Genomic DNA, 126,231 nt, shown 5'->3' on the forward strand with positions numbered 1-126,231 from the left:
ACTAAGCTACCTCTGTGGGCCAGCAGGGAGGCAACAGCTGTGAGGATACGATGACCGCACTACCTACAGGATGCAACAGAATAGGTGTCTAATGAATATATAGGAGCTATGTGGCAATGAAGAACGCTACATATAGATACAATCTTTCTAAAAATTATAAACCATACACGATTTGCATGTAGAAGTAAAAACAATAAAAATGGATAGTTTATAGATAAGAGAAATCTATTACTATTTACTGAACAGATGGGAATTGTTTTTCCCGAGCTTATCTGGCCAAAATTTGATGGCAGTCATAAAAATAGCAAATCCACATCACTAATATCAGAGAGATTCTGCTGCCAAATTCCAAGTCCCTGCGCCAAAATGTGGCAATACTACACCTGATAGTTTTGAAATCTCAGTACTAAGGAAATTAAATGTGAGAAACATGATCCTTTCATAAGGGCTTCCAGGATGATCCTGGAAACTCTGAGCCACTAAGAGTGACTTCCATATTGGGAAAACTAGTGGTAGAAACTATTACAGATACAATGTTGAAGGACAGATGGAGAAATATGGTATACCTGGGGAGGAGTCACCATTGCTTCTGTAAGTGTAAAATAATGCACATTGGGAAAATAAAGTGCAATTGCATATATAAAGAAAATGGATTCTAAATTGCTATTGACTCCTCCTCCTTCTCCTGAAAAAAATTAGGTTATTGTGATTAGTTCTCCAAAGAGAACTACCTCTTAGTACTAAGTAAATAATGTTAAAAACTATTAGAATATGAAAATAAAAAGAAGCAGAGGATAATAAGCAAAGAAAAATAAAATCCAGAAGAAAACATCATTGTCCTACTGTATGCATGGATGGTATACCCACATCTTTTCCACTACATCTACCTCTGGCAATCCTACCTTAGAATGAATAAAAAAGTAGAAATGGTTCACAGAAAGGTGACAAAGATAACAAGAGGCATTGAACTGCTTCACTTCAAGTCAAGAACTTGTTTGTAGTTTCCCCCAAAATACAACAGAATCATTCTAATCCAACAGATACAATAAACATATAGAATTAGGAGTGATTGGAGAATGTGAGTTGGAAATTATTATTCATCATTTCTAAAATGAAAGAAACAGGGCACTATGTTAGAAAATCAACCAGCCATTTACAAATTAAGTCAAACTGGAAATAATTTCTATTACAGAAACTAAAAATATACATGGCTTTTAAAAATACTGCACAAATTCATGGAGCATATGTCCATTGGTAGCTAATGAGCATTGTGAATCAGATGTAAAAACAAGGTTCGGAACTCCCTGACTCACCACCTGTCAGAAGCTAAGCGTGTATACCAATGCGAGGATCACTCTAGACTTGACCTGTTTCCTATATTCCTCCCCAGGTATCTGCTGTCATTAGCAGCTGCAGCCTGACATTTAATTTCACTCTCTGGCTGTTCTTACATTACTAAGCAATATTAGCACAGCAAGCCTATGCCAGATAAACAAGCAAAAACATTCGCCAACCTGCATGTGGCCTAGATTCCTGTGCTTTTTTCAGTTTCCACTAATTGTATATTTGCTATGTTTTCACCCCGAAGAAAATATTTCACTGATAACATGAAAACTCTCCTTTTCCCAACCACCCAGAACTACTGATTTATGAAGGCCCTTTATTCTCCAACATGTGTTTAAATTCTAATTTATTATTCTGTTATTTAAAATTATAATTAGTTGAAAATATAATATTAGCTTTGTCAGAAAATACATTTTACTTCTTAAAGTAATGCAACTAGGCTTCTCACGGATTTCTCCAATTCCACAAATGGGGTGAAGTGCATATGAGAAAGCATCCATTTTATGCAAACCCTTTGGTAGCTCAGGATATGATCCTAGACAAGCAAATGAAATGTTAATGTGGTGATGGAGCCAGAAAAAAAGATATCCCCCAAAATTGATGGCACTTTGTTAAAAAAACAATGTAAGTAAAAAAACCTTAAAATTCTGGTAGTGAAATGACAGAAACAGTCTCCACTCTAGAACTTCCTTATGCTTTTTTTTTTTTTTAAGATTTTCTTCAGTGGTTGTATTAATATGATGTCTCTCTATTTTAATGGAAGCAGTGAGTGTTGAATGTATTTACATACATGCATAACACCCCAGGAGCTCACAAAACTCTGATTGTGGTTAGACATTTGAGTTATGCATACAAAAGCAGACTAATGTAACCACAGTTTCTTCCTCTGTCAAATATGATTGAAACTGGCCAGCAGGTTCAAAATTGTTTAGAGGCAGACTGCAATACATGACTGTAAAAACTTAAATTTCCCCATGAAACCTGCTACGAAGTCCTGTGAGAACTTTAAGGGAAGAGCTGTAGAGAAGGAAAGGAATTCTGGACCCTACTATAATGGAGCTGAGCTGAAGTAAAGGGAATAAAAAGACAGTATTAGTTGAGTAAAGAGAAAGCCCACAGAAGTATTTAAAGAAACTATTTACTCCAAGGGATATCTCAAAGTGGCATTACTCTGAATGGAAAGGAAGTTTTGCTGAAATAAGACATTTCTGAAATTCAGGAGAAGTATCAAATACTGTCGCTCATTTAGCAAGCAACATGTATAATGATGAATCAGTGGTTTGAAGTATATGTCAGATGCTGTCCAAATATCAGTCAACTTCCAGACAGAAGGCCTCTGTAAACACAAACATAGAAGAAAGCTTAGAAAAGAGTAATCTTACATTTACCTATAGCTATTTAGTAATGATACTTCAACACATTTATACACTGCATTAAAACTGTTAAGTTTGACTTTGATCTTCTTGACAGGTTTATCTGTAAATAATGAAGTCCTTCATGTGTGTACTGTTCTGGATGACTGCAAAGGAGCTGACAAATTGCTCTTTATTTCTGAATTTTATTAAACAATTTTTCCTTTAATTTGTATCATTAGAGGAAAAAAGCATATTCTTAGCAATTTTACATCCAAGTGTATCAATAAAGTCAGTACATCAATGAGAAAATAGGCATAAATGGTGTATTTGAATGTAGGGTTGTGCCAATTTGATCTGCAGGCCCTAGATTTTCCTAATTATTCACTGAACTTGTTGCTGCAAAGAACATGAGCTGAAAAAAAGCGTTGACTTGAGGTATATAAATTGTAAACAATTAGCATGCTGTATAAAATTCATGAAGTGCTTTTAGTTTAAATATAATTAACCTTTCATGAATTACATAAGTATATAATTTATGTATTACTAGGATCTAATGTTATACTTACGCAAAGCACTCTACCTAAAATCTTCTAAGGCAGGTGTACAGAATAAAATTGTTAATGAACCGTTGAGCATTATTAATCTGAAGTGTTAGGAAAGGGGAACAAATTAGTTTATAGGCAAATTCACAAGTCAATAGGGCCCCAATAGTAAAACTATATAAAAAGTTACCATTTTTTTAGAATATTTAATCTTATCTAATACCTTCAAGGAAGCATTGACAGTTTTAGTATTGGTTTGAAGGCCCATAAAAAAGAATATTCCTGATATTTCCATCCCTTTGACTAGTAATACTTCACTTAAGAAAGCAAACTCTTTACTCACAGACTTTTTAAAGCATCTGATTCTTCATCCATTTTTTATTTAACCCCAGGAGAATTCTTGCTATGGAATTTACATATGTTCATTCCTTTCTTCCTTTCTTTTCAAGATGTTAAGCTATTAATACTGGAGTAATAAAGTCCATTTGATTTTATGTTGGCTCAATAGTCTCCCAAGTCTATTTGGTGTGTTGTTTGATAAATGAGAAACTTCAGTGAAGTGTGAGTAGGTTAACTAGTGATTGATCAAATGATATCCAGTAAGTAATGAGAAAAATGTGTTAACAATGGAGAGAAGGACTTTTGGCTCAGAAAAGTAAATGAGACTAAAACCAAGTAATCCCAGCTAAGCTGTTTTTGTTCATTGTGACAGCAACATTTATAACTATCCTCTCTGACAAATGTCTCTACCTGAAATAAAGGTCTATGCTAAAGCTTTATAAAAAGCAACCAAGAAGAGCATGTGGGAGCTCATCTCTATCTTGTGTAAAATAATTGAGTTCAACTGAGGTGCGAGTTCATAGTGCTTGAGAAGTACTTTGCATAAAAGTGTTACCAGTCTTACAAAGTACTTCCAAGCAATATGAACTATCTTAGATCATAGTTCGTTTAATACTTTACAACAAGTACGAAGAGATATAAGTGATGGTGAAACTACCTCATATTTTTGTGCACAGCTTCATCATCATTATTTCATGTCTAAACAAAACCTGCTGCATCTCTACTTACATCAATTCATGTAGCTTGTTGGCTAACAGCAAATGCTAAAGCCTTACTGCTGATTCTCACAGTACTTCTAACCACACAGAAGTTATCACTCTGTACATAAGTGTTCTGACATTAGTCGTAGATATCCCATGGGGCAAATACACGGAAGGTATTCACTGGTTTTTAACCTTTTGTTTTCAAAGCATCTTGCACTTGGGCACCATCATCCACTTCCACACAGCTGCAAGGCTCTCATATGAAAGTTTTCTTTATGATTCACATTTGAAATATTGCTACTATGTGCTGCTAAATACAGGAGAGTGGATATCAGGGTTCACATCAGAATCTGAGAGGATGGGAAAGCTCCAGTCCGGTTACAACTCAGTGGTCAATATACTTTGGCGCAAGGATTAAAGCAACCAATGTAGAAACAGGGATGGGGAATGGAAGTTTTAAAGCTGTTACCCATGATCAGTATGTGTGGTTCACACATATCGCACCAGGCAATATTGGCACAGGAGATGGGCTGCAGCACTCCTAGCATCTTCAGTAAATAAATCTATAGTTACTATGATGTATGTCAAAAGAGTACAGAAATTAACTCAGAGGAAAGTACTTCACTAGTCAATGCTGGAATTTAAAGGTCTGGTATATGATTTCATTACAATCCAAGTCAGAAATCTGCTTTTTGGGACCGAAGGCATACCAATTCCTTATGAAATAAGACCACGTTCCAATGCTCCCGCCATTCTCTCAGTCACTAACCGTCCTAGACAGTAAACTGTTCTTCAGCAGCTGTAGTTAGTATTGGTGAGAAGCCAGTACTGCATGGATGGACAAGAACCTAGAATGGGAAAAAACAAATGTGACAAACAAAAGGTGGTACATAACACAAAAGCCAGAGTTCTTATTCTTGAGCCACAGGGTCCTTTTGTTAGGGCTAGCTGCCAGAAAGACTGGAAAATTAGGGTATTTTTAATAATTTCATCACAGGAGTTTTACTGTGTGAAATCTATTAATTACACCAAGTATGCATTGGGGCCAGAAAATACTATATTATAGGTTAGAAGACATACTCAGCAATCACAGGTTTCATTGTTTTGGGTTAATGAGACATGATATAATTACAGTAAAGTAGATATTCTTTTCATAATTTTTTAGAAGACAGGTATTAAAAGGACTTCGTACTAGATACCACGCTACTATCTAGAGCCAGTGCTAGACAACGTGAAACCACATGTAGAACTGAATAATGACTTCAAAGCTATTAGGCAACAAAATAGCCTAAAACATATGTAATGCCTTACTTATTCTTTAAAAAGAATCATTGGGTTAAATGCAAAAGTTACTGAGAAGTGCTTTGGAAAAATTTGTCCAGGTAGATTCTTGAGATTGTTTTGTACATTTATGCATGCCTACAGAAATTGAAGAATTTTTTGGTTATTTTTCCCAGGGGTAATAATTTAAAGAATCTGTAGCAGAATGAACAGAAATAATAATGTGGTATCCATTTTCAGGGTTATTTTTCAGTCTCCTGTGATCAGATGACCAAGACTAGGGTTTTTTTTTTTGTCTTGATAATTTAGAAGCTGCTGGTTTTGGGCCCTTCCTTAGATTGCCAGCACTATTCCTCACCTCTTTGATTTGAGTTGCACAAAAAGCTTTATAAAGCTTATTTTGGTGTTTGTTTTTTCTTTCCATTAAACCTAGTAGTCACAAAGAAAATTTTGTCCCTTAGATAAACTAATTTTCCTTCAAGTTTTGGTGCAGCTATGAAAAAACAGCACTTAAAGAAATTACAAGACTTGGCCTTTTAAACAATGAACTTGGAGGAAACCTACAACATGTAAAATAATAGACAGAAGTTCCAAACTAAACTCATTAAAATTCAGAACAAGACTCAAGCTGAAGCGGGGATATGACTGCTAAGGTCCAATTCAGACAAAGGAGTAAAGTAGCTTCAGGGCTGCTCTAGCTGTTTGATGAAGGTTGCTGTTCTGCTGTTGTGCCATCTAGGGATCACGAGAGTGCAATACCCAGGGACGTGCACCACCAAATTCAAGGCCTGGAAAGTCATGGTTCTATTTTGTATAAGCCTCAACTACTATTATTTCAAGGATAACTCTACACAGCAGTCACATCTGCTTTTCTTCCTCCTACTTTTACATTACACAAAGAAGAAGGGACCAAGACTGGCCCAAAAATATGTTGTCGATTTAGGGAACATCATTAGTTACTGTCTGGGAGCTATAAACTCCAAGCTCAAGAACAAATGAGAATCCTTCAGAGTTAGACTGAAATAGGACACTACTGTTTATTTTCCCCTCCATAACTTGAAGCTCTGAACATAACATTATCCTACACTTTAGGTCTGCTGATCTGACAAATACAGTTTTAAAATTCTAGTAGGCTGTAAGTCTTATCTTTTCAACAGAAGAAAGACAAAAAGGTACAGGTATAGTGTTGCAAATGGTAAGAAACAGAAAACTCTTATGGGGAAAGAACAGAAGACATGCAGTGCCTGTGAAATGGAGAGGAAAAACAGCAATGAAGGTCATGACAGAAAAAGTAATATAAAGAGTCATGCAAAAGATGAAAAGAATGGCAAAGCTTCGTACAAGAGCACGCAGAGCACACAGCAGCCCTGAGAAGGACTAAGAACACAAAGAGAATCTGGCTGGCAACAGAAGGATGTTAGGCACTGTTGGAGAGATAAGGGACATCTGCATCATCTGATGGATAACAAATGAGGAATAAGTACCAAAGAACCTGGGTACCTTTGGCATGGGAAAAGGTCTGGAAGGTTCCCGAGGTAAATAAATATGGAACTTGGCTGAGTGAGGGGTGGAGGGATGTAATCAGTCCTCTGCATGTGCACTGAGTACACTGAGGCAGGACAGCTTAAAGTAACTTTGCCAGGTCAGAGTTGAGAGTAGAGACAGGATCACAGTAAAGGTTAAAAACCAGTGGATGAACTAGTCTGAAGACCAAGATAAGACTGTGGTCTATGGCAAGACCAGAATCAGGAAGGAAAGGAGTCCCTGGTATAAAGCACAGCAGTGGAGCGTGTCATAAAATCATAGAATAGCCCAGGTTGTAAGGGATGTGAAAAGATCATCTGGTCCAACCTTTCATGAGAAAGGGAGCCTAGATGAGATTATCTAGCACCCTGTCCAATCACATCTTGAAAACCTCCAGTGATAGGGACTCTACCATGTCCCTGAAGAGATTGTTCCAGTGAATAACTGTTCTCACTGTAAAAAAATCTTTCTTCTATCAAGATGAATCCTTTCCTGTTGCAACTTGTATCCATTTCCCCTTGTCTTCTCCATGTGGCTCCTTGTGAAGTGAGAGCTTTGTAGCCACCCTTTAAATACTGGAATATGGTGATGAGGTCCCCCTGAGCCTTTTCTTCTCCAGGGAGAAAATATTGAACTCCTCTTTCCTCACAGGAGAGGTTCTCCTGCCCTTTGATCATCTTTGTGGCCCTCCTTTGGACCCTCCCCAGTCTGTCCACATGTTTCTTGAATTGTGGCCACCAGAACTGGACACAATACTCCAGGTGTGGCCTGACAAACACTGAGTATAGTGGGATGATCACATCTCTGTCTCTGCCAGTAATGTCCCTGCAGATGCAGCCCAGGATCTGATTTGCCTTTCTTGCTGCAGTGGCACACTGCTGATTCATGTCAGGCTGGAGTAGACAGACCTGTCAAGAAGCAGAAATAAAAATTTAGAAGTATATGATAGCTGAGAAGTACATTGAACAGCAAAGGACAGCTATTGCCTGATGCTAACTTGGGGAAAATGTTACATCACTGGCCAGTTCCTTGTTGATAGGCTTACTAGGCCCTCAGTCACTGAAGGGACAGACTGCAGATACACTCTTACAGGTTTTGCCTGGCCAAAACAAAATAAGTCAGCTGCATGGCCTTCTCATGGTATATATTTCAGTGTATGCTCAGGTCTCATCTATAAAAGATTTAGTTGCAGTGAGGACCTACTTAGATTTTACATTTCAATATTTTAGAGTTGAATGACAGAAATAGGGATGTTTTCAAAACAAGGAGCTTCCATTCCTAATGAACATGGTACTAGAGACCTTTGCTGACAGTTAATATCTTGTCATTTGCTCCCCTTAAAAAATCTAGGCATAAAGCAGCAAATACAGCTGCAAATAACTTTTAAACTATAAACAATTGAGACTGATACAGAATTTTTCAAACCGAACTACTAGCTCTTCCAAGGTTTCAATAGTATTCAATCACAACTAATTAGCCTCTGTTTTCAGAAAATATATATTTTTAAAAATACACATTTTGATTCTCAAAAATTAATCAATTATAAGCTAAATAATTTTAGGGAAAGTTGCATCAGGAGTAATGTTAATGGCTATTTATAACGTAAAAGCTGAAGTTCTATCATCACAAAAGAAATTCCATGCTAGTTTTAAAATTAAGAGGAACCTGAGATGAAATAAGCAGCTATGAAAACAAAGAATTTATTCATAAACTGTTAAGTTTCCCTTTCTTCCATTTGTGGACTGATAACATACCTATTTTAAGTTGGCCTCTGTGGGTAAGGCAAAACTAAAGGCTTTTTTCTGCCTTATACCAGACTGTGAAACACGTTTCTACAAAGTTTAATGATCAGTGTTACAAGTGTATCTCATCACTTGCAGGTGTACCATTTACAAACCACTGAAAAACATTTTTATTAAGATTTTTGTGTAACAGCCTTAGCCTCAGATGCTGTGCATATTCTCCATCTTTGCTGAGACCAAAAGGGCTCTGGCAATGTTTCTTGGAAATTTACTGTGTAAATAAGGTACTGTGATCCAACTGGCAATACGTGTACTAGATCTAGTCTGTAGAATATTTCCTTTCGGTCTGATATTTTTCCTCTGAGGAAACTACAGAGCATTTTTTTGACAGAAGAGAAAACCTCTTCTTGCCCCTCGCTAAGAGATGCTGCTACCATAAAGTCCATATGAGTGGAAGCAGCAGGGCAAGGAGCACGTTTCTTGCTGTACATGAGCAGCACAGGAATGAATGTTACTATTGTCTCTGCAACACACATAGGGAGGGCAAAACTGGGACCAGTGTAACATAAGATAGACAAGACATTAGATGAAAAGGCTGCATCCCTGCAACATGGTATGCCTACTAATATAGACTTTCTCTTGCTGATTGATTACATTTATAATCAACAAGCAAATTAAGTTTGTTCAGCTTAGTCTTCAGAGCTTTTTCTAACATTAATAAAAAGACTAATAGAAAACACATTGTTTAAAATTAAATATAGGGAAACTGCCAATAAGTATATACTGTAAGTCAGAATCTCTAGAAAATCGACAAGGATGTGAAAAAGCAAAGAATATTTGATCAGCAAAATCAGGGATACAAGAAGGAATTTAAGAAAAATTAGGTAAAAAATAGGTCATAAGCACTGTATTTGTCCCTGAGTGGTTTGAAATATTACAGCTGATAATAATAATGATGAAGAGCAGATCGTCAAATAGGCAATTTAATATTTGAGAATATGATGGACGGTATACTAATACCAGAGGGTGTATATGAACTACTTTGCTTTCCAACAGCAATTAATAATGATATGAAAAAGCAGCCACTGTATTTTGATATCTTAAAATAATTAATGCCTTACCACTTGCATCCTGGAATTTCAGATGAGCTGGCCAATTAATGTGTTGAGTTTGCTGTCCAGAGTTTATGTTGCCTGATTCTAATTACTCAGTGAAAGGTATTCAGGTTGAAATGGTATTATATATAAAAAGGCTAAAGTTAATAAGAAACAAGAAGAAGAAATTAAAACTTTTATGACTGCTGTTCATAGCCTTGCTGAACCTGGCATCGTAAAGGACTTTGATTCGGTCATCTCAGACCTACATATCCTCAAAGTTGTATGCAACTGTAGGCTTTTCTTAAATTTCCCTTGATATACTTTTCCTATGCTCATCAAGCTTTTGCTGACTAAACTGGCTTCCATTCAGTATGTCACAAGCATCAGAACATTTCAAAAAAGAAAACTGAGTTGTGACAGCATTGCCTTTGCCATACAGATGGTGCATTTGTTTGCAGAAGCAGTAAAAGTGAACACCATGAGTGACTCTGAGCAGTTCTGAGATGTTTTCAACAGTGGCCCTTTATTCTGAATGACAAATGTGAATTCAGAAAAGAACAGATAAAATCTGCTGAACACATAAACCAGTCAACAGGCAAGTCAGCGGAACACAGATGGACTGCAGCCATTATTCACCTTATCTGAATCCATGGCATTTTGGCTGAAATTTCCTAGGTATAATAAATCATATGGGAAAATGCTCTCCAACAGTAGCTCGTCTAATAAAATCTGTAAGGGACCCCCTTAATTGTCAGAAGATGAAAATATAAGAAAACAACAGAAAGTATTTAATAAAGCAGAAGCATCAGTTGCATGTTCCTTTGTTTTGGCAAACACACTGCAAACAATTCAACACCAGTAGCAACAGCTGTATCTTACAGTCTGGGAACAATGCTCTCACAAGAACCATTGTGGACATAAAAGAGGAATGCAGGCAAGTGAAAAACATGCTTTAACAGTTACTTCTGCTTGCAGACATCTCAGTGAATATTTACTCGGCATCAATTTTAATACAAGTATGAGGATCCAGTGCTTGGATTCAGAAGCACTGAATAACCTTCCACCTGAAATTCCAAGACAGGGACCAAAGCAGATGTGATTTTCTTTCAAATATCAGCATATAACAGGGAAAGTATGCAGAACAATCCCAATCAAGCAGTTGCCAAAGTTAAAAGAAAGGTTTCACAGTGAGCTTTTTCTTTTTCAGATTTTTTTTTCTGATTTTGTTCTGAAATCACACCTAGTATTTCCCCACCAGTTTCAACCAATTAAATATAGACAACTAAAAGACCAGAATTTTTAAAAATACATCTGTGCCAACATGGTGTGGCTAAAGTATTCTTTTAATAAGTATGCTACCATATAAGACTTTTCATATGGACGTAGATTTAATTCTGAAAGGATGGCATATTTTGATTCCTACAACAATGAAACAGAAGATACTTTCCAAAACTCATGAAGATTGTTAATGCATAAGAAGATGTAGGTTATGAGTTGACCAATCTGTACAGTGGATCTGAGTAGATACTTTCAGGCCATCATACAAGGATACCACAGAAGTAACGGGAGGAAAAAAGCTATCCTCAGAGATGTGTGGCATACCTTGGCAACCAACAGCAACAGATGTTTTTGAGGTTTATTTCTGGTTTTTATTTTCAGAAGACTCCCATGCATTTTTGTAACAAGTTGCTTTCCCACCTATATTGACTTGGCTCTTTTTCCACAGCGTTTGCTACTAAACATCATCCTAAAACCACCTGAACTGTCACTGGCAGGACTTCTGATGTGAAAAGGATGACTGGCATATCAACTTGTGATGATACTGTAATTTAAATCTACTTGGTCTAGTCATAAAGTATTTGAAGATGAAATCCCAGCACAAGGAAAGAAATTCAGCATCTGAAACAAAGAAAAACACTGCTTGAAGTAAGATTAACAAGAAAATAAATCCTTACTGACACTCACGGTACTGCAGAGTTTGAATGAGAGGAAAATAGTGGTGAATGGGTTATTGGTAAAAGGCAACTTGGATCAGCTTATTAAGGTGGGCACAAGTACAGCAGTACATATATCTGTGTACAGGGAAAAGCAAAACTCTGAGAGCAATGCTAAGTCCTATTGACAGAAGAAGTGAAAAGGTACAACTGAAAAGAGGTTACTGCAAAGGATACAGAAATTAATGGGATGATATGCTGAACAGGGGTACCTGCAATGGTAATGCAACAAGAAAGCAAATGAAATTTTGGGATATACAGAAAAAAAATCAGGAGTTACCTTACTTTAGTATGTGACAAGTAGTGTGACTGTTGTTGGCGTATTGCACCTGTTTCTGATGTCTGTGATTTGTGAAACATGAAGATTGCTTATAAACTAGAGAAGCACTACAGTCACATAACATCCGTAACAAAGCGTAACATTTTGTGAGTCTTACATACTCAAACAAAACCAAAACTTGGACAGAAGGATGGAAAGAAGAGGCTTAATAACTTACGAAGTCTGTGATTTAAAGCTAAATTTCAAGCAAGTCAAGTAATCACTGCAGCAACTTCATGAAGACTGCGGTGGATTTTTTTATCACTATACATTTTCAGTCAAGACTGGATGCTTTTAAAAAATATCTGACCTGGATCAAACAAGAATTAAGCTGGGGAAATCTATGTCCTCCTTTATAATACAGTCAGACACCATGCACTCTTGCACTTGCTTCTGAGGGATACCTGCCTCATCAGGGTACAAGAGGGAGAGGTTAATGAGGAGTCAAGAGACAAGCTTCTTCAGGAGCAATTATGCAGCTATGTGAACATTATCTGTTGAATAAAAATGCAAAATTATTTATACATTTGGTGATCTTTCAACTTAAAAACATTCAATGCCATTTTTAGGAAGAAAAAAAAACCACAAAACAAACGATCATTTACATATCAGTTGCAAAAGCACTTTGATATCCTTCAGCTATTGCTGTCTACTGACTAAACAGGACTGATAATTCACTTCCTAAAGAAAAGATTGTCAAAAGAAGATCAGTGTGATTTGTTTATTGCAATTGTAGAGACAGAGACCTACTTGGAAAATACAGCAGTAGAGTTAAATCTTTATGGGCCAGATAAAGATTAATGAAAATGAAAGATAAAGAATAATAAAAGCAATTATACTGCAAGCAGAATGTAAAAAGTGATTTCACTAATGTAAGAAGACATTTGAATGCTATCAGTTTTTAGCCACTCTTTTTTGTTAGTCTAAATTCTAAAATATAGCTAGTTTGTTTCTTTGCTCCCATATAGATAGTCTGTTTCCCTGTTTTTGAGTAAAATCTCAAGATGAACATTCACACCAAGCACTGGACAAAGCTTTAAAAAAAAAAAAAAAAAAAAGATAAAAGAATGCAGAATGGATGGTGGTGCTCTTTGGAGTTACTCTGAACAATAAGAAATTTGGGGATATTTGACATCAAGTCAAGTGAGGGTTGTTTTTAAAGCATGAGGACATACTGTTCAGCTTTTCTTGGAACACTTACTCAGATAAAAAAAACCACAATATGCATTTCAATCGCTATCTCAATTCTCAACATTTAGCACTTGTTATACACTATTTTCAGTTAAAACCAATGATGAGGTCAAATGTGAAAGAAAGTGACCCTGGCTTAAACAGTCACCACACATCAGCTCATCTGCAGACCTAGTAAGCTTTAAACCAGAAGGAAATTTGGCATAGTTCAGTTTAGTTTAGCCTGTAGCAAAAGAATCCAGTCAAATTCTTTCACATTTGCCACACCATAACATCTCCGCAGGCATTCACGAAGACCTAGCTCATTTGAGGTTATTTATTTGCTTTGCAGTGTTTAGCCCCAAGTTATATCATGGCTAGCCAACATACTTAAGAGTTTGTCACATTGTTGCTGTAATAAATACAATCTTATCTAAGGTATTTAATGCAAAAGAATTACAAAGAATTTGCAAATATGCACCTGCTACTACTGCAATGCCGCTACTAAATGTGGGAAAGAAGGAAAAGAAGTTTTAAAACCTACAGCAACATAACATGACAAAGAATGTACCGAGAGGCCCATACCCTTCCTCCAAAGCACATTCTGCTCTCCTGGATGTAGTTATGCCCTAAAACAGAGATCTGGGTGACCATTTCTGCCCCCTCCACCATTCAGATGAGGGCTGCGTCAGACCTGTGCTAGTTTAAGGCAGGTAGTGATGTATATTTAATCTATGGGACACTGCAGAGAGATGAAAGCTTCCCAAAAAACAGGTGATAGGAGAAGGAACCTTCCCAGTGTGTGTGGTCATTTTGGTCCCAACTCTCCTACGTGCTTACCTACTTGTATTAACAAGTTTGAGGTGACCCATTAGTAAGAAGGTGCTCATATAATAAACACTACCACCAGGAGTAGTACTTATGAATTCACTAAACACAAGTTAGAAGGAAGGTTCAGATAATTGACACATAGTCCTCAAACTAATGGTTAAGAACAACACTTTTATTCCTACAAAAAGCATGCTACACCCCTTCGGGCCCATATCATTCAAACTATTGTATACGTTTTTTCCTAGGACTTGTTAACTGCTAGCAGGCCTGGTTTATGATTTTTCCATGTCACCATGCCTTTTGGCTCCTTTCAGTGTCTCTCCTGTATCAAACATAAGCTTTGCATCTGTATTTTCAATGCTCTCATAGCTTACTTCCCCCCTTATCTATTTTCTGACATTATAAAAAAATTAATGCAAAATCGATTAGACTTCTGTAGTTCACCTGCTGCTTTTTCAAACAAACATCTTTGGGCTTTCTTCCATGCTGTCCTTCTTGTTGGATAAGTTTTGTTTCAACAGCCACAAAACCAATTAATTTTCTTCATCAAATCCCACCTTATGTCTTCTTCGCCATGATGTATATACAGAAACAAGAGTTAGGCTGATGGTGTGTTGCAAACTGCCTTCCTGGCTGATCAATACCATCTCATTGTTTCCCTCATCTGTCTGTAGCCATCTGCTGTCTTTTGTCTTATACTTTTGAGCTCTTCAGGGCAGGAATTATCTTTTTGCCCTATATTTCTATATGCTATATCGTAATCATAGTCCAGGATTAAGGCTGCTAGATAGCATGCTAATACAAACAAAGAATAATAATGCCAAAATTTGCTCCAAGTTCTTTGCAGATTTTTTTTTGAAATCTAAGACTTAGAAATATGAGGTGGTTCCGGAAAAAAATCACCAATTTCACTGTTTTTTTTTCAGTGCCTCTGAAAAAGGTTTAGAATAGCAGTGGATGGGAATATTAATTCAAGTCTTTTAATATAGCGCTGGATCAGGCTCAGCAGGTCTGACAGCCTGTCTCCATTGTAACTCCTACTAAAGGCAGTAAAAGGACTCTCATGGGAAATGAATCAGGCCCTACGGAGCCTGTGAGGCAGCGTGCAAGAGGAGCTGTGCTATTGTCGGGTAAGACCGGTGGCTTAGATGGAGGACCACATATTGACGGTTTTATTATCATCTCTAATTTAAATGTGCCATGTTTTCCTATTTATTTTCTGTTTAAGGTGAACGTCAGAAAAAGTTAAAGGTCTGCAACACTACAGAGGGTCATAATGAGAGAAAATGCAAAATTACTTCCACAGAAACCGTAATTCAGGCAGACAACTGTGAACCACAAATGCGAAAATATAAATATTGCAAAACGTGTATTTATGTGCAAGAGGCCTAAATTTCAGTCACCGCTGAGGATCCTCATTCCAGTGTCCTCTCTGCGCCTACGTGCTCCCTTACGAGCCTGTAATGTGTAAGGGGGGTAATGTTGTTTTGCACGGAACACTGAAAGTGTTAGAATTTGCCCGTCTTTTCACAGCACAGCTACAGCAGGGACTACCTGACTCAGCTCACAAACTAGAGCCACAGCATCAAATTTCCCAACCCACTTAATTTGAAAGCCTGCCAAGATAGGTGAAAGACCTTATAAATATGTAAAGCAGGAAGTTCAAATTACACAGTGATGTAAATTCCCAGTGATTGATGCCCTTTTAAAAACAATAAAAATCCTCGAGAAAGTACAACGTTGGTAAATCTGCTTTACTACCCGTGATGTCTGGTGGTGCCGTACGGAGTTTAGACGATGCATTGTACTTTTCGTGCGGATTTTATTTTGGATTTCTACCACTTCCTGGAGGCCAGGGGGAGGCACAGTGGGAGGAACCAAAAAACTCGGTGCCACAGCCATTTTGTTTGTGGGCAGCATGGTAGAATTCTGTCAGTCAGTATAAGGAGGGGTTTTTAAAACAGTATTTATGGAAAAACTATTCCTGCCGTAACGGATGTATCTGTTGAATTTAGTGTTAATTTAGTTCTTTCATAAGGTAGGTATTTATATTTGTAAGTAAATTGAGTATTTGTTGGGATTCAAGCCTCCCCACTTTCCAGCAATCATGGATTTTGTTCCAGGCATGACTGGCTTTTTTAGATGCTGCGAGGTGGCTAACCCCTGGCAGGGCCGGGGTGCTGCCCGCGGGGCGCCCGGGGCCGGGGGGGGCCCGGGGATGCGCTGACCGGCAGAAACTTGCTTCGGGGTTAGGAGTGGGGGCTGGGGCGGAGAAAGGGAGGGAGGGAAGGAGGGAGGGAAAACGGCAAAGTCTCGGAATTATTTTCTCCAGCTGTCTTTCTTTATTAATTCTCAAGAGGCGGCTGCTCTCACCGAAGGGAGGGATGAGGCGGCGGGGGTGTGTGTGTGGGGGGGTGTGTTGCGTGGAGCGAGCCGTAGTTTTGCAGTGTCACCGAAAACCAGCGCTAGACTTTGGTCCTGTGTGTTTCAAAGGCGGGTGTAAAATGGCACACTGCATTTTTCCAGGCGGCGGTAGCGGCGGCTGGGGCTGGGGCTGGGGGGGGGCGGCTGCCCGCGGAGCCCATCCAGCCGCCGCCGGCCCTGGCAAAGTTGTGACCCCGGCGGCGCCGGGCTCCCCCGCCCCGGCTGCCGCCCGCCCGCCGGCATCGCCCGCAGAGCTGCGGGGAAGCCGCCTCCTTCCTCACCCGGCCATCCCGGCGGGGTGACGGGGGGCGGGGAACCGGGAGGGGGGGAGGGAAAAAAAAAAAAAAAAAAAAGTCTCACTTTTTTGCATTCGCGAAATATTTTAAGGATGTTCGGGGAGCCCTTTGCAGCATGGAGGTGGCTGGTTGTAGGAGAGCGAGCGTGCAGCCCATATTGTTACAGCCGTTTTGCAAGGACTGCCTTCTCCGAAGGTAAGTTTGCGGTTTTAACCAAAAATATTCGTTGCTGCGGTTTCTGGCGTTAGTGCCGTGGAAGGTTTTCGTTATGTTGATGAACAAAACGTAGCCGTGTATTTTTCCTAGCCTTGATCTCATGTGTATCCCACCCAACGATGTCTCCTTAATATCGTCAATTACTGAAGTCAGTTTTGTTTCCTCTTTAAAATTTTATACACGCGAAGCTTAACAGCAATTTAAGTTCAATTTCAGAGTATAAGAACTCAGATATTTTCCAGATGGACTTATTTTTTGGTTCTGGCTTTTTGTTCGGGGGGTTTCTTTATCGAGTAATAAACGGATCCAGGACCAAATATGTGACTGTCTTTATAAATATAATGCATCCCTAATATATAAAGAAGCATATTATGTTGCTGCTATATGTTCTGGTCGTGGCAAAAAGAGTTTACAATGCCATTTGTGATGTCTCTTGATGGATTACTTTGGTCTAAAGTACGGGGGGAAACTGCCCTTGGTGTGGTGAAGGGGGAGATTGGCAGAATAGGGTTTATATTAAGTTATGTCTCTTACTAAAGTGTGACCTTTTTATTTGCAAATTAGCGCTCTTGTGGCAATTAGCTTAAAGCATTAGTTATATAAAGGTTCTTGTTTCACCACACTTCATTTAGACGTCTCGGGGGTTTTCTGAGGGGGGAGAGGGGTGGTTTGTTTGTTTGTTTGTTCTTTTTCCTCCAAGAAGGTACATTTGGGAGACATTTTGTAATTTTTGGCATTTTTCTAGGCGCATTTTTTTTTTTTTCACACGGTGGGAGATCTTTTTTGTTTTGCGTTGATGTGTGTTGGTGGCGCTGTGGCGCTCCGAAACGATTTGTGTCCCCGGCTTTAAAGGGGGAGGGGGCCAAGGGGGGGGGGGGGGGGGGCGGGTTGGGGGGGGAGAAAGGTGGGGCACGGTTTGATCTATTGTATCTTTTCCTTTTCTCTGTGTTAAAAGTAACCTCAGATTGCTTAGAAAGACGATTAAATTGTATCTCTGAAAAATTGTAGTGGTGCATGAACTATGGCCCGGAACAGGCATGACCTCACCCTTTCGCTGGTTTGTGTAATGAAGCTGATTTTTAAATTTTTTTGGATCCTGTACTTAAAGACCGGTTTTCTTCCGCAATGAGATTTTTTGGCCCCACCCCCAAAATTATTTTACAGTGGCTGCAGATGAAAGGTTTTTTAAATGATTTTTGCATACAATATGGAAGGCTTTGGTACACATTTATTGTGCAACTCGTCCATTGTTTGCTTGTTGCGAAGTTAAAGGTTATATTCACCGCTGGGTATTAAACCGTAAGGTCCCTCTTGCTTGTGTGCTTGCATATGCAAATTTCTTGTTGAGATTTGTAGGAGTTTGGATTGTGTATGAAGGTGGGATTGTTGAGAAGGGAAAACCTAACATAGTCCTTCAGATTGTAACAGGATTCACCTGAGGTGGGTGGGTTTTTGCTTTCCTGTTGCTAAGTGGAGCATGCGTTTTACATGTATTTATAAATAGATACATATTAATGTCTGTTTCTTTCTTTTGTTACAACCTACAGATCACCACTGTTCTAAGTGCAAATGTTTTAGAAGGTTTTCTGCTAACATCCATATTAGGTGTTTAAGAAAACAGAAGTTATTAATGTTCTAAGAAGATGGGTGGGAAGACATAGTCAAGCCTATGATCAGAGCATATATTAGAAAACTCAACAGGTTCAGGAAAAAATTTAACATTAAATTTAACATTTTTTTTAAGGAATCAATGTACCTATTATTTTGGAGTGATATGAAGCTGACAATTTTAGAGACCTTTGCATCTCTTTTACATTTCAATGTCTTCATTATTTTTAAAGAATAAATTTGACAAATATTAGACAGTTTGAAACAGTCTCTAAACTTCTCATGAGCATTTGAATCTTCAAAAATGCATTTAGATTTTGGTTTTAAAGAAAGTTTGCTCATTAAATTATTTAGTTTTATGAAAACTGATACACAACTTCAAGTAGATATCAGTAATGGTCTTTTTTTTTTTTAAGGAAGGTAAAATTTATTTATATCTTAGGTAAGTATATCTAGTAACCTTCTTCCAGTAGGAGATATCTATATCCAAGAAAGCAGTCAGCTTTCATCATCTCTTCTCTGTCAGACAAGGTCTGCTTTTATGAAGTCTTGGCTGGAGCATAGAGTCCTGTTGGCCTATGACAGTGCGATATGACCATTACATCTTCAGGGTCCTGGTACAACTCTTAGGTCTTGAGAACAAGTATCAAGATATGGATCCTCTTAGAAAGTGTGGATTTTGGATATCTTCCATGTCTGAGACCTGATCACTAGGTAACAAGGTGGGCATTTTGGGTTATGCCAATGGAAGTAGAGCCAATTGTTGTTCAATCTAGTATAATAATTATAAATCTTAGAGAATCACTGAGTTACATCTGAGTAATTATGATACAACTTTCATTTTCTTCTTTACATTGTGCAGACAAATGTTCAGTTTGCTTATTCATGGACAACAGTACTGAGCAAATGATAAACTACTGAAGTAGTAATTTCATGCTTCTGCTTCTCTTGTCATCCTGGACTATGAAAGTGGTGATGTCATGTGACTGCAACCTGTGCACGCAGGCCATGAATGAGCTGATTGCTAGTGATCGTGCTGCTCAGAGGCAGCTTTTAGCACAGTGAAGTCAGCAAAAACATGAATGTTGAATAGAAACTAGCTTCATGCTTCCTCTTCTTTCTCCCATTCAGTTGGGGCTACTCTTTAACATTGGTTATGGTTTTGCAACTTTGATGCTGCATCAGATGAGGCGTCTGTTCTTACTCCTACAAAGAAGTCATAAGGTGAGAGGAATGAAGTGCTGATGTTTTGCAATTCAGCAGTTTCCTCACTTCTCTCCTGCTTCCTTTTTGAGGCATTGTTGAATAAGAAATAGTTCCCAGCAGATGTGTTGCCAATAAGGAATAAGAATTGATTAAGATTTAGCATCCTCTCAAAGCTAAATAGCAACTAATTTACCTCCTGCATCTTCTGCAGAAATGCCTGGAAGAGTCATTACTGAGGGGTGGCTCTGTCTTGATTGTGTGTTTTCCCCACCCCGTTCCTTCTGAAATGCCTGTCTGTGGAATACCAGGACCTAAACCAGATTATTTTTTCTTTTTTTTTTTTTTCTTTCTTGGTGGATTTCTTAATTTTGTCCCCTATATATCCCTCCCTTTCTGAGATAGCAAAACTAATACATTTTTGTCCTAATACAGTTTCCCTCTTACCTAGAAACTCTATATAAACTCCATGCACCTTTCAAATATATTTGGCTCTCCTGGCTTAAAACTATTTGAAGTACAGCATCCTACTGTAAACCAGATAATCTTTTCCAAGATCTTAACTCGTTCTGACTGACCCAAATGTTCTGTGTGCCTTCATGACATTCCTCCTACCAATATTACTAGTGTTATATACTCAAGTAAGAGGCACAAGGTAAAGATGGCTGTCTGTCTAAAATTGTCGTAGAAGTACAGTTGTGTAGATCCCAGGCAGATTTAAACAGCTTCCAAAGTTAGCCAATAATAATGTGAAGACAGTTCCCCATATGTGTAGTAGTGGTATAAAAGAACATTGTTTGGGACTCAGTCCATATAAAACCCATAACTCCTGCTTTGTTCACTCATGTATATCACTGTGTTCTCTGTTTTCCTATGATGATAACATACCTCGGCAGCTGGGACTCTTGGCTGTTTCTTTTTGAGGGTTCTCAACTATTCTTTGTTTCCTTGATTCAACATTCAGCAATGTTTCAGGAGGGGGGGAAAAGTATCTTTATGTTCTAAACCTTGTGACATAGTCTTATTTCTCACCTTTCTTATTTCATGATTTTGCTATCTGTAGTACTCCACATCATACATGTCTGCATCGAGTTATAGCAATGAATAATTTTTTAAAAAATTTGCTTCGAGGATCCCCTGTTTCCCAGCTGTGAAAAAAGGATGATATATTTCTTGCTTGCTTCAGATTCTCATCTTCTAGAAAATTAGGTCTCTCCGCACCTCTTCCAGACTGGTATTTGCATGGCTTTTCAGTGTTATGAAATAATCTGCTCTACCTTCTACATGCCAGAGGAAACTGCTATGGCTATAGCATCCTTCCATCTTTTAGCATTCTTCATATTTTCTTTTATCAGAGAGCTCGGGAAGTTAATTCATGTTGTGGTAAAGAGGTCCAAATCCTTGAGACAATCCTAGATTTTAAATGCTTTAGTAAGTACACTGGGTGGGGAGGGAAATATCAGTCCTTTGAAACAGAATTCACTGGCTTGGTGTTGTGAGCAACAAAGTATGCCTTGTACACATATGACCACATACCAGTGGCTTCAGCTCCTATTTAGACTCTTACCTAAGTCATGTTTCCAGTATATTGTGTTACCACTGGACGGTCCTTTGGCCCCAGGAGCAAGATAATACCAATACTACAGATTTCCTGAATAGGAAGTTTTGTTCATAAATTCCCTACTGATAATAGCTAGAGCCTAAAATTGGTGGTCAGAATTTGGACCTTAAAGTAGATATTGCCTTGCTTATCTCCCTGAATGAACAGCAGAGAGAGATGGAAACTGTCAAATAACATGGGAGTACCAGTCTTCACTAGTTGTGCAGGGAGTTAAGATGCTCTTATGGAGGTCCTGGATGGGAAATGGAAAGTTGCTCAGAGGCACACAATATCATATAAAGGAATACAGTAGTTATGAATGCCAATGTCTATTGGTTTGAGTACCAGTAAAAATAGCAAGAGCTCTAAATGCTAGGACTTCTGCAGCCTGTGGGAATTCAAACCTGGAGCAAATGGTTTGAAATGGTGGGATGCTGACTCTTCATCTTTTGTTGCTGAAGACCATCTGGATCACTTTCCAGATGTTAGATTTCACAATGTGTTGAGCACTGGAATTCCCAGAGGAAGAGGGAAAAAGGTGGGCTGTCTCATCCCTGCTCCCAGGGCTGCTTCATCAATATTGCTCAATAATGTCTTAATGTAGAATGTAGGAAGCCCCAGGAACAATGAGCAGAACCAAGGACTTGTTCCTCCCAGAACGGTCCTCTTTTTGTCAGCTTCCATTTTTTTTTTTCCTCTGGGACCTGTGTTTACAGGTGTATGGTTAGATACCTAGGCAACAAGCCTGTAAGGTGGTATTAACTCATGCTTCAATGGATTAACAGTAAGCTATGCTTCTGAATAAATTAGACTCACTGTATCATAAACACTTAATGTAGAACTTGCTTCACCTGACTTCAGATGTGCGTTTTTAAATCTGTAATCCTAACCATTAAAAAGAAACAGGTCAAGTAAATCACATCTTTAAAAAATAGACGTCAAAAAGACCCCAACAAAAAAAAAAAAAGAGCACAAATTTTGGATTTCTGCTGCTATATGAACCATATTTTAAACTTCACTGAGTGTCCCGATCAGATCTTCATCTGCCTAGTATGACTAGCTCAGATGTGAATGTCCTCACTCAATCAGATAAATCCTATGCCACAGTGTTTGCTTATACTGCCTTGTGGATGATTTAGGTAATGAAAAGTTAGCTCTTAATCCCCTCTCCTTTTCAGAGCTTTAAGAAGCTTGCTAAATGGAAGCAAGACCTCCCTGGCCTCACAGATATGTGGATCTTGAATATTGATTAACACCAATAAGAGTGAGTTTGCCATAAATCTGATGACTAAAAGGATAATTTCTTCAAAGGGTCCTTTCACCTGACCGCTTTTCACCTGTAATGCCAGGCAGAGATGGGGCATGTTGCCTGAATGAATTGGTTCAGAGAGGTTTTTTTTAGGAAAATTAAAAGTTTAATTTCAAATGTTTTAATGCAGAGCAGTCATGTTATTTCTGATGGTCTTAAAGGTATCCATACAGGACAAAATATCTTAATACCTTTAGACAGGCTCCTGTGTTATGACAGTGGTCTGTCATCTTCTCTTGGACAGATCAACGGTGTCAAACAACTGTATAACTAACATGTTATTTAATAAGAGAATGAGAATGGAGTGTCAGTATCGTAGAGGGGTGAGGGGGTGAGAGCCGTAACTGCTTGTACTTTAAATTATTTGAGAAAACTACTTTCCACTTGGTTGTGTTTCTCAGGTTGCCCTTACAGCAGATTTGGGGATTTCACCAAGGGGGCTGGGTGAGAAGAAAATGCCAATGATATCACATCAGCTTGGGTTTTCTGAGCCCACCCACATTAGTGACATAGAGAAAATAATCTAATATGATTTCTTAGCCTTTCTTCTCAGAGCAACTTCGTATTTTCACCTAAACCAAAGCACTTTCCCTCTCAACATCTGCCCAACTCCCACGAGTGTTTTTTCATTCTCTAAATGTTGAAAAACCTCTGAAAATGTATTTTCTTCTGGTTAACCCTATCTGAGTTTTCCTTTTTTATGTCTCTGATGCTATCATTTAAAAAAATATATATATCAAAATAGTCTTATCAGATCAGTTTTGTATTCAGATCTAGCCTCCTCTGCTGGATATATGTATTCAGGCTTAGTTCATTAGCTTTTTTTGCTAATACAGTGTTATTAATTTGAGCTTTCTGAAGCGTGTATGTAAATGTTTGTCTATAAATATGATCATGATTAGTTTGTACCCCAGAAGACAAACAGTATCTTTATAACATTCTCTCATGCTTAATTTAGAAGTATAAACCAAACTACAGTGTGTAGTATAAAGGAATCCACATCTGAGGTTGAAAGAATTTTTGTGTTCTTGCAAATTAATAACATCAGACTTTTGAAATCCAGAAGCTGTTATCTGTGATTTTTTTTGTTTCTTTAGAGAAATTTATTTATTTTAAGTAAAGATGGTATAGCCTGTACTAAGTACTTAATAACACAATCCTGTTAATTTGATCTGGAACTCGTGAGGGTTTAGTCATACTGTAGATATGTAGGTAGATCCCACTAACATTTAAAAAAAAAAAATTAAAAAGCTTGACCACCCCTCACCTCCACTCCAGTCTAAACATATACATTAGGAAATGCCTCTTCATTCCAAGATGCAAGTATACTTTGCTGCACCAAAAGACTTCTGAAGCCTGGCTAATTCCTATCTAGGTATAAATCAGTGTTTTCCCAAATTGTCTGAGGCAAGCAGATACACTACTTTCATTCTGATTCAGGAACTGCAGTTTAAAGCATTTGACATCATGGAGCAGATGTCAGACTACAACTCCACGTTATTTAACATCAGCACTGTAATTCTGAAGTTGTACGAATACTTGACCATACTATCCAGAAGCTCTGAAGCACTTGAAACAGTTTTCGTGTATTGACTTGCAAGGTAGAAATCCTATCCTGGGGAGTGTAAGCTATTAAAGTAAATGATTTATTTTATAAACAAAGTTTTAAAAATTAGAGCATATGGGTTTACCTGGATTGAATTTGCTATATATGTGCAGATACATAGAGCCATGCAATTAACAGTGTAGTAGTAAACTTTCTAAAGTTATGCAAAGGAATGTAGCTTGTCCCCTGTATACTTCTTTATCCCGGGTTAGTGTATGAACACTGGCAGCGTAAGGTTTATGTAGCGGTGTGTGTTGTTTGTGATGGGTGTTTTTGTTTGCTTGTTTTTAACTTAATGGTTAATTGAAGGATTCGGGACAGTGTGCACCACTGTGCCTACCATCAAACCTATGTACAACCATAATTTATCTACTTAGATTTTTAGCCTTTCACATTATTCTATGCAGAATATCAAAGTAATCTATACTTAGCTCTTCAATTAATGAATTAGCAATTGTGTTGGCAAGAGAAAGGTGGGGCTTTTTTATTTGGTTTGGGGTTTGTTGGTTGGTTGGGTTTTTGTTTGCTTTTTTGTTTTCTTTGGGGTTTTTTTGTGGTTTGGGGTTTTTTTTCTGCAAGCCCAATCCTTTGCATTTCCAGCAAAAAAAGGATAAGATTTTTGCCCTTCTGCTGGCTCTTCTACTGGCAATATATAATCATGTGATTAACTTCACTTGACTCAGAAATTATTCATGTATATAAACCAATGTTTGCAGAAGTCCATGTCTAAGTAAGAGGTGGCTAGCCTGTCTGCCCAGCTCAGGTTTTATTTACCATAATGGTTTAGAGTAATTAACATGAAAAAAGAATAAAATTTGCTTTTAATATTATAATTGTTTTGTATTTCAGAATACAAAGTTGTTTAGATAAAAGTCTTTTAAAAAACCTGGAGCATGAAGTTAGACACTTTGGGATTTTTTTTGTCCCCCTTTTTCTTTTTTTTTTAAATTTTGCAAGAGGGTTACATTTTAAAAGTTTGTCTATCTTACTACTTGTTTCACAAAATAATCTTTTAGGATTGAGTTGCTGGAGAAGATGACTAAAGCAAGAATTCAAGGTGCATCTAGCATAATATTTTGAAGGGCATACCTATTAGGGAACTAAACAGTAAAGGAGAAACTCATAAATCACTTATCTTTTACATTCCTTACAATTCTTAGGATAACTATTCTGAATTCACTAAAACTTAAACAGAGAAAGATATCTTTCAATATGAAGAGTCTCAGCATAATTTTTGTCTTTTACCACTGCTATATGTAACACAATAACTGCTTCCACTATTACGTGTTTTCGCTACACACATAAAAATTTAAGTCTCCTGAACAAGCCGTATAAAGGAAGCTAATTCCTTTCTGATAGTACTAAAAATCTCCCACAAACCCTTTGTGTATTCAGATACATTTTAAACAAGAGAATGGTATAATGGGCTCTATCTGTATTGGTGATGCTGGGACAAATGTTGAGTCTGTAAAGTAATAATCCTAAATCATTAGTTCTTCTTGCAGTCTTTCTGTTCCTCCTATGGAGGCAACTGCCTCTACCATCTTCAAGAACTTAGCTGTGTTGCTAGTTGCAAAAGTAGAAATGTGGTGATAGCTTTTGCTGCTCCTTTCTTAGCTTTGTTTCTTATCAGTAAGAGAACTGCTGGCTAGTGGTGCTTCCTCGTCTTTTGGATATTGCTCAGGGGCATAACACCTTCCAGGTTCGGTTTAGTTTCCCTGAGGACGCTGGACTCTTTTAAATACGCTGGACTCTTTTAAAAACGTATGGCTGACAACACATTCTGCAAATAAGATTACACCATTAAATTGGCATCTAACTCTTTTCACTCGTGGAAAAATGTTGCCTGTTATATATGTACTTGAAACTATAAAACCCCACCCGTACACAGTGATATGTAATCAGTCTGAAAGAAAATAAGAAATCCTTCATTTATAGACTAGTTCCGACACTGGTCTTGTAGGCAAAGGTTTTCAAATACAGCGTATGTGCATTACTGTTTTGAGTGCATATTAAATTCTATATACAGTTCTATCATTTGCAAATCCTTTTTGCACAGGTTTTATCATTCCAGACTACCGTATTCTGTAGCCTTCACAAACTGGATCATGGAAAGGAAGAGGGCAGTGACAGCAAACTGTAGCTATATAACTTCTAACATGGATCTTTCCAAGTGGCTTTTCTTCTGATCTATGTAGTTGGGGTTTTTTGCAGAGTTGTTAAAGTATCTGATCAGATTCCCACTTGGTACTCAGTAAGACTTCATAAGAAATGGTGCTGATACAATTGAAGGGGCAGTGCAGCTACAGAGGAGAAAGAATGAATGGCAGAGCAGAAAATGGGACTGCAGTTTCTTAAACCAATATTGTTAACAAAGGCAACACCTTACACAGTGATAGTCTCATGTGGAGAGCCTAAGAAATGACAGAACTGTTGTTCATTTCAGCCTATGTTGTTTTTGTGAGTATTACCTAATGCAAAATAACATTGTCTTGTGATTTCCTGCAGGTAGTTTTAAAAAGTGAAACCCATTGATCACATGGTAATTCCTTATCCAGTTTTAAGTATGGCCACTTGCAACAAAGTGTTAAAACTTCAGATTTTGTTGCAAGAAAGCCAACTTCTGTGTTTCTGTTCTGAATGTTAAGGACAAAACTAGTTTTGTAATGCTGCTTTACTGGTCATTTCTAGTAAGACATTGCTCATGAGAATAGCAATCATTAGTTTTATAGCTGAAGAATCACATGCTCCTGTTTAACACTTCTGAGCTTCTCGTCTTGTTATATCTTGTTGTTATATCTCCAAATTTAAAATTTTTTTTAGGCAGTTTTGGAATCTAAAGGATTATGTTTACTTACATTCTGGTGAGTGGTAACAGGAATTGGAGATTAAATGCAGTATTATCCCTTTTCATCTCTATTTGGTATTCTGCAGTGTAAATTGGAAGTGCTTATAAAAAATAAAAGGTAACTAAAAGATTTGGCCATGGAGTACATGTACCTACCTGTTCACTACAGAAACAAAAATTCACATATATGAATATAAATATATATATAAAAAAAAGACAAATCACTTTCATTGAGACAAGAATTGAGGAAGAGATTTGCTTGGTCACTACCTCAAATTATGATTCAGAAAGAATTTCGAACAAGCTTTGTACCTATGGCATCTCAACCATGAACACCTAAAATAACAAAGTGAATATGTCATACCATTCTTTGAGATGACAAAGCTGTGAAACACTAAATTATCTTTCAAAAAAATGGCAGAAGTTATCACAAAGGCGTTCTACACTGGTTTTGTAGTATGGTGTCTGAACTGTCTTAAATATGTTTGACAGGTCCATTACCTCTTTTAAAACAGACAGTTGACATCAGTAAATAAGGTGAAATTCACTACAAATTACATCAGTTCGTTTATGGTTGAAATCATCATGCTGTTAATTTCTATCTGCATCTACTTACTACTGTAATGTGACATTTTATAAAATAATGAAGAACCTCTAGTATCATATTTGTCTACATTTATCTCATTTTAATCCAAACTCCAGGTAGCTCACTGAGATGATCTAAAAGAATATAGCTATCTGTAATGTTATAAAAGATAAACAAAAAAAAAAATAGCTGAGAATTTGCACAGAAGCATCATTAGCAAATGTAGAACAGGAATATACATACGGAATCCATAATAGCTTACTACAGAACAAAAGAGCCTCCTATGTCTTTCCAGGTACCCCTAAGAGTAAGTCATTCTGGAAGGAAACCCAAATATGGTAACTTCGTAATGTGTCATTTCTTAATACCTGATTATTGAAGGGGGTGGGGGGGGGGTGGGGGGGGGAAGTCTGGTGATACTTTTTATCAATTCAGAGTAGTCAGCATTTATGGAGATAAAAGGCAAAAAAACAGGTCAACAATATTGCTATATAAATAAATGATGAGTTAGTGAGCTCTATAATAGTAGAAGTAGGGTGTAAAGTAGCCCCTGAGTGCAAATATTTATAGATATGTAAGTTAGTGTATAGTTAGTGTACTCAGCATATGCCTCAGTTTATGAAAATACTGTGTTATCTTCTGTATGTAAGAACTATTTTTAAATGGTTGGGAAATGAGAAACATGTTTTACCTTTAACACATTCTACTTTTAATTGTTGTCTGCTACAGTTTTAAGTAGGTACAAGGAAAGTATGGGTAGAGAAAATGAACATATGTGAGGAGTCAGATGTACTTGGTTTCTAATCCCAGTTTGAGTCTGGATTTCACTGGATCATTATTTTGGAGGGGAAGGAAAGGAAGAAGCAAGCTCAAAAAAACCAAAACCAAACAAAACCCCCTCTTCTGATGAGGCTGGAGAGTAGAATGACATCAAATGTTCACTGTTAATACTGTGTATTGCTTTGGATATTTATTTTCTCAAATAAACAGGCTTTCCTTAAAAGTAGAACAGTAGAAAACCCATATATGCAATATCAACCTTTATATTGTACTTTATTTGGGCCTTTATTTTATACTTGGCTTTATATAATGTACTTCACTGGAGATAACTAACATAAAAAATGAGAACAAGAATATTTTAAAAAAAGATTTTTTAGAAGTTGAACAACTGTCTCCTAGAATTTTATATCCTTAAAATATGGAGTTGCGTGATTCCAGAAAGCACCAAAAATGACAAACAGTTTAACCTATATGCCCTTTATGCACAACTATTTTGTGACTAGAACCAATGATTGTTGTTAGCATGGGAGAAAATATTAAGCCCATGTCCAGAAGAGTACAACTCATGCTTAAAGAAACTTCTGAAAGTCTTTAACTCAGAGAGGTTTTAAGCCACAAAACTAAATAAATACTAAAATTAGTAAAAACTTGTCAAACAGTACATAGAACTTTCAAACCAAACCAGCAATTTAAGTTTTTGGACTTCACAAACCTGAGTTAGGTATCACAAGGGACCCCTTTCTGTAGTGTATAGATCAAGTTGTTGGATCTTTGCCCTTAATGCTCAATCTGAATTTAGTACTTCTGAATGTATATTGGAATGGTTATATTTACCACCTACATGGTTGATGTACAGTTAATTCATTTTAGTAAGACTTGTTCTTTAATTCAGGATTTTGAGATCGTAAAAAGGTGGAGCCTTAAAGAAATGCCTCTGATATTAAAGATCTAATTTCAGCAGTTTGTCCAAAAAAAGAACAGCAGTTCAAAATGCCATATTCATTATATTTCAGTTACCTTACAGTTCATTCAATTTCAGTTTTTAAAAATGGACACACAGCACTTTGGTACAGCAAATTATTTTACACTTAGTGATCTCTTACTGAGAGCTGGCAAAGAGTATTTTGGTCATTATGCAAAACATACCAATTTTACATTAACTACTGTCACAGCGCAGCACTGATGTCTACAAATGTAATGTGAGTATTTTGGTAAACGCTACAAAATGGCAAAACTTAAAATATATCTGCATATCCTAACTTGAATGAAGGTAAAATAGAAACATCAGTCTATGCTCTATACTTCCTGTTATCACCTTTACAGAACAGAAATTAGGGCTGATGTCACATTGTTCTCAAATACCACACTTTTCATCTTGCTACAAATTAATTTAGGTAATTTGGAGGACTAATCAACTTCTGCTACAAAATAGTTAAATGCCATCTATTTTATTGGCAAAACATTAAAAGCTGATGAGTCCAAGAGGTTCAAGCCAAAACTATTAATGCATACCGTCCTGTTTGTATCCAAATATTATTGTTCTTTCTGCTTGTTTTGCACTTTTCTCAAGCCTGTGGTAGGGTTAGAAATGCAAAGGTCAATTAAGGATAAGTTTAAACTTGAATATCCTTTCTTTCATAGTTCAGGATATTTTCTGTACTTTGCTTTTCATTATGTATTGTTTTTCTTTCATCAGTGGAAGTGAAGAGTTATATTTAACGGCCATAATTTTTGCTTAGCTGCCAGGTATTTAGTGTTTTAGGTCAAAGCCAATCTATGATAGCGTATTGTGCTTTTTTTGTCATCACCTTATCTGTCTGCTAGTTGGACAAACTAAATTATTCAGTATTTGTGGGAAACTCTGTAGATGTTTTATGTGCAATTTATTTTAGGATTACTATTTCTAGCCAGTGTGTGCTTTAAGCTTTAAAATTAGTGTAAAAAGCAATATGCATTTTTTACCATTTGGTTCTGATGTAACTACTGAAATACAAATTAATACAATAATATTCCTTAGTTCATGCCACTCTCCTTTAAAGAAACAAAAACCAAAACCAAACATGCTCACCTAAAAAAAAAAAAAAGTCTCATTCTCCCTAGCAGCTCTCTTCCACTGCATTGCCAGTTTGCAATACTGATAGAATTTCCAGTCCCAGAGAGGTTGTGAAGCTAAATGACTTGCAGGTGAAACAGTTTGGGAGACCTATGGGGAAGTCAGACATGCAAATAGTTGGCTTGAAACTGCTGTTAACAACTGCATCTAGCAATATTCCATCCAGTGGCTAGGAGTCGTTTAAGGTCAAGGATGGTACTATTACTATTAAAGAGGTGATGCAATTAAAGAAATGGCTTTTGCTTTCTACTATTAGAGGTATCAGATTTTTAAAATTACTGAGCAAACCAAGGTTTTTCTAATGGTTTTGTTACATTTATGTCCTGTTTCTGAAAGTTCTATTTCCCAGGAGTAATATGTGATAAAGAACAAGTTCTGTCTACTGATTCACATATAACAGCAAAAAATGACAATATTTTGCTTTAAAAGTGGAGGGATACTTAAATTCAAACAAAACACAATTTTCTCAGTTTTTAATGAAAGTAAACATAACTTCAAGAAGGTGATTTATGGTTTAACTATAGAACTAAAATTACATTATGACCAATGCAAGAATGTAACATACATAAGCACATGAAACGTTCCTTAACTAGACAGCTCTAGCGAGGGCCTGGGAGAAGCGGTTTTTTGACATTTTTATGGCTGTGCTGTGATGACCTGGGACGGCATGTGGAGACATTACTGAGCCAAGCGAGACTCTAAATTCCCTATCCCTTGCTTATAGCATAATACTGCATCAATTTAATCAAATCATTGAGATGTAAACGAACTCGCCTAATGAGACATGCTCAAATTAGTTCTAACCTTTGCCTGTAGTGAACTCCCTTGAACCGGTAACCGATAACTTAAATCCAAGCAAGGGTTAAACTAATTCACGTGTCTGCACTTCTGGACCAAGTTTCTGAAAGCCTCCGAGAAACAGTCTGGAAATGCTGTTGTGGGGAGTGACCGGTTCTTACGGTTCTTCACCTTTTCAGGGAGGTGCCTGCGTTTCTCCGTCATTTAGCGCGAATGCGAACTTGGTTCCGCGGCGCCGGCAGGGAGGGAGGCAGGCAGGCAGCCGGCAGGCCGGTGCTGCGGAGGGGGCAGGGGGTGCTGCCTCGCCCCCGAAGGCGCCGCGGGACGCCCGGGACGGGGCCCGCTGCCGGGGCTCGGGCCGGGCCCTGAGGCGCGGAGAGCTCCCCTCGCCCCGGGCGGCCCCTCAGCCGCCCCGCGGTCGGGGCCCCCCGCCGGGCGCCGCACCGGCCGTTGCTCGGGGTGGGGCCGCGCTGGAAGGGAACCGGGCGGCCGCGCCGCCACCCGCCCGCCCGGGTCGGGGTGAGTTCAGCGCTCGGGGCAGGCTGCCCCTCCGGTCCGGCGCCCGGCCGGCCCCCGAGTGACCGGGAAGGTCGGGGCGGCACTTCCCCGCTTCTCTTCCCCAGGTTTCCCGTAGCCGGGAGGCTGTCAAGGAAGGGCGCTCCTCCCTCTACCTCGGGACCGCGTCCCCTCCGGGGGTGGGGGGGCTCGGGGCCGGCTGAACCTCCTTACCCCCACGGGAGTGGAGCGCTCCTTCCTCGGCGCAGCTCAGAGGCAGGCGAGCGGAGCGGTCCCGCCCGCACGCTGAGGAAAAGGTTCTTCCCCTCCTCCACGCGAGACGGGGGCCCGCGGGGAGCAGCTGCGCCCCCCCCCCCGGCAGTGCCCCGTGCCCGCTGCCCGGCCGCTCCGAGCTCTCCCGCGCTCCCGAGCCCGCGCTCCCGTGCCCGCGCTGCGCGCGCTCTCCCCCGGGCGGCGCTGTGCCCGCGCCCCTGCGCGATGCAGTGTGGGAATGGCTGTGGCGCTGGGGTTGGCTGAAAGAGGCGGCCAGTCGAGGTTTAATGTCCGCCATGTTGGCCGTGGCGTATTGAGCGGAGCCGGAGCGGCGGAGGAGAGAAGCCAGCGCCCAGCCCAGCCGCGCCAGCCGGCGCCGCCGGGCCCCGTGTCGGAGTGCGCCCCGCCCTGCCGGGGGAGCCCCGGTCCCTCCATGAGAGCGCTCGGCGGGGTCCGGCTCTCAGCTCGGAGCGCTCTTGCTGTCGCCCCCCCCTCCCCAGCCGGAGCCGCCATCGCCGCCTAACATGAGCAAACTGTCGTTCCGGGCCCGGGCGCTGGACGCGTCCAAGCCGCTGCCCGTCTTCCGCTGCGAGGACCTGCCCGACTTGGCCGAATATGCCTCCATTAACCGGGCCGTGCCGCAGATGCCCACGGGCATGGAGAAGGAAGAGGAGTCGGTACGTGAGACCCCCCCCCCCCCCTCGGCCGGGTCCCTCCATCCCCCCCGCACCCGGGGCCCCCACCTTCGCCTCTGCGCAAGCACAAAATGGCCGCCATCTTCTCCTCGCTCTCCCCGCCCGCCCGGGGGGGGGGGGGGGGGGGGGAACCTGAGAGAGCAGGTGCCGATCCCGGCGGCCCCTTACCGCACCTTTCCCTGGCGCCTTCCTACGGCCCCCTCTCCCCCCAACCCGCTGCCCGTGGCAGCTGGCGGCCCTTTCGCCAGGCCCCGAAAGGCACAAAGGGGGTCACGTGATACCGCGGGCGGCCGCCATTTTGTCTCTTGGTTCTTGGGCCGGGCCTTGTGCGGCAGCGGCGGGGAGACGGGCCTCGGCGGCGCCGTGCCCGCCCTGCCCCACCGGGTGGCGCTGCCGAGCCGGCCGCCGCCGCGGGGGGCGCTCGGAAGTTGTGGCTGCTGCCGCGGGAGCGCGCGCCGGCCCGGGCCACCCTCGTGGGGGAGTGGGGAGCAACGGCGGGGCGGGCCGCGGGTTCGGCGGGAAGTGGGAACCGGGGCGCTGAGCGGGGCTGAAGCGTCGTGGTCTTGGCCTGCACCTTGCGCGCCCCAGCCCGGTGGGAGCGCGGGGCTGCCGCGGAGCCGCTCGCTCCGGCATGAACTTGGCTCTATGTCGCCAGTGTCGTCTGGGGCTTTTTTGTTGCCAGCGATAGTAAGGGGAGGGGTTTCTATTTAGGTTTATTTGAAAATCCTAGAAGTGCCTACAGAAACGGGCGTGTAAGTAAAATTGTAATGTTCGCTACGTGGAAATATAAAAGCCAGTACTGAAATACTACTCAGAGCAAGAAAATCCGAGTTTGGAGGCCGAAAGTCTTATCTCAGTTTTGCTGTCTCGGTGGAGAATGAAACTCAAACCTTTTCGAACTTCAGTATCACTTAATCATTCACTCAGCACGTTTCAAGATAGGTATGACATTGAATACCTGTTATTGCTGAAGACCCCTGCTGAAGTGGGGTGTCATTTTCACTGTTTGCAGATCTTTAATTATTTCCTCAGTATAATCAGTTTTCCCCATTTGTGCGTTAAGCCCAGCAAATACGAGAGAACTGTAGAAATACAGTAATGTAAACATGAAATTTCGTGATAAGAACAAGCATGACAGTTTCTTAGTCTCTAGTTTTGCTAGCTGTCAGGCTTCCATTGTCCTTCGAAGGTGACAGGCTGTAAAGTTCCTGTTTTTATTTCTAGATGTAGTTCGAGTTACTTCTCTAGAACTTAAAATACATGTGTTTTCTTTAAATGTAGTCTTCTCTTTGTGGCACTATTGCTTTAAGTTAACCGACTCTGAATTTTTATGAAATGTCTTCAGGCTGTATGATTTCTAAAGAGTAGTACTCTTTGCATGTTCTTGTCTCCATTCAGTAACTTGTCTCTGAGGCTTTTCTAGTGCTAACTGCTTACCATCTTAACATAATTCAGTGTTTCCAAGTCCTGTGCAAGTCATAAGTTGCTTTAAACATCCACTAAAATTGATACTGTGAAGTGGTGGCGGGGTTTTGGGTTTTTGTTTGTTTGTTTTTTATGGTTTTGTTTTTGTTGGAGGTTATTTTTGTGAAGATGCTCAAAACTTTGGCACGGTATTCGTTTAGTAGTAGTATTTAAGCAGTAGATAGCTATGCTTGGATGCTTGTGTTTCTTCTAACACAAGAGATGTATTCTGAATTGATACCTGTAGATTCTGAATATGAGAGATCATCCTTAATTTACACTTGTACCAGAATTTTAAATTTTATGTTTGTTACGATGCTTGCTTGCTGAGTTTATTTCTCAGTTAAAGTGAGCAAGTGTGCATGCATGCATTTATGTAGAAATGTGAGGTTGCTGTCTTGTGCTCTTACTGTTTGCCTGGCAGTTACACATTTTCAGTCTAGGAAATGACATGGGGTAACTATATAGTCTCCATAAACCCAGAGATACATGTCCTAGCTAAGGAAACATAGTCGTGGGCAAGGGAAGATTTTTAGACGTTAATTATAAGACTTGTTTCTGTGGTTAATGTGATGCTTTTTTTACTAAATCTAGCTTTGAGGGTTAAAATTCAGAGCTGTAGTTGCAAGTAGACGCTTTCCACAGTTAAAGTTTGCTCATGCCTTTGTTTTAAATGTATGTGTACAAACACACACGCCCAAGAGAAATTTGTTTGCCATCAGTAAACACAGGTGTCTTCCTGAATCCTTTTCGGAGCTTCTTACATAAAATAGTTGATGTTAAACTCTTACCCCTTTTTGTTTCTGCAGACTTGCTAAATTTCCTTCCTTCCCTCTTGTTGCCCCAAAAAGCTTTCTCTTCAGTTTTTTATTGGTGTTGACAAGAAAGAAACATGGTAGTTGACTAAAGTTACGGCAAACGTGACGGGTTTAATACCCTACTACGTTCTGTTTCCACGAACGGTTTGGGACAGTTAGGAGCTGTTTGTGTTATGTAGCAGTTTAAGATTTGAGTTAGAGGATATTTTCCTAATACTTATGAAAATAATATATTTTTTGGATTATATATTTCTTTACAAACAGATGGTAAAGTGTCCATAGGAATCTGAGGGGAGGGGGCGGCTTCAACTGCTGTGAACAGGCATTTGTAACTATTTTATAAATAGAATTTTAACATTGCCTTGAGTTTTGCATAAATGTAATTTTAAATGAACACATATTTGGAGTTAAGAGCTCTCCTCTTGACTAAATAACTTTCCCTAGGGAAAAATGCAATCAAAGAGATTTAATATTCAAGCATCAAGTCACAAGATATTTAAATGGCTAATTAGTGTTTTGATGCACAAAAAGGAATCTATTTTGCTTCCCTTTCATCTTATCTTTCTCCCATCCTGTTTCTACAAAGAATAAATATGGAAAATAGTACATCTTCATTATTACAACTGGAAACTTCAGTTGAGCAGTGATGTACTGTAAGAGCCTTCTGAAGGAGAAACAAACTTGCTAAGTTGGTCTGAGTTCTAAAATACGCAGTTGATAAGAGGGATATAGTAACTCTTTTAAAAAGAAGTGGTAACTAAGGGCCTTAAAGTAATGTTAATTCTGTTAACAACATTAATTTTCTGCTTAGTTTAGTCATAACTTCAGTTAGTGGTTTTGTTTGGAGCTAGAAGACTATAGTGAAAAGCTCTCTGGCACACAAACAGAGGTACTTGAAGTTATCAACTGATACTGTGTTCTGACAGTTGGTTTAGCTCCCAAGTTTCTAGGGTAAACACATTGTGGCTGTTGCCAAGTCTGTTGCTAAATCTAAGAAACTAAAAACTGTCAGGAGACATACGCATCTCTAAAAAAGAAAAAAAAAACCTTCAAAATGTAATGACACTTCTTACGCAATACTAAACAACCCCTGTATTATCTCAAAATCCTGGTTTTTAGCAAAATGCACCCTCAGTGCTGTAATTTTAAGAACCAGGCAGCAGACCACTGTTTAAATAATATAGTGATGCAGATTTGGCTAACAGGTCCATTTTAATTCATAACTGCCTGAATAAAGTAGATGGATTAGATTTGTTTCTCCTTTATGAAGGATTTCTTTCAAAGGTGTTACTTCGTGTGGCCTGTTTTGTGGGTTGGGGGGGGTATTGCTTTTCTTTAACTGGAAATTCAGATTCTAGACTGAAAGGAGACAGCTGGAAAAGCAGAGCAGAGTTAACTTCAGTTATTTGAGATAAAATGCTTTACTGAAAAAATAAGACAGATAAGACAGAATGAAGCTTTTTGAACATGTTCAGTAATTTATGTTTCAGAGAAAAAGCATGCATAGCTTTACAGGCATCCTATATTTGCTGGCCTTCAACCAAACTAAGGAAAACTACACTTGTGTTCCCTGCATTTCTCTGAAAGGAAAGGAGATAGGACACAGGCCACATCCTCAGCCTCTAAATTCTCTTAGATTAAAAAATAGAAACTTAGTGTTTCTTGATACTTTTAAAAAATTATTTATAATCCTAGTGGAAAATTCTTTTTGTTAAAAAACTCACAACAGGGTCAAAAAAAGAACAAAACGATATGTTTGAAGCACCTCATATCAACATCTATAAGAAATATTAAAAATATCAGGAAGTGTGAACTTCTTAGCTGAAGTAGTGCCTCAACAAAGATTAGTGTGTGAGCAGACATACTTATAGTTAAGTGCCCTAGTATACAACAGAGAAATTAATTCTCTAAATAAGAAAGTATGACTATGTTGATGACAGTTCCATAGTTAGTAACAGTCTTATGGGTATGGGAATTATCATGGGTTTGAGGGTTTTTTGTTCAGCTTTTTTCTTGAGTTTGTTATCCTGATGTAAATACCAATATTACTATGGACATAGTAAGGTTGTGGATGTTATATTTCCATTTAATCTTGTGCATGTTCAAGTTTGTATAGGTTAGATGCACATTTTCCATCAGGTAAACTTTTCTAAATCCCGGTGTCTCTGTCCTTGGTGTTGAGATGGGAGAGAGAGTATCAAGTAGTGAGAAGTCCTGTTGCTTTATTGTGTTACTCTTAACTCCTTCTTCTGACTGAGATCATGGTCCCATGGTTAATCTTTGCCTTCATCTTAACTCTGGAATTTTCTTGTCCTACTAGATTTCTGCCAGACTGGTGCGCTATGTGAAGTTCTGTTCTTAAAGTTCAGAGTTTAAAATTCGAGCTTGCTTTCTAATTTTAGTTAGTGTTGCTAATAGCAGATAGAAGAATTAAACACCCAGAGTCTGAAATTATAAGATGTGCTTTTCATTCCGTTCTTACCTTTTCCTTTGTGCACCTGTTACGATGTAACTCACAGGTTGCACAGAAGGTGGAATCAAGTCTGTATGTACAGTTGTCATCTGCAGATACTGTCATGCTCTGTTACCTGGTGTTTAAGCAAACTGCTGGAATAGTTTAAATTGTGCTTTTGATCTCTTTAAATCCCTGGTTGTAGTTAATCTTTCCTACCCTGGTTTTGGGGATGTTTAAGAAAAGCTTGTTTGGTAAAATTTCATTATTAAACATAGGGGTTTTTTCTCCTAATATTAGCATGACCTGTCAGTATTTGCTAAATGCTATAGAAGACCTGATGAAGATAACCTAATGTTCATTGACATGCTTTGGAACACTTTAAACATATTCTCTAATAGGATGTGTCTTAATTTAGCAAAGCATTACTTGGTTAATTTCTCAGTTACCCAGTTTGGGTACGCTCATGGATCACATCCTCTCTATAAAACTGCCTTGAGCACAGCTACCGTAGATCTCTTCCAAGAAGTACCTGCGCAGAAAATATGCTTTTCTCTTCCCAAATCCCTGTTGGAGGCATTGGGAAGCTACCATATCCAGATTCTCTTGCTGCTGAAACAGCTGTTTTTACTGTATCGAGGGAAAAAGCTGGTAAGGAATATGTAAGAAGGGACCCATATGTCACAGTCTAAGCCATGATGAATTTGAAAATGTGTGAAGTAAATGTATAGCTGAGGTGCACTGAGTCCGTGTATGAATGGTCTTGAATTACCTATGTAAATTTCACTAAAGGTCCTGTAGTCTTTTTGTTCATTACCTTCTTGCCAGCTTAAGAAACTGCATTCTGTATGTGCTTCCATAAAAGTATGTATTTTCTGCTAATTAAACAACTGTGTACATGGTGTCTAAGTACTCATAAAATAACCACTACCTTGCTGATGCATGATTCACTGATACTATGTGTTTTAGGATCTTGTAGGGACAATCAGAATAATCAGAATTATGTGAATGTTAAAGTTATAGCAGATACTGTAGCTGAATCACCAGTTTCAAGTCTGGATTTTTTTTTTTTTTAATGTAGAGTTGGGGAAGTCCCTATAAAGTTTTTAGCTTACTAACAAGAGAATCTGTGTGTGTGTTATGTGCTGCCCCCTCCCCCCACAGTTGTAGAAGTCAAATATAGTCTTAAAACAGATGAGCTGAACTCGTTTAGTGGTGTCTTAGTGCAGGAGAGCTGAAACGTTAAAGGATCTTGAAGTAAATGGAGAGAGTAGAAACAGGGCTTTTTATATATGCTCTTTGATTCAGAAGACCTGCAAACTAGAAGTGTTGCTTCCTGTTTGTCATGTTCCCCTCTGTCAAGCTTTTGTGCTCGCTTATAGTAGGAGACATTAATTCTATATACCAGTCTAACCTTTTTTGTGCTTAGTTTTAAAGACATTTAACTCTTAGATTAGATTCCTAAGAGCATATGTGTTTGGTAATATGATAGGAGAGAAAACAGGGTTTGTTGTAATTTAGTCTAAAGCATCAAACACCTCAGAGCTGGAAGAAATTTTTCTGTGAGTTTGTATAATGGCCTTAATTTTACCTTTTAGCTTGGTATTGAGCTTAGTAACTTACTTCAGATACACCTGTGTGAAAATGATCCGAGATCGTAGAGAATTTTGAAAGAAAAAAAAAAGTGACAGTTCACCACAAATGGCCAACTTCCAAGTATAAGAACACTCCCATACCATATCAAAATATTCGGGTGACGAAAGGTATTTGGTTTCTTTTCCTGTCCGCCCTTTATGCCCAGCTCCCAACTATTTAGTAATAGCAGCAGCTTACTGGATATTTTACCTTCAATTACACCAAAGCTTTGAGTTCTGTTGTGTTTAATGTTGGAAGTTACTCTGTGCACCTAAATGTGCATGCAAGTTAGGACGTCTGGCTGATGGTGAGAAGTAGCTTCTATAGTGAGCAATTTATGTGCTGCCTCCAACTACCTAAAGAAACTGGTTAATTCAGTGGTATGAAACCCACCTGCACCAACACTGTTTTCCTTTTGAAGTCAGAGGGATAGTGGTGGCGTAGACTTACATTACAGATCGGTGGAATTTGTTTGAGGCTGGAATGAGATTGCCCATCCCAATTTGAAATCAGAAGAGGCAAAACTAACCACGTTAATTTAGAGAATAGAAGTATAGATTACACCTGTGAGATTTGTCAACTTCCTGGAGGCTAGCAGTTGTGTGTGAAAGTTTAGGAATCGTGGTAGATGGCCTGTTTTTTCACCATGGAGAAGTTGGGTACTAACTTGAAGTTGTGAGCATGGGACTACCATGGAAGTGGTTTGATAATGTGATGTTAGTTCTGTATATGGTGTCAGTTAAACATGTAATAATGGTGAAGGTGTACGTGTCATACTCTTAATGTTGAAAATGTTTAAGGTTCTGGAAAATAGTGAGAAGAGTTGGTTGACCCTCAGTACCTTGTGCAGGTCAGAGGCTTCTCCAGGAGGTCTAAATTCTGTTTTGAAATGATGGAGGGTATGAATTAGCAAACTCATTTTGGACAAATTTCAAGTCAAGACATCTGTGTTCTAGGTGGTGGATGTTATTTTTCTGTTTATCATCTATATGAGTTGTATATAAAAGCAATTTAATTCCTCCTAAAAAAGTTGTTCCAGAAAAGCTAAGTTTAGACCAGTCTTAAGGAATTAGTTTGTATGCATAGTCAAATTATTTTTAACCCTTTCTTGACTTCCCAGTAATTGCACAAAGAGAAGGCGTGTAACCTTGGTGGCTTTATGCATAGCAGAGTTAACTACAGTGAGACCAATTAAAAAGGTTAGACTTCCTTAGCACTCACTTACAATGAGGATGGTTAACCATTGGAAGAGATTAAAAATCTCTCTTATTGTTTACATTAAGACTGGGGGGAAAAAACCCACAAAGATAACTTTGTTAGCAGTATAATAGCACAAGAAGGAATACAACTGGCAAGGTTTTGGAGTTAAAGGAGAGGAGATTATGTCAGGGTAAACTGTAAGTCATTTTAAGGCCAGGCTTGTATGGAAAGACTTTACCTGCTGGGAGGTTTCACAGCTTGTCTTGAGGAGCCCCATAAGGTTATCTTCCTGACTGTTTTTCAGATTTGATCTATCATATAATGGATTTCAGCAAAGGATTAATTGTATGCAGTAAAACATTAATAACATTAGTAATAGGAAGGGGCAATAATTCAGTAACCTTAATGTTTTGAGGATCAGGGTGATGTGGCTTTTTTCTTTCTCATTTTAATAGCTAACATCCTGTATTTTATTCCAGTAAAACTTAAGTTGTTCACAGGAACCTGCCTAATAGTAATTGGTTTCAGCTAGAAAAAAAAGTGCAGTGTGGCAAGCCCTTAAATCTGCTAATGTTTTCTTTGAGTAGAACACTTTGCTTGTCGCTGTCTCAATAATTGTACCATAATTATATGATCATATTCCTCAGAAATGTATATGCAATTATTTCAATATAGATTCGTAAAGAGTATTCAATGTGAGTTTTGAATACATGTAAGTTAATACATTACTTTTTCAAGTCTTTGTTTTAAAGGAATGTGTGTGTGTATTTGTGTGGGAGTCTGCTCTCCTAGAACAGAATAGTGTAATTCACTGGCCTTAGGTATATGTAATAAATTGCTTGGTCTTTTTCCACTTCGTTTCCACTTCCTACTTGTAAGAGGAAAAACTAGCTTTAATATCAAGGAATGCATCAAATGACTAATGCATCAGAATAAAAATGCAGGCTGCTGCTTTTGTATCCGTATATATCCTCTTTCTGTTTAATGAGCCTTTACATACACTCTGCTCGCTCTTCCACCAGCATATGTGTATTTCTGTGTATTCAGCTGTAAGTACATTCAAGGACTGACCCTGTTCTGGGGGGATCTTTCTGGTTAAACAAATAGATGAAGGTAAATTTCATGAATTGAGAATGGAATCAAAGTTTGAAAACTTACTGGTCTGTCAATCTCTTCAAGCACAGGTAGTTTGAGAGAGAGAGGAAACTATCCTCTTAAGGTTTAAGTACCACTCTTAAAGATTTGTTTCCTTTATATTTAATCAGGAGTTAAGAATTTTTTATGCTTTTTGAATTGGAAGCTTTCAAGAGGGTGTTGTTGGAAAGGATTGCTTTCCAACATCCGTTCACATTCATACTGTTGTACCAATTTCTTGACTTCAAGGTTGTTCCTTCCTACTTGTAAAAAGAAATTAATTACAGATCTTGTAGCCTGCCTGGAAGACTTAACAAGCTTACATTTGAGGAGAGAGATTTGTAGCAAAGGCTCCCCTATATATAAATTTCATTTTACTGTCCCTTTTCTGTTATAATTTGGAGGGCTGTAGTAGAATAGAACAGAATAGACTATTTCAGTTGGAAGGGACCTACAATGATCGTCTGGTCCAACTGCCCGACCAATTCAGGGCTGACCAAATTAAAGCATGTTAAGGGCATTGTCCAAATGCCTCCTAAACACTGACAGGTTTGGGGCATTGACCACCTCTCTAGGGAGCCAGTTCCAGTGTTTGACCACCCTCTCAGTAAAGAAAGGTGAGTCTTCAGATTCTTCATTGATCAGATGTCCAACTTGAAGCATGGCTGCTAGGAAGGTATTAGCATGGAAAGTTGAATTCTGCATAGTCTTCAGTTTCCAGATTTTCCTTTTCAAAACTTGAGGATTTTGTGCAAGGCTGTGTTCCTATGATAGTGTAATGATTGTGGGTTAAAGATGCAGAACTTGTTTTAGAAAGGGCAGAAGGATGCAAGTTGCTTTGCCAGACTCTGTTGATCTGTAATGAGCCTCACCCAAAATGCCTTTCTCGACATAGGTATGGAAAGACTTGACATTCCTTCTTAAGTTTCTTTCAAGCAGTGGTGCTAAAATGGTATTCCTGGTTTCCCCTGTGCCTTTATGTTTTTGTTTGAGAAATGTCGCTTTTAACTGTGGTAAATTTACACCTTGCCCCCAATCCCGTATTAGTATTTCAGCAGGATATGTCCTGTGTGGTTTTTTGATACTTGATTTGTTTCACTACTTAAAGTACAGGAAAAAGAACTCTGAAAAGGGTGGCAGAAAATAGGAACTGACTTCAGGAAGAATATTTTTACAGTATTGTGATCTGATTTATAGTATTTACAATTCAGTAACCTAGATATATCTCAGAAAAGAGCTGATATTAAACCAGAGTGCCTTTAATGCAAAGTTCAGGACTAAGGCTACAGGTGAGAGACAGCTTGAGTTTGAGCGCTGCACATTTTTTGTGTTTTGTATAGTTACTGGAATCGTTTAAGTGGGTTACTTCTGCAAAGCTGTTGCATCCTTCAGATGCTTATGGATAAATTTATGTACTCTCTTCTGTTTCTCAATAATTCTTTTTTTTTTTTACTCTTGTATTCTTTGTCAAACATGATGACCTTGTTTGCCCTTCTCTTGCTATTTATCTTCTGTTTTATTAGAAGAAAGTTATGATTAATATTGGTGCACTAGCTCTGCTTTCTGATGAAGATGCTGTGTCTTAAAGTAGGCCAAGTACTATATGAGACTGTTTAAATGTTAGAAATAAAGGTAGTTTAATATTCATAGTCCATCTTGGGCAACTAATATATTTCATTGAGTTAGAATTTCCACAAACTTCAAGTCAATAGGCAGGACTTTATTTTCTTGAAGTTTGTATGGGGGGAAAGAACTTGAGCTACCAAAATTGAAGTAAGCCAGCTTCCCTTATTTTGTCAGTAATGTAAGGTTTGTTCAGTGTGAAAAAAGTATGTGTGGGAAATTAGTGAAACACGTGTGTTTACAAAGTACCTCTGTCTGAAAAGAATCTTTGCCAGAGCTGTAGGATGACTAACAGAACTTTCTGTTGCATGTTCATTCTCTCAGCCTTCCTCTGAAGGAGAGGTATTTCCTCTGAGGTGTCTTGTCTTGAGAACATGTTTAGAAATTTGCTTAATGGTAGCTAAATATTGAAAACAAAGTAGGCATGTCTTGGGCTGGAACAGAAAGTGGTGAGGTTTTTTTGATGATCGTCAGAGCTTTATTGGAGGAAGTTGTTGCAAGTAATGCATTAACCCTTAGGTCTTGCCTCGTTTTCCATAGCATTTATATTTTTACTGTAGAAAGACCTTGAGCTGGTAGATGTTAAATGTTGTGTTTGGAAACTTTAGCTGGCTTTTAGGTAGTTGGAGTGTGGGCTACAGAATGTCCTAAAGACAAAACCTTAGGGTGAATAAAATCTGGGAGAAGCTGGTGAAGGAAGAGAAGCTCTGAGATATTCCTAAGAAGTTTATGTAACTGAGGAAGGTGTACCGCAAACTGTCTGTTAGCTATAATTTTGTGTTAATGTCACGGGTATGTTGCATGACCAGTCCAGTAAGAAGAGAACAGTTTTGTTGTTGTATGGCAGGATAGTATGAAGTTCCAAAGCCATCTGGAAGTGATAGGAAAAACATTAATGGATATTCCTGTTGCTAAATGAGAGCCTATCAAAACCCTAGATTTGTTCATTATAGATTCATTTCAGCAGGTAAAGAAGGTTCATGATTTAGTAACCTGATTATTTTTGAATGTTGTATCCAGTGGTTGACTGACCTCACTTCTTTTAATTTTTCAAATTACAGAGTTACTTGACATCTTTGGATTGTATTAAATTGTAATTTCCCTGATAAAATTTTCTAGAAAAAAATAATTTGAATGTTTTCCAATATTAGTCTTTTCATGAATATCATTGTCCTGTCTCCCAGCAATGTAAGTTTGACCTCTTACTTGACTTGACCTCAAGAGGACGCTGGATAAGAAGCACTTTTTTTTAGTTAGTAGGAAAGGGGAAGACCTAGCAATGAATTTGCTGGAGAGATTCTCTTATCCCAGACTGTCTTGCACTCTGGTGAGGAGTGTATGTACAGTTCACTTCTATGTTTATACTGGATGTTTGTCTTGTTTTTGTGGTTTATTCTCACCATTAACAGGGAGAGTGAGTATGCATGTATGTGTTAGCCTGCGGTGTCGTTTCTCTTCAGATGGTTGTAGAGCTAAATTGTAGCTAAGATGTGTACTCTGAATTGTTTACTTCATTCTTTCACGTGTGTTAAATATGAATTACATTAGCTGAGAACGGTAGACAGTATGTATTGCTGAGGATTTGAAGGAAATCAGACCACCACTTGAGCAGATGGCGCACTGTATGCACAGGTGGAATTGGAATTTGAGGTCCTAAGCTAGCTTTTGGCAGCGGTATCATTTCCAGGGAGGGAGAGAACATCATCTTTGGCTTACAGTTCCTGAACTGACTCTACCTGATCAAATCTTTGTCATAATACTGAATAGGTGGAGGAAGTAGGAATATATTGTCTTGTGGATAGCTAACAGTGCTTCATTGGGTAGTTCCCCTTAACTTAGCAGTTGGGAAAGGAATAAAACCTAGTTAAGGAAAAAGCCATACAATACCGTGTATTTGAGAACTTCAAGTAGTTATCAGAACAAGTGTGCTGTCAGAAATACCCAAAGATGTAAAAGAGAAAGATTTGAAAAACCTTTTAGGTGTCTTCAACCTATTACTATAAAAAGCTCTGAAGTGTTAGTCTTGAAGACCTTTCTTGCCATATTTCAGTGATGTGTTGATAAACCTAAGAGAAGCAGCCTACCCCCTCAACATTGGGGCTTAAGTGTGATCCTAAGTACCATAGAGACCTTTGTGATAGCAAACTGTGGCAAGTACTTTGTAATCTCTGCTAGAATTTCTTGTTAACAACACGTTTTATGTTTATCCCTGGTTTTTCTCACTTTGCATTATAATGTTGATTTTGCTTTCTGTTCATCAGTTACTGTTTGGTCCTTTGTTTTCAGCATAGGGGAAAAATGCAGAAGTTGTATAGAATGATCAAACCATTTAATGTGGTAAGTGGTATGAAACTGAGACACTGATTGGTGATTTAAAAGATTAACAACTCTGAATTTTGTTCTAAGAATGTATGCATTGTCAAGTTGATGTTTTTCAAGATATGATGTCTTTTATAATGGCTCTATAGCTAAAACAGTCCTTGCACAGAAGGGACATGATGAATTCATGCAAAGTACAAAATCTCACTTGCAACCTCTGGTATTTTACATGGCACTAGGTGGTTGAGAGGAAGAGGTAGGATGTCTAGCATAATAGGGTATTTTCTGAAGTCCTATAAATGGGTTTCTCTGCTGATACGTGGGCTATATTCTTGGACTCAGTGTTTGGGAAGGGCACAAAGCAGTCTCTAAAATGTCTGTTGCACTTCAATATATTAATAGATATATAGGCAATTAAATCATGGATACTAATACTGCTGTAACTTTATTCCTGTGCAGCCAGAAATTGCCCATTAGTAATCAGTAACAGTCTGCAGTTGCGCATGTAATGGAGAAGCAGGCAGCTCTGTTTTGACTGTCATGATGGGGTTCAACTGTTCTGCTTATGACAGGTGGAGGAACTAACATGTACCTGTTCCTTGAGAGATCAGGTGTACTTAATTTGTGTTGCAGGTAGAGGCTTTTACTGATGCAGTAGACATGAAGAGTAGAATCCTAAGGAATGATGGAAATGTGAGAGGGTTTTGTGTTGGGGTTGGGTTTTGGTTTTGTTTGGTTGTGTTCTTTTTAAAAAAAAAAAAATAATCATAAACTGACCTGAATGCTGTGTGAGTGAAAGGTATTAAAATACCACTTCATGGCGGGGGGAGGTGTGGACCAAAACAAAAAAACTTGGCTGGGCTAAAATTGACTGTGTGGCCTGAACTAACTGACGCTGTCTCCTTGTAAACCACATTCAGTAGCCAGTAGTCCTGTTTTGTCTCAGTCAGACACTTAACTCTCACTGTGTGAACAGAGGGAATAAGAATGACACTTACAATGCATTGAACTTGGAAGCATTAAGGAAATGCTTGTCCTTATAGTAAACCTTTCCCATTCACCTCTGTTACTCCTTCTTTCCTTCTCTCCTCCATATGGCTTTATTGTCTTTTACCTTAGTTGTTCAGTGTTTATACCAGCCTTAATTGCACATAAAAGGTCGTAAATTTGAAATGCTAGTCAGTCTTGTGTTTTTAAAGGCAAGCTAAATAAGCATTGAGATTACAAGACACCAAGAATAGCTGACCTATAAAGAATAATGTTTTGGCGCCTGACTCATAGTGTATATAGCACTTTGTCATTCAAAACACGTTTTTACTGATCAGGAAACTTTTAAGTTGGTATTTAGTCTGAGCCTTTCAGCCTAATATAGGTCTCTGCTCTAGGGTAGCATCCTTGTGCATTCAAATGTAGCAATGTTTATTCTAAGCCAAGAAAAATGTCTAAATCTGTAGATTTACAAACTGAAGACTGACACCTGCAGCAGGAAATACATACATAAGCTCATCGCAGTGGTGTAATCTTTGGAAAATCTATTTTAAGTTATTCAGTATTGCACCTGTCACTGCTGAAGCAGCACTTTTCCACCTTTGTAGCATCAGACCTGAAATTCTGATCTGTTGTGTGTTGTGAATACAGAAGCTAAGCCAGTTTAGTTGAAATGTATTGATAGGTTTTACTTGTGTTCTCATGAACATATTTTGACAAAACTTAGTTCTATACTAATTGCTAAGTAGATTTCTTCTTTACTAGATGCCTTATGCAGGATAATTCTTGAGTGTCTTTTCAAGCGTTTGTACTTTTGAGGGGGGGTACTTTAGTTTTCTGAAATGTCTTAGCAACTCTCTTGATACCTTGCTGTCTTGGTACATGGCAAAGCCTCTTCTCTTACTAAGAGTTACAAACAGCAATTTGTTGGTTGTTTTTTTTCTTATGACAGGAGTTGTAATTTGGAGGAATATGAGATGGGAACTTTGCTACCATTGACAATGTGACAGCTATTCAAAGGCAAGGTTGGGTATACTCTTTGCCAGCCTGTACATCTTTGTGCAGTGCATGTTTCTGCTCATCACTATACAGTTTATTTCCATTGTGTGTTATACAGAGGAATAAAGTACTTAAAATGCAGATATTGTGGTGTCTACAAAAGTGTGCTTGTTCAGCAGACTAGCTTTTAGTTGTTACTATGATTCACTCTGTGCTTTTTCTACAGACTCTTCCCTGTAGCACTGAAGTGGATAATGCTCAAAGGGGTTTTTTTGTTTATTTTTTGAAATCAGAAATAAGCTTGATAGTTTAAGGTGATGCTCTGGAAGCTCCTTTAGTTTGAATTTTTAAACTTAACTGTCATACATGAGCTTTTCATATGGAATGCACATGTGACTTAAAGGTGCTTAGATTGTTTAGGTTGTTATGGCAAACTTCTTTTTTGTTGTCTGACATGATCTGCTGAGCCTTAACTCATGAATGAACACATTTGCAAATGTTGATACTTGGTTTTCTTAGTAATGGTTTTGATGTTTTGCTGTCCCCACATAACTTGAATACTGTATAATGTTCAGTATAAATATCAATCAAGTTCTATTACTATTTAAATGTGAATGCTTGAGATAATGAAACTGTACAGAAGAGGTAGTTAAACCTGACAATGCTGTAAATGAAGTAATCTTCTGGGAAGGTACAGTTGTAGTTTTGTGTGTTACAGACCCCATGTAAACCCTATCATTCACTCACTGATTTATCTTTTTTACTGTTATTAATTTTTGTTAACTTTCATTTTTCCCCAACCAAAAATAATGTTACGTATGTGTTGGGTATCTCTCAAACTTCTTTATTAACATTGAGTTGCATAGTGCACACTGGACTAAAAAGTTCATAGAAAAAATTACCAGACTACTAAACAAACACAAAGACTAAAAAGGTGGCTTGCACTCCCAGCCTCTGCTATCCTGTGACTCAGGGAGAGAACAGCTGTGGAAGTACGGCTGTGGTTTTTGTGCTGTTCTTACTGTCTTCAGTAGGGATGCTCGTGGGCTTCGTCTTGAGATGGTGTTAGACAAAGTGACACTGTGATAAAATCCACACTTGTCTTGCAGTTAGTTTCCAAAAATGTTTCTGTATTCTGTGAAGAGTTTGGTTACTAGTAATGTCTAGCATTTGGATTAGCCCAGTCAACCAGTTTGGACTTGAGTAGTTGCACAATTTGGTGTTTAGAGATCTGACCTTTAAGCTCCAGGTAATGTTAAGTTTTAGGGTCTTACTGCAAGTTCTGAGAGGAGAAATAGTAGCTCTAGATACTGTTTTCGAGATCTGTTCCTAATGCTTTTTAACAAAAGAAGCCAAATCCTGTTCTTAGACTTGTTTCTTCTTCAGAATCTTTGAGCATATGTAGATCTGGGAGGCTGTTGATCTCTGCAGTTTGTGCAGTCTGGCCTGTGGAAGGGGATGTTTTGAAGCCTTCAGTAGACTTAATACTGGAGAGAGAGAGAGAGAGATGCTTCTCAGACTTTGTTACAGCTTTATTCCCTTGCCTGGTGTTTTTCTCTGCCTTACCTGTCTTGACTCTGTACTACTGCTGAGTTGATTAATGGATCCAAATTGAGATATGCTTTAACTGTAAAGGAAAAGGAATGGTTTAATGAGGATCATTTGAAAACCTGGTCTGAGGAACAACTCCTATGGAAGAAGTGGTAGATTAAATTTTTTTCCGAAGTTGACATAACTAAATTTCTCTCAGAATTTTCTGTCTAAATATAACTTACCTGTTAACTTCACCCAGTGCTGTTTATGATATTCTACTGTATATAACTGGAATAGTTGAGGCAACCTGTCTGTGTTGGAACACGCAACCCTTTGTGCATCTGCGTATTACTATTGTTCAGAAGAGTAGTGAAACAGAATAGAAATTCGGTTGCTGTGAAGTTGGACTACCACGTTACTTGTTATTCAAATGATGCTGCTTTTTTTAATCAGTGCTCAGTACTGTTAACAGTAGTATCAAGTCCCTGTAACTAATAAAAAATGCTGGAATCCAGTTGTACAGCTTCTGCCAACCAAAATTATTTGAGTTGTTATGCAGTATTGCTGGTGCACAGTAATGTTTAAGCAAGCTACTGCGTCTGTTTTTTTAACATGGGAACTTGATACAATTCTATTACTAGTCAACTGATGAAATGATCTTGAAGTTTCACTTCCATTTTCCCCATACAAGGGGAAAATAATTTTGCTATAAAGATTTATTTGGGCTCTCCTAAATGGCTTTATAGCTGAAACCTCTGATAATGAAAGGCTATTCTAAAGGTTCTTCTCTTTCCTCTGAGACTGTATCCTGAAAGCTGTATTCTTGTAAACTGTATCAAATCTTAGTTCATTTTGTGTTAGCAGTCTGATTTCAGGGTGGAGGTCATGCCCTGGACTGCTTAAGTAATACATTAAAAGCATCTTAATGTGTTCATTAGAATCCTTTTTTTAGGGGGAATTTATTTAGTTATTAAACTATGTTCTGTCTACTACAGATCACTGAAATCGTTTTGATGCATTGCAGTCTCACAAATTATAATGATGCAGCTGGAACAGTGGGCTGTGGTAAGGAAGGGGGACTTTGGCAGGTTTGCAGTTAAGTCTGGAATCTTGTGAAATGTGGCTGTGTGGCAGTCACATGGGATGGGCTGAGCTGGTTTAACTGTGGTAGTATTGAGAAGAGGCAGTTCCACTGTTTTCCTAGAACTTGCTATGGTCTTTACATGTCTGTGAGCTGATGTAGCTCACTGCAGAAGACTTGCCTAAGAGTAACTCCCCTCTGGTTACAGGGCTGCATAGGCTGAGGAGTTCCATGAGAGCCGAAGTGATTACAGAGGAAAAGATGGGAAATTTTTATGGCTGTTACCAATGCTGAGGAGGTGGAATAGCTCCTTCTGCTAGTACTGAGCTGTTAGCAATTCCTAAACAAAATATTTCAAACCGATACTGAGTCCTGTTCTGAATGGATGAGTGCAGTGGCGATTTGGAAAGCAGCGAAGTCACTTCAGTGTTTTTTAGGTAGTGTCCTGGGTTTGGCTGGGATAGAGTTAATTTTCATCCTAGTAGCTGGTACAGTGCTGTGTTTTGGATTTAGTGTGAGAATAATGTTGATAATGCACTGATGTTTAGCCGTTGCTAGGTAGTGCTTATCTAAGTTAAGGATTTTTTCAGTTTCCCATGCTCTGCCAGGTGCACAAGAAGCTGGGAGGGAGCATGGCCAGGACAGCTGACCCAAACTAGCCCAAGGGGGTATTCCATACCATAGAACATGAATGCCCAGTATATAAAGGGGGGGGGGGGGGGCGGGGGCGGAGTTGGCTGGGGGGCTGGATCACTGCTCAGCATGGGTCAGCAGGTGGTGAGCAGTTGCATTGTGCATCACTTGTCCTTTCTTGGGTTTTATTTCTCTTGCTATTTTTATTGCATTCCTTTTATTACAATTATTCTATTTTATTATTGTTATTACTATGTTTTAGTTATTAAACTGTTCTTATCTCAACCCACAAGTTGTGGGGGTTTTTTTCCTGATTCTCCTCTGCAGCCCACTGGGAGGTGGGGGGAGTGACCAAGTGGCTGTGTGGTGCTTAGTTGCTGGCTGGGGTTAAAGCATGACAGTCCAAACAGGGCTTGTGCCTGGGAAGATTGAGGTGTTAATTCTGTTTGTGAACTATACTATGTAGTTTGTGTTAAATACTAGAGTTTCCCTGATTCCCGGGGTTCCTAGTTTGTGTATGTTACTCTCCCCAGCATGTCTTGAGCCAATCTCATTAACTTCTTCATCTCTGTCTGTTTTCCACAGTGATTTAAAATACAAACCTAATTTCTTTTCAGTCTTCTGGTAATAGGACAGTAAATCATTCTCCATTTCCTCTAGTGTTGTCGTGATCTCTAGTACTAATAGTGTTAGACTTCTGGGTCAAATACCCTATGTGTCCTCCACCTCCCTACCACTGTTCACTGAACAAGCATAGCAGGTGAAAATTTTCCAGAAATTGCAAGTAATTTGGTGCTGGAAGTCCATGAATATAGAAGCAAGACTTTTCCAAGAAAAGGACAGATTCCTTACATACTCTTAGAAGTGTCTGATTTGAACATGGGGAAAGCAGTCGACTACAATGCTTAGGATGGTGTGGCTGACCTCATTTCTAACCAGTGTTCCAGATAAAAAGTCTAATAATTAGCAAGGTTTCTTGATAGTCTGTTAATTACAAACCCACGTATTTTTAAAAGTAAATTAGATCACATTTTCACCAAGCAATTGTTGTTTAATCTTATGCAGCTATTTTAAGTTGGCATTTGTAGCAGAGACCTAATTATTATACTAATTACAGTGGAATCCTTCTTAATTGACTACTCGTGAGACTGACATCAGTTGATTAACAGAAGTGATCTCCATAGTTTTTCTCCATGTTTGGAATATGAAGGGACAGTTTTAAGCTCTGCTGTAATAACAAGAAAACAGTTTACTACACAGAATGATTCGGGGCATTGAGGTATCTTTGAGCTCAGAAGGGAAGATCTACAGCCACATGGTTTGGGTGAATCTTCAGGCAGCTTAAATTGATGTGAGAAGATGTTTACCCTGTGTCCATATATACTAGTAGTCATGATAGAAAGATGCCTTACAATTGCTTGTGGGCCAGACTGGGGAGGGGGGTGGTGGGGTGACGTGATCTACTATCTTCCTCCGGACCCATCACAGGGGGAGAGCAAGGAATGACATAACGCTGCTTTGACCCACCACTTTTGTTTTGATCATGTCTGCTTGTTGTGACCAAACTTAAACTATTGCTAACACATAGGATATTCATGTACTTGAGGTCAAAAGGGTAGAAGCTGCATTTATGCTTACCAACATAACCGTTGCTTTGCTGTTATCAAAGGTCAAATCTATATGCTGGTATTCAGGAGTTTGGCTGTGCTACCTCAGAGTCAAGGGTCAGTGTATGGCACTGATCTTGTGCCAGAATACCTGTTGAAGACTTCTGTGCTCTGCAAGGCAGGATCAGATTGTCCTCATCAGTATGACTTCAGTCAAGTTTGGAGCCCTTCACTAGTGGTTGTTTGGAAACAGATGCTGTAACAAGCCTGTCAATGTCTTTGCTGTTTTGCATGCAGTCGGTTTGACTGGATATGCATGTGAGGAAAAGAAAAAGTGCATGGTGTGCTTCTGTAATAAGCTGTGAAGCCTGTTGTTCAGGAAGAACTGAGCATTTTTGCTTTCAGTCATACTAGAAGCCACTAGAGCCGCTTGCTGCCCTAAAGATAAGAAAAATGCAAAGGAAATCTGGAGCATCTGAACAGTTTATGTTGATCTAAGATGGCTACTGTGTTTTGGCTGTGCATTCTATACCTTTGCTTGCAGCATTACTGGTGCTTGCCTGTCCCTGGGTGAGCCCTTTCTGTTGCAGTGGCAGGTAACTATCCCTTCCCCCCGAGTCCCACAGAAACATTATTTCTGATGCCTGAACTGGTTCTAGGAAAGAGGAAGAAATAGTGTGAGTGAGGAATAAGGGGTGGCATAAAAAAAATAATTGTCTGAGACCACTCTCCATGACCTTCCTTATCTTGGATATAAATTATGTCTGATTAGTAAGTTGCAGGACAACTAAGATCTGGTAACAGGAGGAGAAGGTGAAGAGAATGAACCAGTTTGGTTGTTTAATTCCTTTGTTGTCTTTGTGCACAAATTTATTGGATTGGATCTATGGAGAAATTTCCTTTAGAGTAGATTGGCCATCACTTTTTGAAGAGGCCACCTTCCCTGATCATGCAGATTACTGAGATCCTCATATGGCTGAGAGACAGGATACATGTCCCATAGCTCACTGAGTCAGGGAAAGGGGGAGGTTGGGGAGTCATTTGCATGCAGTAGGTCACTGAAGTGCTTCAGTAGTCCCTACCATATGTTATGGCATGAGTTAGTCTGAATGGTCTTGGCGTGCAGCTGGCTCTCCTAGCAACTTTGCTGTGTTGTCCTTCACTATCCTTCCACCAATAAATGTTGCTGATGTGAGATAACCTAGGTGTAGGAACAATACTGTCCCTGTGAATTTAGCAGCCAAAAAGCTTTACCTTATAGCATAGAATCAGGTTGCTCTTGCACCAGTTCATCACCTCTGGGTGACGTAATTAACAGCTACTGATTTTTCTAGTTCCTAATGTTTTCTTATTTCATCTTAATATCATAGTAATGTGTTTGTGTTTAAGATAAGCTGCAATTTTGTTGGATTATTCTTGTGTGTTTAGGTTTTTTCTAAAAGTTTTGAATCACAAGTTGGTAGAAGGTAAAAATGTATATAAAAAAGACAGGTCTCTGAGTTTGTATACTTGTATGTCCTTGATTCTGTCTTAACTGTGATCTATTTTAGTGTAACTGTTGTGAACCTAATGCTTCTTGACAACTACCTGTTGAAAATGGTATCCTTTTTAGTTCTGATACCTTGAACATTATAGTATGAGCTGTGAGATGGTAACTTTGGAAAGCATGTCTGTTGGACAGGGGATGAATGAGAGTATTCTCCCCAGTCATACTGATGTAAATCAGCAGGTCCGTGAAGACCAGTAGATGGACAGTGGTTTGACGTGATTCCCAGTAACAACAGAATCAATTGTAGTGTCCTTTTGTGTATTTTTTGTTTCAGAGGCAGAGATGTGATTATGATGTGCACAGACTTGAACTCACTCCTGTGCCCTTTTTATATGTACCAATATTTTAAAAAACTCTTTTCACTTTCTCTGTGTGGCTGCTTCTGCCACCCCATCTTTTGCTTCCTCCAACAGAGAGCACTCCCTTCATTAGGGTAGGCTTTGAGAATTTGGAGACTTTCTGCTCCGCTGTACACACTGGACTTAAGAGTTGGCAGTTCTGGTCATTTCCGTAAGCAGATGTGCCTTAAATGATAATCTATTTTAAGAGATCTGGAATAATTTGGAGAAATTATTTGAAGTAGTATACCATCAAATTACAAAACAGTGGATTGTTTCTTTCATTCTTAAGAAGCTACACTTACTGCCACTGTAGTAACATTTTTTTCGATTGACTTTCTAAAACGATAATGTGCATTCTGACCCTTTTGGTTTGTTCAACTGTTAATGACAGGATTATGTCACTTAGTCTTGTAATGTCTTATGTTGCGGTTATCTTACTTTGAATGTAGACTCCAAGGTGTGCTGCAGAGTAAGTATCTTGTCAAAGAAATCTTTGTGCTCCTCCAGTGCCAGTTTTCTTTGAGAAACTAACTGGAATCCGACAGTCATGTTGCCAAAAACTTACCAAGTATTACCAAAATGTGGAAGAAGGCAAATACTGCTTGCTTTCAGTTGCTGCACTTCTGCTTGGTTTTGCTTGCAGGCATGAGTGCCTACTTGTAGTCAGGTTCAACCACAATTACAGCATCCTTTCTTTTATGTTTTAATTATTGTGTAATACAGCTTTTTTTAACGTGTGCTAAAAATGCAAGAAGTATGCAAGTACTAAACTTGTTTTGAAGAATTACACCAGTGTCCTTGCATTATCATTTGAGAGAGGTCCTGTTACCCCCCAAAGTAGAACTGAACAAAAGTTCCAGTCCCTTCAGGCTGCAGTGAGAGCTGCGCAGCTGTGTTCCTGTTTTCCCTAGTGCTTCTGTTGCTGCCAACTTGCTTTAGATTATCTTTTGACTCTTGGATGTTTTGGAACATGCATGGCCATACTGATACAGTAAGAGTGGATACAAGGGACAAACTTGATATCTTAAAATTAATAGAAAGAAAGACTACAGAACAAAGAATGGTGTTGATATATAATTTTCTTAGGAAGTTTCTTAAGTACATCAGGCCTTGCTACATTCCTGAGTAGTCAGAAGAAGGGTTGATGTTTTTGGTGGGCTTGTCCTGTAGACTAATTGGAGGAAAAATTCGAAAGGAGGAAAGTGGTTTTGTTTGTTTAAACAACTAGCAGCGTAGTCTGAGATGTGTTGGAATTTTAACTGTCCACATACTTTCCTGGACAGGAATATAGTGGGATGAATAAGGTTGCAGTTTCGTGTTACTGGTTGGGTGTTGCAGAAAGTGATGAAGCTGCTCTTTTCCTCAGGCCCCCTCTGTCTCTGGGCTGAGTTCTCCAGCTGCATCCCTTTGACTCTGGGATTGTCTGACCACTCGATGAGCCAGTGTAGGAAGCTAAACTGATGGAAAAAGGCGGGGGGGACGACACGACATGGACGGACGGCACACGCAAGCAGATTTTTAGGTTTTAGATTAACTCTTTCTTTGAATAGCTTTAAACACAAATTTGGATGAGCATTAGTAGTACAAGGTAGAGGGTATGAACAGTACCATCATACTAGAAGTACTGGATCAAATTAGTATCACAGCACAACCAACTCCCAAAGTTGAATTTCTGATAGTTTTTTATGTCCAGGCAGAGAAATCAACTGAAGAGGGAAGCTTTTCTGGATATAAGCCTGACTGATAAGTTGAAAGTAGTTAAATGTAAAAGTGGAAGGCAGTTTCAGTGATAATAAACTACCTGCAATAAGTATGTGTTGTGAAACAGGGTAGGTATGAAAGATCTGAGGGAATCTGGTTGAGAGAGAGAGGGAAGAAACTGCAAAGTCTCCTGTGTCATTCAGTAGTTCAAACTGAGGTTTTTTTGTAAGAGAACTACGGCTATTCCAATGTGGTTTCAATAAGAAGGATAACTTAACACAGCGGTCTGAATGCACTGGAAGTGGAAACTGATGAATGGGAACAAATAATATGTGAACAATTAATATTTACATGAAAGGTTGGTCTGAAAAGAGGAACGAGGTGAGACCCATGTAGCAACCAATGTGCAAGAATACGAAAAGAATAGTTTGTAAATATTTGTAGTAAGATGAAACCTTGATGGTATTTGATACTGAGATGGTTGAAATGTTTTATCTGCCATAGCTTTTCATGAGTCTTAATCTTCTTTTGCCCTTGGTATTCATTTTTAAAAGGTGGTTTTTAGTTTAGTGATGCAGCTAAGCCAGGTTAATGGCTAGCTGCTACCAAAGGAAATCATGTTTCTCTCTTCCTCCCTTTCCCCACTGCCTCCTCCACCTGCCCTGGAAGTTCAAGGAGCTAATTTGTCAGAAGAATAATTGTTTCTAAGTGTTCTCAGGGGAAGTAACGGGAGGGAGATGGCTTTCTGTGGATTTGGTTCCCTAAATTGTCATCATAGGTTCAGTCTGGCATAAGGCAGTGGTGATATAGAGGATGACAGCAAGGGGCACAAGACTGCACCTTGTGGTGGGAGCTAACTGTTAAATGAGTTTCCTTCTAACATGACAAATTACAGCCTCTGAGCTTGACTAACTCACCTAAAATTCATGCTAGGAATTTAAAGAAACAGTCCAAAATAATTTCACAGCTGTTTGAGAACTTCTGAGGGACAGATGGTGACCCAGAGGAGAAGGGAAAAAGGGACTGCAACAGTGCTTCTTTAAAAAAACCCAAACAAACAAAAAAACCCTCACCAACATAAAATCCACAAAAAACCCTCAAAAAATCCCAAACCAAAACCCTGTAAAAGGTGGGAGCTAGAAGGTTACAAATAAGCAAGCTTAACTGCAGTTCCTGGAGGAATATGGATAATGTAAGTTACTTGTCCCCAGTAATCACCTGGAAGATACTACTCTCTCTGTGAACAACTAATATGAGTTTTTCAAGAACAAACCCCAGTTAATCCAGTCTAATTTCTTTCTGTGACAGGGCAAGGGACCTAGTAGATAGTTGCATCTTGGCTTTTAAAAAAGGCTTTTTGATACTGCTCTGTTATGCAGTGAGCATAAACTACTATAGAAACTGTTGTATAGTGAAAATATATGGTTGGAAAACTGTGTCTGGGAATGGATGAACAGTCAATTTGTTAAATTTCTGAAGACATCTGTCTTTAAATGTCTGTTGGTGTTTTTGGGAGTGACTTACTACAGCATTTACATATTAAATCAAGAAGGGCAGCCAGCATTTTTGATTAGGATTTGGAATTCAAAATCATCTGACAAGCTGAGAAAACCACTGCACTTTTAGATGGAAAGCTAATGGTTTCTGATGAATGAGGTGTTGCATTTGGGTGGGAGTAATCAGCTGTGCAATCGCATTGGAGAATGACTGCAGAATAGAAACTGCAAGCTGTAGTAGGTTAGTTAACTGTAGATATTTAATGTGCTTTCATGTTAAAAATGAGTGCTTCCAGAGTTACCAATTACACATGATTATATGTAGTCAGGAGAGAGAGATGTGCTGAGCTGCCAGCTGGGATGTTGAAGTTGGGGCAAAGTTGCTGTTGCAGATTTCTGTCCAAATAAGTGAGAACTTGGTGCATGTAACCTCCCATAAAGGGGAAGTTGCCTTGTCTGCTTATTTTCTTTTATTTAGTGGAGTGTCTTTTGTGATGAAACAGATATGAAGAGCTGATCAGTTTACCTGTTTCAGTGGAGGAACTTTTATCCAGTTGCTTTTGTAATATGTGGGTCTACTAACACCCTTGCTTAAGTACTGAGTATTTTTGTAATTGGGATGAAAGTTGGACAAAACTATGATTTGTGCTTCTGATTCAAGAGTATTAAGATTTCTTCAAGTACTTGTTACTGAAGCCTATTGGGAAGTAAGTATGGACTACTGGTACTAACAAGCAGTGACCATTTCCATATCAGATATGGATCAGAGAAATTGAAATCTTAATTTAGTTTCTAGCCCCCTTTTTTTTCCCTGAAATAAAGCAATTTTTTTGTGTTTGAAAACACTAGTTGCAATAAATGCACCAGGAATTCTTTGTATGATTATAAAAACAGTAAGCCTTTGCTGTTATTCAAAAAACATTGGCTGTTGTTATGTGTTTGATATAGAATCCTACTGTGCTATATGGAAATAAAGCTTAATTCCCTGGTTTGCAACAGTTGTAGCTGTTGGGACAAAATCCTGAAGAATTATTACTGTTTACATAAATTTGAGGTGTCTTCACTAAAAGGTAGAAAAGAAATTATTTTGTACCATACCAAGAACAAATTTAGGTGCCACACCTCCTAGGTGACATACATGTCTGCACTTAGCAAATGCTAGAGGATCAGAATTGGTCCAGTGAGTTTTACTCACAACTGTATGATATGTCCTGTTCTCAAGATTAGTCTCTTTTCATGAAGAAACTTTTTAATGGGACAGATGTGAAAAAAAATGTATGAAGCTTGTTTGAAGGTAAAGATAGGCTAAAATCCTGTCACTCCTTGCAGCAGAATTATAGCTTGAAACAGGTTTTAGTTTGAGGCTGCGCTGACTGCAGTTTACAATAAAGCCTATTTTATAATTTTCTTGATTTTTTTAAAAGTTAGGTGTTAATTGCTTTTATTGTGCCGAAGAGGGGGTAAATTCAAGTCAGACAAAGATTTAATAAGATCATATGCAAGAACACTGAAATGTTTGTACTTCAATATTAAAACTGATTATCCCTGCCACCCTTTTGCTGCAGTTCCTGTTTGGAGTATTTCAGTAATCTGGTTTATTGGTTTATAGCACTTCACTGACAGCTGTATCAGCACAACGGATGCAGCACTGGTTTACTGAGCACCTAGGAAGGAACAGTATAGAAACTTGAGAAACCAGCTTTGGTACTAGGGTAAAAATACCCATTGATATACATGTACATATCTTACTGTGTGGGGTTTTGTTGATAACTCTATATGAACTCTGCTGATACTACTTACTGTCTCGACAGCATCACAGCAAGAATGGAATGCATTTGAATAGCAGTGTTAGAAAATTACTAGAATTTCTAATGTTACTAATTTGCTGGGCTGTAGTAACGTGTAATTTACTTTTAAGCTTGAAAAACAGTTGCAGATTTCTAAAAGTTATTATTCTCACCCTCACGGTTTATAGTTTAATAATAAACTTTACTTGACGGAATAGGAGGTGAAAAAGGAGGATAATGGAAGGCATTGCAATAAATGAGAATGTCTTTAGGAATCATTTTCTGTCTGGGTAAAAATAGTTGCTTCTCTTCTTAATAGGAGATGATGGCAGGCCTTCTTTCTGGTTTTCTGACATCACTGGCAATAAATGGCCGTAGCAAATATGGAATAATACCAGAGTGAATAGCTGTCTGCAGCTCCTTGCTGTAATCTGTATGTCTAATCAATCTTAAGTGTCTGTCCAGAAATACGTAAAGATGGATTTATGTAGTTTGATGTGCCAAGAACATACAACTTGACTAAGTTTAGTATGTGAAGTGGTGTGTGTTTGTGTAAGAGGGAGAGCTCCACCTACTGGAAAAGCCGCATGGTTTGTGGAGTGCATTTTGAGTCAAGGGTGTGATATTGATTTCTTACGTCTGGTCTCAGGGATTTGGAATGAGAGCATTGGCAAAGAAATAGACTTCCTTCAACTTTAAAAAATCAGCTCAAAAAATCAGCTGTGAAAATATTTTCTCAGATTTTCATCTTTAATTTTTTTTTTTTTTTTTTTGTCTCCCTAGGAACATCATCTCCAGCGGGCTATCTCAGCACAACAAGTATATGGAGAGAAGAGGGATAACATGGTTATACCGGTTCCAGAAGCAGAAAGTAACATTGCATACTATGAATCTATATATCCTGGAGAATTTAAAATGCCAAAGCAGCTGATTCATATACAGCGTAAGTAAAGTAACTCATTCATTGAAGTCTACATAGAGAACTTTTATTTTGCTATGATTTCAAGAGATTACTCTTAAATGTCTGTTGAGCTTGCATCAAGACTGACTTCTGCGAATTAATTTTTTCCATCATGTAAAGGAGTACATATTTCTTACTGAAGAGGTATTATTTAGTTCTTGATCGAGAAGTAAATAGATGTCCTTCTTGAGTCTATGTCTGTGTGTTAATACTTTAAATTTAGTAGTCTCAAAGGCCTGTTTCTGTCCTCTTTAACACTCAGTAGTTAGAGCTTGCAGGGAAATTTAGGTTTGTTAGCAAGGCCAGACAAATCTACTCAGAGGAGCATATATAATACATAGTTAAGAAACCTGTCCCCTGAAGCTTGACCAGGATAATAGGACAGTAAAATGGATTGGGAAGCCAAACAGAAATGGCAGTAGTAGTAGTAGCAGTAGTATTTGCCTATGCCAGCTGGAAGTATTCTATATCTAAAAGTAGGTATTTTTTTGATGACTTGCAAATGTGTTGGGATTTTGGTTTTTTCGGAAGATAGCAGTTATTCTGTATGGACGTGACCCTTGATGAGAGTACCACATTACTTCAGATAACTTTTGAAAACATAAAAAATATAATCTGTTGCAGAATTCTGTTGTATGGTGTAATTAATAGAATTTAAAAAATAGTATTGGTGCTATGTAAATGGATCTCATGCCTAATTCAGTTAAATGTTAGACTTCTATATATCAGTCCGAGCTTCAGTAATGGCTTAAAGTATCAGAATCATAGAATAGTTTGGGTTGGAAGGGACCTTTAAAGGTTATCTAGTTCAACTCCCCTGCAGTGAGCCAGTGGAAGATGAGGTAGATCAGAAAATGTTGCTCTGCTCCTGAGCAAATGAAAAGACTAATACTGGCAGCCTTCCATGATGATATTAAGGTTATACTTTTTCATTCTTCTTTCCCTTATCTAGTGGTCTAACAGCTGAAATGGTGATTTTTCAGCTGGATTGTATTCTACCTATTTATTTACTAAAAGCAAGTGACACTTTTCACAATGTGTTTCCAGATGGGTACATGGGAAGAAATTTGTGTCTCTTATGAACTAAACCAACTTGAATGAAGCATGAGAACTAGGGAGATTTTGTTTTGAATGCAGAATGCTTCGTTTTCATAGGATGTTGTGGAAAACAGAACAGTTGTTTGTGTTCTGCAAAACATAACTTGTATGTGAAGATGCCTTGCTACATAGGGTAAACCATGCTGGGCCAGTTTAGTCTAACTTGTCTACATCACAGAGATCATTGATTAGAATATGTGTAAGTTCATTGTAATACGGTCTGCACATACGTTTGTAGAAGTGCTTTGAAGTGTGTTTGGGCTGAAGTCTTAACTGTTGATAATACAATACATAAAAACTGCAGAATACTAGACAGTGTTGAAAATTCTGACTAGTCTAAAAATTTCTTACTGAAAGCAGTGAGGTAGAAAGCTGCTAGCTGGTTTGACCACTAGTAAGCTTTCATTGGTTAACAAAAGCATAGTCAAATAGATAATCAACTTTTAATCCTCATTTATTTTTAATGGTGTAACTTTTTTTTTATTAAAATACTAGATATAACTTCGAAGTGGTGTTACCACAACATTCTAAGAAATAATTTTGGTTTTCTCTGTAGAAGAATCTGATGTGTACTCCAGACACTATTAGAACAAAACATCTCTGTAGTAAAACTAACTTTAACTTTCACTGTATGATTTAGCCTTTAGTTTGGATGCTGAGCAGCCGGATTATGACTTGGATTCGGAAGATGAGATCTTTGTGAATAAGTTGAAGAAAAGAATGGACATCTCTCCTTTGCAATTTGAGGAGATGATAGACAGACTAGAAAAGGGCAGCGGTCAGCAGGTACAACGGTACTTTGAATAAAGAATTTGAATTACACACTCTGTATTTGCTATGTGAAAGTGACGTGCTGGGTTTTACATTTAGCCAGTCAGCCTGCAAGAGGCCAAGCTGTTGCTGAAGGAAGATGATGAATTGATCAGAGAAGTGTATGAGTACTGGATTAAAAAGAGGAAAAACTGTCGAGGTCCCTCTCTTATCCCAGCAGTGAAACAAGAGAAGCGAGATGGTTCCAGCACAAATGACCCTTATGTTGCTTTTAGAAGACGAACAGAAAAGATGCAGACAAGAAAAGTAAGTAGATCAATATCTCCCTCTGCTTTCTTTCGTTTCCTTCTCCCTCTCTCATAAAGTATCTTATATAAAGAAACAATTCTGCTATGTAGTATAAAACAGTAAAAGTTGGGGTGTTCTGTTGTTCTAATTTGCAAGGGTCAAAACATAAAAGAAACTACTTTAGGACAGCTATTGAATGAATGTATTAATTTTTCACTAAATCTACTGCCAAACCTCCTAGGGTGTTGGTAAGCTGTAGCTCTTTGATAACATGCACATGCTTCTCTTTGTTTTAGTATGTGATTTTTTTTTTTATATATATATATATATACACACACATAAATACTTAGAACTTTAATTCAGATTGTTTAATTTAAATGATGTGGGGAGACATATACACTATGTATCTACAGAATCGAAAGAATGATGAAGCATCATATGAGAAGATGCTTAAGCTGCGTCGAGATCTGAGTCGTGCAGTAACCATCCTGGAGATGATAAAGAGGAGGGAAAAAAGCAAGAGAGAGTTGCTGCATTTAACACTGGAAATTATGGAAAAGAGGTAATGTTTATTAAAAGTCCACTGCAGAAAGCTTTGGAAACTACTTTGTATTCTGATTCCCACAGATACTTAAAACAGTGAGAAGTTTTTAAAATAAGTATTTAGACTGTCACATTTACAGGCTAGCATATTTTCATATGTGGCTATGGAGAGCAAAATAAAACATTAGGAACTTGCTTATTATGGGAAAGTGACCTATCATGCTAATCTACATTGTTTTATTACATCTGTATATGTATTCAAATGTATGTATATATCCTACATATTATATATGAAGAGAGATTGTAGTTTTGGGTAAATTCATTTGGAAATTTGTGTTAAATATGTAGCCTAAGGAAATCGCAGCTAACTTTAAGGCCAGTCATTACCATTTTTCTTTTTCTTCATTATCGCAGTTCTTTTTTAGTAAAGCTTGATCTAATACTCTCTTGAGGAAAATAAGCATTTTGTACAGTATAAAATATTGTTCTGTGAGTCAGTTCCAGCTAGTGCTTCTTTTGACATCTATCTGAATAGACTTCTGTAGCTTAAGCATCCATGTTTGAAAACAAATGTCCTGAGTCAGTATTTTAAAGCTCTCAAACTGACTTTTTAGTCTTGTCTTCTTAGGGAGACAAGTTGAGTGTCTCTGCCGGGGGCATTTGTTTCAAGCACTGACTGTTTTCAGTAAAAATAGAGAAGGGAAAAATCTCAAAGATTGTCCAGTAGTTTTCTCACGAAAATAAGGTGCTAAATAGAGGAAAGACTCTAATGCCCCCCTCGGGATGAAAAACTGCACTTCAACTCAGCACTTTTCACAAGACTTGAAATGCGATGTGTTTCATGGATCTGCTTGTTGTGAAACTATTCCATAACACAAAAGAGGCACGATTGTTGAATAAGGCACTCTGCTGCACTGTTTAAAACCATTTGGGTGATAGATGTGTATTTTTAAATGGTACCTTTCCCCCAAGTAAGGGAGTAAGGAAGCCTTTTCTTCTAGTTCTGCTTCTTTCCTTTAAATTACTATCTTTTGGAGGTGCTTTACAGGGTAGTTATCCTTTTATTTTATTTGTCAGAATTAGTCATCACAATGAAGTTTCCATGTTATTAGTCCCCTTTTCTGGAGCAATACTTTCTGTACTTCTTGCTGTCATCCTGGACGTCTCCTTACCCCAAGTTGCAAGTATTAGTCTGTGTTTCTCTGTGTTGCACGGTTTTTTACCAGACATACATTGTAAACGTTCCAACAAATTAAAAAAAATAATTCTGATTTCAGGTATAATTTGGGTGACTACAGTGGGGAGATCATGTCTGAGGTCATGGCACAACGGCAGCCAATTAAACCTACCTATGCTATTCCCATCATTCCTGTGACTAACAGCAGTCCTTTTAAACACCAAGAAGCTATGGAACTGAAAGAATTTAAAGTTAAAGTGAGTAACGTTGGTAATCAAGTTACTAGTTCATGCTGTTATGTATGCAAGATACAGCATTTTAGGCGAGGAGGGGGAAAGCTTTTTGAAACTGGAAATAGACTAACAAAGCTACAATTAAACTAAAATGCTTTGTTAGGAGTTATGATGATAACATATAGACTACTGGCTTTCCTCAAGGCAGAAATAAAGGAAGTATAGATGAAGTACAGGTAAAAGGACACAAGCAATTATATTCTTATTCTGGGGGATATGAGCAATTTTCTCTAATACTGTCCTTAAAGGAGGATATCCTGAAAAAAACTGTATTTATTACCCAGATATTGGACAAAGATAGGATTAATGAGGTAAAACCCATATCTTGTTCTAAACTCACGTGATTGTTTTAATCTGGAAGGTTGTTTTTTGTTTTGTTTTTTAAATATGATCCACTGATATTCCCAGCATAATGTATATCTTTGGTTTTGTATTTAAGTAAAGTATCAAATAATCTTACTTAATTTTGAAAGCTGACCAGCACTTTTTTTTCCTGCAGGCTTTAATTTTGTGTCATAAAATCTTAGCCACAGTGCCAACAACTGAGCATAATAAATAGGTCAGGTAACACAGGAGAAATGCTGAGGTATAATTTGAGTTTTAAACAAAGACTTCTTAACTGAAGAACGTCCAAAGGCTGTTCTGAATCTGACAAGGTGGCTTGAATCACTGAATATTTGCACTGATAGTAGAGCATTGTTGCTGAGACTGCTGGAGTGTACTTAGCTATTAGTGATGCTGGGCCAATGCAGTGTCTCACAGCATGAAAGAAATCTGTTTCTTGGAAACCTGGGCAATGCGCTTAAACTTGAATTTGCATAGTATGGGGAAATATGTTTAAATTTTAGAAGATTTTGAGAGTCTAGGTATCTTTGAGAAGTCTCACTTCTATTTTTGCCTTTAAAGCATTGTTTGGTACTTAGTAATCCCCTAACACTACATAAATGCCTATTCATTTAAAACATTAGAAAATAAAAAGAGTACCTCATGGAGATCGCTGTATATATTTTAGTCTGCTTCTCCAAAGTGGTACTGTATCTTAACTACTAGTGTTTTATCTAGCACAGATTGAGCAAACAGTGCTTGATTCCACCTTGCCTGTTAAGTGTTTCAATTACTGGAAATGAAATACAGATATTCATTAAATGACTACTTGTATTGCTGTCAAGATGGTGGAGAGATGAGTTCACTTTTTAGCTTGCTTACACAGGAGTTCTGTAAAACTCCTGTTTTAATCTAATTTCCTTATGTGTGTAATTCTATGCTGCCTTTTCTTGCAGCAAGATAAACCTGATGTTATTAGACCCAAAAGAAAGTATGAGAAGAAGCCAAAAGTCTTACCTTCGTCTGCTGCTGCTACTCCTCAACAGACAAGTCCTGCTGCACTGCCAGTCTTTAATGCTAAAGATTTGAATCAGTATGATTTTCCTAGCTCAGATGAAGAACCTCTCTCCCAGGTAGGACCTCTAGAGTTCTGTGCTGCTCTTGGGGAAAGAATAGAAGTAAAACTCATGAATTTACTAATATCTCTCCTCATATACCCCCCATCCTCTCTTTAAAGGTTTTGTCTGGTTCTTCGGAGGCTGAGGAAGAAAATGATCCTGATGGTCCTTTTGCCTTCCGTAGGAAAGCAGGCTGTCAGTACTATGCTGTAAGTAGATTTCCTTAAGTATCATAAAACAGAGCATTGTTGTGGGAAAACATCTTGTGTTTAATTTTTTAAAATTATTTTAAGCCTCATTTAGACCAACCTGGCAACTGGCCATGGAGTAGCCCTAAAGAGGGAAGATTAGGAGATGTGCGTTACAGATACTGCTTAACCACCCTCACTGTACCCCAGAGGTGTATTGGGCTTGCACGAAGACGGGTCGGCCGTGGTGGAAGGTAAGTGTTACATAATTGTTGGTTTTAAAAACAAAATTAAAACCAACCAAACAACAATCAGTAAGACATCTTTTTAAAGAGCAAAGTTAAAAAAACCCAAAACAAAACAAAAAAAAACCAAAACCCACCCTCAAAAATTGAGACATCGGGGGGTTGAGTTTTTAAATACTTCAATTTGATAGAAATTTCCTTAGCTGATTAATGTCTCCATTTTTATTTTGCAGTAGTGGAAGCCACTTTTAATACTGTTTTCTTAAATGTTTCTAGTTTTATTTTTTTTTTATTGGTGGTACTCATAAGTTCTGAAGTGAAAATACATGTATGTTTTTAGTTGTGATTGATGGTTTGTTATTTAAATGACTTGCATAGTTGTCTTCAAATAGTACTATTTAAAAATAGCAAAAAATCACATTTTTGAGAAAATGCTTTTCTGAGTTTGGACTGTACTTGGTGATTTGCCAGTTGTAGAGGAGAATTTTGGGAGGAATACTTATAAGTGACAATAACTGTAAAGCTTCAAACATTGTCAGAAATATCAAAGAATTAAGGACTTGCTTAGAAGAAAAATGCCTGAGGTATATCTTTATCAAAAACAATTTATAAATTGTAGTGTGTAAGTGCTATTTCTTAAATATTGTGTGATGTCTTTAAGAAAATGGTTCATTGGTATTAAATTTTAATTGAAAAAAATGTAAGAACATGATTTGGCTTTCAGATTAATGCTTACAACCTCTTCACATATTAGCAAATCAGATTGGCTTATCAGCAAAATCAGAATGGGAGCTGAAGGCTCTTACTGGGATTTTGCAAGGGGATTTGGAAGTTAGTGTGACATCGCCAGTGCATTGGGATGGTTGTGGGTATATTCCGTATATATGGAAGTAAGGCTTTTGAACTGAAGTTACTTTAGGAGGGCATTTGAATAACTTCTTAGTTACTGAAGCAATTTTATTCTCAAGCTTTTCTTCTTTGCGTTGTGGAGCAGCGTTGTTCCAGCCTGATTAAAAAAAATAATAAGTTATATATGTTGTTACAGTGCCTTGATATATATACATGATGATGTACATCAGCTGTTCAAACAGTTGAAGAGAAACCTAAACGTACTACTTAGAATAATATAGTCATGCATTCTCTGTCTGTTCTGAGAGGGGAGGAGGTTACTTGTTCTAGAATGGTCTTGTGTAGTTTCTTTTACTTATATCCCTTTGTTGTCCCCAAGCACACATGGCAAACTGATGACTTTTTTGGTATTTTCTTGCCACTGTATAATTCTGCATTGTTTTCCTGGTTTTAGGGTGCTACTAGACAGAGCACATTCGGACTACGATAACACATTTCATCAGCTGGATTTGGAAATGTTTTCCTCATCACAACACTCTTCAATCAGTCAATTTGCCAATACCTCAGAAACAAATACCTCGGACAAATCGTTCTCGAAAGACCTCAGTCAGATACTAGTCAATATCAAATCATGTAGATGGCGGCATTTTAGGCCTCGGACACCATCCCTACATGACAGTGACAATGACGAACTCTCCTGTAGGAAATTATACAGGGGTATAAATCGAACAGGCACAGCACAACCCGGGACCCAGACATGCAGTACCTCTATACAAAGTAAAAGTAGCAGTGGTTCAGCACACTTTGGTACGTTTATTTTGACAAACTTGCTTCTAGACATCTTAAACTTGTCTCAGAAAATCCAGAATATCTTCAGGTCATCCATACTTTACATCATGGTCTGTTTTGATGGCAACAGCCCATCTTCACTTTTATCTCTTTATTTGCTACATAGAATGTTTATTTGTATTTATTGCTAGTGGTAATATACTGCATCTCAAACTTACGCAAATGCTACCTTGGTATGATTTTAGAAATATGAAGGTTTAGAAGCAGGTATTGTGTAGGTTTTAAGTTGACTCAGAAGATCTGGATTTTTAAAATTAAAGATGTTGACATAAGTATTACATTCCAGATTTTTTTCTGCCACAAGGTGTGTTGATGGGGAATGGTTAGTTTAAATGTTTGCATTTAAAATCCCAGCATGTTATGAATTCTTATTTGAATTCACATGAAATTAAATGCCATTTGCTATCCAAAAAATACCCAGCCCACCCCCACTGATGCATCTGCTTATGCTTGGTAAAACTCTCGGACTAATCACCTCTACATCTTGTCAGCAAATCATATCTCATAGAACCTGAGTTACAGAATTGAGGACCTGACTCATAAGAAAACTTAATGTGGTGTTAATTGTTTTTTTTAATTGGAATACTCTTGGATAACATCTCTCTTTATATTGGGTTCTTCACACTGGAAGACTGGTATTTATGTAGTTACAATGTAATTTAAATAACTCTTGAATTTTGATCAGTCAGTACATTAAATGTCATCTTTTTATAGAAAGTAAAGTGATGTAGTTATTTCTTTATAAAAAACTTCAAAAGTTCACCATTTTGTAAGGAGTCTCTAGAACCATGTTTTCCTTGCCCTTTTGAATTATGGCTTTGGAAATAAATTATAAAACCTGGCTAATGTAGGAGTCGGGTAGGGAGAGATGCATATACCTAATAAATTCCCCAGACTCTGGGATGTTTTGGAGATTTCCTCAAAGAATGTTATCCTGGTATCAAATTACTTTAATCCTCCTATTTTCCAATATATTTTGTACTTTTCCCTGCACCACCTGTTTTGTTTGTTCTGATTTGTTTTTTTCTGAAAAATATTCCTTGCATTTTTAGACTTTGTGGGCAGCTTTGTTCTCCTGCTTTATTTCATGCTTCCTCTCCATGATGTCCTAGAGTAGGTCCTTCTCCCCATCCTCCATTCTTTTCTCTTTTATGACTGTTCTTGCTGGAAATGTATTAGGGACAAAACTGATGGTTCTTCTGGTTTGTGATCTAAGTACAGCTTTTGGAGTTTAAATTCTGCCCCTCCAGTGTTTCAAATCAGTAAACCAGGTTCAGAGGAGAGCATGATCTGTCTAGTGGCCAGAGTCTGAAGTGTGATAAAATAGTAGTCAGATTACTAGTGTGAAAACAAAACTAATGTGTGATGAATAGAATATAAATATACTTTAAAGTAGTAATGGGCAATACAGTGTATCTGAAAATCACAGACTTGACAAATTGGTTGTTTAAATTGAGTTTATAGCATATCTCTTGATATGTGTGTGTATATAAATACACAAAAACAATCCTGTAGAATCTTTTTTCCTTAAATAGATTAAGATATTTATCTACATCCATTTGGGAATGAAATGCAATTATTACTTACAGCGATGAGTTCTGTACAAGGTTTTAATTGTGTGGTTGTATTTTGAAGCCTGTGAGTAATACATATGTATAAGTGCCTAGCATATGACATTCATTTGTGCTTGGAATTCTAGGCAGATAGTTTATCTCATCTCTGTAAAATATTTAAGTTAGTATTCTGAGCTTTTCCAAGTTTAAATGTTGTAGAGTTTAGATTCATATTTTTGTTAGGGTTTGATACAGGAATGAAATAAAAAAATATACTTTAAATTGGTTAGCACAATCTTTGGGTAGTTACTTGTTACTAATATAACCAGGTAGACTGTACCCATATAATTATTTATAATCTTAATTGGGATTCTTGTAGCATTGGAGGCATATATGAGTTTGTGTGTATGTGGTGTAACGATGGTCATTTGTTTAGGGGTAGGTGTTTAAAGGAGCATGTGGTCTAGTTCACTTTGGTACCATTCTGTTTTCTAGTGTTCTTTTTTCAATTTCCTAAAGGATTCTTTAGATACATTGTCTACACAGATTACAGGTGTGTTTGTATGTCTCCTATGTATAACTTCTTCAAAGGTGCTTGTCAGTTGGGACTGCAGCTGCTGAGTGATGTCCTCTTACTTTCTGTAGCAAATACTGTAAAAAACCAGGTATCTAACATCTGTGCTAAAGTTTTTCTGTTACTGCTGCAGATCACAACCCTGTAGAGTGTTCATGTTCATTTTTCTTAGCTGTCTTTAAAGCTGGGAGTTTGTTGTGGGTGTGGATTTTTTAGGTTTGTTTCTCTTTGTCTTTTAGGTTTTTGAAGTGGCAGTAGGTCTTTTTACCAGAAAACATTTCTTAATGCCTCTCTACTTTTAAAAATCCTTTTATCCTTTCGCTGCCACTATGAGTTGTGGTCAAACCATATTGCTTACCTTTAAGATGAAGTTCATCATGAAATTCTGTCGTGGCCAGCAGAGGTAGTGATTTTGAAGTGCCTTTGACCCTGAAGAAATGCAGGTTTTTCTGGTCTGCCTTTCAGAGTGTTCAGCATAAAAGATCTGTGGAAGATTAAGTTATCACATTGAGATTTTGTGTGTAAACTAAGAAAGGATGTCTTGGAAAAAAAAAATCCCTTAAAAGTTACTTGAAAATAAGGCTTGTAGTGGACTTGTCACGTGCTGAAGGATGGACTTCGGCAGCAGGATCAAGTGGCCAAGAAAAGTAGCATCACTTTTTGAATAGGATGATTCCTTTTCATCTCACTGAAGAATTATGAAAAGCATCCTTTGCCCTCTTGCAAAAAGAGCTGATTCAAGGATCTTCAGGCATATGTTATGCAAGACATCACTAAAAAGCAGGCAGGAGTGTAAAAGCATGATTCTTACAGAGGAATAACTTCTTCAGTGGGGAAGCTATTGACTGGACAAAATACAGTAAAATTACTTCAGAAAAGGACCCTTTATTGCTGACAATCTCATCAAGTTTCTGAATCATAATCTTCCGAGATGGAGCTTGTGTCTTAAGTCTGGAGTGTAGGCATGAATATTCATCTGAAGTATTTGTGTCCCAGGAATTTAGTCTTCCTTGTTAGACTAATTGATTGATCTAGTTCTGCCAGGCAAATGGTAGTCTTTGAACTGCATCACATTATAGAGAGACTGTGGTTTCTGCTGGAGACTTGCTGTTAAATGTCACATTCGTATTTTTGGATGCTTGCATCTAGCAATCAAAAGTTTGAGACATTTAAAACTGCACAACATGTAATTCTGTTGCAGCCTCGTGTTTAGGAGGCAGACCAGAGAATACCAGTCACTAATGAAAGATTTGAACGCTGGTTCCCAGGCTTCACAATAAGACCAGGCAACCATCTTGTATTCTGGTCTTTTCTGCCTTCATCCAGGAGCTGGGTCACTTTGAAAAGAAATTCTCTGCAGGCTATCAAGACTAAAGAGGCTAGCAGTTAACTAGAGTCTACTCACTAAATTTGTAATTCTTTCTTTGAGAAGAGGCTTAAGTATTCTAGCAGAAGCCTTACTGAAAATTCTTAGAGAGTTACGATGTTTTTGATTGTAGGCCTTACTGTATATGGAAAACTGCAGGCATCCAGAATATAGTTAAAGTTTCCAGAGTAGCTCACCTTGCATTTTCTTGTAAACTGGAGATTAAGATGATGTGCTGCAAGTTGCACTTTGCTATTCAGTAACCTTTTCTGTGGGAATTCTGTAGAAATAACTTTTTCCCCAGTAAACTTAGATGCATTTTTTTGCATCTCAATCTGCTTTTTAAAAGCAGGTTTGCACACTTGGGGGTCTAGCAGCATGGTGAACTAAGCTTCCATTTCCCAGATGTGTGTTTCCATCTCCAAATTTGTAATGTTGGTTGATGGATCTATACTATTTTTTCATGTTCTTGTTAAGGATACCTGACACACATCTACAAGCATCCCTTTCCTGGAAAGAAGCAGGAGGAAGCTCCCCTCTATCCTTGTGGCAGTTCCTTGCATCAGAGTGGAAGGACTTGTCCTACTTTTTCGTTGCTTTCATGCCCTCACTGGCTGTGTTTAGATCTTTTTATTTAACCCTTGTATCTGTAATAGTCTCAATACTGCTGTCTGTTTTACCGTTTTCCCTTTTCCAAATGCTTATTTTCACATTGCAGGATAAACTTGGTCATGAAAAATACTGACATTTGTAATGGCCATTTTCAGTTGTCATTGGAACTTAACAGTCTTGGCCTGTCTGCAGCTGAGATGTTGAGATCCTAGTCAAAGAAGCAATGGACTTGGGAGTACCAGATGTTTATAGCCCACCCTAGGCTTAGTTGAAAGAGGAAATCTTAAAAGGAAAAGTCTCTTTAGTCTGGGAAATGTGACTTGGGATGGGGGAAGGAGTCAACACTAAAACTTCTGAGCACTTCTGGAGCTTTGAAGTTACACTGGATTTTCTCATTCAGCTTCAACCCAGTTAGAGTAATACTTTGCTTCAAAGTGCTGAATCTTTGGGCTTGTGTGAACTGTTAGATTTTGCATCCCCTGCAAGGATGGTCATGTTTATAACTGCAGAGTAAACTGTGTGTACCCCAACTGGCCTGTGACATTTCACTGGAAACTCATATTAAAAATGATGGGCAGAAAAATATGAATGCGTAGCAAGCATTTCTAGCTTTCATTCAATGGCTAGTAAAAATCCTTATTAATTATTTTCTGTTTTTCTTCTGCTACCAAGTAGGGAGTGCATATATAGATCTTATATCTAGTTTATAATATCTAAGTCTAGAAATCTGGTGTTAGGAATTTCACACTTAAGTTCTGTTGGGCTGAAATATAAGGCTGTTGTAATAATAATCAAGGGCATAATGATTCATGTTCTCATAGTGTCTAATAATGACATGTTTAAGTAAAATCAATCTTGAACTTCTTTTCAGAAAGTGAAACATCTTTGGGCCTGGTGCATCAAATACTAAATCACACTGATGGCTCTAAGTCTCTCCAATCTTCTGAATTCACTGGTGAGAACTTGCTATACAGTAGAAAATCTTTAACCAGGCAATGTAAGCCAGATAACATCTCTCATAAAATAGAGATAAAAAATGTGATGTTCTGGATTTCTTAGTACTGTGAATGATGTTTGCTTTTGCATGCACTTTGGCATTAGTAACCAGTAATTATTCTCTTATACAGCAGGGATGTGATGCTCTCATGTAATTTCCCTTAAGAAAACATTCTAACATATCATCTTTCCACACTCTTTAGGAATTCTGTAGCTTATGGGGTTTCTCAGTTGGAAGCTTTAGTTATGTGATCTTCCTTCGCTACCTGATCAAAACTGCATTTTTAATGGCGATCACCTCAACTGGAAGGATCAGGGAATCCAGTACTTTCAATGTATTTTTAGAGAGGTTCTTTGAATCCAATGTAATCCTAATGCTTCAGTTTTCCTACTGAAATAACATTTCTGCTCATGAGAACAGATACTTAACTTGATGTTATGAAGCAACTGGTTTTTTAAGTTGCTCTAATTTAAATATCTAATTCTTTTATGTTTAACAGGACTTGAAGCATTTGCTGAAAGGCTTAATTAAGCTGTTTGAGTGTCTCAGTATTAAATTTTTTAAACTTTATTTAAGCAAAAATATGCTTACCTGGATAGGTCATTGTGTTTACTCTACAAAGCTTGCTCAGTTTCCCAGGCAAATCTAATGAGCATCTTCCATTCAGGAAATCAAAAGGAATGCTAGTAGAGGGACCGAGAGTTTTCACATGCATATTCTGCTTTCCAGGGTATGCTTCCTGGTTTTTAGGAAACTGGTTCTTGTGGTCAATTTTTTTGTAAGTCTGTATTCTCCTACTTCAGGGGAGCAGAGTAACAGCTAGTGAGTCACCTCACAGTAAAACTTAGAGCAGTAGTCAGGAGGGAAGGCTGTGGCTGTTTACCGTACAAAGACCAATCTGTTCATACAGATTCCACAGCTCCCTCCCTCCTCACTGGTTCAGCCACTTCTGGGAAGGACTTGCATTTTCAGAGAAGCTAAATGTAAGCTACAGCACTGTAAGGCTATGACACGTTAAGTGCTGTGGTAAAACTAGTTAGAACTGTAAAAATAGTTTTATATTGCAGTATAAAACTGCTGGAAGTATGGATCATTGAGAAGTCCATTGACAGCATCACTGTTACTCTATGCTCCAGAAAACACCACTGTTGAGTATCAGCATCCCACAGAATTTAGTAGATATGTAAACAGAATCATCCAATTGAAAGATATTATTCAGTGGCTGAATTTGAGAAAAAATTGTTTGCAATCTTTGGAATAATTACATATCATCTTAGTCATGTAAATGATTGTAGGGAAACATTCATAGTGTAGTCTGGTGTTAAGAAGTTGGGTTATTGCACAAGATTTGTGGCTGTCACTAAGGAGATGCTAAGCATTCATCCTGTCAGTCAGTCTCAGTAATGTTCAGTGTTCTTTCCTTGTATTCATAGCTACAAACTCCTTGAAGCTTTTTCTTCTACCTTCCATTCCTTTCTGTAGTCTGTAAGCCAGAAAACATATACTTGCTGCCAAAGTATAGCTCTAACACAGTTGCTGAATCGGTGTGTGCATTGTCCCAAGCTGTTAAATGAAGAGGATAACAGCATAACACAATATACTGACTTAAAATCCTGAAGGTTGTCTCAACTGAAATGTTGTAACTTGATTTGGAAATCTACCAGAAACGATTTGGAAGCATACTGAGTTTTAATTGTTCCAATTCAAAGTAGTATGCTGCAAACAAACGTGACGCGTTCATGTAGCCTAGTCTCTCAGTAGAACTTGAGCTACCCATCTTCAGACAACCATCTTGAACTGTGGATAACTCCAGGTAGGGTTGTGCCTTAAAGGTTCCTAACGTTTAAGGGTAGGCTAACTGAAGGAGTCAGGTGACTTGCATAAATTACTGAAAGTGTCTTGGAAAGTATGTGGAAGTCTTGGAGAAAGGTAGAGTTGATAGCTATGAAAAACAGTTGAGATATTCTGAAATTATAATGTTCTTATTTATAGTGTATCAGTAGCAGTGGTTGAGAGATTCTCACCTCCACCCCTCACTGGATTCTGTGTAGTGAATGAAACTGGATGTTTTGTCACTGTCCAATTCAGTAAATTCTATAGTATTAAATAGTCATTATGGTATGATGAAACCATGACCAGTGTGGCCCTAGCACACTGTTTGAGAAGAGTCTATAAACACTGCACTCCTGTCTAGGGCTGCTGAAGCAAGAATCTGGTTTAAAATCTCACCTGTTGTCTTTAACCATTGAATGTTATGTTTTGTCCCTTTTTTTAACTTGAAGCTGTTGTTCAGTTTTCTGATGCTTTACTAACTTATTTAAAGCCTTGAAGGTTTCTGGTAGTATCAGGAATATGTGTAGCTATGCTCTTCTGAGTTACCAGAGACATGGTTGCTGAATTAAGTGTACAGAAAAGATCTGGGCTTGCCTCTTGCCTGCTGTTTTTTTCCAGACAGATGAAGACCAGCGTATGAGGCAACTTCTACATTTACTGTTTTTCTCAGACACAGGTGAAAGATTTTCAGCTGTGCCCTTTCAGAATAAAAATGAGAGGAGGTAATAAAATTTCTGGAAGAAAGTTCTTAGGGACAGTGTAACTTTTTATAGAGAAAGTGATGTTAACAGGATACTAAGTTTGACACCTGTGCAATTGCATCCATTATGCTAGCTCTGCAGGCAAAAAAAAATGCTCTGCAAGCCATATAATTAATGCATTAATAGTGGCTACATTTTTACGGTCTGCCATGCGGTTGAAGTTGCTTTTTAAAAAAAGGTGGTTGACCTTAGACTAGCTCTTTGAGAAGGAGTGTGCCTGCAGATGTAGACGCACAGGCAGCACAGCTGTGATTTCACTGTGCTGAGCATATGTGTGATTTCCCCCAAAAGCCTTCCCTGATTCCAGTCACAGCTGTGTGCCACAGAAAATGAGCATGTAAGGTTAAATAGGTGGAAGTACTTTTAAACATTATTTTGTGCATGGGAATAATAGTTTTCAGAAGTGACAGTTGATAGTTTTCACAATCAATAGGCTTATTTTTTCAACTGAAGTGTAAGATAGACTGTACTCTTGAGAGCAGGAGGGGAAGAAACCTAGTGACAGTGTTAGCGAGCAAAATACCTGGTGGCTTTTAACAGAAGAGGAATAAAGTATGCTGTTCTAGTTTGCCGATCTTCAAAAGAAATAATGATTAATTCTGATTTGAATAGTTCGCAGTAGTAGTAATGCTTTCAATAAAACCTTCAATGTAGTGCTGCTTCAGTGTGGAGGGGGAAGAGCTAGATTATGTAATTACGATCTATAACCTCTTCTGGTACGTGAGCCTATCTGGATATGCTGGGAGTGGAAAAGGAATATCAGTAAGATTATTTTAGGAGGCTGCGGCTTGCAGCAGTCCTTTATGGGCAGTGTTGTGTTTCTAAACTGGATGCAACTCACTAATTCACAATCTCACGGTAAATCTCTTGATAGTGTTGTAAATAGTATTTTGAAATGTCTAGTAGGCTTTTACCTTTAAGGGAAGCAGCAAAAATGTTGCTGAATGTTTTAACCTAAATTGAAAAACCTGAAATAAATTGTTCTTGAGTGTATTTCAGATATGGTAGGTAAATAGCCATTTCCACTGCATTTTCGAGGTGGTGTCTGTAAGTGTGTTTAGATAATTGAGCAGAAGTAAGAGAAGCAGTTTGAATATAGATGAGGGTGCTGGTCATAGTGGGGTTTCTGTCACTTGTTTACTTTGACAGCTGTGTAACTTCATAGTGGTGGAAAGCTTACAGCTGTAAGGGTCACAGCCTGCTTAGAAAAAATGCACAGTTTGAAAAATGTAGTTCTTCTAAATGTTGCTTCCAGAAAGGGGGAGCACTTAAAGACTATCCTAATAATAGCTATCCTAAACAAACACAGCTTGTTTCAATAAACTTTATTTACCATTTTTCCAGAAGAAAACAATATTTTGGAGTTGGTTAAACCAATGTAGGTGGCTGTGCTTACTACAACTATTTCATAGTTAAAATCTAAAATACACTTAACACTTGAAAACTGAAACTAACTATTAATTTACTTAACTCAAATGGACAAAAGTGAGATGGTTATGATGGTGGAAGTTTTAACCTTAATTGAGTCAGAGGGTGGTATAACATACCCTTTTTTGTCCATTTTCCTCAGTCTGCAAATTGTCTTTATTTACATCACTTATGCAACCTATTCCTAAGTAATATATTTAGTGTCATATTGTAGAATAAAATACCTTACTAATACACAGAACTTTCAGTATTATTGATGCTATGTTGGCTAAACCATACCAATTCTACATTCTAGGGCTTTTAAAAAACATTTAATTAGTAAGTCATTACTAACTGATCAATATAAACAAAATACCTATCAGTACCAGAACAATACCTCATTTCCTCCCTCTGCTACTGCTGCTCAGCTTTCTACATGCTAATCTTTGTGTGTTAAAACTTTCTTGCTCTAACTTCTGTGTTTGGTGACAGTTTAAAAAAAAATCTAAAGGGCTTTTATATAAAGTAGAATTTAAATTTAAACAGCCAAGTCCTGAATATTTGGTCTATGAATTCTAGTTGTTTGGGGTTTTTTTTTTTTTAGTAAAGGCATTTGTGAATGGTGTTATTGCTAAGCTGTTTCCTTAGAAATAAGTTTAAAACCTTGAATAAATGAAGCAAGTTGAAATGAGATTTAACTGTGAGAGTATTGGGAAGTAATTTGTCACGGTAATATAAACAAGTGCTACATCCCTACTTGATGAAGAATCTTACTTAAATAAAAAAAAGTAACCTGAATATAACAGCTGAATAAAAATGTATAACCTCAATTGCTCAGGTAGCAAAGTGCTGCTAATAACTTAGTGCTATTTCAAGTACGTAATAGAAGGATTTGGAACAATGTTTTTTAAAAAAATACATATACCACAAATACACTGGAAAAATGCATGCTCAGCAGTGTTTGCTGTGTTTGTTTCTAAATATTAAGTCTTATTTTGGTTAGTCATTTTTATTGACTTGTTATTCAAATTTATACATAAGGTACAATTGCTCAGCAGAATCCTGTTGTATTCAGAAGTAGGAGATGATTACAGTTTTGATAAAGATTTCCTCCAGGCAAGCAAGCCTGAAGGAGTAGATTAACAAAAAAAAAAAAATTAAGAATTGCAATTTGTGAACAGGATTCAAGTGTGGTGGTGATTTGTTGCCAAACAGTAGTGGACTTCCACTGCATTCTAGGAAGTATGAATACTGTTTACAGCACTTGTTTGGAAGCATCTGTACAATCTGAAGATAAAAGTGAAGGAGAAGTCTGAAAGGTGTATCCTAGACTGAATTTTCAAGGGGATTCACATTCCATTCATTTTCAAAATGTAAATTTAAAAAAAAAAATATAAAAATCTTAACGTTTTATGACATTAATCAATGAGCTGATGACTCCCCACCCCTGAACCATGGGGCATCCCATTGTGAATCTGTACTAATAATGCTGGTTTTTATCAGTTTTATACTTGTGGACTAGCTGGAGAAAATTCTAGTTGACTTGTGATGCACTGATTACTGGGTCACCTTTCAAAGATTTTAGAGAAGGATGTAGTTCTAACAAATTCTGTATTGATGTAGTTGCTTGTACATGTGTGATTAAAACCCGCAAGAATACTGTGTTAGGATAGCCTGCACAGTTGTAAGCATGCCAAATTTAACGTTTTCAACTAAAATTAACAAACCTTAATTGTAGGTACTCACTACCTTCAAAACACTGTGAGGGCTGACAGCATTCAATTACCAAGTTTTGCATATAAACCTCCTTTACTAATAATGCAGATACTGTAGTTTCACAAACTGGAAACAGTGATGCCATCTCTACCTGCGATTTCTTTTTAATCTGTTATTGAGAAAGTTTTTGGTGGTTTTGTCTCCCTTTTTGGTATCTTGAGCTAAATGCAGTAGAGCAATAGAACCTATATACTAAAAAACAGCTTAAAAAGGGATGGCTTAATTTGAACAAAAATTTCTAGGAGGATGATAGCCTTTTTGCCATAAAGGTGCACTAAGGCTCTTAGGAATTTGCTGTGGTGTTTTTGTTTTGTTTTGTTTTTTTTTTTTTGTAGGATTATAAAATAGATGTGTTTATATACACAGCACCTACATATTTTGATATAGTATTTTCTCGTTTTATATTTTGTTCAGCATTTACAGCCGAACAATACCAGCAACATCAACAGCAACTGGCACTAATGCAGAAACAGCAGCTTGCACAAATTCATCAACAGCAAGCAAATAGTAATTCCTCTGCCAACACATCACAGGTGAGGGATTTGTCTGTGCTATGATTTATCCCTCATTGTTTCCCACCAGGGTTCATCTCTAATTGTCAACTGTTGCCATAGAACCTTGAAACTAACCAACAGGAAAGTGGCTTTCGCCTGAATCTACATCATAGCCATTCTGTAAAGTGTTTAGAAGGGACACTGCAGGTGAGTGTGGCAGGCATTGCCTCTGCTCCCTCTTAACAAAAAAAGATGGGTCAGTCAATTAATGAAATTTTCAAAGCCTTAGAAATACGAATTGCAGAAATCTCCAGCGATGTCATTATCCTCTTGATAGTGGGGGATTTTTAGAGCAGGATTTTTAGCTAATAACTAAAACTAAATCCTAAATATGTCTTCCCATACAGCTGTGGAAGTGTCTAATATTCATAAATGTAGTGATTACAGTGGTGACGGACATATAAAAAAGGCTCAAAAGTTGTTTGCAATCTGAACCTCTGAGTCTCTGAATTGGGTTTGGACTTTCATGAAAACAAGTTGACCTGTGAAACAACGTTGTTCCGTAGAACTTTGGAAATAAGTTTCTTTGTATTTTAAATAACTGTGGGGATTTTCTTCTCCGTTGTTATAATGAAGCTAAAAGTGCATGGAAAAAAAAACCCCACCACAGTTCAGATTTTAACTAGTTGTACCGAATGCTGACAATTTGGTCTGAGAGAATGACTGGGCCACCATTCTGATTTATATGTACGTTCTGATTTACATTTACATTGTACTAGTTTGTGTATAGCTTTAAAATGGGGAGAGTACTGACTTCTGGAAGCTTCAATCACATATATTTGCCACCATTGTTCTTTGTAGGGTTTTGTTTCCAAGACACTGGATTCTGTTAGTGCTCAATTTGCTGCTTCAGCTTTGGTTACATCAGAACAACTGATGGGATTCAAAATGAAGGATGATGTGGTGCTTGGAATTGGGGTGAATGGCATTCTTCAAGCCTCAGGTACGCAGCTGTTTGACAGAATTTGATCGTATCTTGATTTTTACAGTGGAGATATGTCTGTCTGGAGTTGAGTATTTTCTGAAAAATGAGTTTACTGTTTTGTTTTTCTTTTGCAGGAGTGTACAAGGGCTTACACCTCAGTAGTACTACACCTACAGCACTTGTCCATACAAGTTCATCATCAACAGCAGGTTCAGCCTTGTTACAGCCTTCAAATATAACGCAGACTTCAAGTTCCCACAGTGCACTGAGTCACCAAGTAACTGCTGCCAATTCTGCAACAACTCAGGTTCTGATTGGGAACAACATTCGATTAACTGTACCCTCATCAGTTGCCACTGTAAACTCTATTACCACACTCAATGCACGACATATACCTAGGACTTTAAGTGCTGTTCCATCATCTGCCTTAAAGCTGGCTGCAGCAACCAATTGTCAGGTGCCCAAGGTTCCAGCTTCATCCTCTGTGGATGCAGTACCAAGGTGGGTTTTTTTGTATCTTCTTCTTTTCCAGTCTTTATTTTGCTTGATAAATAGATTTATGGCAAATAAGAACAGTTGTATTAGAGCAGGCTGGCTTAAATTAACATTGTGTGTAATGGTGGTCAAAAAGGAATACTTGGGAAGGAATACAACAGACAGACTTTTACACTGATAGTTTTCCAGGATGTTCTACTAGCCACCAGATCAAAGGTAAATGTTAGCTCAAAAGTGAAATTTATGATCTCTTAGTACTATGCCATATAAAAATTCTCCACTGTTGAGTACGTTTTTTGGCTCTTACATTCTATGTGAAGGCTGGACTATTCCAAAAGTAAATGTGTGTTTGTCCTTAAAAGTAAGTCTGCCAGGAATGAATGACTGTAGGGTAGAGCTGGTCCAGCTGAGTTCAGAGATGTTTCTGGGATTTGAACACTGCAGACTTCAGAGGATGGATTATATTTTGTGTATCTCAAAATCTGAGAAGAGTATTTGTCACATTCTTTAGCTAGAATAACCATTTTAATTTCTAAATTACTATTCTTAAACTAATAAAGACAACAGAATTTAAGATACTTGGCTAGAAGATGAATTAAAAGAGGAAGTCAGTTCAGTGTTTCCTTAGGTAACTCCAGATTTTGTAACTAGTGAGTTAATCACCAACTTCTTTTAGTGCACATTTTTCACAAATCATCACAAATTTTGATGCTTAGAACACCTCTTTTTGCTTCCTATATATGACATGGTGGTTTATGGGGAGGTTTTGCAGCATGGCAAGCATTCAAAGTAGTCGTTGCTGGGAGTTAAGCAGACAATAAATATGGAAGTGTAAGATGGGTGTCTTTCACGTCTAGGTCTTTTTGCTTTTCAATTTAATGCCTTTGCTACATTTTAACAGCTCTCCAGTACTGAGGAACAGTTGTCTGTGGGATAGTTTTTGCTCTCTTTTCCAGTTTTGTTAATTCTCTTATTATTATTTCAACAGGGAAAACCATGAAACGGAGAAGCCAGCACTGAACAATATAGCGGACAATACAGTAGCAATGGAGGTGACGTAGTTTCTGTAGGAGTGAAACTGCAGCCTTGGGAACTTGTTTAGGTGCTATGCATCAGTAGCATTTTGAATGCAAGGGATGATGGAATGCCGCACATTGCGTTTCCATGGCAGCTGTGGGGACTTGACAGCAATGCACATCTCTCATGCTTTGGTTTTTCTTTTCTTACTGTTAATAGGAGAGAATCAACATCTGTAAATTAACAATACAGCAATTATCTGTACAGTACTGCATATTTGTAATACCCTTGTATATATGTTACTTGAATACAGAACTGTTCATTTGTGATGCTTTGCACTTGGGGTGGGGGGAGGGAGGGAAACAAACTGCAACAAAGTAAGAGTGTGAGATGTGAGATTGTATAGAGATGAAAAAGTGTCATCACATCCTGTGCATGGTGCGGAACCTGCTGTTTTATCTATTTATTGTGCCGTGTTTACAGTTTTTTGTACACTGTACCTTCATTGGTTCCTGTGCTGTAGTAAATGTGTTAGGTAGCTGTGGACTCCTTGGTATTTTGTAAATGGTATAACATAACTTGGTTCCCCTCTGGGTCCCTGAGTTTTCTGTGTATCATGTGAAAAATGGTGACATACATACAGAATTTTTTAAAAAGGCATCAGTTTAAAAATGGGGAATGTACTGTTTAATGGGGATCTTCCTGTTTGAGTATTGTAAGACAAGTAACAAGCTAATAATGAAGTCTGAATTCTCTCATCCTAGCTTGTCCGCAGGCATGTGGGCAGTTTCTGGTACTTAAAGCACTAAGGTTATGTTGCTGCTCCCCTCGTTAGTCCCATTTCCTTGCACACCAAAAAGTGTTAGTATGCAAATGGAGTCCTTACAACTGGAGTTTTTATGTTGTCTTGCCCTTTTTGAAGACATTGTATTTTTTTATTGTATAAGTGTTTTTAAGACTTCATTCTTTACTTGTTCTTAAGAAAAAGGATATAAGGGAGAAGAATGCAGTAATTGCTGTACGTGTATCATCATTCCAGTTTCTAAAACAGCCAGCTTTTTTCCTTTTAAGATTCTCCAGAAGGCTGCAAGGCCAGAACCACAACTATCGGGTGCCTTCCTTTGGAAATAATTGACCTCTCTTCTGTGAAGAGAATGGTACTTAACAGACTACTATTAGTGCTTTGTCAGTACCGAAGTCTGAATGCCCACTCCAATGGCATACATTATCCTTAAGGTTTTTAATCCCACCTGGAAAAATTGTGACAGAACTCTCACAAAATAAACCCAGGGCATTACATGTTGACAAAAAAGTGTGGTGGTGTTTTTTTTAATTAAAAGTTCTGTTATCATTCTTGCTTTTATGGAAAGGATTTGATCTTTTGGTGGTAGCTATCCTTAAAATGTAGAGAGGAAGTAATGGTTATATGGTGGCAGCTGCCAAGACTTCCACCCATAATGACACTAAAATAGTAGAAAAATACATATCTTTCTTGATACTTTTGTAGAAATTGTCCAGTTTGCTAGAAGGCTAATACACAAGTAGGAAGACAGTTACTGGTAAGATTTTTTTCAAAGTTCCCTGTCCAGAATCACAAATGGAAATGTGATTTTCTTATATATGCGTATCCTACCTACCACAGAAAAGTTGAAATTTTCTGATAAAGAGCATCGCATCCTTCTGATACAGCTTGCATGTCCTGATAAAAATGAGATTTCTCTTTCATAGAGCTATTATTTCATAAGAGCTGTTTTATGAGTTTGGTATCGACTGTTAAGCGGTAGGGGACAATATTTAATTGTTTACATCATTGGCCTGCCTTATCTCAAAAAACTTAGACCAGAAAGACTGAAGTATTTTTTTCACACGGCATCCAGTCAGGGTAAGAGTACACGTTTGCTGTGACCTTTTGTAAGAGAGGGCTGCTAGACCACTGCCTCTTTAATTGATAGGCACTTATTTGGGCTGTTCCCTCATCTTCTACAGAAGACTTGAACATACGGGAGAAGAGAGTGATGGGTAATTGTGTCATCTTGGTTTCAGGCAAAAAACCTGTTCCTTGCTGATAAAGTAGATCATGCTAATGCTTGATCAAAGATGTGTGGGAAGAGGTCATTGGTTCTAGGCCATCACTACTACTTGCCTTTCTCAGTGGTTAAAGGCCCAGATTAAGACCTAACACTGAAGCCTTGTGATATCTGTTTAAAAATGGATGACTTGTAGTTCCTTTCATTTCCTTACAGCCCTTCTGTTGCACTGGAAAATGAGATGCATCTCTTCCTCTTACCTTCTCCCTTGAAAACAGAAGGAACAGTTGCTGCTGTTCATAGTGTGACCACACAGCTGAAGAAAGGAAAGTTACATTGGCGAGGACCTTTTCTGGAAGGAAGTACAAGGTGCAGGACAGTGCCACTGAGTTCCAGATCATCAGTCTTACCTAGTGACTAGTTGCCATTTTCTTTGGAAAATTAAGGTTAAGGATGTGGCTGCCATCTGGGGGCTCTTTCTTGCATTGCTGGGAAGAAAATAAAAAACATACATGTCAAGTTTCTAAACACAGGAAAATTGGATTGCTACATAGGAAAAATTCTACATCCATGAAAAAATGAGCTAATAAATAATGCTGTCTGAAATGTGGAATTTGCATGAAAATGTAATGACTCATAAATGGACTATCCTAAATTCAGGGAGAGTTTTCTGAAGACATGATCTGTGAGGTACCACCAGATGCAGATAAACAAATGGCAGAATGAACAACTGGAGAAGTGGATTCCAGAAATACAGGTTGTCCACAGGCTATGGCTTAATACAGGTAGATTAGTTCATACAGAAAAACCACAAAACACTATCAACAGACAATGAAAGATTGCTGCCAGGAAAAGTAGTTCTGGAAGCAGGCTGTGTAAGCACTTGGATAACTAAAACTGCAAATACTCTTGTCCTCTGCTTAAGAGACAAGTGAGTCCAAACTGATGAAAATCTTGCAGATTAAAATTGTGTACTTTGCGATACTACTGGTTGCATTTTCACTGAGCATTTTATATTAACGTTTTCTACTTGTTTGCCTATGATAGCTCGCTACGGAGGATGGTCAGAAGTTTAACTTTGTTTTCCATGAGTGTGTCCTGGGGAGCGAGTGTGGTAGGCTTAATGGTATTTCAATAAGATTAACAAATCTGTTGCTTGTTTTATGAGAGAAGATAGTTAAATCAAGAGCACTGCTTTTTATTCTTTTTGTTTTTTTCAAAGGTTCACAAGAAGTAAATTAAAAAATCCCCAGGGGGAAGAAAGAGAGAATTAGAATGTCTATTAGGGAAGTAATTTACAGGAAATAGTTTCTTAACCGGTAATGGGGGAAAGCTAGGACTGAGTGAAGGAGCACTGACTGTGTTGATCTGTATCAGAAGGAAGAGGGAAGAATCAGCAACAAACCTGCATTTGTTTGTTCTGTTTAGATTCTCTATGAACTGCGGTAGATAAAGCGAGAAGTTATTCTAAAGTAAGTAGTAAGCTTCAGTAATCTACAAGAATGAGGCTCTAGGATAAAAATGTCCTAAGCAGTTGGTGAGCTAGGCCTGTTAGTGCTGATCCAGGTCATGCGGTTCAATTCTGTAAAAAAATAATTAAATAGTCCCAATGCTATAAGTACACCAGAGATACAAAAGTAGAGCAGCTCAACATGTTAGCCTGTTAGTGCAGTGGAGCTGGAACAAGAGTTGTTCAGAAGGCTCACTGGGAAGGTTTGCTTCTTGCAGAAACCTGCGTTACCTGATGCTAGTCCCGGGTAATTCGAACTCTGTGACTGTTGAGTTACTGAGTATGCAGCAGCTATAAAGGGAGGGCAGCAGTCGGGCTGACTTACAAGCTTGTTCCTCACCGTTAGGTGGCTGTCTAAAACAACAAAAGGTAAATGCTATTTCCTGGTTGAGATTTTTGGAGCAGTGCTAGAAACTTAGCTGCAACTCTTCAGTGTAATGGGCTATCTTTTGAAATTACTAAAGGATCTGTTTTAGCGTTAACTGTTCTTCCTTCCCCACATTGGGTTAGTGGGATGTGCCACATCCTCCTGTGCATCACGTGCTTACACATGCAACAGCAAACCCACCCACATTCTAAATTCCGTTTAAAACTGCTATAGTCTCTTTTCTCCTCTTTTAACACATCTGCTGAAGGAATCACACCCTGAAGACACTGGAAGAAAGAGGTATGTGCTTTCCCAGTGTGGAGAGCTCCTCAGTCAGAGCTGGAATTATTGCCGTGGTCAGGAATACAGGGAACAATTTCCATTCCAGTTTATAAATTGTGTGTTGACCTGAATCTAGGTATTGGCCATAACTGCCATTTAGGAAATGGTAGTAATAGGCAAGTTGGGAAGAAGCTAAAAATTGTAAAAGTGGGGGCTTTGTTGAAACTGTCAAAGCCCTATACTGCTTGTTTAAAACTAGTTTTACAATTTTTTTCTGTTTCATAGTAAAAGCGTTTTTAAATGTTTGCATACAGAAGTCATCCATCCTGGCCGTCTACCACTGAGCCTGTGACTTTCTGCTCGTAGTGACAGGCAAGCAGTCTCCAATCTTGCTGAAGGTTGACGATACAGATTTTTTAAAAAGGCATGTCCTTCTCAAATCTAGCATAAGTGCAAATGTTTACCTTCCCTTTTTGGAGATGTGATTGCATAGGTGTTTGCCGGTTGTAATTGCCTACCTTTCCATGGTTGACCCTGTGCTGTCAATAGCTAAGTAGTACTGTTAATGCTGCAGAGCTTACATGCTGTTTCCTGATTTTCCACTAATAGGATGCAATAATATAACAGTGATAAAAGGACATTATTTCCCTCTAGGTTTCACTGTGATTTCCATTTTCCTAGTGTCTATTTTAAGTGTTTAAGCAATTCAGTCCTATGTATTCAGTCCTATTCAGTGCTAACAGGCCTCCACTGATCACAGTACTGGACAATAAACATGAATAAAGTGTTTCAGTACCATTCAGCCAGAGATGATGCTTAGTGTGTTAAGAGTTCATTTTAAATCCCCATCTCATTTTGTTAGGTCCCTCCTGTAAAAGCAGCTATGGTTGGCTGGTTTTATATGGGAGAGTTGTCAGTGCCATGACCAGCATTTTTTTGATTCAATAGAAGACAGGTTTGATGAAAGATGTGAGGCATTTACAACAATCCTCTTTTCATCAACACTATCTCAGGTCTTCAGGAGTTATAAACCAGTGGCACTGGTACAGATAAAATCCTTTTCACTGAAGTCTGTAGACTTCCTATCCTTTCATTTGTGGTTTTTCAGTATATTGCCAGTGTAAATCAGTCTGTAGCTTCAGTAACACTTTCTCATGATAGTTTACATTCTTGAAAGATCATTTTATGAAGCAGAAACTGTAGTGAGGCAGCCAAACTAGTTAATAGGAGCAAACATCATCCATCTGCTAATGCTCTGGCCCAAAGCTGCTGTTGACTTCTCTTGCTACTGGGAGATAGTGCTTCCAGGGATGTCCCAATAAAGTTTTTATTCTTGAGATACTTGATTTAATAAGGTTTAATTTTCTATGTAGTGTGATTGTTGTAAAGATGCTTGTGAAAAGCAAACCCATATTAATGCAAAATTGTTTTAAAGTATCAAAACCCCATAAATCCTTTTGGAAGTGCAAGACCCAAAACTAAAAAAGCAGATTTTACCTACAGCAACTCACAGGAAGGAAAACAGTAGATTAAAAGCCTTTAGCTAACACAACAAAAATGCAGACTTTGCAGGTTCTTTGCAGGTCAGGTACCATTGTACAGAAAAACAATAATGTACCAAGAATTTGGTGTCCCTTCCAGCAGTAACCTGTCACTAACTTGATGCTCAACCACTGTTTCCATGAGTACTTTCTGCTTGTGGGTACCCTCTCAGCAAACCATCACCATCCTGGAGAAGCTTCCTTGAGACAATAGTCACCTTCAGTATCAGAGAAATGGTGGAGGGGCAGCAGATAACAATAGGTACAAATAATACAAAAGAAACTTCCAGTGACTTAAGTCTTGGATAATATTCCCATTTTCTTACTGCTTCCCGGAAAGATACAGACTAATCCTCCTTCAGCGAGTTGCTCCTCTGCCCAGTTTGCATGCCACGCCAGCAGGCAGACTGCCTTCAGGTTCCTGAAAAGCCCACAGCACATGCAGTACTGAGATTCTCCAAAGGTTTCCTAGTGTGCCCTTGCATAATCCATTTGTTCCCCTCAGGAATAACATGCATAATGTGTGTCGGATTACTCATGATCAGCTTTGATCAAGCTTTAAGATAAAGCAATAGTTGCTTAGAAGTGTAGGCTTGAAAAATGCAACAAAGGTATAACAAAAGAAAGCAACAGCGTGCATTGTTAGAAGTCTATTTACAGCTTCTCAGGGTCTGCTTATGTCTTTGCATCATGAGCCAGCCCCACAGAAACCATCTTTAGTACAGATAGGGCCTGAAATCTTCCTAAACTTGCACCTCTCCTAGCTCAACTTCTAAGCCTGATTACTGCTGTCCCTTGGAGCAGCCACTCTGGACAGTCTAGGCCACCTCCCTTCTTGTCTACCTGCCCTTGTGCTGAGACATCACCAACTAAAATGGGGGACTTGGTGTTTTCCCTCCTGCCTATTGCTTTTCTGATCAATGCATGTTATTTCTTAAAGAGATCATGCTCTTGACTTCAGCTTAGTTTGTAATTAGGAGCAGCTTGTATACAGCTCTGCAGCTTGGCTAGCTGAAATAAATGAGGCAAGAAGAGTCAGAAGATCTAATGGGAAAGCTAAAATCATTCCTCTGTATGGGTGTCAGGAAAGAGAGTTGTGAGCTCACAGTTCACAACAAACCAATTTCCAGAAAGATTTCACTCTATACAGTCCAAGCACACCATCAAGGGGTCCTGCCGAACCACGGCGGCAGATACACGTGTCAGGAGCAGCAGCAGCATATCTGACAGTGCAAAATGGCCAGCCTGGCTTGCGTTTGCAGCCATGGGACACGCGCTGTAATGAAGATCTGCACTCATTTTCTATGAGTTTATTCATGTGACTAAAAGCTTTAATGTGCTTCTTTCACAGGTAGCTGTAAGGGCTCTGCGACAGTATTTGGCACTTTCATCTGTTCATCTGCAGCCAGAGCACTGCAGCCACCATTCACAGGGAACAGTGCTGCATTCTGAAGGATTCAGAGAAGAGCTGTGAGAGTATCCAAAAGACTGAAACTCACCTGATGGTGAGAGCGCCACAAAGCTCAGCCTGTTTCATTCAACGTGCTACAGAGACCTGAGCACAATCTCCAAGAGAGCAGTGGCAGGACAATAGAAGGCCTATCAAGCTACCAGAAAAATATATAATTTACCAGGTATGATCATTTATGCTTAGAAGTCTGGTGGATTGTGGTTCCTAGTAATGTTTAAATCAGGATGGGATGTTCTTCAAAGGGAACCATGGATTAGATTAAAGAAGATTCAAGGGCAGGCCAGCAGCATGCACAGTGCAGCGATCTGGTGCCCAGTGACAGGACCAGAGGCAATGGGCACAGACCGAAACATGGGAGGTTCCTTCTGAATATCAGAAAACACTTTTTCGCTGTGAGGGTGAGCGAGCACTGGCTCAGGTTGCCCAGGGAGGTTGTGGAGTCTCCATCCTTGGAGACCTATGTGCTCCTAGGCAACCTACTCTAGGGGTTGCACCAGATGACCTCCAGAGGTCCCTTCCAACCTCAATCATTCTGTGATCTTTCCTGGCTTTAGGTTCTACAGACGGAACTCAGAGTAGGTTATCATTCAATACTCAGTTTCTTTAATTTCTTATTTTTGTGAAATCAGCAGCGATACTGATTCCCAGCATACTAACATGCGTAACAGAGAGCAGGATTTCATTCTGAATAGGTTCCGGTCCAGCTGCTGATTACCTTCCAAAAATCACTATTCCAAGCACATGCTGTTATTGATTAAGGCTTGAACACGTTCTAAATAAGTGTGGATGAATCCAGGGCACTTTGTGGACAAGTTAGTATTATCTAATTACAATTATCCCACACATACCTGGTACTGAGCTTTAGCAATCAACACTATGGTTTCATTTTCTGTAAACATTCCTATGTAGTTAATATAGTGTAAAACTATTTTGTGCCACAAAAAAATTATGTGTAAGCTATACTAGAAAAGCAGAAGGAAATTGTACTAGCGTGTTGCCTATGTTGACATACATGGATTTTGCTTTCCACATATGACCAACTTATTTGAAAATTAATGTATACATCTGCAAAATAAACTTTCTTACACTGAGTAAAGATTAAGGTTAAAAATTAATTACTCTGAAAACAACACTATCAAAACTAGCTTCTTTAGCACTTATTTACTCAGAACTTAAGTTCTTTTTATGCATTCCTGGTGTGTTTGTAAGGTTGATCTTAGCTACAAATCCTCTCATGACGAACCTGGTTAAAAGTTAAATATGGTTTGAGACCAGCACAGAATATAAATACACATTTGCTGATATCAATCCTAACTTTGTCTCATTTCATTAAGTTCTTTACAGCTTAAGGATTTCCCATGTTTAAAGTGCCATTTTGCTTAACACTGAGGGAGGAAGGTGGTCCTGGTCTAAGGTCAACAGGAGCAGAGTCATGTGAAGACAGAGGGACAGGAGCAGCTATTTGTCAAAAGAAGAAACCCACATCCCTGGGGAAGGGATTTTACTGCATTTGAATTCACTAAGAACTGAAGCCAGGAGCAGCTTTCAGAAGCAAGAGCCGATCTGTGGAAGGCCTGGGAGCTCTTGCTGGTCTTTAGGAGGGAAAGACAAGGAAGGAGAGGTGGTGGGGTGGCGCTGTATGTTAAGGACTGTTATGATTGCTTTGAGTACAAGTGTAGTGAAGACAGGGTGGAGTGTCTTTGCATTAGAATCAGAGGGAAGGCCAACAGGGCAGATGTTGTAGTAGGAGTCTACTATAGGCCACCCAACCAGGACAGAGAGGTGAATGAAATATTCTACGGGTACTTAGGAGAAATCTCACGATTGCTTGCCCTTATTCTGTGGGAGACTTTAATGGAAATACAATGCAGCAGAGTGGGACCAGTCCCAGAGATTCCTGGAATGTGTGGGAGACAACTTCCTGACACAGCTAGTGAGTGAACCGACCAGAGAAGGTGCCCTGCTAGACCTCCTCTTTGTGAACAGAGAAGGTCTGGTGGATGATGTGGCAGTTAGAGGCCAACTAGGGCACAGTGATCATGAAATAATAGAGTTCTCTATTCTTAGAGAGGCCAGGAGAGGGGGCAGAAGAACTGACATCCTGGACTTCCAAAGGGCTGACTTTGTCTTGTTTAGGCACCTGCTTGACAGGATCCCTTGGGAGACAATCCTGAAGGGTATAGGGGTCCAGGAAGGCTGGGCACTCTTTAAGAAGGAAGTGTTAATGGCTCAGGAGCAGGCGGTCCCCAGGTGCTATAAGAGAAGCCAGCGACAGAGAAGACCACCCTGGCTGAACAGGGAACTTTGGCTGCAACTCAGGGAGAAAGGGAGAGTTTATGGCCTTTAGAACAATGGGCTAGCAACTCACAGTGATTACAAAGATGCTGTGAGGCTATGCAGGGTGGAAATCAGGAGGTCTAAAGCCCAGCTAGAAATTATTCTGGCTTCAGCAATCAAGGATAACAAGAAATGTTTCTATAAGTATGTGAGCAGCAAAAGAAAGACCAGGGAGAGTCTCCATCCCGTTAGATGCAGGAGGAAACATGGCAACAAGTGATGAGGAAAAGGCTGAGGTGCTTAATGCCTTCTTTGCCTCAGTCTTTCATAACAAGACTAGTTGTACTGAGGGAATCCAGCCTCCTCAGCCAGAAGACAGAGACTGGGAGAACGACCCCCCCACAATCCAGGAGGAGACAGTCAGTGACCTACTGCATCACATTGACACACACAAGTCTGTGGGACCGGGTGGGATACACCCGAGGGTGCTGAAGGAGCTGGCTGGGGTGCTCGCCAAGCCACTTTCCATCATTTACCAGCAGTCCTGGCTGACTGGGGAGGTCCCGACAGATTGGAAATTGGCCAATGTGATGCCCATATATAAGAAGGGTCAGAAGGATGATCCAGGAAATTACAGGCCTGTCAGCTTGACTTCAGTGCCCGGGAAGCTGATGGAGCAGCTCATCCTGAGTACCATCACACAACACGTGCGGGACAACCAGATGATCAGGCCCAGTCAGAGCGGGTTTATGAAAGGCAGGTCCTGCTTGACAAACCTGATCTCCTTCTACGACAGGGTGACCTGCTTATTGGATGAGGGAAAGGCTGTGAATGTTTTCTACCTTGACTTCAGTAAGGCCTTTGACACCGTTTCCCACAGCATTCTCCTGGCGAAACTGGCTGCTCGTGGCTTAGATGGGCACACGCTTCACTGGGTAAAAAACTGTCTGGATGGCCGGGCCCAGAGAGTTGTGGTGAATGGAGTTAAATCCAGTTGGTGGCCAGTCATGAGTGGTGTCCTCCAGGGCTTGGTTTTGGGACCACTCCTGTTTAACATCTTTATTGATGACCTAGACAAGGGGATTGAGTGCACCCTCAGTAAGTTTGCAGACGACACCAAGTTGGGTGAGAGTGTTGATCTGCTCGAGGGTAGGGAGGCTCTGCAGAGAGACCTGGACAGGCTGGAGCGATGGGCTAAGGCCAACTGTAGGAGTTTCAATAAGGCCAAATGCCGGGTGCTGCACTTCGGCCACAACAACCCCCAGCAGCGCTACAGGCTTGGGGAGGAGTGGCTGGAGAGCTGCCAGTCAGAGAGGGACCTGGGGGTGTTGATTGACAGCCGGCTGAACATGAGCCAGCAGTGTGCCCAGGTGGCCAAGAAGGCCAATGGCATCCTGGCTTGCATCAGAAATAGCGTGGCCAGCAGGGACAGGGAAGTGATCTTACCCCTGTACTCGGCACTGGTAAGGCCACACCTCGATTACTGTGTTCAGTTTTGGGCCCCTCACTACAAAAAGGACATTGAATTACTCGAGCGTGTCCAGAGAAGGACAACGAAGCTGGTGAAGGGTCTGGAGCACATGTCGTACGAGGAGCGGCTGAGGGAACTGGGGGTGTTTAGTCTGGAGAAGAGGAGGCTGAGGGGAGACCTCATCGCCCTCTACAACTACCTGAAAGGAGGTTGCAGAGAGCTGGGGATGAGTCTCTTTAATGAAGTAATAAGCGATAGGACAAGAGGGAATGGCCTCAAGCTGCGCCAGGGAAGGTTTAGACTAGATGTCAGGAAGTATTTCTTTCCAGAACGGGTTATTAGGCAGTGTAATGGATTGCCCAGGGAGGTGGTGGAGTCCCCATCCCTGGAGGTGTTTAAGAGTGGGGTCGACACAGCGCTGAGGGATATGGTGTAGTTGGGAACTGTCGGTGTTAGGTTAATGGTTGGACTGGATGATCTTCAAGGTCTTTTCCAACCTAGATGATTCTGGATTCTGTGATTCTGTGAAGTCAGTTTTGATTTGCAAGAGTGAATTATACTATAAAATTAGCATAGCAGTGAGATAGATAGAAAATACTTTAACTGGAGTCACCTTCCCAAGAACACTAAACCCTTGGCTGGCCTTGGCAGCTGATATCCCTCTGTGTCTCAGTGCACAATCACTACATAAGCAATGGAGAAACCTTGCATTTTGAACTTCAAGATGAAAGCAATCCTTATTTACAGTTACACCCAGTGCCCATTGTGTACAGGAAGAGCATGATTATAAAAATACAGTTAGGACAAGTCTTACAAGTCTTCCCTACCTGACTGTAGCAGGATACATCTTGCCTTCATTGGATTAGATCAACTGCAGCAATGCCCCTGCAGTGATGCAGAGCAGACCATACCTTTTTAAAGTTTGTGCAGACTAGAGCTGTCACTTCTGGGGGCAGAGTCAGGGTCTTGGGAGCTCTGATGAGCCTCTTTAGATCCTTCCAGGACCTGAAGTCTCAGAGGACAATTCCCCTCTCAGTCAGGGCACTTTCCACTGAAACACAAGCAACATCTGTTTTTACACCAGATAGTTTTGATAGACAATGTCTTATAGGATGAAAAAAAAGATTTTCTTGGTTAGTAATTGTCATTCTTTGAGACACAGGGCTTGGTTTGCCTGATTGAACAGCACATCTTGTCCCATGTGACACTCTCAGATATTCCCAAGATTATCCACACCAGGCTGACAGATGTGACACACAATCTGTAGGAGACCTGTGCTGTTCTGGAGTGGCAGCTGGAGGCCAGGCTGGCTGCCCTAAGACATTTCTCCTGACACATTATGCGGTGCCTGTCTGAACACCCACTAACCACCCTTCTCCCCTCACTCCTGTGGGTGCTGGCTGAGGCAGTGGATGGCTCGGGCATCACTCCACGCCGTATGGCCGTGAGCAGGACAGAGCCTGAGTGTGCCTGCAAGTGCGAGGTAAGGTAGAAGAGGATGCAGCCGGAGAGTCTGTGATATCTGCATCACAGATGGATGTTCATCTACAGCCTGAATATACATATGGGTGATACACCTCATGAGCGACAGCTACTGGTAAGTAAGTAATGTTTCTTTGCTCCACTGATCAGAGGAGTCTGTCTCTGCACTAACAAGCTCTTGCACCAAATTCAAAACCCTCAGTTTTGAAGCCTTGAGGCTAAGCTGCAGCCCACAGCTGTAAGTTCAGAGCAAAAAAACATTCTTTTCTCTTGAAAATATACATACAGTCAGCAAAAGGACGATTCCAGATAAGAGGAAAGTAGATCCAACTTGGGAGGCTGGACAGTAGTCATCATAGCTAGAGCAGAAGACAACCTCATAGTTCTTCAATCAGTCTGAGGCACACATTAAAGGCTGCAGTGAATCCTCCCATTTCTGGCCAACACTTCTGTAATGCATTTGGATTTTTCTAGTCCCTCCTCCAAAGGCAACGTATAGTTTTGCAATATTTTTAAGTAGCATCAAGGACATAATGTTCCAGTTCCGCATCCCTGATGTATCAATTAACTTGAGTGACTTGAAAAGCTTACCTTGAAGTTGTGCACATAATGTTGACATTAAAAAAGAAAATGTTGCCAACATTTGTTAAAGTGCCAAAATGAAAGTGCTCTGTTCAGGCTCACCCCAACCACCTCATTGTTCCCATCCTATCTCACAGGATAATCAGAAAGTGTCTGGGTGATTCTCCACCCTTTCCTCATTTTCTCTGCAGGGAAGCATGAGATCAGCAGCTTTCTCCTTTTGTTAATCTTTGTCCTTTTCATGACTGCTATCTGTTTTTATTTATTAGAATTTATTTTCTTAAATAGAAAAAAAATTATGGGGTATAATGCAGGTATTCCTGCAGCCTAGGAAATCTGTCTCTTGAGACCCCCTATAGCCAGGTCTACTCTACAGAAGCATTTAGAGCACTTAAATTTTAGGTTTCTGCTCTGAATTTGTGCTATAGAAATTTCCTCCTGACTGTACAGGCAGCACAGGGAGATTAACATGGCTGGTCTAGAAAAGGTCTTTGTGAATACTACTGTAGTGATTAACTACAGATGTAGGTTTATAATTGCTAATTTGGTATTCCAGTATTTAGTGATGTCTCAGGAAGTAGGAGGTGTTAGTGGTATAGAAATGTTTACACGTAGCTCCCAGCTAGGAGCTAGGCAAACATTCAAAGATCCAAGTCTATTAGTGCCAGGAAATAAATTCCCTGCTTATAAATATAAGAAACACAAATACCAACCAAAAGCAAGATTTCTGTGGTCTACAAGATTTAAGAGATATTTTAACAAAATAAGAAGCACAGTCAGGATAACTACATCATTAGTTGCTCACTGTAACTATTGGGACTATTACCTATTTTAGAGTTTGGTCACCATTCCAAGTCAACTTCTTTTAATCTGTAAAGTTTCTGGCAATGTCAGATGACAAGACACATATATTTATTTCCTCACGTAAAATCAGAAATTATATATTTACCTATCAAAACCACAAATATTACCCATAAACTAACCCTTGTTGATGCAGAATTCCTTTTGGTAAATATTCCTGTGCTTTACTCATGCTAATTCTGCTGTCTCAGTTATCAATCCCTTGCTTTCCCAGCTGTATAGCAAATGCGATAATGGCATAAACTAAATGGGATAAGAGCTTCTGGCCACAAGCTAATTCACACTGTTCAAGGCAAGACAGGCCAACAAGAAAAGTGCCTGAAGTGAGGCATGGGTAGCCACTGTTCTGGTAGTACAATGTGTACTTTTAACTACTGGCAGAAAAACAAAATGAAAGAACTTGAGTTCAAATCAATCCCCAGCCATAAATACCAGGCACTGACTTTAACAACACTTCTTTGGTACATCTAACGGCAGAATGACATAGAGGGTGATTATGATTCATTTTTTCAGCCTCAGAGGTATCTGTCATTGCTACCCTCATTGTCTTGTTTCATGGATTTCCATTATTTTTTATCTTGTTTCCAAGCATTTTCTGGAGAGAAATTACTATTATTCTCTCAAAACTGCTAAGGGATACAGCCTGCATATGCAGAGTAATCGGAAGAGATTAGAAAAGAATACAAATTTCCAACTGTTAAACTTTTCTGTGTTCATCTTTTCATCTGTACTTGGTTCTACCATGACAGCTGGCTTCCATTCTTCCACATTTTATACTCCTTCCTTTCCTCCCTGGTAGATAGCTACTCTCCACATGGGGATTTAAGACGAAAGGGAAGGAAGGCAAGCTTTCCACCCTCTGGTACCCCAAGGGTTCCTGTAACGAGCAGGCAAGTTGTGTTCTACACAGCAGTGCCCAGGACTCTCTGTCTATGGCTTTAGTGGATTTCAGTTGCATGCCATGAGGAATTACCCTAATCTTCAGGTACATGTAGCAGAGGTAATTCACCTTTTAATCCATATTTAGCAAAAGCCTTTCAATATACCTCTATAGGGCAGCTGAATACCTTTAGCATTTTAGTATCAAATACTACAGTGGGTAAAGAGTAGAAGTACACTGGGTTTAGAGTGCAGGTATTATGCATGGTACTGATTTCTCTCTGTATATTACTGTCTTGAATTGTGATTGGGTTACAGAGAAGAACTGTAAGCAAAATGTCAAACAGTAAGGAATAAATTAGTGACCTCTAGATAAAAGCTAATTTAGTCTAGTATGATCATGTCAAACACAATCTCATAGGACATAAGTCTTGCTAGAGAAAAGAATAAGAGACATACTTCACCTCTGTGAAAATTCTCCCCCTCATATACCTTAATGAGGCAAAGTAACATGATAAAGGACAAGAACAGTTGGTATACAATAAAAAAAAATCAGAGCATCAGCATCTGTTGCTATATAACTTCTACTGAATTCACAGTGTGTTCTGCATGAGTTTCTGATATAACTTCAAGTTCCTTTAGACATTTACCCTACCTACTCTGAAACTAATCAATTAGCTCTGTAACCCTTCTGGTCAGTATTTCTTCCTTTGACTATTTTCCCACAGAAATGTTCACTGGATACAATGTGGCTGTAAGATTTAGGGAACATCCCTCAGATGCAGAGTACCTGATCAATTTGATATGCATCAATTAATAATTATATCAAATTAGGGCCAGATTTTCAAATTCTAGATCCAGTTTATATGTGGTTATCTACCAAAGCAAATTAGGCCTTTATATGTCTAAGCATCTAATTTGTGTATGTAATCAAATATGTACATATTCATGGCCTCAAATGCATTTCCTTTCCCATTCTGATGATATATGGGAGACTGAATTTGTTTCTGGTTGAAAATTTCACCCTTTGTTTTGGTCATTTAAACACATCTAGGGTAGTTGTAGCAGATGTGATATTGCAGCTTGATATTAACCAATTCTACTTCAACCTTACCCAGCACTTCCAAATACATGATCTTTGTTCAGGTCCCTGCAACTCCAACCATTTGGAATGATGATGATGATCATGGAGCAGAGTTTCCAAACACGTTAGTACAGCTCAGCATGTTCATCTCAGCCAGGGCCTGAAGAGCGGCTGCTGTGGTCCTCACCCCAGACTGGAAAGCACAGGAGACTGCTGTCTCAGATCAGCCCAAATCAGCAGATGTGCAGGGCACAAGGCAGCTGAGGGATGAGGTGAGATGTTTTTGTGATCAAGGCAATTAAACACCTCTCTGGAGAACTGAATCCTGTCATCACATTTGCCACATACGTCCTTTTGCTGCAATTCAAGTCATTTAAAACAGATGTTTCAGATGTGTGGACAGGGCAATATTTCAAAGGCCAACTCGAACCTAGGGAGTTTCTTCCAGCAGCCTCTTTGGTCATAGAGAAGGACAGACTCCTCCAGAGGTGATCTGAAATCTCAAGTTAGACACTGGTCCCACCAGTATTTCTTAGTGTGGACTGTGAATATCTAAATGTGGTCTGAAAAATAAATTAAATAAATTTTAAATTCACAAATATCCTCAAACGCACACAAACAAGTAATGGGGAGAGACATTGAGAGTTTGACCTCAGTTTTATTAACTGAAAGTGACAGCCAGTGTCAATACTACATAACACAGATATTCCTGAAAAGTTAATGGGGGAGCCTCCAATTTTTTTTTTTTTAAGTGAGAAACATTATTTATAGGAGCTCATCTCTTGGGATAAAATTAACTGTTGTGAGTCCTTGTAATGGTATACACCTTACTGTTTGAGTGTCTGACTTAGGACATTGCATCTACAGAATTTTAAATATTCACAACTAAATTAAGAAGATCAGCGCTTCAAATGAAATCTAAAGATCTTAAAAATAAATACAAATAATATATATTACACATAGAAAACAATATTTGATGTCAAGAACTCTGAGAAGATGGATTTTCAGATTGTGCCCTCCAAATTAGCAGACACTTCATTATCTCTTCATGAATTTATCTCTTCTGCCCCCAGATAATACTCATAAAATAGAATAGAATCAAATCATAGAATAGTTAGTTTAGGTTGAAAGGGACTTTTAAAGGTCATCTAGTCCAACCCCCCCGGCCATAAGCAGAAACAACTTCCACTAGATCAGGTTGCTCAGAGCCCCGTCCAACCTGGCCTTGAATGTTCCCAGGGATGGGGCATCTACCACATCTCCAGGCAACCTGTTCCAGTGATTCCACCACCCTCATCATAAAAAATTTCTTCCTTGTATCTAATCTAAATCTACACTCTTCTAGTTTAAAACCATTACCCCTTGTCCTATCACAACAGGCCCTACTAAATCCTCCATCTCTTAGGGTTTGTAGCAGTGCAAATGAAATATTCCCTGTGTTTTCTCAAGCAACAAAGCTCAGTGTACAACACTTGAATGTGATTTTTGCTGACTCCCTCTTGCAGAGGAACTGGATGAAGCATCGTGCTCTCTGCTTATTTAGAGCTGCAGATCAGCCCATTCCAGGCACAGACCCAGTAATAACTTAAAACAGTATTTCAAAAAAAAAAAAAAAATCCAAAGAAAAGCAGAATGAGAAAAACAAACAACAAAAAGCAAGGTAGGGAGCAGGAGCAAAGTCTGAAAGCAAAATAAACTTCAAGCCCAAGAGGCTGAGGAGAGTTACACAGGCATTCACTTCCACCAGTCCAGCCTCGGCAGCAAGGAAAGGGGAAGCAAAAAAGGGGGTTAGCATCCATATCCCCCTCTTGCTGAGCACAGGGGATAAGCATTGATTTCTGGGACCACCATGAGACCACCAGCTCACACAGATGTGCAGGGTTGTGCTGAGGAGCTTCTCCCTGCTCTGGAGCAGCCCACAATTAACATGGCACAAGGGATGGTGCTTCCTGACACAGCTCTCCTGGCTTCTGCTGCACCTCCATGGCCAAATATGCAATGGCCTTTGCCTTTTCTGATGCAGACAGGATTGTATTTCTATATCTGAAAAACAACTGATGTGACAGGGCTCACCATGACTCTCTAGCAAAGGAACTGCATTGTACAATAAAATCGGGGTAGTTGGAAAAAACAGGCATGACTTAGACATTTCAGAGCTACACACATATAAATGATTAAATATAATAATAGTAATATAAACATGTTTAAATTTGAGTTATTCTTTGTTCCTATATTCACAAGTTAATATCTTCTTATAATACTTAGTAATACTTGCTGCCCACTTTGGAAAAAAAAGCTTTCTTAACCTACTTTACCCATTTAGCTGTCATAGTCTTCTAGTGCCCTGTAATTACAAATGTTCTTAGTCCTGAAAGTGCGCCATCACTGCTTTTAATTTTGCCTCATCCCTTACTGTGTTGTGCTCAAATCACAGTTGAATAATTGGTCTCAGTACCGAACATGAAAAACAGAATCTTAGGGAAAGCAAATTAATGCATCCGCTATTGCAGGTACAGTCTGCTGATGAAATTATGGACTAGAAGCTCATGTCCTTGTAGCTAACCTTAACCATCAACATAAAGGTTCATTAAAGAAGAGGGCATAAATTCGGCTTTTTACTCAGCTGAATCTGTAGCTTTGAACAAATTATTTCCAAAACTGATTCCTTTGACTGCAAAAGTGAAAGGTAACTGAAAAAGCATTCAGAAAACAAGATATATTTTAATTGTCAAATTAGGAAGCTAATCATTAGTATTTAAGCTTAGTGGGGCAGATATTGCTCTCACAGAGATCTATAAAATTATTAAATTAATTTGGTGAAGCTGAATCAGCTCAGAAACTAGAAGTTTCCATACAAGTTTAAATATTTTTTATAAAAGTTTATTATATTTATAATATAATATCTATAATATTTATACAATATAATATAATATATTATATGTTTCTATAAAAGATATAATATTTATGTAATAAGTATATGCTTAATATATTAAATAAAAATCTCTAATTATATATTGTATATTAACAATATTATATGAATGGTAATATAATTTCTCAGCTATTTTAAGAAGTATGCTTTGCTTGGATGAAGACTATCTCTGTAACGTGCATCTGACCGTGTAACATACAAAGGAAATGCTGACCTGACTGCAGGGTTCACTTTCATTTAGGGGAAGCTGAGTAGGTCTCTTCAGTGGGAGACCATAAAGCACACTCAAAAACCCAGGTTCCCTTCTTTTCTCCTTTTAAGTCCTCACAAGAGAAACATACTGTCTTAGGAAATAACACATTCACTAGGTCTCAGTAGATAAGTACAGCTGTGAAGGGAACAACTTAGTACCACCAGAAAAGGAAGGATTAATTTAGGGGCATGGAAGGCCCCACAGTGGTGGTTCAGGCTGCAGTAGGTGCAAAACAGTCAAAAGTTTCTTGTAGGCAAAAGAGAGGATTTCTCAATCACTGGATCAAAACCACTCTGGCCACTGTCACTGAAGTTAATTACCCGTACTGTTTACAGCAATGTGGTTTTTACTGGAACTTCAGATGTAAATGCTAGTGCCTGTCTATCTGAGAAGCAGACCTTTGAAAATGCTGGTTGTAAATAATCTTGGTAAGACTTTAAAGCAAGTTTCACTGAATGTATTATCTACAATCTTAACAGTCTGGCCCTGACGGATGCAGTCAAAGAGAACAACCCTTCTTAGGTAAAATTAATGCTCTACAGGACATGAGCACAAGGTCCAGGGGTCAGAACAAAACACGGTGCCTGAGAAAGTGGTTAGTCACCATACAAATCTGAGATTATGTCATATATGCAAATAGACCAGGATCATGGCTTTTTCATGGCAATAGAGCGAATTGGTGCACTAGATTTCCACTCTGCAGACACCAACAACCATACTGCCAACTATATCCCAGCATTGCAGCATCAGATACCATGGTCCGGTTTCTTGAGAGTGTGTTAGAAATCATGCTTTCTAAATTCACCTTCTCTTTTATTAAGCTTATGGGATAAACTCAGTTTTTATCATCAAAGTCTTTAAGTTGAAAAAAGAAACAATTGGTTTAATGTGTTTGTATAATTAAGACTATGGGTAAAATGGCATCAAATCACCTAAACAAATGCACTTCCATGTTCAATAATATTTTCTAAGCATAAAGATGGCATCATCTTAGGAGCAATATTAGTTTTAGAGATGTGTATTTCATAAGGCTTGAAAGTTTTCATTCTGTTTATAATTGAGCATTTCGGTGTGATAATCCTCTCTCTTAAAGTATACATATACACAGGTAAAGTAAACCAGCCACATCAAAAATCAGAATAGAGATAATACAGCATAGCTAAATCTGAAGTTTGGCATCTCTTGTGAGTTCAAAGCTTGTTTTATTCTTCAAAGTATTTAGTTTGTGGTGCATTGATGTCATGAGTAGAGCTGGCATAACTTTCAGTTCCAAAAAATGCCCGATTTAAAGCTTAAAACTTTTGGATCTTTACTATAGGTATAGTTGTTGCTTTAGTGTAGGAGATGATTGTCACATAGAGTTGGAAACACTGGTATGTTTTAATATTTAGTTGGCAATATGGTCCAAAGGCAGAATTTCAGAAGAAAAACTTCCTGAGTTTTGTCTGACTTAACATTTTGCTTGTGCTGTAGAGATAATCAGTATCATTTGTATCTTTGAAAGTAAAGCATATGCTAAGGCTCAGGAAGGGCATTAATGTTGTGCCCTTCAAGAAATCATATATTCCACTCTTTAATTCCACGAACAGCCTCCTTATTTGTATGAGCTGGCAGGAGGGGACTAATGCACCAGCAAATACTTCTGCATGTTTGTGTGGGTAAGCACTATCATAGCCTTGATGGCCACGATAACCACTGACCCTCAGGGTCATGGCTGGCAAAGGAAATGTGGAGTCCCTTCTGCAGAAGGCTTGTGTCACTCTATGTGGGATGGGGTGGGGGTGGGTAGGAGGAGCAGATTGCCCCAGGATTAGGAGATGGATGTGGGTAAACACTGAGCAAACCTTGAGAATGAAAATTAACAGCCTCTGCTGCAGTTTCCTTGGCGCCGATGGTCTTCCTGCTGGAGCACAGCCTTTGGCAAGCTGCTGGGATAAGTACTTTGTCAGACTGCTTGTCTTGGTGCGCTGGAGCAATGCCTGACTGTGGCTGGTGACAGCAATCAGCTGCCATCAGCCAAACCCACTTTCAGGCATTTTTATGTTTAGTATATCAAACTTTCATCCTTGTTTCTCTCCCAGTGTAGAGTTCATATTCCTGTCCTCCGATGCTGCTTATCAGTCACTGACTCTTGTTTCCTGAAGTTACTCTACATTGGTCCAGTGTTCCAGGTTGCTATAGTCCTTCTGCTTTACCCTGTTGTTTCTCTTGAAATAGACAAAACTGTTACAGTTAAGGTGTTTTCTGAAGGCTCATAAGCATTGTAATAGGGTACAGAGACTTGCCTTGAGGACATCTGTCTGCTTGCAGCACAGGCCAGAACTTAACAAAGGACATCTTTTAGCTGTCTGGTAGCATAAAAGTGCACAGTTGGTCTCAAGCCAGGTCCTGACAGACATGGATCATCATTATCATGAAACCAATTACCACAACTGCAATTAATTTTGATATCAGTAAGCAGACATGTGAGGTTTGGTAAATGACACAATCTCAGCCCTGAAAAAAACTAACAAAAATGTGCTTCATTACTCTGCACTGAAGATCAGGATTTTGACAGAGACAACACAGGATGTAACAGCTCCCTTTCAATGGAATTCGCATTTTCATTTCCCACCTCAGATTTAGTGGACCTAAAGTGATCCTGCACCTTTGCGTCAAGCAGGTATAGGGAAAAAAAATTGTTTCACGTAAGTAAAGGCACTAAAAAGATGGGTTAGTCGGTGCACTGAATCCAGCTATGTAATTACCTCCTTGCTGACAGCCTCAAAAAAACCTCACACAGAGTAAGTCAAGTGATGACAAAGATGATTTATCATCTTTCATTCCTTGTAAATTAGAGTGATAAGAGAAGTCCATGGAATTCTCCATGGAGACGAAGTTGTGGTCTCAACAGAGATCCACCGAAAGAGGCAAGCAACAAGTCTAAGCAGTAAGGAAAATAACATGCACAAAAACTCTACCTAATATTGAAGTACCAGGAAACAAAATAATCTAATTTGGATTAGGACTCACTTTGCATATGACACTCCATGCTGAATTTGTAACAAGAATGGGAGAAATCTTGTGAACACTTGGGCACCTTACACTGCACCAATGATGATCTCCATGTAGACCATCCTGGAAGAACTTGGATGTCTGTGTCAAGAGTCATGTCTCAGCAGCAAGAACAATTTGGTTGGAGGTGCTGAATGTCCTCAGATCCTGCCTTTTATAACAAGCCTTCTACATTTAACCTGGAAGTTTCAGGGAGACATCCCATAATCTATCTTTCTGTAATATATCCAAGCTGTGCCAGATCAGCTGAGCAACCAACCTTCAATGATGAGATTATTGCTGTAAAAACTACATTCAAATTGCACTCACTAGTGTATAGAAACCTGACAAGGTTTTGTGCCTTATTAGAAACAGACTGTTTCAGTATAAAATATGACACAATATATGGCCTCTTTCTCAACTGCTACAGAGTTTTGTGGATACTGTGAAAATTTACCTTTCAGTTATGCTTGGTCTAATAGACATTAGGATGAAAATATTTGACTTGGATTAGATGCAGAAGATAACCCAGCTGGGAACATTCTCTCTTGTCAGGAACATTAAGCCCATTCCCTGAAATAAATTGCTTGTTCAGTTTCATATGTCTGCTGGGGCTGAACACCCTGTTACAGTAAGATGGAAAATGACAGATTCATCAGCAATCCCAGAGACCAGGCCCAGAAATAATACGGCAGAGATTAGACATTGAGTTGGCACAGTGCCTGGGAGTGAATTACATCCATGCCACTGGACTTAGTGGCCTTTCTCATATGGCTCTTACTATATATTCCTACAGTGACTTGGCATCTAACTCCATTTATTTACTGTTCTCCTCCAGTGTCTTCAGGTTTGACACCCAGAAGCCTCATCTCTCTGACTTAGTTTGGCTTCTGTGCATCTCTGCTATTTACTTTGGATTAATTTTGCTGGTTTTTGTCCTTCCCACTCCATTTCCTGGTAAAATTTCTATCAATTCACTGTGAATGTGGCTGTTTGGCCAGCTCTCAGGCTTGAGAAAACTTCAGTGAAAGTATGGGAAAGTGAATTTCATTCAGAAAAGTACAAAGACTATGAGAAAAAATATTCAGAACAGAACTCTGACCTTTTGCCAGAAGATTGACTTTAAACTGGTCGGCAATGGAGCTCCACTGTTTGATAGCAGCTATCACTCCATGAAAAGAAATGACTCATTATCAGGGATGTGTAGCATGCCTTCGTGGATTGTCGTTCCCTGTGTAGACACAATGGATATCAGGACACTTCAATAGAGAAGCTATTGCATGGGGTAGCAGCACTGAACACTGTAACTCAGAAAACACAACTGTCTTAATAGTAATAGCCAGCACTAAACTAGCATGTTTTCAGCACTGGTGAAGTATCTCTCCTCTTTTTCTTTTCAGCATGAAGACTTTTATTCAGGATATGGCAAATGGGGTCGTTGTGACCTCAGCTCAGCTCCATCTTCCGATAGAGACATTATTTTTGGCTGTAATGTCACTATTACTTTAAATAATTTAGGCTGAAAACCTTCAGGATGAATTTCACAAAGAGATGCCTGCAACGGAAATCATAATGTTTTCTGTAGCACTCTGCGCTGGGACAATGTCTAGAAGGAAGATGAAAACCTGAGCTCAGCTCTCCCTCCTGCATGTAAGAAAAGGTTGTGCACGGCTTCTTGAGAAACTCAGCTACTGTCTACCATGCAGTACAGGCTTCTGAGCTAACTTCAGGTCAGCTGGCTAGGCCCCCGCTAGAAATCAAGTTTTGGTGCATGGGTCTCCGTAGGTAGGCTTGTCCTGTCACAGCAGCCGTTCTGCTGCTGTGATGTGAGACACAAAGAGGTTTCAAGCTACTGAGAGCATGTGTTCAGGGGAAAGAAAAGCAGAGAAAGGAGGCAGGACAGCATAGAGATGCAAAGTTTACAGGAGCCAGACTAGGGATCTTTAAATCTGCTTCCTGCTTTAGTTAACTTGCAATTAACACCTTGCATTTGAATAATAGATCTTACTGTATACTTCTATTGGTTCAGCCCTTAGGTTGAATTCAAGCAATCAAAAAAACCATGACAAGCTGAAAACAAATAAAAACCCCACAGATTGTTCCCTTTGGCTCTGAGCCAGTAAAGTGTACACTCAACAGTTTTTCAAAGACTTAAGGCATGCTTGTATGAAAGAAAATCCCTGAAAGTGAAAATTCCCATGTAACTGTCAGACTCCAAGAATCTTGGGTTGGAGAAAAAAAGGTGATGTTGCAAAGCTTGCTGTAAACTGAGGGCAGCTGATAACATTCAAATTGCAGGAACCCAGCATCCTGTCGAGCCTGGATTGTTTTGCTTATTCAGGCTACAGACAACAACCACTACAGCCAATGTCTAGCCCATCTCCACCCATTCAAAATAGAACATGACTGCTGTTATAAAGCAGTAATGGTGGGTTTCTGTGTCAGTTTATAGATAAGTCTCTTGAAAGACAGCTGGTTTTGGCTTTTGGACAACAGCCACCACTCACTGAAAGCACTGTACAAACAGTTTCTTAGTGAAATGGCTTGGGATGTTGCCCACCCTGTTCTCAGTGCACATTGCCCTTATCACCAAATGCACAACCACAGTGGCAGTTTAACTGAGTTTCAACAGAAAAAGGCTGAAAGGCTATGGACACCAAATTATTTCTGCCTAGTGAAGCTGGAAATAAGAGTTGTGAAGTGCATTGATGAAGAGGGCTGCACAGCTGCTACCCATATTAAACATGTCAGTGGAAGAAACCTCCTCACTCTATAAAAGTCAATTCTGCCCTAAGTAGCTTTTTCAGTGAGGAACTCTCACCAAAATTGATGAAGAGGAAAAAACAGCCTTGGTTAAGGCAAGGGATATATGTTTATTGGAAGTAATCCTAGATCCACTAAAATTACTTGCAAATTTTCATTGATTTCAATAGGATGGGATCTTGACCACTTTTGATGGAGAGGAGATGAACTCCACAGGATGGCAAGTCATTTAACTTTTCATATGGTTTAGTGCAAGAATTTGAAGAAGGGCATGCTTCCTGGCATGTGTAGTGACATGTAGTCACTGTTGTACTGTTCCCATCCTTTTTATAGCGTAGAAATTTAGTAGAAATCTCAGCTGCTATCTGATCTCACATGTTGTCTTTGATGCCCAAGTTGCATTACATGACTGAAGGATTCAAACTCATTAACAATTCTAACTGAATTAACACAGATACAATGCAGCAATTGGGGTACATGTCAGTCTACAAACATTTTAATGTTAAGTTTCAAAAATGCCAACTGACTGTCCACAGTAACATGTCTGGAAAGCTCAGTTTTTGCTCTCACCAGTGACAGCTTACAGAGCTGGATCCCGACCCTGGGCCTGGTCACTCTTTCTAAGCAGATTTCCTCACTTACCCCATGGCTCTCTGAAGTCAGCAGGCCTCCATATGTGTATCAGCAACCGTCTTCTTAGCCTCAGCTGCAAAGCTGAGCCCAAAGGAAGAAAGAAGGAAAGAAAACACTTTATTTCGGATAAATCAAATAGCCTAATCAAATATAGTGAGGAAAGGCAGAAATGTATTTATAACACACAGGATGCTAAAACAAACAAGTCAATGATAGAGGGAGAATGACTTGAGTAAGTTAAGTGTCCAAATAATGCATTAGGCTTTGAGTTGGCAAGAATGCTACAGAACCAGATGTAGGCTGTGAATCAGCAGCTCTGGAATGCCAGCACAGAAAGAATGGTAGTAATGATCCAAGGGGACACAGAGGCATGCAGAAACTGTTCCAAGACCATTTTAGCAAAGCACATGTTTCTAATATATATATATATATTCCTGTGATGGTAAAGTAATGTCTCAAACACTTATTAGCTTAGTTCCTCAAAGCATTAATTGAGGTCAAAAAGAGTTCCTGAGATCTTGAACAGATTAAATCTTCTGCTAACCAGACAATCAGGCAAAATTTAAAATAAAAAATCCCATGCTTTAGAAAGATCTCTTTGCTGGAGGGTGGAGGCAAAATGCTGAATTACTGATGCTCAGTTTCCAAAATCTGAATTCCATAGGCTGACTTCTGCTCTGGCTGGCACTACAATGGGCTGAGGAACAAGCAGAGGGGAGCAATCCCATGCTCCTGGCAATCTGGTGCCAAGCACAGGATTCCTTTCAGCAGGTGGGGATAAGGGACATGCTGTGGGCAAGAGCAGCATTTGTCCCCAGCTAACTTTGGCTGTTTGCTAAATAGTCTTAGGATAGACGCAGGTCCAGCAGGAGGGCTTGGCATGTATCCCTACCCTCACCCTGCTGACTGCACTCTCTCCTTGGCGATGGGGGATGAAGGATTATTGCAGTACCCAGACTTCATTACTAAAGATCTTTTGGACACTGTGAAAAGACGCTTGTACAGGTCAGTGAGAGTCCTTATACCCTTTTCTTTTTGGCGGTGTCACTCATTTCTTCACCTCTATGAGAGGTGAGGGATACCAAAACACCGGCCTCCTTGCTCTGTTTGAATTCATAGTCCCTGTGCACTCCTAGACAAAAATTAGATTGGGTTCACTAGAGAAAGCAAATGAAGTTTTTGTTTCTAGAAAGAGGAAAAGTACATGATACTGCTGGAAGAATTATCTTTCTTTTCATGAATGAAGTGATACTTCAGGAAATTTTGCAGGGGTTAGAATATGTCTAATTGACTTCAAATGTCACTTACTGATTTTACGATTAATTTTCCTTTTTTTTCCCTTTTTATATTGAATGGGGAAAAAAATTATAAAATTCTAACAATAACTTTTCCTCCAACTTTCAGTCCAGAAAAAACTTTAAAATAATTTCTCTTGGTTACCCCTATCAGCTGACTGACTGAGAGTATACCCTGCTCTGCTCAGCATACAAAGAGACCATTGTCAATATTCAGAAAACACCTCAACACTTCATACAGAAATCACATGAGAGGACCTTCATGGTGAACAGACGGGTCAGTTGGCAAGAAGAGGACTGATAGCGATGAGAAGCCTACTTGGTGTGTGTTTATAATTACCACACAGGCTGCTCAGGATATTTATACTTCTTTTTTCTTGTGGCTCTGCTGTCAGCAAAGTCAAACATCTTTACAGCTTCCATAGTCAATCTGAAGATGCATTTTCCTCGAAATTCATTTCATCATTATGAGGGAGGAATAATCCTATCACCAAGGAAGCAGTAATTGTTTGCTTCTTTCAATTAAATATTAGTTCTAGCTTTGACTTGTTCCCCAAATTACTTTGGTCTAGTTCAGAATAGAAGTGTCGAATTCTTTTCAGAGAGCAGGATAGTAACTTTTTTTGTCTATGCTAGTGAAATCTCCGGATGTAATTTTGATGAAGACAAGACAGGAAAAAAAGAAATATGATGAGAATTTCTAGTGTTCCATTCTGCTTCTCAGCTGAAAAATCCCATCCAAAATGGTAATGCACTTTACCATGGGTTGTGGTCAGGAAGGGAACATTGTTTTCAGAGAACAATTGCAAAGCAATGTTTCTTAAACTGACACTGTACTGTGCTCTGAGGCATAAAGTTACATTACATTCTTTTCAGTCCCACTATGCCCAAACTAAGACTTAAGGGAAATTTAACAATATTCTGTGTGGGCCTTCTGCACTCACTGTGATTATAGCTGCAACTGTGTGACTGAAGGGAGCAGCAGCAGCGGCAGTTTTCTCCCACTGCTAATGCATCTCAGTCCTAACTTGAAAAGACCACTAATAGGATGAGAAAGACATGTCACTCTTCTGTTCATCCATCACTCGCTGCTGCCCAGATTGCTTACATGTGTGACAAAAACGGTAGTTTGGGTGCTGAGGACACTTCTGTGCTGGGAACTGGCCTATTTCTCCTTGCAGAAGACCAAGCAAATACCTGGCAGTAATCTGCTGCTACTGATGGGAGAGTTGACCCAGTTTGTTACAGGCGTAAGGTTATGCCTCCCACTGCAAAGCACTTGGACATTTTAGGAATTTAGAAGGGTTTCTTTTTACTGTTTAAGTGTGGAAGGAAACTGCTCAAACCTCTGCATATTTTTGTTCCAGCTACTGAAAATGGAGCCTAATCTTGGCCTTACAATGAAAAAACAAAAGCTGGTTCCTGTTCAACACCTTTCCTCTGATAAAAAACTTGAAATAATGTAAATTAAAATAAATAAATCAGAATAAAGAACTTCCATGCGTATTTCACATGCAGCCAACCTGCTACGCCCTCTAAATACATACAGACAGTGTGATGTTCTTTTGATTCATCACTTGTTTAGCTAATACAGATGTTTTGCTTGCCAAAGTAAAAGGCGGAAAAGACAAAGTAAAACAAAATGTAAAAAAACCCCAACCAACTCTATGCCTAATGGCTTGTATTTGCAGATCAAATAAAACAGAATTGTTTGCGACTGTTTTCTGAAAAGCTTATGAGTTTGGATATGAGCAGAAAATCACCAAGAAATGGAAAAATTAAGAACTATTTCATTTATAAAAACACAAGACTTCAATAAATGGATTAAAATAAGATGATCTGCGTCTTGAACTGGAGATCAGGGGTATGGCTCTGTGTTTGATTCTTCACTAGTTGTGCCATTGGAGCTTTGTCTTTGCACTTGTAACCCAGGCAGAGAAATGGCATGCAAGAGAGAAAAGTACTGGAAAGGCTCATTAATGCCTAAGTAAATAGCAGTTCTTGCCTTGTATGGTCACTGGCAATGCTTTTTTAAGAAAGATTCAGTGAATACCCAAGCAGTCTCAACACTGATGGACCCTATATTGCTTTACAAACTTTATACAGACATACAAGGTAACATTAAAATGCATCTGCAAAATAGTTCAGACTGATCTGCAGCTATAATTACCATATTAATTACCATTTTGTAATTGAAAGGGTTTTTTACATGCATCCCAAGCTAGCTGCTAGCTGTAAAAAGCCAATACTTCTGTTCGTACAAAATACAGTGGATGCAGAGCAAACATTACGTTTATGAGTTTGGCTGAGTCTACATATTCTTTCTGCAATTTTACCAGGTTACATTCCCAATGTGAATTGTAAGATCATAGATGACAATGGTAATTTCACATTAAGAAACAAGAATACATACCCAAAGAAAAACAGTTTGTACTTTCCAAAATGAATGAAAAAGTTTCTGCACACACTCACAGTAGTTAGTGCAGAATTGCTCATGGTAGATTGTCAGACAGCAGGCAATCAGCATATTTTGAAAACAATATTATACAGTCAGTTGTATAGATGTAATGTTTGTGATTTAAAATTATATAGCTTGCTAGGGCAAATGTTTCAGGTTTTGTCAACGAAATATTTGTTCTGCTGACAAAATAATAAAGCATTCTGTTGAAAAGGATATCTTGTTGTGGCAACCTCAGAAATATCAAAACATTTATGATAGACATCCATTGCATTAATTTGCACAGTTGAAAGTCAAATCATCCGTCACCTGATTGATTAGCTCTGTGACAGCCCTGAAGCTCCATTAACAGTATTTGAAAATATAAGCAAGTGTAATGCAGTCAAAGAGTTTGAATTTTGGCAGCGTGTCATCATATGCATATAATGTCAAGAGATTATACTTATTCTTCAGTCATCAATTTGACTCATCTAAAAACACAATATGGCAAAGCAGAAAAAAATCAAAAGGAAATTCATTCAATCAAAATAATCCTTTCATATTTTGTTTTCATCAAATAGAACTTGCACAGCCTTATTCATCAGCTTTCTCTGATTCTTTAGGAAATAATAAGCATTTCTGCAGGGTTAAAACTGGATAAAAAATGTATAGAGATTGTTTGAATGAGGACTATTGCATATAGATGAATCAGACTGTAGGCACTTGCTTCAGGAGTCTGGTATCAGAATACTAAACCATTTCCTATCTTCAAATCCTACATCTTGAATGATGTGGAATTCATTATTTTCACTTGTAACTCAATTGCAACAGTGAAAACATTCTCTTACGTGGAAAAATGAACTTGAAAAGATTGCAGAAATTTTCAAAATATTGATACTGCTCTTCTATTTAAATTTAATTTTGGTTGCGCATGCTGAGAGATTTATGATTTGATTCTAAATTATTGAGATACATTAAATGATAATAAGGACCGTTTCATAAGCTTTCATAAGCTGGAGCTTATGAAAACAAACTGTGTATTTAGAAACAAAAAGAAAATAGCAAAAATATCCCCAACATAACATATGGTAATTTATTTTTCATGTTATTGTCTTTATTGTCCCTTCCAAAACAGATAATCACTCTGATACCCACATAAAACAATATATAAATTAAAAGGAAAATTTTATGCTGTGCACTGCCAGTGGAATATCTGATTTCGATCATTGAAAAGTGTCAGTTAAATACATATAATACGCCACTAGATCAAATTTTTTAACCCTGTGTGGGTAGATAACGTCACTACACAATTCTGTACTTTATTGTGAGCTTGTTTTCATTCAATTTGACATTCATTCACTGATAATGATCTTTCTATTCCCACCTGGTGGGAAAAGTGCATAGTAGTTCATTACTGGCAGACTGTTTCGTCAATCTGTAAAGGATTCCATTTTAAAGCTGATTGTTTCTTACTTTTCTTTCAAATATACCACAGGCATTTGTCAAATTTGTCTCTTTGGCATAAAAGTAAAATGTTTCTTTAAAACATTTAAAAAGCCAGTTTCAGTTTGTGGTTTTTTTAATAGAGAAAGTGCAATAATAGGGTAGACAGAACGATTGAGAAGGGACGGCACAGAGGGAGGAGGGGAGGGGATGTATGTATGTGTGTGTCAGAAGTGCAGTTATCATGGATCACAGAATAGCTGAGGCTGGAAGCAAGCTCTGGAGGTCATCTAGTCCTACCCTCCTGCTAATGTCCTACACCTTTCACCATGTGCACAAATACAATTTGGTAACTTCTATATGCTCATAACTCATGTCAGAGTCTAATCAGCCCTTTCAGAGGGCTAATGACAGAGCTCTTATAGAAAGTACTTCAGCACAAAGTTTGAATCCATAACATTTTAATGGATTCTATTTGATGTTTGCAAAATACGGAGAACCAATCTGATTCTATGTTATTTGAACACTTCCCTTCAAATGAGTGCCAAATACAGCCTCTGCTTTGGAAAAACTGTTCTAAAAAGTGTACTAAATATGTGCAGCTCATCTGAGACTATCATGTAATTAAAAAGGATGTTCTGAGACTGATGCATGGCTGCTGTTGGCAGTTTTCTGGAAATCTTGAGGTGGATTCAAATTTACATTTAAGAGCTCCATGAATAAATTTAAGTATCTGACTAAAATTCCCCTACTTAGGAGTCGAATTCAGTATTCATCCTACCTAAGCTTTAGGCATCTAGAATTTGTCTGTCAAAAGCTAAGTCAGTTTACTTTTGGAGAGTCAACAGAAGGTACATGGGCCTTTCCAAAGTATGATTTATCTGACCTATCTTACAATGACATAAATCACATCCTGGGGTATTCAAATTTGTCCACAGACTATAAGAGACTAGGAAGACTAGATTAGATGCTAGACTAGATCCTAGATGCTTATGATAGGTTAGGTGAAATCTGCTCTAGGTTTTAACTGTTCTGGTTGTTTAACACTCTAAGAAGCCTCCTGCCCCAGGCAAGGTCATAAAATAACATGACACCTCTCTGGCAGACCGAACTTCAGCTCTCCCCAGTCAAAATGCTGAAGAGACTCTCCTGGACACCTGCCAGATGACAGACCATGAATACCAAGGTCCCTATATACTATGGTATAAGATGTTTTCTTAGACAAACTGTTTTCTCTTGATATTTCTCCATAAAAAAATTAATAGCAGAAGAACAGTGTTCCCACAGATAAAAGAATACTATTTTGGCTGGTTTTTTCTTTGTGGGAGCAAAGTAATCTGCAAAAATTAATAATCAATTAACCAGTTGACACAACTTTAAAGTCTTGTTTATATGATTTTGTTTATTTTAGTGCTGAACCTTGAGGAGAGATCAAAGCCATGAACACCGGTAATCTCATGGGAAGCCTGTCTGAAGCAAACCCCTTTTCAGTGCTCTCATTAAGTTACATAAATATACTTGCTAACAATGCAGTAAATTCTGTTGACCATGTATAGAAAGGAACAGAATTCAGCTTATTACCTAATACATAATTACCATGTCAAGAGGAATAAAAAACAAAGGAAAATTACTTCTGTCACTTGTGTGTGCAAATAAAATCCTTACAAAAAAATGGATTTGGTAAGTAAAAATCTGTCATGTTCATATAATTTTTTTCTCAGAACAGAAATGCTCTTTAAAGTAAAAAACTTCTATGCATCACAACACACTTTTTCTGAAAGGCTTTCCTTTACAGTCTTGTATATCTCATAAAGCCTTCAGTGATCTTAATAAAAATTTATACAGCATTGGATTTTTTAGTTAATTCTGAAGTGATGCAACCAGCACGCTAGTACTTGTCTTTTTAAAGACCAAGTCATGCTGTTGAGCTGTGAAGTACAAGAAAGAAAGGAAATGCCTGCCTCCCAGGAAAGAGCTGCGCCACTTCCCACATCTACATGCGAATAGGAGAAAACAAAAATGTACTTCATACTTGGAGCAAAAACCAGCTCTTGTTACACATTCAACATCCACAAAGCTCTCAGTTGGGATTTCTCAAGAAATCTTTTATTTGGTCAAGAAAGAAGAGTTCTAAGAGAAAGAATCAGAGTTACAAATGGCCAGAGCTCCACGTCTACTAGCACTGCTTCTCTTTCTCTGGATACAGATCTTAGCACAGTCTAGAACATAGCAACAGAGGACTGAAAAAGACTACTTAGGTCACTGAATGACGTCCCAGGCAATCCAAGAACCACTGCAACAGACTTAGTCTTAAAAGAGTCATAAAACTACTCCATAAACAATCCCATACCTCAGAGTGCACACTGTTCCTGATTGCCTGTCGACCTTGAGACACAGAGAAAAAGGACAAAAGCTGTACCTCTGGTGTACCATAAGAAGAAAACAGGAGTGATCATTTCCCAACATCCTTACAGTAGTAAGAATTGGAATTAAATTGACCAAAAGATCCTAAAATGTTCCAAGAGCTTCTAACACCGGAAGCAACAGCAGTGCATCTCACCAGGAACGAAGCCCACCACCCCCTACCCAACTCCCATAGCTAAGGAACAGAAGTCCTGCAATGGGAGGCTAAAACATTGCAGACAGACAGAATCTCCTCTCCAACATGCATTTGGGTACCAGCCCTGTTAATATGGATACAAAAGAACAGTTATCTCAAGCTTTAATTCTAACTTCAGAGTCATTCTCATTTTGTTTTGTGATCCCCATTCATAAACTTATCAACCTCCATCTTAAAACACTTGAGATTCTTATAACAATGTACCATTGTTGTCTATCTTTTCCCAGGGAAACCTAGCCATGGGGAATACAACAGGAATCTAATGCATTTTTTTCTGTTAAAATAACATGAAGTTGTGTGTTAACCCTTAAATTATTCTGCTAAATATTATATGTCTAAAATAATATAAATCAGTGCTGTTTCCTGTAGACCAGGCTGTACCTTCCAGCAATGGAAGCAGGACTGATGTATCTGTAATCATTGTAGGACAGCTGCTCCAGATAGTCAATTCATACATAAAAGGCTGATACAATTAACCTTGCAAATCCTAGATTAAATGCAAAACATATATGCATAATTCTTTTCAAAGCATACTACGTCTGGTACTCACCTATGCCACTGTGAACCATGAGATGCTAACAATGTTAGAGAGGGAAGATTTCCAGAAATTGTTAAGGGATTTAAGAAGTATTCTTTCATCTCCCATTTTTCAATTATTTTGGGGAATTATATTGCTCTGGATACTCGATCATCAGTACTTAATTTTATCAACAGTGAGAAATATATATATAATTTGAATATCACACATAAAATACTGATAGTATATTTACAACGTAAATAAATACAAAATATTTACTTTTTAATAATGACAAATGCACATAACAATAGAAGTGGAAATTTTATGTACTAAAATTACTTCAGTATATTGTTAATGCTGCTGCTGATACCTCTGAAAATAGGAGGAATTAAACAATTGAAAATGAAAACACCAGTATTATTGACTTGGAAGTGAAAAGAAGATGATGAGACTTAGAATTAACAGGTAAACAAAGATGGAATTTTATAACAGAAACATAGAAGGGTCTGTTCCAGGGAAAACACTTGAAAAAGGACCCTGATATCCATACAGATATTTGTTACAAGGCTGCTAACTCTGACCAGTGTTAAGAACAATGTAAACTGGGCCTGCAGCATAGAAAGACTGTTGATGTCTCATACTAGAAGTATGACATTAATGCAATTAATTTCAAATACATCTTTACTTTAGAAAATATTCTGAAGAACTTTAAAGTCTATCTATAAAACTATTTTACAAGTTATTCTAAAAGTATTTAATTGATTATGTTGAGTAAAAGTATTTCCCATCGAAGTTTCATTTAAGTTTTTTCCAAACATTATAAATTTTCCCTTATCAAGACACTACTCCATCCCTTTGGGAGCTAATATCAACACAATATACCAGTACTAAAAGCAAAAAACCCATGATATTCCTTATGCAAATGAAATTGTCACTGTAAGAATTTAATTTCTGAAAAGGCTACAAAACCAGTGCTCATCTGTGCTACACTTCATATTTTGAGAATGCATATATATATACATCAAGTGTGTGAACAGTAGCTAACTTAGATGCCTCCAGTGATCTCAGTGTGACAGCACAAGGGCCATGCAGACTAACTATCCTGCTGAGACATTACTGGGTATAGGTCTGGTGGATAAGAGGAACTAAAGGCCACATAAGGCTTCAAATCTACAGTGGCTTGAATAACCTTTTACAGGCCATTGCCAAGTTGCAATGGCCAATGAAGCATGTGCTTCAGCTTACTCTCTCTGCTCCCAACCCTCTTCTATCCTAACCCCCACATATTCTTCAAGGTAAACCTTTAATCCCACATCAGGGTAATGATCTATCACCTGTGTGTGCTGCCTGTTAAATGCTTGCCCAGCACAAGGGGCATGTAGAAATTTCTAATTTTCCTCACATTATGATATGTAAATTCCAGCTACTGCAAGGGGTACTGTTTCCCATTTTAAAGGACATAAACCTTATTGAAACCTTATTATGTTTCCTTCCCTTTTAGTTGCTGGCAAGTCTAATGCTTTTTTGTGATTCCAAAAATGGAGACTATACCAACTGAGGAATCCATTTCCTTATTTTTCCATCTAAGTACAAACCCTGTCTTCACAGCTGTAACCAAGGAAGGAAGCAGTCTTTGCCAGGAATGATGATACTATTGTTTCTGAAAGAGGTGCATATGGACGAATCAGAATAAAATTATTTAAGAGGCATAGGAATCACAAAGGCAATTTCAGTCCTACTATTCCATTTTTTCTCTTTATTTCTGGCTGTGCTTTATAATGTTCTCCAAACAATTAGGAAAACAAGGTTGCTGATGTCTACTGAAGAAGAAGAACTTAGAAGTACCACAGTCAAAAGGATTAAAATCTTTGAAGATGAGCCATTTCTTCTTGATATCAGAAATAAAGAGTTTCATAAATTGTTCCCACTGTTCTTTTGTCTGTGCCCATATTATTGACCATTTTAGTAGGCCTCATGACAGAAGTGATTCTTCCAGATGATTTGATAGCTGGAGTGATGCAGTAGAAAGCATCGTGTCAACTCTGGGAGAAAAACTCTATCCTATTATCACTACCAGAGCAATAAGGACAGGAAAACCATAAGCAGAGGCAAGGACAGATAAACCAACAGTGACAAAGTCATACAAATCATGGAATGAAAAACCAATGATCTTTAATGCTGTGAAGGTATTTAAGGAAGAGAGAAATAAATATAATTAAAGCAAGGGGCAAGAAAGGTTATATTAGTAGTATGCTTTTTTTGAACTGCTTGAGATGTCTGCTGGACATTGGGAAAGCAACAAATATGTCAGGAAAAGCCATGGGGTTGGATAGACAGGGTAGGGCTATATAAAAGCTGAAAACGGACCACCTACATAAAATGAAATATGGATGGATAGAAGTTTACTTGGGATGACAAAAGCTCCTTAGATGTTGCCAGAAAGTGATTAGTACCTGTCTCATCCCTTACCTGATTTTCTTTTCTTTACTCAGCCACTCCTTAGTGTGCTAAATCAGCACTTTAGCACCAAAGCTTCTGAATAACCACTAAGAACTGCTGCTTTCCCACATAGTAACTTCATGTTGTAAGATGTGGCAAACATCCAGATTTGAAAAAAAAAAAAACACTTTTACTAAACTTTTTGAAAAGCTGATGAAACCTCTCTACTGTATCCTATGACAGCACAGTAAACGAGCTTGATGAAAATATGACTCTAAGGAGACGGAGAAAACGGTATGAATTGCACTATGACAAATGCATGTGCATGCATGCACACACATACACACACACACACCACTCCCTTCACTTAGGGCAGCTCTCCAGCTAATGAAGACTTTAACTTCTCTGCATGCAAGGCACACATCCATTTATGGGAAGATTAGAAGTCAGGATGGTGAGTCTGTGTGAGGTCAGCAGGAACTTAATAGAAAAGGTTGATTTTGAAGCACAGTTGTCCCACCCTCTCAACCCCTGTGAATGGTTTGTTTACCATTGCCAGGGAAATTTCTTCAGCATATAACTTGAAAAACCGCTTTCAACCTAGCAATTTCAAACCAACTCTGAAAGTCAGCTCTGTGCTGCATATCTCATGCGCTGTCACCAAGCATAAATGTCAGAATTGAGATAATTCTGTTGATAAAAGAACTAGAAAAATGTTTGGATTCCTCTACTCCAGCATTATTTCTGCAGAGTTTATATAGAAATTCATAAAATGTATTTTTGCCAATAGATTTCAAACATGATTTTGAGTATAAGCATGTTTCAAATTTGCTGAGTAAAAAGCTGTGTATGGTCATCTTTCTAAACAGAATGACAGAAAATAGATATGGATTTTACAATCACTTCTCTGGGCACACATGCTGGCTCATGAAAAACACCATTTCCTTCAACAGTCATAGACCCCAATGTTTTCCGATGCATGAACTGGACAAAAAGATCTAGCCAGGTATAATTTTTTGGAACAATATCAGTGGGAGGCAAACCCCATATATCTTAAACTGGTTCTGTCTTCAATTTTCATTGGCTGATAGAAGCATGACAAGCTTGGCCAGTTAGCCCCAAGAATTAATAAACAAGAAGGAAGGCAAGATGCTAGCTCTGCTCAAGCAAGCTTTTTAGGTCCTTCCCTAAGAAATCAACTAGACCTTCCCAAATACTAATCTTTTGAGCTTTAGAATTTGAAGAAACATATGAAAAGATGGGGTTTGAACTCCTACATTTAGGAATTTTTTAGTCCTTTGATACTGTAAATTCAAATTCAGAAAAACACATGAATTTAGACTTTTCTTTTGAAAGTGCCTGATGAACTACTTAATCACAGTGGAGACAAAAGTGTCAGAGAAGACTCCATAAGCTCCATTGGAAGTTTTTTGAATTACTGAAAATAAGATGTTGCTGAATCACCTGCACAATCTCAAGGCAAACTCTCAAAAAAAAAGACCCAGGGATTTGTTCCTCCACACTCAAGATGGGAAATTGCATACGATTTCTGACACCCTTACAGCCAGCTATATGAGACCACTGGAGATACTGTGATGTGCTTTAAAGTACACAAGATATATGACACTGATGTATTTTGATAGATAATACATCTCATAAAGATATATGATCATAGTACATAGCTTGACATTTCCTTATCATTCATCATGCCCTCCTGGACCTCCTTCTTGTGAACAGGGAAGAGCTTGTGGGGGAAGTAAAGGTTGGAGGCCGTCTACGGTGCAGTGATCATGAGATGATTGAGTTTTCAATCCTTGGAGAAACAGAGAGGGGTTAGTAAAACTGCCACCTTAGACTTCCGGAGGGCTAACTTTGACCTGTTCAAAAGACTGATTAACAAAATCCCTTGGGAGGCTGCCTTGAAGGATATGGGAGTCCAAGAAGGCTGGACATACTTCAAGAGAGAAGTCTTAAAGGCACAGGAGCAGGCTGTTCCCTTATGCCGAAAAACAAACAGGCGGGGAAGGAGACCAGCCTGGCTAAACAGGGACCTTTGGCTGGATCTCAAGAACAAAAGGAGAATCTATTGCCTTTGGAAGAGGGGCCAAGTCTCTCATGAAGACTATAAAGATGTAGTGAAGTTATGCAGTGAGAGCATTAGGAGAGCCAAGGCACAGCTAGAGCTCAACCTGGCTACAGCTGTTAAGGATAATAAAAAATGTTTCTGTAAATTCGTTAACAGCAAAAGGAGGATTAGGGAAAATCTCCCTCCTTTACTGGATGCAGAGGGAAACATGGTAACTAAGGATGAGGAAAAGGCTGAGGTGCTCAATGCCTACTTTGCCTCAGTCTTTAGCAGTAGAACTGGCTGTTCCCTGGACACCCAGCCTCATGAGATGAGAGATGGGGAGGGGAAGCAGATTGAGGTCAGCACAGTTGAAGACGAGGTGGTCAGAGACCTGCTACACCACTTGGAAGCACACAAGTCTGTGGGACTGGATGGGTTACACCCAAGAGTGCTGAAAGAGTTGGCAGATGTGCTTGCCAAGCCGCTTTCCATGATTTACCTGAAATCATGGCTAACTGGGGAGGTCCCATTGGACTGGAGGGTGGCAAATGTGACACCCATCTACAAGAAAGGCAGAAAGGAGGATCCAGGAAACTATAGACCTGTCAGTCTGACCTCAGTCCCAGGGAAGCTGATGGAGCAGGTCATCTCGAGTGCCATTAAAAGTTATACAATGGACAACCAGGGAATCAGGCCTAGTCAGCATGGGTTTATGAAAGGCAGGTCCTGCCTGACAAACCTGATCTTCTTCTACGACAGGATGACCCGCTTATTGGATGAGGGAAAGGCTGTGGATGTTGTTTACCTTGACTTCAGTAAGGCCTTTGACACCGTTTCCCACAGCATTCTCCTGGCGAAACTGGCTGCTCGTGGCTTACACACGCTTTGCTGGGTAAAAAAGTGTCTGGATGGCCAGGCCCAGAGAGTTGTGGTGAACGGAGTTAAATCCGGTTGGTGGCCGGTCACGAGTGGTGTCCCCCAGGGCTCGGTTTTTGGGCCACTCCTGTTTAACATCTTTTTTGATGATCTAGACGAGGGGATCAAGTGCACCCTCAGTAAGTTTGCAGATGACACCAAGTTGGGTGGGAGTGTTGATCTGCTCAAGGGTAGGGAGGCTCTGCAGAGAGACCTGGACAGGCTGTAGGAGTTTCAAAAAGGCCAAATGCCCGGTGCTGCACTTCAGCCACAACAACCCCCAGCAGCGCTACAGGCTTGGGGAGGCGTGGCTGGAGAGCTGCCAGTCAGAGAGGGACCTGGGGGTGTTGATTGACAGCCGGCTGAACATGAGCCAGCAGTGTGCCCAGGTGGCCAAGAAGGCCAATGGTATCCTGGCTTGCATCAGAAATAGCGTGGCCAGCAGGGACAGGGAAGTGATCTTACCCCTGTACTCAGCACTGGAGAGGCCGCACCTTGATTACTGTGTTCAGTTTTGGGCCCCTCACTACAAAAAGGACATTGAATTACTCGAGCGTGTCCAGAGAAGGGCAACGAAGCTGGTGAAGGGTCTGGAGCACATGTCGTACGAGGAGCGGCTGAGGGAACTGGGGGTGTTTAGTCTGGAGAAGAGGAGGCTGAGGGGAGACCTCATCGCCCTCTACAACTACCTGAAAGGAGGTTGCAGAGAGCTGGGGATGAGTCTCTTTAACCAAGTAATGAGTGATAGGACAAGAGGGAATGGCCTCAAGTTGCGCCAGGGAAGGTTTAGACTGGGTATTAGGAAGCATTTCTTTACAGAACGGGTTGTTAGGCGTTGGAATGGGCTGCCCAGGGAGGTGGTGGAGTCCCCATCCCTGGAGGTGTTTAAGAGTAGGGTCGACATAGTGCTGAGGGATATGGTGTAGTTGGGAACTGTCAGTGTTAGGTTAATGGTTGGACTGGATGATCTTCAAGGTCTTTTCCAACCTAGATGATTCTGTGATTCTGTAACCTAATTTCTGTTCTCTCCCTTCTCTGAGTCTGAAGGAAGACAAATTAGCTATCTCACCTGGATTAGAGTGGTGTTTTTTGGCACATAAAAGCACTTAGATTAATAAAGCAAGGTGATCTATACATCACATCAATGAGGAGCTGTGACTGACACTTTGAAGGATGCACAATCTTTGTATCTATTGTTGATTGTAAAGTTCACAATGTAACTTGTATCCCCTAATTTTTTGCAATGAAGAAACAAAATTGAAACTAAACAGAAAAATAAAAAAGCAACTCTAAAATGGGGACAAAGAAAAACATTGCATTCCAAATACACTGATGATACATAGTTAAGGCTGACTTCCATTTTGCACTTTGGGTAAGGATCTAATCTCTGCTTCCCTATGAAATGCTAGTTTCACCACCAGCTAAGTATATGGCAGAATGATCGTCTCAGTGGGATTTCTTGTCATTTCTGGATGCAATCTGAGATGCAAAGTAGTGATGTTCATAGCCATCAGTGGTTTGAAATCAGGCTATTGTGAGACCACCACTCCTGTCAATACCATATCTCTATGGTTGGATCAGCCAAGAACAATTTTGTGTCCCTTTTAAATATTTGGATACTAATTTCTGCAAAGCTTGTCTAGTGCATAATTTCTTTATCTTTTAAAAAGCCTGGAAATTTCTCTTTATACCATATTGGCATCAATTTTGTTCTGCAGCACCTGAGCCAACTCTTTTCTGGAGTACCTCAGCTACCACACAGATACTCTCATGATTGCACTTCAGGTCCACTGCCCCTGCCCCTTTCACTAACAAAGCATATGGTAGCTATAGGGTGGTGTTCCTCTGCATGTGCAAAGCTTCACCTGCTTCGCTGGAGGGTTTCACATCTGTTTGCTGACAGTAGAAACTGAAGGATCTGAGATCCCATTCTTGATGCTGAAGGAGCTCCTGCAGCAATCACAGACTTTTCTGCCTGGCTCTTTTATGTCGCCCAACTTGGGTCTTCTGATTTGCTTCGTCTATCCCAACTATTTCTCGATTCCTTCTGTGAATAAAGCATCTTCCTTCTTCTTGAATTCAAGAAAGTCATGCTCCTTACATTCAGCTCCAACTCCCAGATCAAACAGATAAAATGCAAAAAGAAAGCCTGCTAAACCCCTGTTGCCTAGACAGGGAGCCAGTTCATTTGTTCAGCGATTCATATATATACATTAGTCCCAGATGGGATGGACATTTTACCTCCAGTAAAAGCTTCCACAGGACTCTAAACAATACATTCATATGCCTTTTTTCCCCAAGATCAGTCTTGAGTGGTTTTATATAACCCAAAGCAGAGCCTTGACATGGGTTTCCTCACCAAATTTTGATCCTTAGGTTCTTAACTATAACTCCCACATGAAACGGTTATAAGAGTTTTCCTTCAGCAGCAATGGCAAACAATGCATGTCTAATCTCACTCTTCAAACTGGCTAAACCATTTGTGCCACAACTATAAAAAAACTTCTTCTGGCAGGTACCCAGCAAGCTAAGATACAACCCAGTGGTGAGTTTAGCAAGGCTTATAAACAATGAAAAGCAACTGAGAATAGGGATTTATGATGGGATGTTTCAAACAATAATGCTGGGTATTTTTAATGGTTAAAATGTAAACGAGGCCCAGAAGTGTGCTCCTTCTTCAAAGAGAATTCAGAGCCAATGCTTTAGGTTGCGAGCTGACAAAATGTTTGCATGAATTTGCACAGATTAGCCAAAATAAACATCTAAAATGTGATATTATTCCCAGAGCTTGCTTTTGCTTTTAATTAGCCTAACACTATTAAAATAATTAAATATGATCTTGGTGATTGGGAACAAACTAGAGGTTTTTCTGGGTTTTATGCCTTTCCAGTTAAAAAGTAAAAGTAAAATTGATTTTTAGAATTACTCATATTGTTGTCAAGAAGTTAATGTGTATCAGCAGATGCATCCTCAAAGTATGTTTCATCCTTCTAGTTCACATAAAAGTCTAAACTTGGTTGGGACAGGAGATACATTCCACATCATATTGTTTGCTGGAGTGAAAAGAAGCTTTAGAATTTCATAACTGAATGAGAGCTTCAGATAATCTAGTTGGACTCCAACAGTATTTTAGGCCACTAAACTCCATCCACCAAACTGCTAATCTCAACAATTTACTTAGTTGAGTTCCTCAAGCTGAGCTGACCAGACACAGTCTGTTGGTAAAGAGTCTTTAAAATGTATTTGAATAAGCTGTCCGAACCATAAAATTTTGTCACTTTTAATTATGCTTTTCTAGTACCAGGCAATGATGCTAGACTTCATAAATCATCTTAATAGCCTTTATTTACAGAGTGTGTTACAAGCAACAAAGAAATTTTTTTGAGGTGCACCATATCTGGCAGATTAATCACTCTTTTGTCCTACAAATTGACTTGCAAATTTGGAATAAACTTGACCTGGAATGCACCTTAAATTCTCAGAAGTCGTGTGCTATATTTTCCCAGCACATTGCAAATTAAAATGAGAAGAGCACTTGTGTTTGCATTAGGAACACTGAATGTCAATAAGTACTGTCAACTGATGAATCTCTGAATTTAATTCTTTAAAGGGCAGGAGGAAGCAGCTTTAATTTGCTTCTCCACAAACACCTGGTTTAAAGATTTATTCAAATATGTAATATTCTTTTAAGACAAAATCAAGATCACTTTTACTCTGCTGGAACCGTTTTGATGGTTAATTACATCATTACCCAGATATAGCTTCACTGTAAGGCTCAGGTTTGCCAGTTCCCTTTGCTTAACATACTTTTATTGCTGGGAAAGACTGGAGATCTGAAGGAGCTGTAAATCATAAAAGAATTTCTAGAGGTTTATTGCACAGATCATAAATGGGAAGAAACATGGTTAGTAAACTAACAAACACAAATTTGTTAGATAAATTACTTTTAATAAAACACATTGGTCTTTACTAAGAAACTTTACCAAACTTATTTGTCAGACAAAGAAAATGTATTTGATTTATATGGTCATACTAGGCTTAAGCACCAGACAGGAAGATTCACTTTTTATGACAGCTGATATATCATTTTTTCTCATTACAATAGATTACTTTTAAACAGAGTCTTTTATCCTAAATGACAAAAAACATATGCTACAGACATTACCTAACAATATATGACAGTAAATACATTTCCAATTGTCAAAGGAGTATTCTGTAACTGCGACAAAATAGGAAACTTACCAAGATGTTTGGTCTCTGCCCTGTTTTCAAGAAAGGGACACCACATCTTTAAACACAAGCCCTCAAGACTGCTCTTTTGACATATGTTAGCACCAACAGGAATAACATACTGCTCTCTTTGAGCACACTTCATCATTGTGTCAGGCTTTAAGTAGGTCACGTGAAAGAACGGTTGCTGAGTATTTTGAACAGCAGATCAGAGAAGAGAAACATCACGACAGAATCCCTGAAAGGGGTATGAGACCACTCATGTTCAGTTCAGCAGAGCTCATTTAGTAAGGGCTCCCACAGCCAGAATGGGAGATACCACCAGTCAGTTCTCCTACGAGTTTGCACAGAACCAACAGCTTCAAAGTGGGCAGTTTCTTCTCCATAGTTCACACATACTGACATTTTTTGTTTCAACATAGTTAAAATGAGTCATCACCTATGCATGTGTCTATTTTGTCTTTGTGGAGTGTCTGCAGTTTGAAATGTTGCAAAGGTGAGCAAGCCCGAGCATCTATTTTCTTGAGAATCACGTCATTATGAGGTTTCTTCCTTTACTGAAATGTTCTTACTATACATCCGCAAATGTAGGTAATGATACATCCCCTTTGCTTATGGATAATGAGAAAATGAGTTTCTGAAATAAATTGGGGTAAAGGATGTCTTAGCAGCTGAAACATGTACTTCTGGGAGCAATAATCACTAAGTTCTTAATTTGCAGATAACATTTCTTTTTCCTCATGTATGAAAGCAAATTGAAAAAGTAGTAAATAATTTACACACCTTTCATAAAAGTA

General features: G+C 38.8%; 1 protein-coding gene and 1 long non-coding RNA gene across 9 annotated transcripts; both read left to right on the forward strand.

Annotated features, from left to right (window-relative positions):
* Window positions 1–16,142: 16,142 nt before the first annotated feature.
* Window positions 16,143–83,337, forward strand: EPC1 (enhancer of polycomb homolog 1). Of its 8 annotated transcripts, XM_074832713.1 has the most exons (17): window positions 16,143–16,280; window positions 17,054–17,157; window positions 60,235–60,394; window positions 62,151–62,296; window positions 62,381–62,587; window positions 62,983–63,131; window positions 64,390–64,546; window positions 65,863–66,039; window positions 66,144–66,233; window positions 66,318–66,466; window positions 67,761–68,113; window positions 73,132–73,215; window positions 79,449–79,567; window positions 79,649–79,735; window positions 80,390–80,531; window positions 80,648–81,014; window positions 81,997–83,337. In XM_074832713.1, the coding sequence occupies exons 3-17, from the start codon at window positions 60,295–60,297 to the stop codon at window positions 82,067–82,069; spliced, it is 2,400 nt and encodes a 799-aa protein (XP_074688814.1). In that variant the 5' UTR covers window positions 16,143–16,280; window positions 17,054–17,157; window positions 60,235–60,294; the 3' UTR covers window positions 82,070–83,337. The 8 variants fall into 8 exon arrangements, 6 of the variants coding, with proteins under 6 accessions (XP_074688814.1, XP_074688824.1, XP_074688785.1 ...); XM_074832723.1 differs by lacking the exon at window positions 16,143–16,280 and having other exon boundaries at window positions 17,048–17,157; XM_074832674.1 differs by lacking the exons at window positions 16,143–16,280; window positions 17,054–17,157 and adding an exon at window positions 31,188–33,074.
* A 24,976-nt stretch (window positions 83,338–108,313) lies between these two features.
* On the forward strand, window positions 108,314–117,654 carry LOC141933801 (uncharacterized). The gene is made up of 3 exons (XR_012626226.1): window positions 108,314–108,475; window positions 114,057–114,325; window positions 117,284–117,654. It is a non-coding gene; the product is annotated as an uncharacterized LOC141933801 (long non-coding RNA).
* Window positions 117,655–126,231: the final 8,577 nt, after the last annotated feature.

This window comes from Strix aluco, chromosome 1 (genome assembly GCF_031877795.1).
Source record: "Strix aluco isolate bStrAlu1 chromosome 1, bStrAlu1.hap1, whole genome shotgun sequence".
NCBI classification, from domain to species: Eukaryota; Metazoa; Chordata; class Aves; order Strigiformes; family Strigidae; genus Strix; species Strix aluco.

What these genes read in the sequence shown, in the direction of transcription:
- EPC1 (XM_074832674.1), top strand. Translation starts at nt 32,922, where the DNA reads ATGAGCAAACTGTCGTTCCGGGCCCGGGCGCTGGACGCGTCCAAGCCG. An exon ending in ATGAAGAACCTCTCTCCCAG is followed by an intron (nt 66,040 to 66,143) that starts GTAGGACCTCTA and finishes CTCTCTTTAAAG; the next exon opens with GTTTTGTCTGGTTCTTCGGA. An exon ending in TCTGTGGATGCAGTACCAAG is followed by an intron (nt 81,015 to 81,996) that starts GTGGGTTTTTTT and finishes TTATTTCAACAG; the next exon opens with GGAAAACCATGAAACGGAGA.